Source organism: Citrus clementina, unplaced genomic scaffold, assembly GCF_000493195.1.
Source record: "Citrus clementina cultivar Clemenules unplaced genomic scaffold, Citrus_clementina_v1.0 scaffold_9, whole genome shotgun sequence".
Lineage (NCBI taxonomy): Eukaryota > Viridiplantae > Streptophyta > Magnoliopsida > Sapindales > Rutaceae > Citrus > Citrus x clementina.
The window spans coordinates 30,776,752-30,913,172 of record NW_006261964.1 but is presented as its reverse complement, the minus strand read 5'-3'; the positions used below and the strand labels follow the sequence as shown (position 1 = coordinate 30,913,172).

At 34.5% G+C, this 136,421-nt stretch overlaps 21 protein-coding genes and 1 non-coding gene across 29 annotated transcripts in view; 9 read left to right on the top strand and 13 right to left on the bottom strand.

Moving 5' to 3' along the window:
- Window positions 1-6,906, bottom strand: part of LOC18031463 (putative cyclin-B3-1) — a 7,099-nt gene extending 193 nt beyond the window's left edge. The window contains exons 1-22 of the mRNA XM_006422201.2: window positions 6,808-6,906; window positions 6,291-6,353; window positions 6,135-6,192; window positions 5,982-6,045; window positions 5,768-5,825; window positions 5,580-5,628; window positions 5,399-5,492; window positions 5,177-5,206; window positions 4,407-4,464; window positions 3,819-3,876; window positions 3,647-3,740; window positions 3,510-3,539; window positions 3,363-3,417; window positions 2,785-3,081; window positions 2,580-2,699; window positions 1,521-1,610; window positions 1,279-1,440; window positions 1,121-1,177; window positions 725-823; window positions 448-626; window positions 183-356; window positions 1-48 (exon numbers count right to left, since the gene is read on the bottom strand). The exon at window positions 1-48 is cut by the window's left edge and continues 193 nt beyond it. Of these exons, the coding sequence (XP_006422264.1) occupies window positions 221-356; window positions 448-626; window positions 725-823; window positions 1,121-1,177; window positions 1,279-1,440; window positions 1,521-1,610; window positions 2,580-2,699; window positions 2,785-3,081; window positions 3,363-3,417; window positions 3,510-3,539; window positions 3,647-3,740; window positions 3,819-3,876; window positions 4,407-4,464; window positions 5,177-5,206; window positions 5,399-5,492; window positions 5,580-5,628; window positions 5,768-5,825; window positions 5,982-6,045; window positions 6,135-6,192; window positions 6,291-6,353; window positions 6,808-6,822 (1,866 nt within the window). The 5' untranslated portion in view covers window positions 6,823-6,906 and the 3' untranslated portion in view covers window positions 1-48; window positions 183-220. The remainder of the gene's footprint in view (window positions 49-182; window positions 357-447; window positions 627-724; window positions 824-1,120; window positions 1,178-1,278; window positions 1,441-1,520; window positions 1,611-2,579; window positions 2,700-2,784; window positions 3,082-3,362; window positions 3,418-3,509; window positions 3,540-3,646; window positions 3,741-3,818; window positions 3,877-4,406; window positions 4,465-5,176; window positions 5,207-5,398; window positions 5,493-5,579; window positions 5,629-5,767; window positions 5,826-5,981; window positions 6,046-6,134; window positions 6,193-6,290; window positions 6,354-6,807) is intronic.
- Window positions 6,907-8,388: 1,482 nt separating this feature from the next.
- LOC18031977 (30S ribosomal protein S17) lies at window positions 8,389-10,439 on the top strand. The gene is made up of 5 exons (XM_006422200.2): window positions 8,389-8,553; window positions 9,010-9,188; window positions 9,271-9,442; window positions 9,592-9,751; window positions 10,198-10,439. Exons 3-4 carry the CDS (start codon window positions 9,281-9,283, stop codon window positions 9,748-9,750), a joined length of 321 nt encoding a protein of 106 aa, XP_006422263.1. The 5' UTR covers window positions 8,389-8,553; window positions 9,010-9,188; window positions 9,271-9,280; the 3' UTR covers window position 9,751; window positions 10,198-10,439.
- Window positions 10,440-13,852: 3,413 nt separating this feature from the next.
- Window positions 13,853-18,057, bottom strand: LOC18031288 (2-dehydro-3-deoxyphosphooctonate aldolase). The gene is made up of 14 exons (XM_006422199.2): window positions 17,934-18,057; window positions 17,742-17,839; window positions 17,173-17,269; window positions 16,991-17,056; window positions 16,615-16,674; window positions 16,459-16,533; window positions 16,262-16,346; window positions 16,100-16,158; window positions 15,692-15,736; window positions 15,227-15,325; window positions 15,041-15,088; window positions 14,887-14,934; window positions 14,515-14,598; window positions 13,853-14,121 (listed from the first exon to the last, which is right to left on the bottom strand). Exons 1-13 carry the CDS (start codon window positions 18,051-18,053, stop codon window positions 14,542-14,544), a joined length of 957 nt encoding a protein of 318 aa, XP_006422262.1. The 5' UTR covers window positions 18,054-18,057; the 3' UTR covers window positions 13,853-14,121; window positions 14,515-14,541.
- Window positions 18,058-18,115: 58 nt separating this feature from the next.
- Window positions 18,116-21,003, top strand: LOC18031208 (pentatricopeptide repeat-containing protein At1g79490, mitochondrial). The gene has a single exon (XM_006422198.2). It carries the CDS (start codon window positions 18,353-18,355, stop codon window positions 20,834-20,836), a length of 2,484 nt encoding a protein of 827 aa, XP_006422261.1. The 5' UTR covers window positions 18,116-18,352; the 3' UTR covers window positions 20,837-21,003.
- A 9,598-nt stretch (window positions 21,004-30,601) lies between these two features.
- LOC18031258 (zinc transporter 1) lies at window positions 30,602-32,683 on the top strand. Its single transcript, XM_006422197.2, has 3 exons — window positions 30,602-31,284; window positions 31,425-31,574; window positions 32,099-32,683. The coding sequence occupies exons 1-3, from the start codon at window positions 30,661-30,663 to the stop codon at window positions 32,402-32,404; spliced, it is 1,080 nt and encodes a 359-aa protein (XP_006422260.1). The 5' UTR covers window positions 30,602-30,660; the 3' UTR covers window positions 32,405-32,683.
- A 1,698-nt stretch (window positions 32,684-34,381) lies between these two features.
- On the bottom strand, window positions 34,382-36,733 carry LOC18032278 (zinc transporter 1). Its single transcript, XM_006422196.2, has 3 exons — window positions 36,092-36,733; window positions 35,765-35,914; window positions 34,382-34,707 (listed from the first exon to the last, which is right to left on the bottom strand). The coding sequence occupies exons 1-3, from the start codon at window positions 36,689-36,691 to the stop codon at window positions 34,402-34,404; spliced, it is 1,056 nt and encodes a 351-aa protein (XP_006422259.1). The 5' UTR covers window positions 36,692-36,733; the 3' UTR covers window positions 34,382-34,401.
- Window positions 36,734-49,645: 12,912 nt separating this feature from the next.
- LOC18031592 (extensin) lies at window positions 49,646-51,609 on the top strand. Its single transcript, XM_006422195.2, has 3 exons — window positions 49,646-49,875; window positions 50,560-51,417; window positions 51,513-51,609. Exons 1-3 carry the CDS (start codon window positions 49,794-49,796, stop codon window positions 51,542-51,544), a joined length of 972 nt encoding a protein of 323 aa, XP_006422258.1. The 5' UTR covers window positions 49,646-49,793; the 3' UTR covers window positions 51,545-51,609.
- A 1,552-nt stretch (window positions 51,610-53,161) lies between these two features.
- LOC18033437 (inosine-5'-monophosphate dehydrogenase 2) lies at window positions 53,162-56,694 on the top strand. Its single transcript, XM_006422194.2, has 5 exons — window positions 53,162-53,941; window positions 54,198-54,784; window positions 55,197-55,376; window positions 55,648-55,905; window positions 56,320-56,694. Exons 1-5 carry the CDS (start codon window positions 53,521-53,523, stop codon window positions 56,389-56,391), a joined length of 1,518 nt encoding a protein of 505 aa, XP_006422257.1. The 5' UTR covers window positions 53,162-53,520; the 3' UTR covers window positions 56,392-56,694.
- Window positions 56,695-56,929: 235 nt separating this feature from the next.
- Window positions 56,930-61,908, bottom strand: LOC18031903 (ent-kaur-16-ene synthase, chloroplastic). The gene is made up of 14 exons (XM_006422193.2): window positions 61,706-61,908; window positions 61,138-61,190; window positions 60,762-61,047; window positions 60,489-60,669; window positions 59,886-60,094; window positions 59,676-59,796; window positions 59,419-59,516; window positions 59,117-59,343; window positions 58,911-59,023; window positions 58,667-58,765; window positions 58,176-58,391; window positions 57,855-57,996; window positions 57,346-57,591; window positions 56,930-57,257 (listed from the first exon to the last, which is right to left on the bottom strand). The coding sequence occupies exons 1-14, from the start codon at window positions 61,755-61,757 to the stop codon at window positions 56,952-56,954; spliced, it is 2,349 nt and encodes a 782-aa protein (XP_006422256.2). The 5' UTR covers window positions 61,758-61,908; the 3' UTR covers window positions 56,930-56,951.
- A 1,543-nt stretch (window positions 61,909-63,451) lies between these two features.
- On the bottom strand, window positions 63,452-67,074 carry LOC18031394. Of its 5 annotated transcripts, none has more exons than XM_024191037.1 (8): window positions 66,567-67,074; window positions 66,082-66,141; window positions 65,641-65,889; window positions 65,304-65,380; window positions 65,071-65,147; window positions 64,445-64,577; window positions 64,198-64,361; window positions 63,452-64,107 (listed from the first exon to the last, which is right to left on the bottom strand). In XM_024191037.1, the coding sequence occupies exons 1-7, from the start codon at window positions 66,982-66,984 to the stop codon at window positions 64,206-64,208; spliced, it is 1,170 nt and encodes a 389-aa protein (XP_024046805.1). In that variant the 5' UTR covers window positions 66,985-67,074; the 3' UTR covers window positions 63,452-64,107; window positions 64,198-64,205. The 5 variants fall into 5 exon arrangements, with proteins under 5 accessions (XP_024046805.1, XP_024046806.1, XP_006422252.1 ...); XM_024191038.1 differs by having other exon boundaries at window positions 64,201-64,361; XM_006422191.2 differs by having other exon boundaries at window positions 64,093-64,107; window positions 64,190-64,361.
- Window positions 67,075-67,284: 210 nt separating this feature from the next.
- On the top strand, window positions 67,285-70,697 carry LOC18031724 (phosphoglycerate kinase, chloroplastic). The gene is made up of 6 exons (XM_006422188.2): window positions 67,285-68,133; window positions 68,580-68,657; window positions 68,769-69,029; window positions 69,142-69,459; window positions 69,690-69,848; window positions 70,261-70,697. The coding sequence occupies exons 1-6, from the start codon at window positions 67,735-67,737 to the stop codon at window positions 70,468-70,470; spliced, it is 1,425 nt and encodes a 474-aa protein (XP_006422251.1). The 5' UTR covers window positions 67,285-67,734; the 3' UTR covers window positions 70,471-70,697.
- Window positions 70,698-71,874: 1,177 nt separating this feature from the next.
- On the top strand, window positions 71,875-76,767 carry LOC18031254 (phosphoglycerate kinase, cytosolic). The gene is made up of 7 exons (XM_006422187.2): window positions 71,875-72,077; window positions 72,168-72,380; window positions 74,657-74,734; window positions 74,840-75,100; window positions 75,360-75,677; window positions 75,928-76,086; window positions 76,169-76,767. The coding sequence occupies exons 2-7, from the start codon at window positions 72,186-72,188 to the stop codon at window positions 76,361-76,363; spliced, it is 1,206 nt and encodes a 401-aa protein (XP_006422250.1). The 5' UTR covers window positions 71,875-72,077; window positions 72,168-72,185; the 3' UTR covers window positions 76,364-76,767.
- A 145-nt stretch (window positions 76,768-76,912) lies between these two features.
- Window positions 76,913-79,936, top strand: LOC18033453 (putative rRNA methylase YtqB). 3 transcript variants are annotated; one of them, XM_006422186.2, is made up of 7 exons: window positions 76,913-77,048; window positions 77,198-77,361; window positions 77,502-77,565; window positions 78,268-78,460; window positions 78,552-78,625; window positions 79,124-79,279; window positions 79,720-79,936. In XM_006422186.2, exons 1-7 carry the CDS (start codon window positions 76,954-76,956, stop codon window positions 79,841-79,843), a joined length of 870 nt encoding a protein of 289 aa, XP_006422249.2. In that variant the 5' UTR covers window positions 76,913-76,953; the 3' UTR covers window positions 79,844-79,936. The 3 variants fall into 3 exon arrangements, with proteins under 3 accessions (XP_006422249.2, XP_024036649.1, XP_024036645.1); XM_024180881.1 differs by having other exon boundaries at window positions 76,956-77,086; window positions 77,502-77,623; XM_024180877.1 differs by having other exon boundaries at window positions 76,956-77,091; window positions 77,502-77,623.
- A 54-nt stretch (window positions 79,937-79,990) lies between these two features.
- Window positions 79,991-80,063, bottom strand: TRNAR-CCG. Its single transcript has one exon. It is a non-coding gene; the product is annotated as a tRNA-Arg (tRNA).
- Window positions 80,064-84,828: 4,765 nt separating this feature from the next.
- LOC18031634 (60S ribosomal protein L2, mitochondrial) lies at window positions 84,829-86,477 on the bottom strand. The gene is made up of 2 exons (XM_006422185.2): window positions 86,361-86,477; window positions 84,829-86,181 (listed from the first exon to the last, which is right to left on the bottom strand). Exon 2 carries the CDS (start codon window positions 86,150-86,152, stop codon window positions 85,154-85,156), a length of 999 nt encoding a protein of 332 aa, XP_006422248.1. The 5' UTR covers window positions 86,153-86,181; window positions 86,361-86,477; the 3' UTR covers window positions 84,829-85,153.
- Window positions 86,478-87,680: 1,203 nt separating this feature from the next.
- On the bottom strand, window positions 87,681-93,438 carry LOC18031880 (thiosulfate/3-mercaptopyruvate sulfurtransferase 1, mitochondrial). 2 transcript variants are annotated; one of them, XM_006422183.2, is made up of 12 exons: window positions 93,087-93,438; window positions 92,397-92,588; window positions 92,145-92,204; window positions 91,858-91,920; window positions 91,536-91,660; window positions 91,280-91,442; window positions 90,985-91,044; window positions 90,538-90,596; window positions 89,592-89,673; window positions 88,828-88,891; window positions 88,392-88,459; window positions 87,681-87,919 (listed from the first exon to the last, which is right to left on the bottom strand). In XM_006422183.2, exons 1-12 carry the CDS (start codon window positions 93,171-93,173, stop codon window positions 87,821-87,823), a joined length of 1,122 nt encoding a protein of 373 aa, XP_006422246.1. In that variant the 5' UTR covers window positions 93,174-93,438; the 3' UTR covers window positions 87,681-87,820. The 2 variants fall into 2 exon arrangements, with proteins under 2 accessions (XP_006422246.1, XP_024039867.1); XM_024184099.1 differs by having other exon boundaries at window positions 91,283-91,442.
- Window positions 93,439-93,659: 221 nt separating this feature from the next.
- On the bottom strand, window positions 93,660-95,988 carry LOC18033460. The gene has a single exon (XM_006422182.2). It carries the CDS (start codon window positions 95,772-95,774, stop codon window positions 94,617-94,619), a length of 1,158 nt encoding a protein of 385 aa, XP_006422245.1. The 5' UTR covers window positions 95,775-95,988; the 3' UTR covers window positions 93,660-94,616.
- A 637-nt stretch (window positions 95,989-96,625) lies between these two features.
- On the bottom strand, window positions 96,626-101,068 carry LOC18033196 (DEAD-box ATP-dependent RNA helicase 10). Its single transcript, XM_006422181.2, has 14 exons — window positions 100,875-101,068; window positions 100,466-100,612; window positions 100,218-100,359; window positions 100,073-100,142; window positions 99,721-99,783; window positions 99,166-99,240; window positions 98,932-99,051; window positions 98,466-98,507; window positions 98,258-98,332; window positions 97,509-97,655; window positions 97,264-97,401; window positions 97,071-97,182; window positions 96,895-96,983; window positions 96,626-96,760 (listed from the first exon to the last, which is right to left on the bottom strand). The coding sequence occupies exons 2-14, from the start codon at window positions 100,596-100,598 to the stop codon at window positions 96,653-96,655; spliced, it is 1,314 nt and encodes a 437-aa protein (XP_006422244.1). The 5' UTR covers window positions 100,599-100,612; window positions 100,875-101,068; the 3' UTR covers window positions 96,626-96,652.
- An 881-nt stretch (window positions 101,069-101,949) lies between these two features.
- Window positions 101,950-105,504, top strand: LOC18033117 (proteasome subunit alpha type-2-A). Its single transcript, XM_006422179.2, has 12 exons — window positions 101,950-102,045; window positions 102,253-102,313; window positions 102,420-102,496; window positions 102,596-102,660; window positions 102,763-102,809; window positions 103,127-103,202; window positions 103,475-103,542; window positions 103,836-103,905; window positions 104,006-104,091; window positions 104,373-104,435; window positions 104,734-104,799; window positions 105,093-105,504. Exons 2-12 carry the CDS (start codon window positions 102,273-102,275, stop codon window positions 105,139-105,141), a joined length of 708 nt encoding a protein of 235 aa, XP_006422242.1. The 5' UTR covers window positions 101,950-102,045; window positions 102,253-102,272; the 3' UTR covers window positions 105,142-105,504.
- Window positions 105,505-105,870: 366 nt separating this feature from the next.
- LOC18031444 (pentatricopeptide repeat-containing protein At3g24000, mitochondrial) lies at window positions 105,871-113,422 on the bottom strand. Its single transcript, XM_006422177.2, is given in 5 exon segments — window positions 105,871-109,129; window positions 110,175-110,407; window positions 110,619-110,662; window positions 113,033-113,116; window positions 113,212-113,422. Coding segments are annotated over 5 exon segments (3,591 nt in total). The 5' UTR covers window positions 113,285-113,422; the 3' UTR covers window positions 105,871-105,972.
- A 1,586-nt stretch (window positions 113,423-115,008) lies between these two features.
- Window positions 115,009-123,527, bottom strand: LOC18033289. Its single transcript, XM_024179592.1, has 17 exons — window positions 123,199-123,527; window positions 122,941-123,109; window positions 122,473-122,769; window positions 122,262-122,351; window positions 121,447-121,923; window positions 121,234-121,341; window positions 119,794-119,924; window positions 119,577-119,706; window positions 118,805-119,168; window positions 118,198-118,706; window positions 117,916-118,095; window positions 117,682-117,840; window positions 117,514-117,588; window positions 116,915-117,047; window positions 116,493-116,644; window positions 115,833-116,048; window positions 115,009-115,719 (listed from the first exon to the last, which is right to left on the bottom strand). The coding sequence occupies exons 1-17, from the start codon at window positions 123,414-123,416 to the stop codon at window positions 115,069-115,071; spliced, it is 4,059 nt and encodes a 1,352-aa protein (XP_024035360.1). The 5' UTR covers window positions 123,417-123,527; the 3' UTR covers window positions 115,009-115,068.
- A 6,517-nt stretch (window positions 123,528-130,044) lies between these two features.
- Window positions 130,045-132,601, bottom strand: LOC18031549 (transcription factor MYB63). The gene is made up of 3 exons (XM_024182852.1): window positions 132,388-132,601; window positions 131,236-131,365; window positions 130,045-131,147 (listed from the first exon to the last, which is right to left on the bottom strand). Exons 1-3 carry the CDS (start codon window positions 132,524-132,526, stop codon window positions 130,247-130,249), a joined length of 1,170 nt encoding a protein of 389 aa, XP_024038620.1. The 5' UTR covers window positions 132,527-132,601; the 3' UTR covers window positions 130,045-130,246.
- Between the last annotated feature and the right edge of the window lie 3,820 nt (window positions 132,602-136,421).

The window sequence follows — 136,421 nt, the reverse complement described above, 5'->3', positions numbered from 1 at the left end:
GCAAATTGAGTTATGACCGGTGATAATATATCTGAGTAGACAATTCTCCTGCAAGGTATCAAGAACAACAGCAAATGGTTCAGAAAATAGCGGAGAGAAAAAATATAGAGTAATTTTTGGGATATTATTCTCATGATTCAGAAAATTCACCTGGCACTGATTCAATTCATTACAATACTTACCTATTTACAGCTGGGTAAATATATCCACTCAAGGGAGATTAGAGAGGAAGTCTATCCAAGGGTTTGATTGCTGCAACTCCACTGAGATCAGGCCTCATGTACTTCTCAAAAGTGACCTTCAACTGTGCATTTTTAGCAACTTTATGGAACTTTAAAATCATCTCAGCACAGTCTCTGTAGTGAGCAAAGAATTGTAAGTAACATTTACCATTCGTAACAAACTGCAGGGGAAATAGTTTTACTTTTGCAAAAAAGAAAACCATACCTGATTTGGGGCACATCATATTGTGCATGCTTAGCCAGTAAAGGAGTCCACACTGGTGTCATTTGCAAGGTACAGCGTGCGACATAGATTGCTGATGCACATAACAGCGAGGGCTTGAACTTTAAAGCTTCATATTGAACCAAGCTTAACTCGACGAGGTAGAACGCCAAATGTTCAAGCTACAACAAAGGCCAAATATCACTTAGCATGCAAACCTAGAGCAGTTTCCCGTTTCTTCTAGTTCTAGTAGTAAGACATTCTGAAAGTTGCCGCATACCTTCGTATCTGACTGAGCAGCCTTGAGAAATCTTAACATAAAAACATATGGAGTAGGCACATTTAGACGAAACTTCAGCTTTTTTAGCATAAGCTTTTCCTGTGAAGACAAAGCCAGTTCATATATTGAGGATCAAGGAAGGCCAACATTGGAAGGTAGTCCAATTATCATAATGTTAACGAAACCAGAACCAAAGACACATGGTAAAACTATCACTACTATGTGTATTTTAGCATGTTTCTAAATAGTTAAACAAAGAGTATATTCAAGCAGACGGCTGCAAGAGCAAAAAGCAGGTTGCTTGCACCAATACTTATTGTGTCTAGTACAGCGATTGCCTTCTGCTAAAAGAAATTCAATCTATCAAAATAAATTCAACCCATTGAGAATGCATACCATCCGAAGCATGTGATCTCTTGTGTATGTCTCTGAGATGCTTATTAAATCTTTCACCTGCATGTAGAGGAGTACAAAGAATCAGATCAGCAAGTTCACTGATAACTTATTGAAGTGCTAGAAGAAACATTGCGTGAACTTGACATGTTTATATTTACCCTAGGATGCCAGAAGTCCTCATATTTTGATGCCAGGAGAAGGGAAGTAAGACCAACTAACTGCATTTCATTCTTCTTGATTTTAACTTCAGAGAGATAACGGTCTAACAAAATGACCATAAGATAGAGAGTTTCTGGCATTAGGTCAAATTTCAAGTGTACCTGACCAGTGGCAAAGGACTTAGTTTAGAAAAGGAAAAAGAAAGAGAAAAGGAAATTCATTTGGAAAGATGGATGTTTACTTCAATTAGCCAGTTGATCAAAATGCCTCGCATCTGAGGGGTAATGTCCGTCTGACTTGACATATAATTTTCCAGAGGTGGATTCTGTGCCTGCAGTGGAAGCAGTTCAGCTAAGCAGATCACAGACTAAATATTATATAAGGTACAGGTAGGAGTATTTTGGTTAAAGTATATTATAATTTTATTACCTAACATTTTTTGACATATCATTTTACTATCGAAGTTTTCTAACAATTGTTTTTTTCCTACTTAATGTTTCATTTTACCACCAAACCATTTAAGTTAATAAATTTTTTAACAGAAATTATAATAAATGTTTATTTTACCCTTAAACTGTGTAAGTATAATTTAACCCTCTAAATTAAAAAAATAAAAAATTATTATATAAAAAGAATAGTACTTTTAACAATTGATTATTTTAAATATCTATAATAATTAACTGATAAAATTGTAAATATTATACCTTGTGAAATTTCTAAAATACTGAATATACTGAAATTAATAAAATATTGTCATCACATCAGCAATTTATTAATGAAATTAATGATTTAGTGGTAAAATGATAAAAACTGAAATATTAAGTGGGAAAAGGCAATTGTCAGAAAATTTTGAGGTAAAGTGATATGTTAAAAAATTTTAGGTAGTAAAATAATAATATCCATTTAATTAAAGAATAAGGAGATAAGTAAACTAAAAAAAAAAGTATTCATATATCAAATTCTAAATAAAAACAGCTACACGTTACAAGATAGCAGAAGCAGACAGTTTAATCCATGGAATGATAAAAGCCCACACAATATAAATAGTCAAGATAAATAATTCTCTCATTTAAAATACTTCAGATCTTTGTAGAAAAGCTAATAACGAAATCAAATGCTTCTCGTTACATTCTGATCAAATAGTTAGTGAATTCTCTCATTTGAAATACTTTAGATCTTTGTAGAAAAGCTAATAATGTAATCAAATGCTTCTTATATTCTGATCAAGTAGTGAGTAGGCATACATAGGCAACACATTAATCATCAAAACAATGAAGAGAAAAAAAAAGTGAATAATCACCTCCATAACCCAATAATAATGATAGATTTCATCAACATATTCAGCAACTTCCAGTTGATTGCAGTCATCATCAATACCGGGTAGATTTTCCATTTTGACTTCACCATTTTCATCTATCAGCTACAAAATCATGCCAATTATATTGAACTCAACAAGATGAGAAGGACAACATTTATAGAATAGATAAGAACATGCCCCAACCTACCTTTGATTTAGCCATCAATAAGGATGTATAAGATCTCCTGCGATCAGATTTCTTCTTGGAAATAATATCAGAAGAATTTGTACTTGAATTGGTGTTGCCATCAATTGAAGGCTTTCCTTGAATGGCTTCATGCGAAACCACTGATGCAATATTCTCCAGAGGAGAAGACCTCACAACATCCTTTTTCTTCTTAGTTGATGTTGCAGCAATAGATTTTGATTTCTTCAAACTTGACAAACACTTGGATTTTGAAGTCCCTCGAGCATTGGAAGCCAGTATTGCTGTCTTCACAATTGGCTGGATCTCAAAAGATGAAAGGAACTTGTATTACTGAAGCTAGAAAAACAATAAAACGGAACTACAACTGATGATTGCAATTGCACCAACATATGGCTCCTGTTAATAAACACAAGCGATATTCTTTTGCTATCTATTACTTCTAGGTTTTTCAGAAACAGAAAATAAAGTAGGAGTTACTAAAGATCTGAAGAGTCCTCAAGAAGGGATAAGAAATTGGTTAAATTAGGACAGATATATGTAAACCATCCTCCCAATTGGTAGAGAGAGAAAATTATAACCTTTGAAGTACTTGTAATAGACTGGTTCACCCTCTTAAACACTGGTAAGGACTTCCTTCAATTGTAACAGTAGAAAAATCATCAACAGCCCAATGTAATTTAAACAAAAAAAAAAAAAAAATGAGACTATTTTGCAGATCAACAAACCTTGTTGGTACAGGAGGATTCCTTGACATCCTAATATATAAAAGCAAATACAATCAGGAATACCTTCAGAGCTATGATGGAGAGAACAAGACAAGAGGGTAGCACAATAAACTGAACAAACATAACAAACTTCATACCTGTTGGCAGTGACAACAGATTCACGGCCCATATCTTTGGTCTTGGTATGTTTATCATTTAAGGATGACTTTGAACCTTTGACATCTGCATTATCTTCAAGACAAAAAATACCTATAATGCAATGCTCAGCCAAGAAAATAGCAAAAGTAAAATTTCTGAACTGGAAGTTACCTTTCTTTGATGTATGGATAGCACCAACATCTTGACTTATATTCTTCCTCACTCTTCCCTACTCACAAAATAAAAAAAATAAATAAATAAAAGAAAAAGAAAGAAAGAAAGAAAAAGCCAGGTTAATACAAGAAAAAGAGAAGGAACTAAAGAGAAAAATCCTTCCATAGGAAGTTTAAAGATCATTAGCTTAGATGAAGGTTACGTGCAAGCATTACTTTCCGCCTTGAAAAATCAGCACTTTAAGTGGGTTGAAATCCATTTTTCCCATATGTTAGATATTAAGCAGTTGTAATGAGAAAATTAAATGTCCCTCCATTTACACGGTGTTGAGCCCTCAACGTTTCAAGGATTCAGGAAGAGGTACGCTCAACTACAAAACCAGGTATCAGTAGCTATTTAATAAAGTGACTACATGCATTTGGAACAGCAATACTACGGTGAAAAATGTTACTGGATGATTCTTTTTTTTCATTTGTTTAGTCAATAACAAGGTAGAAGAACAAAGACAGCAGAAGAAAGCAACAGAATTTAGAAGGATGCTAAAAGGTCACATGATAATAGTTGTATTGGTCTTTATTTGCATACCGTGAAAGATTTTCTTGAGGAGACATTCACAGTCCTTACACCTGAACCCACTGAAACCCTATAAAGATAACAATTTAAAATGACATGATTAATAACAGAAACTCATTATCTTACTGGAAAAAACCAAAAATACAAGGACATGAACAAAGAGAGAAGAATAATAATTGTTTTTATATATTGTTCATCACCCGATTGAAATTCTTGATACCCATTTACTTTGGATGAGAAAAAATTTCTTTTCATCTAAAGATTTGAGAGAGAGAGAGAGGCTAGCCGCCTCCATCAAACTTAGATTCATAACAAGTGTAAATAATATATTTTAAGTTTCTCATCATGTAAAGCTATTACCTCTTTTGTAACGTTTAATCATTGATTGTGGTGCATATTGAAGACAAATAGGAAACCATGAAATTGCAGTAACATAAACACATGGTACCACATGTGCAAAAACAAACAAACACAATCATGCACATAAATAGCATATAAAATTCCGCCGATATGCAAACTGATTTCTTTTGAATAACAATCCAACAAAAGGATACCATGAATTGCTTAAACAAAACAAAACAAAACAAACACGAGGAACAGATATGTATTTTCTTGAACAGTTCTAATTCCCCAAAACACATTTGAGAGTCCAATTGATCCCCTATCAAACCATCTAAAACAATCTGGATAACTGTCAAACTCCGGCCTCTATCATTTCACAAACCTCTTTAAAAAATAATTATTAAAATGGAGATAACAAAATTGTATTTAAAAACACTTACTGCTGCAAAATTGCACTTCTCTCACCCTTTCTGCATTTAAAAACACAAGAAACTTCAGAACTACAGCTTCGGGATTCAATGGTACACCAGGGAGCCAACATATTTGTGAATTAAATATATAAAGTATCACGAATGCCTTAAATGGATTAATGGGCAACAAGCAGCATCTTAGAAAGTCAGTTTGAGATGAGGCAAGCAATGGCAAAATGGAAAATCACCCACAATGATTTAGAGCCATCATGCACTACACTCCTTGGAACGTTGCCCTTAATATTGCTGACATCAACCAATGCTTTTCTTCCAACTTTTGAACTAGCTGAAAAAGACCAATTAACTATAAGGAGAGCTTTAAAAACATGCTACTTATGTCTGAGTTACAAAATAAACGACAGTTAAACCTCACCAGTATTGGCGTCCTTGCCTTTGTTGTTCTCCATCTTGTTCACTATCCCCTTCATAATAAATCACGCAAACAACTTCAACAGTAGATTCAAAAAGGTATTGAATATTGAAATATTTACATAACAATTTTATTCCCACCCACATGAAGTTTAAAGAGCACTAAAAACAAAGGAATGGAGAGGTAAAAACCTTTGCATTGCTCGCACTGGCCAGAGCAGCTCCATTTTTAACTGGTACTGAATTCTTTCTACAATATCAAATATGCTAGGAAATTAAAGCCTGGTCCTCTGTTTGGTTTTCAAACAAAATGCTAGATTTTTGCTAGATAGGAGAAAGAGAACATTTACTCATGCATACGTTATAATAGAACTTCATAAAAGAACCAACACAAATCTAAACTTACATTGTATTGGAATCTTCTTTCACCATTTCATTTTCAGAATAGACCTTAAAATTTCTGCCTCCCACTATCTCAAAGCAAAAGAAGAAAAATGAATTGCACATGCAAATCTAGAATTCCCAAATAATCAATTAATAAAACTACAAAAGCCCTTACCATTCCTCCGTGTGCGACTATCTTCAGTAACTCTATTAACACCCATTTTCAATTTTCCCTGCAATTTATTAAAAACACACAAGTCTAGCAAAAGTGCTAAATACTAATAAAAGAAAACATGAATAGAAAACACAAAGTTAAAGGCTTTTTTCATACTTTTGCAGCCACAACTTTGATTCTTCCTTGATTCAACACCGAGCCTTGATTCTGATCCAACATCTAGAAGAAAAAGCATTCAAATAAGAGAGAAAGTAATAATTTTTCCTTTCATTTTGAGAACCCTCACATTACTCAAAGTCATGTTACCTAAAATTAAAATAGAATACAATAAAATTCAGAATAATAGCATTTGAAAATAAATAAAGTAATCAAAAACCGACTTATTATTATTATTTTTTTCACACCAAACCGGAGTTCTTCACTCTATCAATTAATTTACTCAACGAAAACCAGAATTCATCACTCAATCATCAATCTAAGAAAATGCGAAGACACAGATTCTCTTCAACAACTATATAATTTCCAAAAACCCTAATTCTTTTCTTTCTTCAAATCTTTATGCAAACATACAATAATATGATCAAATCAAGCAAAACTTATTCGATTGATAACTCAAAATTTCATGTATGTATGCATGAAATTGCAAAGAAAAGGTTTTATGAAAAATGGGCACCTTAAGTGAAGCCATTTCTGCGGAGAGGATCTTGAATTTTGTGTTTACCGTTGCTTGTTGTGTTGTTGATTCTTTTTAAGTTCAAGAGCCGAGACCGCCTCTCCCTCTCTCTGTCTCTTTGGTTTTAGTTTTCAAATTTGTGTGAGTTTACCTTTATACCCTCCTCCGCACATGCACAATGACGACCGCATTGAGTTTAGCTTGCACGACGTCGTTTCAGGAATTAAATTAAATGAAGCAAAGCAAACTCACACAAGAGATCAATTGACCAATAATTCGAATTGATAATATATTAAATATATATTTAATTAGTTATAACGTTTTATCTAATAATCAACGAAATTTTACCATGCTCCTCTCCCGGCTTCATGTACTTTTTTCTACATTTTTCCTCAAAAAAAGGTTCTTATTTTCTTAAAGTTTTATTTAAATAATAATAATAATTGCTGCTGCGGAATTAACATGTGAGGGGTTAAAACAAAATTAATTTCATGGCCAAGAGTTAACTTTAATGTGATTCTATTAATAATGGGATTTATGCTGCGTTTACTTTTTGGATTAGAGTGGGAATTCTGAGGAGTGGGAATCCTTGGATTAGGAGTGTGGAGTGGGAGTGAGAGTAGGGTGTTTACTTAGACTAAATAAAAGTATGGATTGTCAATCAGAATCCTAATTATTTGTTTACTTTGTCTTGGATTGGGAGTAAATTATTTTAAATTACAATTTTATCCTTATATACAGAATTATAATTTGTAATTAAAAAATTAATAAAAAATATATTTGGAAAATAAAATAAATATTTTATTATATTTATAAATTAATAATAATTACTAATATTCTTAATTATGTAAATCATAATTTTTTATTAATTTTAATTTAAATTATGTGAATAAAAATTATTAATAATAGCAACACAAATGAAATATTATTATTGATAATATAGTACAAAATTAATATTTTTTTAGAATAAAATATTTATTATTATTAAATAAATAATTAATATTTATTAAAATTAATGTTTAATATTATTAATTTAAATATAATATTTATTTATTTTTATTTTATTAAATTTAATAAAATAAATATGATATAATTATTATTTTTAATAAATATGATATTATTTATTTTATTAAATATGATATTATTTATTTATTTTATTTTTATAAGGATAAAATGGGAAGAGGGGGGAGTGGGATTCCCACTCCCATGGGGAGAGGTGGGAGTGGGAATCCACTCCCCACTCCAAAATTAGGTGGGACCCATGGATTTCCACTCCCACTCCCCTTTTTTTAAAGTAAGTAAACACTGGAGTGGGAGGAATTCACACTCCACACTCCCAGTCCAGAAAGTAAACACTATCTTAGAGTTCGTTTGAATGGTTTTTGAAAAGTTTAAAAGTGATTTGAAAATTTAAAAATTAAATTTAATATTTAATAAAAAATTAAAATAAAAAATAATTTTATATTTTAATTAATTTTATTATTTAATACAATTTAATAAATATTTTTATAATTATTACCTAACCCAAAATTATCTTTATTAAATTTGAAAACAAAATCAATATTTCAATAAATTCTATTTTGATTTACGCATTCTTTTTGTTTACCATATTTCATCTTGAAATTTAAAATCTCTCTGAACTTCCGATAGTAAGCTTTATTTAGCCGGTGAGCTACGGCGGTAGGTCCGTTCGCTAGAGCTATCTTAGCAAGTACCAACCTTTTAGCTTCAAGTTTCTCACCTTAGGTACGGTTTTTCACCTATTTTCATCTGTTTTAGTTTTTTTTCACTCTTATCACTTTGATGGTATTGTTGATTTGTTACTGTTTGCTGTTGTAATTATTATTGTGTGGCTGTTGTAGTTATTTAATGAGTTTAGCCTATGAGATGATGGAGAATGAGTTTGAAGAGGGCTATTTGAGATTTTGTTGCTTTAATTTGAATTAATTATGAAATTTCAGATGTGGCATTTTGTTTGATTAAGTTATTATGAGGCCTTGACTGAGATTTTGTTACTTTATATTGTGAATGGATGTGTTTATGGACGTATGCCCACCAAGTGTTTGATGAACTGTCTAAGAGAAAAAGAATTTGGTGCTTTGCTTTTGTTAATTGTGTCCTAGAGAAAAACAATTAAGTTATTTGCGGATTACTCACGTTAAACTTGGCACATGATTACTGACGATTCACTGTGAATAACAGTCACAAACACAGTCGATGAGTTTAAAGCAACAATAAACGAAATCCAATTTCACTCAACTCAGACACTAACCGCCCCCTGAACCCCTGCCGCCGCCTCACCACAAGTTATTGTCGTGCGCCGTCGACCTCCGTCAGCATCTGCCGTCACTGTAGTATCACTGTTGAAGCATAGTAATCAGGTACCATTTTGATTTACTCTCTTATCCATTTTTAACTTTGATTTTTGTTTCCTCGTGGTCTAAACCCTAGCATCGTCGTCAGGCCGTCACAAATGAAGTCGGTGGTGGGATTGGTAGTGTCAAACAAGATGCAAAAATCAGTAGTGGTGGCCGTTGACAGACTCTTTCACCACAAGGTTTACAATCGGTATGTCAAACGAACCTCCAAATTCATGGCCCACGACGAGAACAATCAATGCAACATCGGTGACCGAGTTAGTACTCTTATGCCTCTTAAGTAATGATGGGTGTTTTCATTTGTTTCAGTCATTTTTCCCGATTCTATTTGATATGCAATCATTTCAACTGTTTTATTGATAGTTACTATTGTTATGGGGTTTACGTTTTGAGTTTGTGGCTTCAGGTTAGGTTGGATCCTTCTAGACCGTTAAGCAAGCATAAGCATTGGGCTGTTGCCGAAATTCTAAAGAAAGCACGTATCTATGTACCACCCTCAGCGGATAATGCTGCTGCTGCTGCTGTTTCAAATACCCAGACTGAAGCACTGGTTTCATCATCTTAAGGTTTGACTAGTGTATGATGTGAATTTATTTTTTTGTTGTGAACTTGCTGATTCATGATCACCAAGAATTATATTTTGTTCAAGGGCTTGATGTATATTAATCTTAGGTAATCTAATTGAGTGGTAATTCATTTCAACAGCTATTTGAATAAGATTTGCGTTTTCTGTTGGGTTTATCTATTTTGGCCTACAAATGAGCCTTGAAATTGAATGTATAAAATAATGTTTAAAGACTGAAACATTTTTTGAAGTGATCTAAGTCATTTGTGTTTCATGTTTGGTGGAATTATTTTCAAAGCTGGGTCTTTTTAAACTTTTACTGCTGTAATTGTTCTGGTTCGGTTTGTAGGCCAGTAATATCTAGAATAGCAAGATCATGTGTCCATTCAGAGCTTATCCAGTTTCAGTAAATGCAGCTCTGATGTTTTCTTCTCATTCTGATGACAGGTTAAGCTTTACGGGGACATACAGAAAGTGAGAAGACTTGGACCTAGGTAGCAGTTTCCAAGAATTGCTTGTAGCAATAAAACATGTCGGTTTAATGTTGCCGTTTTGGAATGAGTTATGCTTCTAGTTGTGTTGAATTTTTGTCAACCTTTAGACAGATGTACCTATGATTGTTTTATGCTTAATTAGACCAATGTACTTTTGATTGTTTGATGCTAAATGAAATGGAGGTATTTATATCTCGTAATTTTGTTCTAAAATTTCTTTTTAAATTATCATTGAGAGCTTGTGGAAATTGTTTGCTCTATCAGAATGTTAAAAGACTTTTGAGTTCAAATAAAGTTTGTATATTTTCTTCCCTTGCCCCTTCATGCCTGCCAATCACTGATATTTGAATGTGGAGTATCCCTTTTGTGGTGGCACTTCACTCGCTTCAAATCTTCCATTGCTTGCTAAATCATATGGCTGACACTCTTTGAGACAGCAGCAGCCAGTATTGTTGCAACTTTAAAGTTTTCTGCTTTTGACAGAACCCATAAGAAAATTCCTGCTGTTTGTAACAACCATAACGGCCAATTTATCTTGCATATGCAAAGAGTATTCAGTTAAACGGAGAAGTCGCGTTCTACTGTTATGGTTGCATCTTTTGATTGGCTGGTGTAGTACGAGGGACTAGGAATAGCACTTGCTCCAGAATTTCTTCTTTAGATAGAATGGTCGTTGCTTTTTGTTAGAAGGATAGACAAGTTGTCAGTCGATGAATCTGAGTCAACAACAGTTTGAATTTGAAAGTTTTCCGAGCATTTTAGTTTTCTACAAGCCTTGGCAAACAACTACTGTCAAACTAGGCTTAGCAAATATGCATTGGCAGAAAGCTACTGCTCTAATTAAATCTGGCGCCCCTGACAGTTTTATGTTGTTGCAGATCAAAAAAAGTATCAATACAACTCAAATCTCACAATAGCAGCAAGAGACTGTGTTTCATCAAAAGCAAATTAAAGCATTGACGAGACAATCTGGTTGCCATCATCAGCTTGACTAGATTTCAGCATCAACAATATATGAAGTGTATCTCATTTGCAAGGTACACCGTGCAACATAGATTGCTGATGCACATAACAGTGAGGGCTTGAACTTTAAAGCTTCATATTGGACCAAGCTTAACTCGATGAGGTAGAACGCCAAATGTTCAAGCTACCACAAAGGCCAAATATCACTTAGCATGCAAACCTAGAGCATTCTCCCGTTTCTTCTAGTTCCAGTAGTAAGACATTCTGAAAGTTGCCGCATACCTTTGTATCCGACTGAGCAGCCTTGAAAAATCTTAACATATAAAAGCATATGGAGTAGGCACGTTTAGACGAAACTTAAGCTTTTTTAGCATAAGCTTTTCCTGCAAAGACAAAGCCAGTTCATATATTGAGGATCAAGGAAGGCCAACATTAGAAGGTAGTCTAATTATCATAATGTTAACGAAACCAGAACCGAAGACACATGGTAAAACTATCACTACTATGTGTATTTTAGCATGTTTCTAAATAGTTAAACAAAGAGTATATTCAAGCAGGCGGCTGCAAGAGCAAAAAGCAGGTTGCTTGCACCAATGCTTATTGTGTCTAGTACAGCGATTGCCTTCTGGTAAAAGAAATTCAATCCATCAAAATAAATTCAACCCATTGAGAATGCATACCATCCGAAGCATGTGATCTCTTGTGTATGTCTCTGAGATGCTTATTAAATCTTTCACCTGCATGTAGAGGAGTACAAAGAATCAGATCAGCAAGTTCACTGATAACGTGACCATAAGATAGAGAGTTTCCGCCATTAGGTCAAATTTTAAGTGTACCTGACAAGAGTGGCAAATGCCTATCATCTGAGGGGTAATGTCCGTCTGATTTGACATAAAATTTTCCATAGGTGGAAGCAGTTCAGCTAAGCAGATCACAGACTAAATATTATATACAGTAAAGGTGGGAGTATTTTAATTAAAGGATATTAAACTTTTACCGACTAATATTTGTTGACATGTCACTTTACCACTAAAATTTTTTTCCTATTTAATATTTCATTTTACCATCAAACTATTTAAGCTAATAAGTTTTTTAATAGAAATTATAATAAAAGTCTATTTTACCCTTAAACCGTGTGAGTGTAATTTAACTCTCTAAATTAAAAAAAAAATTAATTATATACAAAGAATAATACTTTTATCAATTGATTATTATATATATATATATAATAATTAATTGATAGAATTGCAAATATTATACCTTCTAAAATTCCTAAAATACTTAATATATTGAAATTCCTAAAAATACCATTGTGACATCAGCAATTTATTAATGAAATTAATGATTTAATGGTAAAATGATAAAAGCTGAAACATTAAGTGGGAAAAAAGTAACTGTCATAAAAAATTTAGAAAATTTTAGGTGGTAAAATGATAATATTTGTTTAATTAAAGAATAAGGAGATAAGGTAAAAAAAAAAATGTGTGTGCGCGCATGCCCGTGTCAAATTCTGTTTAAATAAAAATAACTCCAAGTTACAACTTACGAGATAGCATAAGTAGACAGTTTAATCCATGGAAAGAAATCATGGAATGATAAAAATCCACACAATACAGATAGTCAAGATAATAATTCTCTCATTTAAAATACTTCAGATCTTTGTAGAAAAGCTAATGGCGAAATCAAATGCTTCTCATTATATTCTGATCAAGTAGTGAGTAGGCATGCATAAAGGGGCATCACATTAATCATCAAAATGATGAAGAGAAACAAATTGAATAATCACCTCCATAACCAGATCAAATCAGGCAAAACTTATTCAATTGATAACTTAAAAATTCACGCGTGCATGCAATTGCAAAGAAAAGGTTTTATAAAAAAAATGGGCACCTTAAGTGAAGCCATTTCTGCGAGGAGGATCTTGAATTTTGTGTTTACCGTTGCCTATTTTCGTGTTGATTCTCCTTTTTTTTTTTTTAATACTGTTATACAGGACTGTAGGTATTACAATTAATATTTACAAATAAATTCTACAATTAGGACCTTCTTCGTGGCGTATACTCTGCTGAAGAGCTGCCCAAATTCTTCAAACCCTCTCAAATATTCGAGGGCTGTCCACTCTACTCACATTTCGTGAGGAATAGACTGGCTCCACTCAATTATTTGATAATTGAGGAAGGATTGTAACTAAGCCCCATAAATACTTTTATGGAGACTCGAACCCTTGCACTCATTATTCTAAGTGCAAGAGTTCTCCCACTTGACCAAAGACCCATTGGTCGTGTTGATTCTCCTTAAGTTCAAGAGTGGAGTCCGCGCCGCTCTCTCTCTCGGGCTTTGGTTTTCAAACGTGTGTGAGTTTACCTTTATACCCTGCTTCGCACATGCAATAATACGAATTAATACCATATTAAATATAATTAATTTGGTGTAACGTTTAATTTAATAATCAACCAAATCTTACAATGCTCCTCTCCGTCATCATGTACTTTTTTTTTTCCTTCCTCAAAAAGGTTCTCAATTTCTTAAAAATAATTATAATATTGCTGCTTTGGAATTAACATACCGTGGGTTAAAACAAAATTAATTTCATGGCCAAGAGTAAACTTTAAAGTGATTCTATCAATAATGAGACTGATAATATGTATTGGTATCTTGATAATCTCATCGTAAATATTGCTAAAACACAAGTGTTACAGCGTTAATAATGTATACTAATCCGAATATAAAATACAAAATATCGATAATTAGTTCAAGTCAACAACTTAGAAAGCATGGCAATGGCTTATCCCCATCACAACTAGGATTGTTTTGGTTCATCTCTGCAGGATTTTTGTAATTCTAGTCTACATGCAAAACATATTAGGCAGAAAGGGTGCACTGATGCCCATTTCAGCTTGATATCTTCTTGAATCTGCAACAAATCACTAAGAAGATAATAAATAAACTTGCAATATGACCAAGCATCACCGAGCACAGAAATATACTTTGAATTTGGGAACGCGCGACACAACACCATAACATCAAAACGCAGAAAGCAACTAACAAGGTTTTACAAGAAAGGATTTTTGCTTGCGATAGAACAATGCACTGATTGGATTTGTAATGTTTCATCGATCATAAGGAGAAACAAACAATAAGGAGAAACAAACAAACACTCTTAAGAGAACCATAAGGAACTCAATACTATTGTCATTGGTGTGCATGATTAACACTTGAGAATAGAAATCATAAATTCTTGGTAGATATTTAAGGAACATATAAGCACTGTATATCATGGCACAAATGAAAAGTTATGCTTGCTTACCCATAAATAGAAGCCTTGAAATTCTTCTTAATCACGAAATGGTGTGAGATCAATGTTCATGCGTTGTTTCCCCTTGCTTACTTTCTGTAGACATCAATTAAAAAAAAAATCCAGGTCAGTATCCAATATAGGAACAACATAGTGGAATACTAAATAAAAATGTCATGCACAAGGAGAAAACAAAATGTTGCCCTGTGCCTGGGCTATGGTAAAATTTCCTCAATCAAAGCTCCAGGAGGTTGATTCATATGGGTTAGATATCCCATGAGCAAAGAGTTGGTTGAGTAAATTTTATGTAACATTTAAATTCAACCAATCTATTTTCCAAGACAAATGAAACAATTCCATTCAAAGATGGGACGAAAAACTTACAGCTATGGCCACAAGCTCCTCTAGCAGTTCCTCCAAATTGCGGAGAGGCTATAGTCATGATATACCAAAAAGGAAAAAAGAACAAAAATCATTGAGACTAGTGTCAAACCATAAAGATAAAATTTTCAAGCCGGTGAAAAAAAAAAAAACTCACCCATTGGGTAGGGCCATCAACTGGTGCATTAAGAGGATCATCATGTACCTATGCATCCAAAACTAGCTCTTAGAAGTGCATATATAAACACAAAAATGCAAAAGAAGAGCAAGAGGCACTAGCCTCATTTATCACTATAAAGCAAGAAAGTAATACTAAAAATCTCTTTCAATAGATTCTCCATACCTCCATAAAAACTCCATCTACGCCAACAGCAATTGCCGTCCTTGCAATGCAAGGTATCAATTCACGAAGACCACCACTGGCAACACCTCCTCCATCCAACTATAAAACAAAGAATGAGTTCAGCCTTCTTTATGGAAAATAAAACTCAATATTAAATTATGTCCAAAAAATGCAAAAATTTAGACAGCATTAAAAATCAAGAAAATCTAGTTGCAAAGGAATAGATAAGAAAATGTAGCATCCTAGGTGGAAAAGTAGCTTAGATAGCTAAAGAATCTCAAAATCAAGCAAATATAATAGCTGTAATCTCTCCCAAATTCTGAAGCAAATGATGGTTTTCTCATCATACTAAACAGTTACCAGGAAAGTTACATGGAATACAATTGTTAAGGTTTATTATCTGTTTCATAAAACTAAGATATGGGAATACCATTGAGTTATGAAAGATAAATGTACAAACCACACCTTCTTGCCAGCAGGCTGTTGTAATGAATGCGTGACATCAGCTACCTGCAGTGAAATGCCATCATTCATTAGATTTTTAAGATAAAATAAGTAAATTTAGCCACCTCCAATTTGAAGTTAGTTTCTTGACAAGTCTTTTATAATATCAAACAGTTGCTATGTCAACTTAGTTTGCAGTGTTTCCTCTCAAATCATAAATATGCGCAACGATTCCCTAATAAAAATTCTTGGGAGTGAATTGAGCAACGTGCTCCACATGAATAAGACTTCTTTTCCATGTTTGTAGATGCTACAACAGCTTTGTGCAGCTGCCACATATCTAAACAGTATATACTCTTCAAGCCTCAGAACAAAAAATAAGACTGTTCTAACTGTCAAGACGCACGTCAGAAATGAGCAGTCACTTACAACAGGACAATTAGCTTCTCTCATCCACTCCAAATTCCGTGGATCAACAATCAAATCATCTACAAGCCAAAGTGAAATTTAACACCAGTCCAACAGAATATGGAAACACGCTAATGATGCATCAATTACTTCAATCAAACTGCATAGCAAATAAATCCTTACTATAGCCAAACATGGTTCCTCTCTCGCATACCATCACATTTGGATTTCCAGCCAATCTAACCTTCTCTGCAGAATTTACCATTACCTGCAGTTTTGCAATGTTACAAGTTGCTAAATGGCAGGTAAAGATACCTGTGTATGCATAAAATACTTGCAATCCAAACATGTCAATAAAGATTTAACTGAAATACACTCACTGAGGAAGCACAGAACTGTCCTTTTTTAATATTAATAATTTTTCCAGTCTTGGCTGCTGCAACTAGAAGATCTGTCTGTTATTAAGAGGTCAACAATGAGATGAATTAATTTGATGGAAACGCATTGAATCTTCTGGTCCTAGAAAATAACTTAACCTGACGGCATAAAAATGCTGGAATCTGGATGATATCCGCAACTTTGCCAACTTCTTCACACTGGCCATAGAAAGGGGAAAAAATTCATCACATATGGAACCGGGTTTGAGTAGATGGAATGACAATGAGAAAATTAAAGAAACAATAAGCCCAAAGGAAATAAGCGAGGATGTAAGAATATACACACCATTGTTCCTCACACATATGAAAAAAAGAAACATTCATTGCAAACACAAATGGACTCAGTCATTGACTTTATTTTCATTGTCAATGCAAGAATTGTATAGACTATGTGTTACACAAGCAGCGGTGCGCAGGAAATAAAGAAGAATATGAGCAATGTAACAGGTATTCAGAAACATAAGTACAAAATCACCTGAACAGTTTCATGCACATCAGTCACAATGGGAATGTCATAAGCTATTTTAACCTTCTCTAGGATCTGTCACCAATTATAAGAAAAATTGAAACTTTATTACAATGTGACATCCTATCACAGCAAGATCCAAAATTCTGTAAAACAAAATGCATAAAAAGTATTTTAACAATCATAAACACCTTCAAGCCTTCAACCATGCCGGGACCACGAAATGACTTGGAAGATGTTCTATTAGCTTTGTCAAAGCTTGACTTGAAAACAAGCGGCAACCCAACTCTGCAATGAAAAACCTCTCTCACAGCAAGATCCACAAGATAGCCAAAAATTCAATCCAATCTCTTCAAATAATAGCTTGGCGATGAAAAAAACTCCATACTCATTTCTTTTAAAAGGAAAAAAGATGAACAGATAACAAAGCAGATTCAACATTCACTATTGAGAATCTCTCATGGCTGAAATTTTCAACTACCGATCTTTTTGTTTTTACTCGATGTTGAGACAAAACAGAATAAGGCATTGCATAAGAAATATAAAGCTGTAAAAGAACTTCAAAGACTCGTAACAAGACAATGTAAAACCAAAAAATTTCCACATTAAAAACCCAGATCTTCTCCAACTAAAATAAGCTGATCCCATATTTTCAATCGCCTTAATTTTCCAAAAATTAAAAATCCAATTCTTCGTCATCATTGAAGTTCTTTTTCATAAAAGTAAATATAGATTGTGATTAGAAATAAAATGAACCCACTTGGTAGAGATACTCTTGATGTGCTTGGCCATGCGCATTATGTGTTCCTCTGATTCAATCACATTTGGACCCGCCAACAAGAAAAACGGCTCAGCTGCCTGTCAGCACAAGTCACAAATCCAATCACACGCATTATGAATCACTAACAATTCGATGCCAAAACTAACTGGAAGAAAATGACAAAGGTCAAACCTTGAGTTGGTTAAACAAAGCAGTTGATGGATCCATCCCTTCGTTTTGCTTTGAGAGAGAGAAATGAGTGACTGAATGAGAGCGTGCAAAGATTTTACATTTATTATTTTGACAAAGCATCTGTTCCATGAGTTGGCAGTTTTATAGCTCCTTTACGAAGTTACAAATATACCCTTCAAACGGGGTAATTGCTTGCTTCTGTAGTGGTGCTTTCATTTTAACCAAAACCCAAAACCCAAAACCCTTCGAAGTCCAAGCCTTCATCAACCTGAAAACCAAGTGGCCAGTTCCAATTTTACGCCATTATTTGCTTAAATAGTGAATTGAGACTGCAAAAGAAGAAAATTTTTGCGCTCTGCACTGTAGAAGAGTAACAGTTTTACGCGGCAAAATCAGGTTAGTATTTCATATCTACACTTATGATTCGCCGTGTGAAGAAATTGTGCCCAAGAAACCTCTATTTATCACTCACTAAAAACCCTAATTTTAGATACCCATTTCACTCTAATTTCATCCATCACCTAGATTTTAACCATAAATTTATAAAAAATACAAGCTTTAGTAGTAGGCTAGATTATGGTGAAACCCAGAATTTTGTTAAAGACGCTATTTTTTTTAGAAAGCCTAATTATGTAAGAAGTTACTGTTCTGGAAAGAGTGGTGATGGTGAAAAATGCAATGAATGGACTGAGGAGATAGAGTATTTAGATGAATCGGGTAGTGTTATATATACTGGTAAAGGAATCAGGTCAGTTGAGCCCGGTTTTGATGATCATGTAATGGTTGGCGGGATAAAGAAGCCATTTTTGAATGCTTCAGCAGTTGCGAAGATTGTTGAGGTTGTGAATAGGTGGAAATGGGGGCCGGAATTGGAGACCCAATTGGATAAGCTTCAATTTGTGCCTAAAATGGTGCATATAACTCAAGCATTGAAAGTTATTAATGATAGTGATACATCGTTAAGTTTGTTTAGGTGGGCTAAGAGGCAGTCTTGGTATGTGCCGGGTGATGAGTGTTATGTTATGTTGTTTGATGTGCTGAATGAAAGTAGAGATTTTGATGGGATGTTGTCATTATTTGATGAGATGGTTCATGATTCAAGTAAAAATGGGATTTCCTTGTTTAGTGCATATAACAGGGTCATTCAATATCTGGCTAAAGCCGATAAATTGGAGATGTCATATTGTTGTTTCAAGAAGGTTTTAGATTCAGACTGCAAGATTGATACGCAATCTTACAATGTTCTTATGACATTGTTTCTGAACAAGGGGTTGCCTTACAAGGCTTTTGAGATATATGAGAGCATGGAAAAGGGAGAGTGTTCATTAGATGGTTCAACTTATGAATTGATGATACCAAGCTTGGCAAAATCAGGACGTCTTGATGCAGCTATTAAGCTCTTCCAAGAGATGAAGGAAAGGAATTTTCGGCCAAGCTTTAACATCTTTGCATCGCTTGTTGATTCGATGGGGAAAGCTGGGAGGCTTGACACTTCAATGAAGGTATACATGGAAATGCAGGGCTGTGGGCATAGGCCATCTGCTCCTATGTATGTTTCTTTAATAGAGTCTTATGCAAAAGCGGGGAAGTTGGATACTGCTCTTAGGCTTTGGGATGAGATGAGGATTGCGGGGTTTCGGCCTAACTTTGGTCTGTTCACCATGATTATTGAGTCACATGCAAAATCGGGGAAGCTTGATATTGCAATGTCCATCTTTACTGATATGGAGAGGGCTGGATTTCTACCTACTCCATCTACGTATTCATGTCTCTTGGAAATGCATGCTTCCTCTGGACAAGTAGATTCTGCCATGAAGCTGTATAACTCAATGACCAGTGCAGGGTTGAGACCAGGCCTAAGTACTTATACAGCCTTGTTGACGCTTTTGGCTAAGAGGAAGCTTGTTGATGTGGCTGCCAAAATCTTACTTGAAATGAAGACCATGGGATATTCTGTGGATGTGAGTGCAAGTGATGTTCTAATGGTATATATTAAGGATGGTTCTGTTGATCATGCTTTGAGGTGGCTACGTTTTATGGGTTCTTCTGGGATTCGTACAAATAACTTTATAGTCCGACAGTTGTTCGAATCTTGTATGAAGAATGCTTTGTATGAGTCAGCCAAGCCTCTTCTTGAGACCTATGTTGAATCTGCAGCTAAAGTGGATCTCGTACTTTATACATCAGTTCTTGCTCATCTAGTACGATGCCAGGACGAACAGAATGAAAGGCATTTGATGGCAATCCTTAGTGCCACAAAACACAAAGCACATGCTTTTCTGTGTGGACTCTTTACGGGCCCAGAACAAAGAAAACAGCCTGTGTTATCCTTTGTGAGGGAATTCTTTCACGGTATCGATTATGAGTTGGAAGAGGGGGCTGCAAGGTATTTTGTTAATGTGCTTCTCAATTACCTTGTTCTTATGGGGCAGATAAATCGAGCTCGATGTGTTTGGAAAGTTGCATACGAGAACAAGCTATTTCCTAAAGCAATAGTCTTTGATCAGCATATTGCTTGGTCCCTTGATGTTAGAAACTTGTCTGTGGGAGCTGCTCTTATCGCTGTCATGCACACCCTCCATAGGTTCAGAAAGCGAATGTTGTATTATGGGGTTGTCCCAAGACGCATCAAATTGGTTACAGGACCTACATTGAAGATTGTGATTGCACAGATGTTGAGCTCAGTAGAATCACCATTCGAGGTCAGTAAGGTTGTGTTAAGAGCCCCTGGAGATTCTGTGATGGAGTGGTTTAAGAAACCTATTGTTCAACAGTTTCTTCTGAATGAGATTCCATCGAGAGCTGACATCCTCATGCACAAGATGAACATACTGTTTCCCTGTTCTGCACCAGAGCTCAGATCATTGTCCCCTCCCAAGCCACTAATAGGTAAGGCAATGTAACCATTGGTAATTCTTTTCTAAAGAGTACTTGTGCAATTGTGAAATAGAATTGTAATGATTTCTAATCTCTTTGGTGGCTATAAAAAGGGAAATTGCACATATTATTCAGCTAATTTTGAGAATGATTGTCTAGAAACCAGCGAATAAGAGTCAATTTTGAAAAATGACCGGCTTGTAACATTTTCAGAATCTTTATACGGGGGAGACCTTATCCCATTAAAAATCCAAATCTGATGCTACACACAACGATGTATTTTATAATTTGTATATGGATCTAGTTACGGTCGAGATTTTATAATTTGTACATGGATCCGGTTACGGTGGAGATGCTTAATCATAAAACACTCATTCATAACTATACAATTAAAATTATACGCTTATAACTTATTTTTAATATTTATTATTTTAATCGTATGATTATGAAAGAATGCTTCGCATTGGAACATCTCCAATATAATTATTGTCTTTGTATATACACTCTATTCTTATTTTATAAAGTACTATTTATGCTCGGGCAGCTAATGAATTATGATAACTTTGCACGTAGATCTCGATTAGCAGTGTTGGCTTCACCTTGCGTCCAGTCAATAGTAACACCAAAAGAGATATTAAAGAATTAAAGTTTGAATGAATGAAATATTAATAGTAAAGCCATAACAAAATGTCGAAATTCTAATGTTGTAAAAGAAATGAAATAGTAAACAAAGCACCCGAATGCTGCCATTTAAGCTAAATTTCATTGAAATAGGTGTTCCACACGACAACATGTTGTCTATATTTTCTTCATTTCTCAATTAGTAATCTGAGGGTCTGTCATCTGTCGCCTAATTTTATCGTTCTCTCACAATCATGCATGCCCTTTAATTGGATGTCCTCATAATGATATTCTTAGTACTCTGTCACCCCATATACCTCGTACTTTTAGTTCTTTAAAGATTATTTTTAAAACGTATAGTTGAGTTAATTTTCACTATTTTCTTTCTCAAAGTGAATGAAAAAAAGAAGAAAAGTGGGTACAAATTTAAATATTTAATATAACAAAAGCTAATGAAATTAATATCTGAGCCTAATTAGAAAAATAGTTATTTTGTTGGTAATAACCAACCTTTAATCCGTCAATTCTGTCCGCAACAAAAGACATTGTTCATCAATCCTTGGATAAATGGAAGATTATTGAGAGTAAAGAAAACCATTTGTCATTAAATACACAAAAAAATATTGCTAGAAATTGACTATATATTAATGCCTACATTTTAATGCAAAAAACTTTTACATGTACCAAAATTATACGTATTAACTTTAATTAAGCAAGCTTTTGGTATAGAATAGAACCCAATAACTTTCTCTTGCAGCCTCTACTTGTGTGTTATGTTGACTGAATTAGATTCTCATATTATCAGCCATCCAATGTCTGCTACAATTGCCATAGCACTTTCTTTTCCTTTCTATATATAGCAACAAGCTTGCACTTCTCTAAGACCCACACAAAAGCCAAAATCCAACTTAAAATTAATTTCAGTTTCTTTAATTTTCCTCTCCTCTTAGCTTGTTTCTCATCATATATCAATGATTCAATATGATGGCTTGTAATTCTTTCAACACCTTGAAAATAATAATTATATTTTCTTTCATTCTTCTTTATCCTACTCTAGTCTTTGGTGAGTGCGTTTGTGATGTTGAAGCTATGAGCCAAGATAATAATCAACAAGAAGCGCTTAAATATAAAGTGATTGCAATTATTGGCATACTTGCTGCTGGTGCTTTTTGGGGTAAGCCTTCCCTTGTTGGGCAAGAAAGTCCCAGCACTAAGGCCTGAAAATGATACTTTCTTCATTATTAAGGTTTCATTTGGGATTGAGGTACTGTACTTTTTAAGTTACAATTGTTGTAAAAAAAAAATTATAACTATCAAATGAAAGTTAATAATATGTAGTAAATATAAATTTTAAATAATAATTTTCTTTTGTTGAACCCAAAACCTGTGCAATATTGGAAATGGTTCTCCAAGATCCACTCAAATCAATTCTTGTATCTAAAATGGCAATTTACCAAACCAATGATGTAATATAAGACAAGATGAACAAAACAAATCAATGAGTGAATCAAAGAGCAGAGAGATAACACAGAGGAAGTTTATAGAGGTTCGGCCATAGAAGCCTACATCCACTGTGAAAAGGTGAACTCAAGCTTTACTGAATGAGAGTTTTCAGAGAACAAGTTTGCAGAGAAAATGACTCTTGACTTATTACTTGATATGCCAAAGTGCTAGGCTATATATACAAGAAAAGATTGATCTAGAAAGATCTATCAGTCACCAGCACACATCCCTTGTGCTTAATAACAAACCCAGCTACTTCACATGCTTGTAACAACCTTTAACAACTTTTCAACCTACCCCTGACCATGTGTCTTCATCTCATTTGCCTTAAGTGATAAAACGACAACTTTTAGCTGTCGTTTTGGTTAAGTGACTCACGTGCTCAATCACATGATTTACTAGCGCACGCAGCTGACATCAGAACCTTGTCATATAGCCTTCCCCAGAACTTCAACCGACATGTCAATGTAACACTAAGTTTTCAACCGATTTGTCTTACTCGGCTGAGAGATTCAGATTTGCAGTTCATACTCCAACATATATTGTACTCTCTCTCTCTCTATTTTTTCACACACAAAATAAGTAAAATAAGCCTTTAATTGGTCTTTAGATCTCTCTCTATTATTTTCTTTCTTATTTTCTTTTAAAAATTAGTTGTTTCATCCCTGGACATGGTGCTTACAAATGCAAAAATAGGTTCAATCAAAGTTTTGTTCCTAGGAATAGAGCATTTAGTGGATTTAGACCTAGAGGAGGGCAAAAGTATAGAGGAATTATTGGTAATGGTCCTATTAACTTTGGAAGAGGCACTGGATACAACTATGGTCCTGATTCATAAACTAATTTTCTTCCACCTTATCCTCGACAATCTAGACCATTCCATGGCTATGTTGCTTATCAAAACCCGAGCATGATGTATCCTCAAACTTTCACTAATGCTCAAGGAAATTATGGTGGTCATAATGGCTTTCCTTATGGAGCTACATCCAATAACATGTTTGCTGGAAATGGTAGACCTTCTCATAATCTTCAAACTGTTGCTCCACCCTTAGCTAATTATGGAAGTGTTTATGATCCAGCCTGGTATATTGATTATGGTGCTACCAATCATGTTGCTCAGGATGCAGGTATTCTCTCTTATTACTCACTTTATTGTGGAGCAGAAAGGTTATATATTGGAAATGGAATGGGATTACCAATTCATGGTATAAGAACTGTCATTGTTACAACCTCCTCTACAACACTCCTTTATTTACATAATGTTCTACATGTGCCCATAATTACTAAAAACATTCTTAGTGTCCCAAAACTACTTGCTGATAACAATGTACTCATTGAGTTTCACACTGATGTTTATTTTGTTAAGGCCAAGAACTCAAGAATCATCTTGCTCAAGGGGACTGCTAGAGGGGGCTTGTATCAGGTTAAAGACTTTAAAGCAGTTTGTCATGATTTCAAATTACCAAGTTATGTGTCTAGTTTCTCAAAGTCATTTTCCAATTTAATAAAAGGCCAGGTGTCAATGTTTACTCAACTCAGTTCATCATGTGTTGTTGGTTCTTCTCAATCACATGTAAACAATTTACAAGTTAATAAAAATGTGTTAGTAGCCCTTTCTGTTTCTTTCAATAAATCTATCGATTATAACTTACTGCATAAGAGAATGGGGCATCCAACAATTCATGCATTAAAACAAGTTATCAAGTGTTTAAATCCAACTTTCAAAATAGATATAACAATTCAACCTAAGTTTTGTTATGCATGTCAATTTGGAAAGTGCCATATGCAACATTTCCATTATGTTGAAACTTCAACTACCCGGCCACTTGAACTTTTTCATGCTGACCTTTGAGGACTAGCACCTATTCCCTCATCTCAAGGTTACTACTATTATCTATCCATTCTAGATGACTGTAAAAAAGTAAATAAAAAAGTAACTACATGCAAAACAGAGCATAGTATAACGAAATAAGGGCTTCCCGAGATTTTCTTTGCGGCCCAATGTTTGTGAACGGAAAATCCAATCAAAACAAATATCTAAGATGCCACCGAGCAACATGCACTCATCCACTTTCGGAAAGAACAAAATTGAATGTCAAAATAAGAAACTATTCTTCACAAGATTAGGCAAGAGACTATCTTTCCAAATCCCACCTAAGAAAGAAGTTGCCTTTTCGAATCAACTCTTTTTTTTTTATAACCCTTGAAGGCTTTAACTTTTGAGCACTAAAACTAGACGTGTACCATATAAAATTTAAAAGTGGACGTGTGCTATTTTAAAATTTTAATAATATCATATATTGATTGAAAATATTTAAATCAAACTTAAAATAGGCCATTTACATAACTGAAGTAACAACGACGTCATGACAGAAGTACAAGATTTGGAAGTACAATTTTTCGTGGACTAAGAATTGGTCGGCAAAACCCAATAAAAGATTGCTAAGAAACCTCGAGAACTTGTTTTGCCTCCTCAAGAACTTGTTTTGCCTAAAAACAAAATAAAAAAATAACTACATGCAAAACAGAGCATAGTATGCCGGAATAAGGGCTCCCTAAGATTCTTAATTCTCAATAAATAAGAACGTAAACTCTAATAATAAACTTCCACAAACATGACATCGATAGGTAAATTCAAAGAAAAAAAGAAAGAAAAAACAACTTATGTGAGTGCCATTTAGTTAAAATAATAAAATTTCTTTAACTAAAAAAATGTATCGTTTGACTTATAATTATTGAGATGATAATTTTCTATCAAATTGTGTTTTTTTTTTTCAATAGCTTGATTGCTCATGAATTTCAGGATGAAGAATTAATGTCAATAAATCCCATCAAAATAAAAAAACAGAGTATTATTTATGCTACAATATCGATATAGCACACAAAATGTTAATTTTATTTATAACAAGGCTTTATAATTTTTGTCACAATAATATTTTATCAGTGGAAATATCATTTCTCATAATTATTAATTATTTTCCTTCCAATGGGCTAGGTAACTATGCCCTAAAAAACCATCTCAGCATTATTACTATAATTTTCCTTGATTTAAGATGTCATTTCTTAACTAAAAAGTTACAAATTCTGTTTTCCATAATCTAATCAATATAAAATGATAAGTATCATCTTCTTCCAACATCAATGAATTAATAAAGCATACATTCAATTTCTAATTTTCTTTCGTACTATCTCTCTATTTTTTCACACACAAAATAAGCAAAAACAAAGTAACCAATTAAGGGCTTCAACACAGTTTTCAAGTCGGCAATAGACAAAATGCATAGTAATCCAACTAAGCCTGTGACCCCATATTGCGCAGCCAATGTGTACTGTTTTTTTGAAATAACATCGAGTCCCTTCGTTAACATATGAAATGCTAGAAGCTTCATCATTATTGGATTGAATTCATCTTCATACTCTTCAATGCGATAGTGATTCAACTGAAGTAACAACGATGTTTGACAACAAAAGTACGAGATTTGAAAGTACAATTTTTCGTGGACTAAGAATTGGTCGGCGAAACCCAGTAAAAGATTACTAAGGAACTCGTTTTGCCTAAAAACGAAATAAAAAAGTGACTGTATGAAAAACAGAGCATAGTATGCCGGAATAAGAGCTCCCCCAACAATCGAGATTCTCTTTGCACCCCAATGTTTGTGAACAGAAAATCCATCAGAACAAATATCCAAGATGCCACCGAGCAACATACACTTATCCACTTTCGAAAAGAATAAATTCAAACGTCAAGATAAGAAACACTTATCCACTTAACTAAAAAGTTACAAATTCTTGTTTTCCCTAATCTAATCGATATAAAATGATAAGTATCATCTTCCAACATCAATGAATTAATAAAGCATACATTCAATTTCTAATTTTCTTTTGTACTATTTCTCTATTTTTTCACACACAAAATAAGTAAAAACAAAGTAACCAATTAAGGGCTTTAACTTTTGAGCACTAAAACTAGACGTGTACCATATAAAACTTAAAAGTGGACGTGTGTTATTTTAGAATTTAAATAATATCATATATTGATTGAAAATATTTAAATCAAATTTAAAATAGGCCATTTACATCAATTGAAGTAACAACAACGTTTGATGACAGAAGTATGAGATTTGAAAGTACAATTTTTCGTGGACTAAGATTTGATCGGCTAAAACTAATAAAAGATTGCTAAGAAACCTCGAGAACTCGTTTTGCCTAAAAACAAAATAAAAAAGTAACTGCGCGCAAAATATAGCATAATATGCAGGAATAATGGCTCTCCCAACAAGCAAGATTCTTTTTGCTGCCCAATATTTGTAAACAGAAAATCCATCAAAACAAATATCTAAGATGCCACTGAGTAGCATACACTTATCCACTTTCGAAAAGAAAAAATTCGAACGTTAAGATAAGAAACTATTCTTATTAGTCACAAGACTAGGCAAGAGACTACCTTTTCTGAATCCCACACCTACGAAAGAAGTTGCCTTTTTGAATTGACTCTTCCTTTTCTTGTAACTCGTACGTTCAACTGGGTAATTGCCCTCGTAAATAACCGCAAACTTGGACAAGAAATTAGAAAAAAGAAAGAAAGAATTAACAAAATTAAAATTAGCTAAATGTGAAGAAATCCTTAATCACGATGAGCATTCCATTCATTAGTACCGATAAGAAAATGGAAACAAACCAACGGTTAGTGGAAGCATGAGAGGAAGAGCATCACATTCACATAGTTTTATCTCATTACTACATATGATATAAAGCCTAATGATGACATGAAAAATGAAGAATTTTACCATATTCCCTTGGGAGTGGTGGCAGCGACTATATCAAGCGTATTGAAGTATTAATGCTGATTGTTTAAAAGCATAAACTAACAATTGGGCAGTGGTAGGGAAAAAAAACTCGTCCAACAAGGCATATACAATGTTTATGATGAAGAATGAACTCATAACTCAAGTGTAACAAGGCGTTTAGAGGTTACAAGCTCGTGTGACTTGTCGCTTGAGGAGTTTCAGAGCAAAACCGACAGAGCCTTATGTGTCACTTAAGTCATGAAGTGATACACGTGGTAAACACGTGACTTGTAACAAAGTTACATTAGTTCAGAACGACATTGATGAATGCCGTTTTGAGCTTACTTAAGTTGGCTTGTGTGAGACATGTAAGGAAAGGTTATTACTGTTGGTTTTGGCGGAAAGGGTTATTAGCTCAACAAACCCAGAAAAATAGAGTATAAAGGGCAGGCTCTGGAATCATCTGCATCATCGAGAATAAATTGAGAGTAAAGAGAAGATAGAGAGAAGAAAGGTCAACAAATCTTGTTCTCTGTAATCATCATCTATTCTTGTACTGTTTGATTTCAGAATAGTGAAAGTTTGATATTAGAATAGTGAAATCTAATTGCTTGGCTTCCTAGTGGATGTAGGCACCAACTCTTAGTGTTGAACCACTTGTATTCTGTGTTGTTTTGTCTTCTTTGATTTCAATTCTTGTTTGAAGTATTCTGTGTGTGTGGATCTGTATTAGTTGATTTTGGATTCTCGAATCAGGATTAAATCTTGGGGTGAATATTGATTAGATTTATTAAGATCAATTTCACAACAGTTTGCAATAAAGCAGGTCAATAGCCATGGAGCTACTAGTTGATAGGCATAACCTTGTATTTCATAGACCATCCAAAGTGCAAAAGGGATAATGATGATGCCAGTGGCGTTATAGACGAGCTCCCCCGTGAGAGCATACAATGTCAAGAAGAGAAATATGACACTCCCTGTTTCCCAATTGTTCTACTTACCAACGTTGAACATTTTATACACCATCTTAAAATATTATTAGCCTTTGTCTTGGGTGGCTTCTCTTCTTCTTGAGAACGTGCAAAAGTTATGTAGTATAATTTTTTTTCGGTGTATTAAATCATCTGGTATCCGAAGACCATATTAGGCTCGACTAATTTAGATTCGAGCCGGATAGGACCATTAGGGCGGCAAAGTTCTCCCAACAAGTATTTAACACGGCTGCATTCGCAAACCTCGAACTGAAGACCTTGGGTAAGATAGAATAACTCCATGCCAGTTGATCTACGCACTTGTTGGTAGTTATGTAGTATAATTACTAAGAGTAAAAATACAATATTGAAAGTATATAATGAGAGTCGTACGTAGTTTAATATATCACAACTACTTCAAGTACCAATATACAATAGAAATCAACCACTTAGAAACTAACAGTATTAGGGTGAAGTTGAAACTGACGGGGTTAGATATATAGAACAAATACCAATGAACGGTATTAGGGTGAAACTGAAACAGACGGGGTTACCAATAATTCTTTAAAGAGTACTCGTGCAATTGTGAAATAGAATTGTAATGATTTCCACTTTTTAGCGGTGCAAATAAAAAGGGAAATTACATGTATTATTCAGCTACTTTTGAGAATGATTGTCTAGAAACCAATGAAGAGTCAATTTTGAAAAATGATCGGCTTGTAATATTGTCAGAGTCTTTATACGGGGAAGACCTTATCCCATTAAAAATTCAAATCTAATGCTACACATAACCATGTATTTTATAATTCGTACATGCACTCTTTCTTGTTCTATAAAGAACCGCGTATGCTTGGGCTCCTAATTAATTATGATAACTTTGCATGTAAAGATGGATCTCAATTACAAAGTGTTGGCTCCACCTTGCGTCCAGTCATTAGTCACTTAAAGAAACTTTAAAGAATTAAAGTTTGTCTATCCAAAAAAAAATAATTAAAGTTTGAATGAATGGAATATTAATAGTAAAGGCATAACAAAATGTCGAAATTCTAATGTTGTAAAAGAAACAAAGCCAAAAATGCTGCCATCTAAGCTAAGTTTCATTGAAATCGGTGTTGCACATGATAACATGTTGTCTACATTTTCTTTATTTCTCAAATAGTAATTTGAGTGTGTGTCATATGTCATGTCTTCCTCATGTTTGATAAACAGAAACCTACCTAATTTTATCTCTCTCTCACAATCATGCATGCCCTTTAATTGGATGTCCTCATAATGATATTCTCAGTAATCTGTCACCTCATATACCGCGTATCTTTGGCTCTTTAAAGATTATTTTTAAAGCGTATAGTTGAGTTCATTTTCACTATTTTCTTTCTCAAAGTGAATGTGAGAAAGAAGAAAAGTGAGTAAATTTTAAATATTTAATATAACAACAGCTAATGAAATTAATATCTGAGCCTAATTAGAAAGATAGTTATTTTGTTGGTAATAACCAGCCTTTAATCCGTTAATTCTGTCCGCAACAAAAGACATTGTTCATGAATCCTTGGATAAATGGAATGTTATTGAGAGAAAATAAAACCATTTGTCATTAAATACACAAAAAAAAAATATTGTTAGAAATTGACTATATATTAATGCTTAGATTTTAATGTAAAACACTTTTATGGGTACCAAAATTATACGTATCAACTTTAATTAAGCAAGTTTTTATAGTATAGAACAGAACCCAATGACTTTCTCTTGCAGCCTCTAATTGTTGTGTTACGTTGACTGAATCGGATTCTCTTATTATCAGCCATCCAATGTCTGCTACATTTGCCATAGTACTTTCTTTTCCTTTCTATATATAACAACAATCTTGCACTTCTCTAAGACCCACACAAAAGCCAAAATCCAGCTTAAATTAATTTCAGTTTCTTTAATTTTCCTCTCCTCTTAGCTTGTTTCCCATCATATATCAATATCATGGCTTGTAATTCTGTCAACATCTTGAAGATAAAAACACTTGCTTTCATTCTTCTTTATCCTACTCTAGTCTTTGGTGAGTGCGTTTGTGATGTTGAAGCTATGAGTCAAGATAATAATCAACAAGAAGCGCTTAAATATAAAGTGATTGCAATTGCTAGCATACTTGTTGCTGGTGCTTTTGGGGTTAGTCTTCCCTTGTTAGGTAAGAAGGTCCCAGCACTAAGGCCTGAAAATGATACTTTCTTCATGATTAAGGCCTTTGCTGCCGGCGTTATCCTAGCAACCGGGTTCGTTCACATACTGCCAGATGCATTTGACAACTTAACTTCTCCTTGCCTCGTTGAAAATCCATGGGGGGATTTTCCTTTTTCTGGTTTTGTTGCTATGATGTCCGCGATAGGGACTTTAATGATTGATACTTTCGCGACGGGGTATTATAAGAGGCAACATTTTAATTGTAAGCCTAATAAGCAGCTTGTTGATGAAGAGATGGCCAATGAACATGCTGGTCATGTACATGTGCATACACATGCCACACATGGCCATGCTCATGGCTCCACGGATTCATCATATCAAGAACTTGCTCTATCAGAAATAATCCGAAAACGTGTTATATCACAGGTGATAACAAGTGATGCAAGATTTTTAAAAGTTCAGCGGAACTCAAAAAAAATAAAATTTTTTACAGTTTTTGTACTTTAAGTTGACATAAGTTTTGTGGTTTCGTTTGGATCTTATTATTATTATTATTTTAATTTCAGGTTTTGGAGTTAGGAATTGTGGTTCACTCAATAATTATTGGAATATCTTTGGGAGCTTCGGAGAGCCTTGATACAATCAAACCTCTTCTAGCAGCCTTGTCATTTCATCAATTTTTTGAGGGCATGGGACTTGGTGGCTGCATCTCTCAGGTATTTCACATTCTGTAGCTTCAAAATTTTAATTATCCGCATGTTTAGGGATTTGGATAATAGAGAATGTTGTCATTCTGTCTACACCATCCACGTAAAAAGAGATGAGATGAAAGAACTCGATGATTATATAATCAAAAAAGCTAACATAATCAAAGCATTCCAATCACTTTAATGACTCAATGGGCATACGTACTTTTGGTTGCATTAACTGGTCAACATTTAAGCTCATCCAATGAAAATAAAATCAGTCTCATTTACATAGTCAGTGACATTTGTGCAACTTATTTATGTGATGGGGAGCGACCGACACACCTGTCTTACAAATGTGATCCCGACTGATTAATAATCGTTAGCTTCAAAAATATCACGAGGCATTCATTTGTATATATGATTAGTTAATATACAGCTTCAATGTTATTTCACATAGCGTTACATACATTGCTGCCGATGAAGCTTCAATATGATTTTGCAATTTAATTTGTTATATATATATATATTGATTGCTTATTAATTAATTGTAGGCAGAATACAAGTCTCGATCGATGGCAATTATGGCAGCATTTTTCTCCCTTACAACCCCCGTAGGAATCGCTATTGGAGTTGGAATTTCAAGCGTTTACAAAGAGAATGGCCCAACGGCTCTAATTGTACAAGGAGTTTTCAATTCAGCTTCAGCTGGGATTTTGATTTACATGGCACTTGTCGACTTGCTTGCTGCTGATTTTATGAACCCAATATTGCAAAGCAATCGGAGGCTTCAATTAGGGGCTAATATTTCACTTCTTCTCGGTGCTGGTTGCATGTCTGTGTTGGCCAAATGGGCGTAGTCTTGGCTCGTGCCATATTAATTTTCAAGTGAAGCTGTTTTCCTCCACCTCTCGTCTCTCTTTACTCTCTTGAAGCAATGCGGTAAGGTATATAAACTTGTCGCTTAAAATTTTAACACAAATACTTAATATTGATATCGTGTAATGTTTTGGCCTTTGTGTGGGTCTTAGAGAAATGCAAGCTAGCTTCCACAGTCTATACATATAATTAAATTAAAATATATAGCGGATAAGAAAGCTCCATAATGGCGATTGTTGCAGACAATGGATGGCTGATAATAAGAGAACCTAATTCTGTTAACTTTATAATACAAATTAAAAATAGAGGCCGTGAGGGCAAAACCACGGGGGATCATGTAGCGTAGCATATATAATAGCTTAGATATCATTCTTCGGTTTTACTCATAACAGAGGTTTTACAGCTCTCAAACCTTTTGTCTTTTCATTTTCTTAATGATTTGAGTGATGTCCTCTGTTTTGACAGGGCAAGTTGTATAATAATGCAAAGCAACTTTGTAAATCATTATATATTAGCTTGTATTCAGCTCTAATTAACTCATGCAAATGGTTATTAATGCTATTTTAAGACTATAAAACATACACCAACGATTTACTAATATTTATCTTCACTCCCTAACCTAGTAGTTTATTACTCTTTTGCGAATAAGTTGAATTGAAAAGCAGCAGTCATATCAATATAGCTTTAACTACTACATCAATGTGACTATGTGAGACACACTTAATTATAAATAATGAACATTGAATATGAATTACGGAATGCAAATTAATGTCATAAAGTGTTGGGGATAATGGCCCTATACTCCTAGCAAGAGACACTAGAGAGTGTGTTTAGACACTGAATTAAAAATGGCACATTGATGTAGTTAAAAAAATATTAAGAGAGAACTAACGTTAATACAAAGTTTATGGGAAATCACGAACTTGAATGATTAAAACATAAAAGTTTAACTACATACTAAAACATATTGAAACTTAATTTTTCCTAAGACTTTAGGCAGTTGCCTTACCTAGCCATTGAGCCAGATCTGCGTTTGCTGGATGGGAATACCCAAAAATTCATCAATAACTACAAAATTGGACAATAAATTAAAATTCAAGAAAGAAAGAATTAACAAAACTAAAATTAGCAAACATGAATGTATGCACACTGTGGAAATCCCTTAATTAGTAAGAGTGAAAATACAATATTCAAAGTATATAGTGAGAGGAGTACATAGTTCAATATATCACAACTACATCAAGGACCAATCTGCAACAAACTCAACCAGAGAGACTAATAGTACTAGGGTGAAAACTGAAACAGACAGGGTTAGATATATATAATAGATATCAAATTGGCAAATTAATTGCATTAAATCGATGATTCTCCATCTTATCAATTCTTAATAAGATAAATAGCAAACTATAAAAGCCAGTAATGGTGACTGCACTGACAACAACCCGGTGAGGATTAATATTAATCATAAAACAATTTCTGTAAACAAAAAACAAATATCGACAAGGGAATATAAGAAATTGAAGCCCCTTAATCAACCAGGGTTTAGGGTTTAGGAGGAATCGCCGTACCAAATTGTTAGGATACTCTGCTCTGCTCCGCTCCCTCTGCCTACAACTTTGCTATTTAAAATCTAATTAGGCCGCCCTATAAATGAGTTCAACTTTCAACTTCACTAACTTTCAGAAAAGCTTCTTCTGTTATTCCTTTTTTTTTTTTTTAATAGCCATAAAAAATCAAAATGTTGATGGCAATACTTCACCCACTTGATATATTAATCGGACAACGGGGCTCGATAAAGTTGAGTTAGACAGTGGTGGCACATCACAACATTCTCAGCCTCTGATGAGAAATTGTCAAATTGCCACTAAATTTTACAATTGTGGTGGCACATCACATCAAATTGCCACTCTACATAATCAAAGCTTGACAAGATAAATAAATAGATAGATTTGTTTGGATTGAAATATTCAAAATTAATTTAAGCCCATTTGGCCAGTACAGACATGCAACCAGCTCCGAGAAGAAGTGAAGCATTAGCTCCTAATTGAAGCCTCGAATTGCTCTGCAGTATTGGGTTCATAAAATCAGCGGCAAGCAAGTCAACTAGTGCCATGTATATCAAAATCCCAGCCGAAGCTGAATTGAAAATCCCTTCTACAATTAGAGCTGTTGGGCTATTCTCTTCGTACACACTTGAAATTCCAATTCCAATTGCAATCCCCACTGGTGTTGTGAGAGAGAAAAATGTTGCCATAATTGCCATTGATCTAGACTTGAATTTTGCCTACAATTGAATAAAAATTAAGCAAACAGTTTGGGTTAATTAATTTTCATTAGTTGAGAACTTGAGCCTGAATGCTGACCAGTTAAAAAGCAGCTGAAAATATCTCTTTTTGGGTCATTAAAGCACATGATTAGAATTAATCCTTAAAGAGGATTTAGCTTTTTAGATTTTATAATCGTGCTTTACACTATTTTCTTTCATAGTGTTGACAGGATGACAACATTCTCCAATATCCATTTTGCATCTACTGTTTTAATTTTTGTGACTCTAGACTAGCCTAGCCTAGCCTGGCATGCTACCTGAGTTTTTTTTTAGGAGATTATTGTTCATAATATTTATAATTATATAATTATTGAGACTAATTTACATGAAATTTTATATGCCACCGTCCAGATTTTAAATGTGACTCTAGACTAGCCTAGCCTCCCATCGCTACATGAGTTTTTATTGTTAGGAGATTATAAGCCACCGTCCAGATTTTAAATGTGACTCTAGACTAGCCTAGCCTCGCATCGCTACATGAGTTTTTATTGTTAGGAGATTATTGTTCATGATATTTACGATCATACAATTTTTTAGATCAGTTTACATCAAATCTTTGTTAGGAGATTATTGTTCATGATATTCAATTTATATCAAATCTTATATGGCACCGCTCAAATTTTAACCCTCTTAAATATTCGAGGGACATCAACTCCATTCTTGGGAGAAAGACTGCATTCACTCAAGTTTTGAGAAATGAAATTTAAATTAAACCCCTACAATGCATCTGTTGGGGCTCGAACCAGTTCCCTCACACTTATGAGGAAGTGGCTCTAGCCACTGGACCAATTCCTAGTGGTTCATCGCTACCTGAACTTATGTATAAAGATTTTCAATAATTCTAGAGTTTTACATGATATTTTTCAAGAGGAGTTTTCCACTGCCGTGGACGGTTGTTAAAATACAGATATTGAGTTGAATAATATTAATTTAGCACTGTATAAATAATTAAATATTTCATATTATTTAATGTATAGACATTCACATAAGATAATTAATTATATAAATATAGTACCTGAGAGATGCAGCCACCAAGTCCCATGCCCTCAAAAAACTGGTGAAATGACAAGGCTGCTAGTAGAGGCTTGATTATGTCAAGATCTTCAGAAGCACCCAAAGATATCCCAATAATTACTGAATGAACCACAATTCCTATCTCCAAAACCTGAATTAAGAAGAAAGAAAAAAAAAAGATATTCTTATTGTTATTATTATTTTTTTTTATAGAAGAAAAAAGATATTCATATTTTTTTTAATAGAAGAAAAGAAGATATTCATATCAACGTATTCACCATACATGTACAACCAACAACGAACTTAATTAAAAATAAATGAACCTTACTTGTGAAACAACACGTTTTCGGATTAGTTCAGGTAGAGCAAGTTCTTGAGGTGAATCTGCGGAGCCATGAGCATGGCCATGTGTAGCATGTGTATGCACATGTACATGACCCGAATGATCATCAGCCATCTCTTCATCAACAAGCTGTGGCCTAGACTTATCAAAATGCTGCCTCTTATAATACCCTGTCGCGAAAGAATCAATCATCAAAGTCCCTATCGCGGACATCATAGCAACTAAACCAGTGAAAGGAAAATTCCCCCAAGGATTTTCACCAAGGCAGGGAGAGGTTAAGCTGTCAAATGCTTCTGGCAGTATGTGAACGAATCCGGTTGCTAGGATAACGCCCGCAGCAAAGGCCTTAACCATGAAGAAAACATCATTCTCTGGCCTTAGCGCTGGAATCTTCTTGCCTAATAATGGAAGGCTCACCCCAAGAGCACCGGCAACAAGTATGGTAGCAATTGCAGCTAGCTTAAACTTAAGCGCTTCACCATTGTTTTGTTCCGTGTCTTCAACATCACAGGTACACTCGCCACGGACGGTACTAGGATAATAAAGAAGAACAAAAATTGATATTAATGGTGTTATCTTTAACATATTAAAAGAATTACAAGCTTGAAGATTCGCCAGGGTGGTGAGTATTTCTAGAAGAAGAGAAATATTTCAAAGGCTTATTTGATTTGGGTTTGTGGGTACTTTAGAGAAATGAGTTTCGTGCTCTAATTAATATACATGGAAGACAAAGAATGTGTTCTATATGTTGACTGTTGCAGACACTGGATGGCTAATAATAAGAGAGAATCTAATACAGTCAAGAAAGGTAAAAGCTAGCTGCAAGGAATTGACTCTACGGAGAGCTTCTTTATACATAGAAATTTGTATGGCATTCATGTCGTATAGGTCATATATTAGATATCATAGGTCAGATCTAAATACTTATTTGATTTCTATATGTAGCATAGATTGAAGGAAGCCAACCGAGCACAGTTAAAATATCTGCACTCTGCACAATTAAGATCAACTTCACACAAGATGCTAAAGCCTAATTCTAATAATAAAGAAAATCTTTCTAAGATACAGGTCTTAGCAATCGAGCTTTACTGGTGTAGTTACGTTAAATCGAAAAAAAAGAAAAAGATAAGTCCAAATATGAGTTCTTGGTGTCATATCTATATATAAAGTATATATACACTACCAGTGGCATAATGAATTATTTGGAAGTGATTCAAAAATATAGAAGTAGCTAGACAAATCAGAAATATTTTTCTTTCAATATTCTGCCAGATAAACAAACTATTAAATTGAAATATATAGTTGGATGATTTCGTAGACAATTAAAAAGTGGACAACTCATAAATGTCTTACTTAAATTTTCTAACATATACACAATCGGAATTGTATTAAGGAATTAGTTCAAAGTGATTCATAGATATAAAAGGAGTCAGACAAGAAATGTAATTTGTGCTCTCAAAATTCAGCCATATATGAATACAAATTGAAATATATATGGTGGTATGTTTGTATATATGTATGTATGTATAATCACTCTCAAAAGCAAACACCCGCACTCTTTTTAAGTCAGACACACTGTTAAACTGTATGGTTTAATAACATTAAAAAATAACTCTATTAACTCCTATGATTAACAGCATATCCACATGAAAATAATAATAATAATAAAGATATATATATATATATATATATATAGGATTTCTGACCATATTAAAATAGGGATAAGTTAACAAACAAACAAAAAATACATATTTCAATATAGAGCATTTTATCTTATAATATATTGAAATATGTGTTTTTTGTCTTTTAGCTCATCACTGACTTTATCTTTGATTGAAAATCCAATATATATATATATATAGTCATTCTCTCATGCGGGAGCCTTAATTTTTTTTTTTCCTTATAAACACACTGTTAAGTCATACGATTTTATAGAATCAATCCAAACACTACTAAATCACATGATTTAACAAAGTGTCTACATTAGAAAAAATGAAGGCGCATAATGTGTATGTGTGTGTGTGGATGCAAAAAAAATGGATTTTGTGTAGATTTATTATTATACCATATAATATAATGGTGTTTTTATTTAATTAATTATACTATCATATGGTGTAATATGTGATTTCAGAATTTATTTTGAATGTATACGTTGTGTTTTATTTCTCTTCAATCTTCCATTTTCTCAAGGTGCTCTTTTTTGGTTAAGAATAGCTGTCGGTGTAAACAAAATGGATTCATAAATTCATTGAAAGTGAAATTCCTCATTTTTCCTTCGTCTTTCTTTCTTTCTTTCTTTTAACTTTTTGTAAAAGCTTCAAAACAATTAGCTTTCTTGTGGGAGATTTAGTGTAGTTATTTAATTACTTATTTTGGAGCTAATTTTCCATTTTTTTCTCATTTCTTTTTTAATACAACTAGTCAAACCGACCTTAAGTATTTCTTGAAAATAATTTTTGAATGAGATCGCAGTGTAATAAAAATTGATAATGACAATGATGGACTATCCGGACATAAAAGGACATAGGGATAATCATAAAAGAAAAGAAGATTGGATATGATCACAATTTGTTCATCAGAAAAAGAAGATGGAGACAATATGTTGTCATGCAACACTTACTTCAATGAAATTTGGCCTACATGGCATAGTTTGTAAGCTTCGTGTAGCTTTTTTGTTATAAGCTCAGAACTTTAACATTATTATCGCATAATATTGTACTACTTAAGCCTTAATTAAATCTATAGTATTTTTTGTTGCAGTGACTGATCTTAACTGGAGACCTGGTGGAAACAGACAACATTGATCGTAGCGATTCTCACTACTTACATTATCAAAAGGGCCACTGGTTTATCTCTCTATCGAATCAAATTAGCCAAGGGTGTGCATTCCTCAGCCCAAGTTAACGTTTCATTCAATTCTTGCCAATATTGGCATTAGGAAATAAAAAACATAAATTCAATTGTCCAAACAAGATGTTCAAATAAGAACATTCACCCCCAGATCGATAAACTATTCATATAAACAAGTTATACCCACTGATAAGTTGGGGAGAGTTTAACAGTAAAAAATCTCTTAACGACCCATTAATATGACATAAATCCACACAATAAAAACAGTTAAGTCAACCCATTAAAACTCATTCCATAAGGAGTCGAGATTGAGGTCGGGTTTAAGATCAAAATCTCATTTCACACATTACTCATTAACATTTAATATTAATGATTTAATAAACGTTACAACTTGTATTATAAATTGTTAAACAAAAATAAATTGATTTTAATTGACTGCTAATGTAGAGTTAGGACAACTTCTAAAATTCCTAAGGTTTTAATTGATTATGTTGGGCTCTAGAACTAAATATTGATTTCTTGTACATTATTTGATGATGTTAAGCATGAAGAATATTAATATTTTGTTTTGTTTGGTGTTATATTATTAAAGAGCTTTGTTTTACAAATTGTTAGTTTTATTTTAAACTAAATAGATAATACCAGAAACAATTGGTTAAATGGATTGGTTCGAATAACACTATAGTGACAATGAATGGACTTGAGCTCTCATTTTTCGATCCAATAAATTAATGGATGGGTTCAAATAAAACTAGACATATACTATATAAAATTTAAAAATAGACGTGTATTATTATGAAATTTAAATAATATCATATATTGATTAGCATTTTATATGATTGGATTAGGGAAAACATGTTCAAGAATCTATTTGCCCCGTCAACCAGCTAAACAGACTTTCGCGTTTCATTAATAAAGTTTATTCTAATTGTAAAATTAGAATAATTAGAATAATTTTAAGAGAGAAAGAATTAATTAACAAAATTAAAGTTAGCAAAATTTGAACGTGCGCACATTGTGGAAATCCCTTAGTTGCATTAAGCATCTTGTGCATTAAGTGGCAAAAAGGTTGTGAGACCAAATTCCATTCATTGGTATCGTAAGAATGTGCAAACAAACTAATGGTTAGCAGAAGCATGACAGATTAGATATAAAAGTAAAATCCTTAATCATTGTTGTGAAACCATCTTAAAATTTCATTGTTGAAATTATTATTATTATTATTATTATTAATTGCTGCTTCAGAATTAACATTTGATGGGTTAAAACAAAATTAATTTCATGGCCAAAAGTTAATTTTAAAGTTGTTCTATCAATAATGAGACTTATTTTAAGAATGTATTGATATATTGATAATCTCATCGTAAGTATTGCTTAAACACAAGAGTTACAACGTTAATAATATATAATTATCCAAATATAAAATACAAAAAATCGATAATTAACAGTTTGTTGATAAAGAGACGGCTGATGAACATGCAAGTCCTGTACATGTGCATACACATGCCACACATGGCCATGCTCATGGCTCCATGGATTCATCATCTCAAGAATTTGCTCTATCAGAACTAAACCTCTTCCATTTTCTCAAGGTACTCTTTTCTGGTTAAAAATAGTTGTCGGTGTAAACAAAATGGATCCATATATTCATTGAAAGTGAAATCCTTCATTTTTCTTTCGTCTATCTTTTTTTTTTTTTATAATTTTTGTAGAAGCTTCAAAACAATTAGCTTTCTTGTGGGAAATTTAGTTCAATTATTTAATTGCTTATTTTGGAGCTAATTTTTCCTTTTTTCCTCATTTCTTTTTTAAAATACAAATAGTCAAAACTTACCTCAAGTATTTGTTGGAAATAATTATCTAAATAAGATGACAACATAATAAAAATTGATAATGACAACGACTGGAAATAATTAGGAAATGAAATGACATATGGATAATCATAAAGAAAAGATGATTGGATAATATCACAATTAAGTTGCTGTATCAGAAAAAGAAAATGGAGACATTATGTTGTCATGCAACACTTGTTTCAATGAAATTTGGCCTGCATGGCATAGTTTGTAAGCTTTGTTTAACTTTGTTGACATTATTATCACATAATATTGTATCAATTAAGCCTTAATTAAATCTATAGTCTTTTTTTTTTCTTGTAGTGATTGATCTTGACTGGAGACTTGGTGGAAACAGACAACATCGATTGTGGCAATTCTCACTGTTTATATTTTCATGAGGACTATTGGCTTGTCTCTCCATGGAATCAAATTAGCCAAGGTTCATTTAATTCTTTCCTATACCATCGCCAGGAAATTAAAAAAAAAATTCAATAGCCCAAACAAGAACATCCACGCCCAGACTAATAAATTATTCATACCAAACATGTTATACCGACTGATAAGTTGGGAAGAGTTAAACCGCAAAAAATCTCTTAACGACTCATTAACATGACAAAATAAAAATAGATATTGGGTCAACTATTATTAAATTGGGTTGTTAATAAGTCAACTTATTAAAACCCATTCCCTGTCAAATTATTAAAACTCATTCCATAACGGGTCGGGATTGAGGTCGGGTTTTAGATCAAATTCTCATTTCACCCATTACTCGTTAAAATTTAATATTAATAAACTTTATAACTTAAATTGTACATTTTAAAGAAAAATAAATTGACTTTAAAATCGACTACTTATGTAAAGTTAGGACAAATCCTAAAATTCTTAAGTATTTATTGTAAAATTTGTAGCCATCATTATATATTTGTATCTTCCCTATAGCTTTTTTTTTTTCTCCTAAGATTTTAATCTAGAACTTTCTTTTACAAATTGTTATTTTAGTTTTAAACTAAGATATAATACCAAAAACAATGGGTTAAATGGATTTGTTCGAGTAACATATAATGATAACAAGTGGATTTAGGCTTTTGTTTTTTGATCCAATATATTAACAGGTAGGTTCAAGTATATGTAATATAATATGACATGAAATTGCATAAACACGACCTATTTTTGGACTTACTTATTATCATTTTTATAAAGATATGAAAGAGTAGTTTTCTAGTCTAGGATCTTAAAGTGCGGAAAAAATCTAGAAAAATTTTAAAACCGCAGGGTTTTAAGGCTTACAAATTGAAGTGCTTAAACCGCACAGTATGCGTTTTTCCAGACATTTCCGCACTTTAAAAATCCAAATTTGAACATTTCTAAGATATGGAAACTTGAAATGTTTACATATAAAAGTATATTTGTTTTCTTCTTCCGATTTTAAAAATACTAGACAAAAATACTTATAATATGTTTTCCTCTGAATGATTTAATTTTTTTTTCCTTTGTCATTGCCTAGCATCAATAACAATTCTCACTATCGCCTGGACGTTGGCTTTTTTTAAATAAATAAAAAAGTAAATTACAAATTTAATTCAATATTAGTAAACAATAATGTATAAATCAAATTCATATTTTAAAATATATTAACACTGGACGACTATGTCTAGCAACAATGCAGAGACAAAGTAATATCTACCTGTTTTATTAAGAAGCTATATTAGTGCGGACACCCCCAATTTTTTTTTTCATGCGAACACGCTTTTAAGCTGTATCATCTATGTAGAGTCAGATTTTAATGCTCTCGAATCGCACGACTTTATAGTGTATTAAAAATTAATTTTATTAAGTCACACGGCTTAACAACATGTCTGCTTATGTTATTAAGCGGTGCGGTTTAATAATATAATTTGATAATACTATTAAACCACAAGACTTAATAGTTTTCCTGAACTTTAATAAAGTCTGGGATCCTAAACCAGATTAGGACTCTCTCTCTCTCTCTTTCCATATATTTTAAAGTGCGGTTTAATTGTACTTTATATTTTAAAGTAACGGTTTAACCGTATTTTATATTTTAAAGTCTGGAGATATGCATAAATCGCGCGGCTTAACCGTTTTAAATTTTAAATCTCTTAAACCATATAATTTTAAAGTTTTCCTCAATTTTTCCCGCACTATAAAATCCTAGACTAGAAACTTAAAACGGTTAAGTTTATGAGTATGACTATTTATAGCAATTTGACCAAAGAGACATGCATGATTCTGGCCTTTAGTTTCCATATTCATCTTTTTTCTTGTTCACGTTAGGATTTTAACTTGGACATGCATGACCTAAATTAAACTATATTCTTCAGTGAAATCAGTTGTTTATTCTTTCGGCTAATAAAAGTTAATAATAAAAAATTACAGCCAAAGGAATATTTGCTGCGTTTTATATCAGCCAAATTCAGCAACGCAAAAAATCTCGCAAACAAAAGAGGTGGTGGAATTTAGAGGTGATTTTTGTAGAGAAATTTAGTATAAAGTTAGAGTGATTTTAATTTAGAGGTGATTTCCTTTCTCTTTTGTTTTTTATTTTCTTATAGCGCATTTTCACAAATTTTAAATAAAATGAGTATTTTGCTAACAATGACTGATTTTCTAAGTCAAGCTAAAGGGTGAAGTTCAAGGATTTAAATTAAAGACTTAATTATTTTCTCAAGTGAGTTTAAAGTTTTTTTTTAATTACATACTTATGAGTTGTATTTTTACATGTTGTTTTTCATTCTATATTTATTTGTAGATCCAAATCTCCTTAGATCTATATGGGTGTTTGGACTTGATATTGACATAGTAATACAGTAGCGGGAACACTCTAATATAGTTGTGAAACATTATGTGCTTGACTTTCATATTTATTTATAGAGTGGTTAATTAAGAACCGGGTCACATAATTTTTAAACTAGCAAAAAATACAAAACATAAATATGAGAGAGTATTATGATCATGATTTGAATTTTAAGAGTGGATCTCGTAATCTTAAACGCTTTTATTAATTTTGACTATTCCTTCCTAATTTCTTTTTCTATAATTATTTTTATCTAATAGTTAATAATTAGATTTTTAATTTCTTGTGGTTTTACCCCAGACTCACCAAGTTGTATTATAACTAAATGCTTTTATACTTGAGAGTAATCTACTAGTTTTAAGTTCTGACAAAATTATTAAAACTCAATGTTTTGATTTTGAATTTTTAATTTAGGCGCTCAAATTTTGTATGGTCGAAAAGCAAGAACGTAGTTTATTTGATTAGACAAAATATTTTATCTATCAATACAAAACATTTCAATTATTCTTTTTTTTTTAAAACTTAGATATACAACGATATTATTCAATATATACAATTTAGGTCTTATTTGAAATTGAGGTGTTGTAACTTTAAAGCTACATCTGCTGTGCAAAAAACGTTATAACTATGAAACAAAAATCAATAATATGTAGTAAATATAAATTTTAAATAATAATTTTGACAAAATCATTAAAGATATAATAAATTTTTTATTATACAAGTGAAAAATCATATTAACATAACTTTCAAATTACAACAATTAATGTTTACCAAATACTTTAGTGTTGTATCTTAAAAGTTAGAGCTGCCCAACCTCAATCACAAATACACCCTTAATTTGAAGATCAAGCTTGATGGAAAAAACTTATTTGAAAATCTGTGATGTAATTTTACGAGAGCTCAGTCACGGCAACCAACTCCCAAGTTAATGAAAGTTATTCCTCTTAGCTTAAACGTAATTAAAAAAAAAAAACGATTTTGGTTTTCTTAAAGGTAAAATCATTTGCATGCCCAATTTTATTAATTTCCAACCAGATATTGCATTTGTTAGGCACTTAATAATTTATCATGGTGGGCTAAGTTGTTTGTCTGCAGTTTACCTGCCAATAATTTATAAATCTTGACAACATCACCTTTCTCATTTTTTTTTTTTTTTATCAAAGGGAGCCAAACAAGGCTAAACCGAAACAAAACGCGGGAAAGCATTCCCGTACATGTCGTGAAATAAGCAATTAACAACACCACTAGGAGGGTTGTGAAGGAAATGGAAGCCAAGAGGTTGCCTTATTGCTAAATTTGTAAGAAAATCTGTTGCAAAGTTTGCTTCATGATAGATATGGCTAATGCACACATGCCATTCTCTATTGATGAGCCTTCTGATACTTTGAATCACTGAAGAAAAATTATTGGGGCTATTGCTGTCGTCTGCAAGTAGATCAATGATGCACTTACTGTCCACTTCAACCAACAAAGACCGAATTCCCAACTTCCAACCCAGGTCAAGACCATAGAATAAACCCCAAAGTTCAGCATTGGTAACCGAACTAATTCCAATATTTGCACAGAATCCAGCAATCTAATTCCCATTGGCATTTCTTATCAACCCACCTGTAGCTGCCATATTCATCTTTTTGCAGGCCCCATCAGTATTCAATTTGAAAACATTCTCAGGGGGTGGTTACCATCCAAAGTATTTAACCATTTTTGAAGCTCCAGGCTTGATCAAAGCCGTCATGGTTTTATGGGAATTTTCAGCTCTGGTCATAATATCTAAAATGATGTTTTGATTGCTCCTCTGCACATTCTTAAACAGAGCTTGGTTCCTCCAAAACCACAAACGCCAGATTGCTGTGCCAAAAATTACCGCCCAGTCCACTCCATTACAATCATAACAGTTCGGCTTTAGATTAGTAAGAATCCAATCCTCTAAGTTTAAAGAGAAAAAACTTCCTCGTAATCTACACGGGACTATATCTATAGACAGTATTGATAGACAGTATTGACCAGATTTAATATACAGCAGAACAAATTCATAGGAAAGTCAATAAGTTTCGAGTTTTGATTAGAAGGACTCTGAACAAAAACTCAATAAGGGAATAGGAAAAAGAACTGATACACTCTAAACATTTAAGAAAAGGAGTATAAATTTTCCAAACATTTTAAAAAGACATTTACATCCCAATTTGTTAACGGGAGAAAATTTATTTTCAACTTATAATTACCATTATCTTCCTCTAATATACAAGTCAATATATTAACAAATAATGATTATTTCAAATAATAATAATTATAATCACAACTATTATAAAAAATAATGTCATTAATCTAAGATAAAGCAAACACATTAATGGTAATACAACTCATTCTTATTCCTATTCCTACAGGTGCAATAGACAATTTATTATGATTCTCATTCCCCATTTTGATTTTAGAACATTAAAATTCATGTCCATTCCGATTACTGATTAGTAAATGCACTATAAAATTCTTATAATCTAGTGGTTATAATAAATTTAATGGTATATTTACTAATTATGAATGAGAATGGAAATTGAGATAATAGAATTAGATTCATTAATTGTTTACTTTTAAAATAAGGACAGGGAATAAGAATAAAATTTGAGTATTTGGAAATGTGGAATGAAAATCTCATTCCAAAGGAGAGATGAGAATAAGAGTGGGGAATGAAAATGAGAAGTAAATTGATATTTATACCCTTATTAAAAATTTAAGGTTCCTTTTTATTCTCATATAATAATAATAATAATAAAGCTCATTAAAAAAATTATAAATTATTTGACCTTTAAATAATTTTCGAGGGCTACCTGGGGTGCAGCCCAAGCTGACCCTCTCATTGCTTTTCCTGTAGGTGTATATAGGGATAGCAAAATTGCTGGACGAGACTTTTCTAAGCCTAGACCCGAGTCCATGTAAGGAAAAGTATAAGGGCCGGGCCTGGACTTTCTTATATTGTTTAATTATTTTTTTAAATGATTATAAACTTGTAATAAATTAAGAATTAATAAGTTGTTATCATCAACAATAAATTAAAAAAATATCTATTTGAAAATGAAATAATAAATTAAAAAAAGTAGATAAAGTTTATAAGTTTAATTTTATAGTATTGAATTTTCTAATTCGAGCACTCTCTTAATTTATTAGGGCTTAGTAAAGAGTTTAGTGAATAATTTTAAGTTTTTTGAATCGTCATTGATTTATGAATTAATAATTTAAATTTTCTTCTTTTGTCTTTTGATTATTTTTAAATTTTAAATTTATTTTTCAAGAAGATAAGGGTTAGACCTAATCTAAGTATTCTCTTTAAACTCTTGTCCAAACCGTTATATGGAGGGCTAAGCTAGCTTTGGGTCTTTTTAGCGACCCTATGTGTACATAACTATTTTTCTGTACTTTGTTTGAAAGCCTAAGTTGTATTGAAAAAAAATAAAAAGAGGTCTTTGTGACGTTACGTGTGATTATTTGCTGTTATATGTGGGTTTAAAAGCGATAGCATTTGAGATTTCAGAGGAGGAAAGTGAATAAGCCCAAGAACATTATGCTTAGTGCTTGGGATAATCGTTGGCTTAGTTCTACCCAAATCTAATATTATTCGGAGATTAAGAATGCACATCAATTCATTTTATTCAACACTATACACAAACAGTGAATTAATCACCAATGTAGATTTGAGACTAATTTAGTACTATTAACTTTCGATCTTTAATGTTTATTAATATTTTTTTTTTGTGAAGCGCCATCATTAATCTTTCATTGAAAATAAAAAAATTTAAAAAAAAAAGGAAAGAAAGAAAGAACTATCAATTACTTTTGATTTTATAGCTAGCATCTTTTACTGGGAAATGAATGGTTTTTGTTAAACTTTTATCCAATAATTACAGACAAAACATGAAAGATTGATTGGATTGCATAAAAGTTTACAAGATCTTTTTTTATTTTTTTTTTAAAAAACCAAGAAAATTCATTGGAGAAAGCCCCTTTTAAAAAACGATCATGCATGTTATAGAATTTGATGCGAACATGGTCTCATCAATGCACAAAAAAAATAACGAACAATGCATATAAAGTTCTGATCAGGATTCTCTCCTGATCTGATTATGTTCTAAGCAAATAATTCAATTACTGATTGATAGTTAATAAATAAATAATGTTGAATCTTATCCATACAATTACACTACCACTAAAACATACATAGAAGAAAATCTTAAAAAGTTCCGAAGAAATCAGGAGAGGATCATTTTCCATAAATTTAAAGCGACTAATGAAAATAACGAGCAATGGAAAAAGACCAGTAACCCGTTCCAGTCTCTCAATTGGTCAGGATTTAATGCTCAACTCCAAAATGAGAAAGCAAGTTGGCCCAATCGAGCCCAATCATTAAAAAAGCCGTGACACTGTTAATCTTTAGTTTCTTAATTTATTATGCATGGAACGGGTTTTAATCCTTGATTTAAAATTTCATTTTGTGGTTAAAACTACAGCTATTACGTTATTGCCTGCCAATTTTTATATTACGTTTTTTCAAAATTTTCATTACATGTCTCTTGTTATGAGTTCCAATTTTCTTTTGTCACATAAAGATTTGGTGAGATGCCATGTATTGTTATGGCAACCGTATATTTCAGATCAACTTGTCTATATAAGCTTTGATTTTCGATAACGACTATGATAAAATATAGTTACATACAATATTCTATCCCCACTCTTTAATTTGTTTAAAAATCTTAAGGTTGCATTTTTTTTCCATAACGAAATTTTAATATGTTTAAATTTAGTTGAAATATGATTAGATTTGAATACAAATATCTAAATAACATGTTCGTTTTACTTTCTTTTTTTCAGTATCTAAATATAAGTGACATTTTTTTTATAAATTAAAAAAAAACTTAAACATGGTTATTTAACATTTATATCTTTATAAGTGAAAAATAATAAATGGATTATATTTTATAGTTTAGGAAATAAGTTTATTTTAAAAAAAAAGTTATATAAAGGTAATAAAAGTTCACTTTTTCTATTCAGATGTAAACATTTGAAAATCGAATATAAGTTATAAAAAATATAAATAACTAAATGATGATTTAGCACATACCGTGAAACAAAAACTCAATTGACACAAACATCACATTTCAATTATAAGTTCAATATCTCTGACACATATTATGCGTGAAAGGAATCAATTAAAACTTCTAATTGACAAAAAAATTATGTCAATATATATCAATATGTATACAATGAGTAGAATGTTAGTAGTATGATTATTCTCATATATATCATACATAATAATTTCATTTTCAAGATTAGATAATTTAGATAAGTTAATTTCAAATAGTTATTATCGTTAGTGGTTAAAGAATAAACACAAGGAGAGACAAGATCGATTAACTAGAGAATCTTTCCAATTGCAATAGATATTGACAAACATGAATAAAATTAAGATTCTAAAATCTAAAGTAGTATTAAAACAAAAAACAAAAAACTAAATCTACCCACAACTAATTTTATCCAGTATTACGACCCAAAGTAGTCCTCATAACTCAAACCCATCCAACACATTATTAGATTCATTCATTCAAAGGGAGGACCTAAAAAAAGGCCCAAAGGTGCTGCAAGATCAAAAAGAGAGAGAAACAGATTAAAGAGCTTTGAGTAGAAAGCAAGCAAAACAAAGACAAAAAAAAAAAATAAAGGCATGCAACAACAAAACCAAATCCACACTTTCATTTGTTTCGTGTGTCAAGCAAGCATATATGCCAACCCAACACCCCCCCACAAGAAAAACTGCATGCATGCCCCAAAAAACAACACATATACACAGTGATCAAACTCCCATAATACATATATAATAAACCTTTTTTCCGGCATTTCTTCACATACACATCTTCAAGCAAAGTGACTTGTTAGTGTGTGTGTGTGTGTGTGTTTAGCAAAGTGATGAGCTGCATGCTAAAGAATCAATCTTTTTGCCCGTCCAGCTTGCTACTTATTCCTTCTATATCTTAATTTGAACATTTCCAGGACTCTCCAAGGTAAGCAAGCAACCAAGAGCTAGCCTGCTTGCCTCTCTATATATTTATGCCCACAAAATTCTGTCTCAAAAGCTTGCTGTGTCTTCTTCTTCTTCTTCTTCTCTTTGTGAGGTGGGGGGATTTTTCTCATTCATTTAGCCATGGAAACAAACAGAAACCGCAAACGGGTTTGCATTCTTCTGCTTTGTTTAACAATGGCAGCTACTTTCATCCCTCGTTGCGGTAAGTAAGCTATATTTAGCGCGCGTGTTATTATTTTTATAGAAGAATTTCTACATATGTGTTACCACGCATTGCATTTTTTGTTAAAAGAATTACTCATATGATACTAAGACTGCAAATTAGTTCATATATGATCATTCTGCAATATTCACTGAGAGTGCCTTGTGTTGATGATTCTTGAGATTGATGGGTTTTTTTTTTAGGGGGGGGAGGAGGAGGAAAAGTTAGGGTTCCAATCAACTTTAATTTTATGGTGGAGTCTTTGTCAAGCGACATAAAGTTTATTTAGTGGGGATATACCTGATTATTGTTCACGTACATTATTGCATTATAAGTATGCAATGACTAAACTATCTTCAAAAGCAAGATTGCTTTTTTTTTTTTCACTAAATTTATGTGGTCTAAATGCTTTTTATATCCGAAGCTTCATGTCTAAGAAAAAAATAAAGTTAATAATAATTGAGCTATTTAAAAAATTAAAACAAACAATGCAAACTTGACAAGTGCATCTGGACAAATTTTTTAATTTGAATCTATTTTTATTAAAATTCAAACAAACTAAATGCGTATTAATTTATAAAGAAAAAATTCTTTATTGATATTTCAGTTATAATAATTAGTAAGATTGAGTGAGGAAATGTGTGAATGATTAGTTGACATTTTTTTGTTTTGTGCGATGGGCAGATGCAAGAAGATCAATGGGATTAAGAAAGAAAGGGCTCAGATCAATCATCAAGGCAACAAAGAAATTGAAACTGGTGAAGCACATTGACGGTGATCCATCATCCAACGCCGGACCCTACGGTGTGAGCTCACCATTTTCTTTGCCACCCTATGATTCACTATCCCCATTTCAACAACCCGAAATTGCCCCTCCATTTTGCATTTATCCACCTGGTACCCCTCAACCCCCTTCTACAGCCATTCCATCTCCAAGTGAATTCACACCGATACCTCCTCTTTCCACCCCCTATATCCCACCAATTCTTCCCATTGAAAGCCCACCTCCAAGCCCAACAGGCCTTGTTCCGAGCCCGCCGGAATCGATCCCCGGTCCAAATCCACCGGAGATTGTTCCAAGTCCTCCAGGACTAGTACCAAGTCCGTTTACATATATTCCAAGCCCACCAGGGCCCATATTGAGCCCACCTTATTATGAGCCTAGCCCACCAAGTTTCACCCCGAGCCCGCCTTCATCCGTTCCGTCTCCCACCGGGTTTGCCCCAAGCCCCCCGGTGTTTGAACCGCCAGTAGTGTACCCTCCGCCCACAGGGCCGCCGTCTCCAAAAAGAGGGCCGAGTATAGCCCTCTGGTGTGTTGCAAAGCCCACAGTGCCTGACCCAATCATCCAAGAAGCCATGAACTACGCTTGCGCGTCGGGTGCGGATTGTGATACGATCCAGCCTAGTGGGACGTGTTTTCAGCCCGACACTGTTTATGCCCACGCGTCTTACGCCTTCAATAGTTACTGGCAAAGAACTAAGGTTGCTGGTGGCACTTGCTCTTTTGGAGGCACAGCCATGTTAGTCACTGTTGATCCAAGTAAGTTGTTATTTATCAAGAGCTGCATTTGGCTATCAGTGCGTCACCAAGCGTTAAACATACTAATTTCAACTCTTGTTTTTTCGTCTTCACAGGCCATGATGGGTGCCATTATATGTACTACTAATTCCATCTTTTGGAGACAATCGAGATTAGAAGAAAAAAAGTTCGTTCCCATCACACATTTTTCTAATAAATTATACAGTAAAGTTTCATTTGTGATATAGTGACCCAAAAAGGGGAGGGGAAAGAAAAAAAAAAAAAGAGGGTAAATTTTGTAAGTAAAACACATTAGAATTTGTTAGGTTGATCCCATAAAGATAATGTGTTTAGAGCTTTGATTTAAGTTTTGGATTTTAGCTGGTGTTCATCTTTCGCTTGTGGGATCTATGCCTTTCTGCATTATAAGTTCATACGCTGCACAAATTTTTGCAGTATCTCCGAACAAAAATATTATTTCAATAAAGTCGAATGAATGAAAGTAATATTTTCTCTAAAAATAAAAAATAAAATAAAATCGAATTAAACAATGATAAATCTCTATTGACAATTTATTATTATTATTATTATTTAAATAAAAGCCTGTGGGCTTGGTCGAGTGGCTAAAATCATTGTTGTGAGGATAGTAGTTCAAACCCCCCACAAAAATATTGTGAGAATTTAATTGTCTTTCTTAAATTTGAGAGGAAATACTACAAAATTTAATGTAATAATTAAAAAAAAAAAGTTAGTAGGCATCGTAATAAAGTGGCCACTATCTATTTTCAGAACTCAATTCCCTATATTTGTTGTATAATAATCAAATCATAGTTAGCATCAATTGTGATTCCTCCTGTCTCATAAGTGTTTTTTTTTTTTGTATAATTTTTTAAAGCAAAGTGACAAGTTTATATATCATTGGCCATGTTAGCTAGAGACGTAGAATAGGTACATATTTTGGTATAAAATCTTCGATCGAATAATGCCTTGCTTCACTAGACCTAATTAATCTCAAGTTTCCATATCTGCAATCTTATATTATGAATTATGACAGATAAAAGTTTATGTTAGATTGTGACATACCCCTCACCCCTCAATATATATACATATAGGTAAATAGTTGATATTGCCACCATACATATAATGGTTTAACTTTTCATTATTCTCATTATTCACTCCGGCTTTGATGATTGCTAATTTTTCGTCTTGCTCTTGCTAATAATTTAGTCATTTTTTTCCACATTCTCCTGTTATTTGCTAATTAATTATTCCTACTCTCTAAAATACTAATATGATACTTTTAAATTAAATCAAACTAGTTATTCCTTTGTGTAGGAAAATTTTAGCTGCTCTTTGGAATTGTTTGCAATTGTTTTTTAGGAGGTTCAAATTAAAGTGATTTTGAAAAGTTAAAAACTAATTTTCGTATTTAGTTAATTTTTTTAGAAATCGCTTTTAATAAAATAACCCAATTCTTTAGTAGATTTTAAAAAACAGAGAAGGAATAGCTTTTAAAAATTTAATTTTAAGTATATTATATTTTTTTCTAAAATTTGTAATGAATATATTTAAATTGTAATAGCATGAGTGTAAATAAAAATAATATAATATTATAAAAATAATATAAATAAGAGATAAAATAAGGACTTAAATGAAATTTGTCGAACATTACAAATTGCAAGACAAGTGACAGCATAACACATCTTTTTATATAAAAATGGAAGTACCACAATTATATAATGCATGATGAACCACTTTGATGTTGCTAATTACAGAAATGTCCAGCCCTTCCCCTCTCATCCCCATTGCTTTATCCACACAGCTCCCTACCCTAACCTCTTCATATAAAATAACTCAAAGACTAGAAAAAATATAATAGATGGTACTCGCGAAGCTTACAAACTAATACCCACGAGTCACGACTCACGAGCTCCGGAATATCGATCGGGCTTCGAAACGAGATAATATGAATAACCCGGCACGCAAGTGGGAACCACGTGTGCAAGCCCCACTATAAATAGCTAAAACTCAAAAAGCGCAAACACGTTTCTGTTGATTTCCCTCCACATTTGAAAACCCTACGAGTCACGTCCTCTCGCAACCACCACAACCACCGCCGTTGAAATGGATTTTTCACCCCTGCCGATCGAAGACGGCTTCTCCGCCGATAGACTCTTCAGCCAAGGCTACTCCTACACTTACGACGACGTCATTTTTCTCCCTCACTACATTGACTTCCCGACCGACGCCGTTTCGCTCTCCACGCGCCTCACGCGCAACATCGATCTCTCCCTCCCTTGCGTCGCCTCCCCCATGGACACCGTCACCGAGGATTACATGGCCGCCGCCATGGCCGCGCTCGGTGGTATCGGTATTGTACACTCCAACTGCACGGCCGCCGACCAGGCGCGTCTCGTCGTCTCCGCTAAGTCGCGGCGCGTGCCGATCTTCTCCTCTAGTTTAGATGTTTTTAAAGCGCCTGATGGATTTATTAATGATGCTAATGATTTTGATGGCAGCAACTATGTTTTTGTTACTGAATCTGGTAATTGAAATATAGAAAATTACGTTCTTTTAGTAAAACAAAGAAAAAAAAATTCGTCCTTTGTTTTTATTTTTTATTTTTTTTTGGGTGCTTTCGTAGACGTTGGTATGACTTGAGATTGCGTTTAATCATTTTCAAGTACTAGCTTAGTTAATAATTTCAGAAAGTCTTATTACGAATTTTGATTATTAATTATATTTACTTTGCGTTGTTGAATTACTTATGAAATTAACTCACTAATGGTTTTGATATGTAGGCACTAGGAGATCAAGGATTTTGGGTTATGTGACAAAATCTGATTGGGAGAATTTGAGTGATAATAAAGTGAAAATATTTGATTATATGCGTGATTGCAGTTCTAACGTTTCTGTTCCAGCAAATTATGATTTGGGGCAAATCGATGAGGTTTTGGAGAAAAACGACGTTGATTTTGTTGTTTTGGAGAAGGACGGTGAGAGGCTAGATGTGGTGACGAGGGAGGATGTGGAGAGATTAAAAGGGTATCCGAATTTGGGGAAGGGGACTGTGGGACCTGACGGGAAGTGGATGGTGGGTGCTGCAATTGGGACCAGGGATTCTGATAAGGAGAGGCTAGAGCATTTGGTGAAGGCTGGGGTGAATGTTGTGGTGTTGGATAGTTCTCAAGGGAACTCAAGTTATCAGATTGAGATGATAAAGTATGCGAAGAAGACATATCCTGAGTTGGATGTAATTGGTGGTAATGTTGTGACGATGTATCAAGCTCAGAATTTGATTGAGGCTGGTGTAGACGGATTGAGAGTTGGAATGGGGTCTGGGTCTATTTGTACTACCCAAGAGGTTTGTGCTGTTGGGCGAGGACAGGTATAACATTTTACTTCGCCACAAGTTTGGATAGCAATTTAAGTTATCTGAGTGGATTATGTGCAGTGAAAGTTTTGGGGAAATTTATTGAATGAACATAATTTAAAATCAATTATATTTGGGTGTCTTGTGATTTGAAAATGGTTCTGTTTGTATCTTGATACTTGTGATCCAATTTATTTTGGGAGTGGACTTCATTTGAGAAATTTTTGATTGAACAAAGTTATGAGGTGTATGAAGAATTATTGGCATATTTTCAGTTTCTGTGCTTCTCTTTATGATGAATTTTATAGTCCAGAAGATTTATTGATACTGACTTTTACCTTTTACCATTAGCCTTGTCATTTTATCCTTTTCAGTGATTTTTTTTTTATTTCTTGAATATTTATGTTCTTTCCCTATAACTTTTCAGGCAACTGCTGTCTACAAGGTTTCATCTATTGCTGCACAAAGTGGTGTACCTGTCATTGCTGATGGTGGCATTTCAAACTCTGGGCACATTGTTAAGGCTTTGGTTCTTGGGGCATCTACGGTAATGATGGGAAGCTTCTTGGCTGGAAGCACAGAAGCTCCTGGAGCTTATATCTATCAGGTATGATAGTCCTAAGGCTTAGAAGGCAGTTCTCTCTAGAGCATTTCTGAATCAAAGTGGGTTCTGTTGTGAATGTCTTTGAAACATTTATTGCTGCTTTCTTCGTAATTATATTATTTATAAAATGATTTCATAGCATTTTTAGATGTTGAAATTGTAAGTTGGTTGCATGAAAACAACATGTTGTCGAGGTTTTTGACTTTTTGTCTACAAGTACTTGACTATTGTTCAATTTTATGATTTTTTTTAATGTTTTATTTTTTATACTTAGAATGGTTGTCGGGTCAAAAAATATCGAGGCATGGGCTCTCTAGAAGCAATGACTAAAGGAAGTGACCAAAGATACTTAGGCGATAAAGCTAAATTAAAGATCGCACAGGGTGTGGTTGGAGCCGTTGCAGATAAAGGTTCGGTCTTAAAGTTCATACCATACACAATGCAAGCTGTGAAGCAAGGTTTCCAGGATCTTGGAGCTTCTTCCCTGCAGTCCGCTCATGATCTGTTAAGATCAAGAACTTTAAGGCTGGAGGTATGCCTTTCCATTTGGTATTGTTGTTCTATCATGACTATGCAGGCACACTGGTGTTTTAGGCTTTTGCTGCACTTTTATGCAGTGGTGATAGTTTTCTTGAATTTATACTAATAGCTGAGGTGCTGCTAGTATTGGTAAAGATGCAAAATGATTATTACTAGTGAATCTTTAAGGAAATGGGTTGACATTGTTGAAAGGGGGGGGGGGGGTGTTGTTGTCTCCAATAAGAATTTTTTTCTTCATTCTGTCTGTCAATAGATATTCATTGTTGATAAAGAACTGATCAGATTGTGTTTCGTCATAATATGAGAATTTCCATTTTTTCCAGCTTGGTATTTGCAATTTGAGACAGGTTTCCGGAGTGATCCATTGATTCATTCAATTGATCTTGTTCTTTTCTTGCTTATACAGGTCCGAACAGGAGCCGCACAAGTCGAAGGTGGAGTACATGGTCTGGTATCTTATGAAAAGAAATCCTTCTGAAACTTAAAAATGATCGAGTACTTGGTTATTGCCTGGTTCTACGTCAGCATGAATAACAGTCACGTAAACAGGGTCTACTAAAAGATTGAGTATACCAATCTACATCTCTTGCAAGAGAGTCACCCACAACACGTATTACTTGTTGCCGGCGTTTTCATCTTTAAATTATTAGAATCTTTTTTTTATTTCATTTTATTTTATAATGTAACGGTTTTATTTTAAATACATCAGAAAAATAAGACGGTAATTTTACGCAATATATTGTGAAATAACACTGAATCAATTTGGAACGCTTTCTTGAAAGCTGCTATAAAGAGTTTTTGACTTTTTGGTTGCTGTTTGCAAGCATGAATTCCTTACACAACAAGGACAATTTTTGTTTTCTTGCTTTTAGGCGCCGATTGCGTAACGCGAAAGGAAAAGTTAAACTTACTAATTTTGACAGAATATTGCGTAAAAATTCGCTAAACAGTTCCCAGAGATTACAACAATTTTATTTGCAATTTTTCAATTTCAACAAGTCTTATTGATATTAGATGATCGCATTTGGCATTTACTTACTACATATTGACCGATATGGGTTCATAAACCACTTCACTGACAGCTTTGACCATCTCCACATTTGAAGAGAATCCATCGGTGTTCATGTAAAACAGATGCAACACTTTACTCATTTTCCATATCAGATCCTTGCAAGCTCTTGGAACTATGCTGCCCTCTTCCTTCAAAACTAGCCTCAGCAGCTCTCTCCTTGTGCTCTTAATAACAACTTTAATCTTTTCGATGGCCTCAACTTCTGTCATATTGCCGTCGCTATAAGTCATTTGTAAGGACACAGAATTCAATTTCCCTTCCTTGGATTCCCTCTATAACATAGCCAAGACCAATTAATAAGCAGAGTCAATAAGATATCCATATCAAACAAGATATCAGCAATATTTAATAAGCATCGACCTTAAAACCTTGGATATCCAAGGTTTTAAGGTCGATGCTTATTAAATATTGCTGATATCTTGTTTGATATGGATCTCTAACAACCTCCTCTGAAAGCTTAGGCCCAACAAAATAGACAGCAGGGAAGATTATTGGTCCCAAGGCAAACGATGCATATGCATTTTCCATATATTCATCTAATGTTGGAACTGACTTGTTTCTCAAACACTTGGCTTCCTTGAACATAGACTGCAGCAAATTCAACCACTGCAATAAAAAGAAAGGCTTGGATAACTTCTGTTGAATAGAATGATAACTAATGGTTTCAAAGTGCCATTAGAATTGAATATCAGGATGGTTTTTCATGGAAAAGTTATGACAAGACCTCCGCTTCTAAGACATACTATATACAAGGCTTAGACGCATTTAAAGATTGTGATTCAGAAATAATCAGTAGGGCTGCAATAACCTTCTAGTATTGACCTGATAAATAAACAAAATAAGAAGACAGGAGTAAACATTGGTCTCACCGTCTCAACAATGTGACTTGTTGCATTGCGTCCTTGCCATGTAAGTGTTTTGTCTCCAAACTCACAAATAGTGCTGCGAAGTGCTGAAAATATGATCTCAACTTGTTCAGAGCAACAATTTTTGGCTTCTTCTACATCCCACCTGGGGTTCATCTTCATAAGTTCTCAATTATAATAAGAGAAGGCTAATCAAGAGAGATGGCAGCCGTTCAAGTTGAACTAAAAAATGAAAATGAGCAAGAGATAGAGACAGAAAAAGTCATGCACCCAGCAGTATTTCAGCAGAACCAAAACAGAAAAAGGAAAGGGGAAGGAACATACCTCTCAAGCAATTCTATGAGGTTTAACAATTCCTCTTCAGAACCTCCAAGATCATAAAAGTCATCAACAATGGTTGTAAGCACGGCATTTTTGGCCCATGACATGCGGGCATCAGATAATTCAGGAGAGAAAAGGGTAGCTGCTACAGAGAAGTAGCAGTAGGTCTGCTTTTGCCTTGCAAACTTTAACTTGTCCAGTCGTTTCTCAACAACCCACCTGCATATTGGGGGATATCATACAACAATTATAAGTGATGTTCAGCATTTTCCAAGAAAAACTACTGCAAGAAGCCAAAGTCAAGTGGCAATAAAACCTTCAAGGGATTATGCCAATATACCAATAAATTATATTTAAAGACATAAGAAAATTAATATAATTTCAGCTGAGTAGGACGGCTTCTGAATAGACATCAGCAGTTGGCATTGGTCTAATAATAGTTATAATAATTGCAAGATCAACAACATCCCACAAGAATACATAGAGATACACACCTTTCAAGATGTTTGAGTTCTTCAATATGCATTGATTGGCAAATATTGAAGTCGTCCACTGCTAGTTTTTGGAAGTATTCGTTGCCAATATTTAAAGAGCTAGCATTGAAGAAGTGAGGAAAAGAAATAATAAATAAGCAATCCATCCATGCACATATAATCAGCATTTCTCTATGTTATCCATGGATACTCAATTAGCGTTTCTCTTTAGGACATAAAATTAAACTGCCAGAATTGTATGTACCAATATGAAGTTTTTAAGATCCTCATATTATCTACATTGTAGAGGTTGATATTTCTCCTGTGTGCTAAACGTTCCAAGTTTACATGATAAGGAAACTTAAGTGCATCTTCCACCTGAAACAATTGTTCGATTAAGATCAGAAAGAATTGCTTCAGTAATTCTGTCAAAAGGGACTAGATTAACACCAACATATCAGCAGAAGCTACCTGACTGCTAACATTTTGACTGAATCTATTTGAATGAATTGAACCACTGGATAATTCTTGCTTTAGGAAATGACTAGTCCAAAATTGTTGTTTCTCAAGAACTGATTCATCTGGGTATATAGTTATCTGTGATGCCCTATATAATTCTAGGACGGCACGGATGTCCTTCAAATGTCCTTTAAGTGAATTGAAGAATTGATTATCTTCAGCAAACTGAGTTAATGGATCTGCAGCACATGATTCTTAAGCGACAGTTTTACTCAGATTTTGATATCCCAGAAAAAAGTTCCAAAATAGAGTACCTGAAGAGACATCATAACCATTAAGGCGTAACAAACGGAATGCCATTGCACAAGTGGTAAGGTCTAGAAAGATCTCTTCCTCTCCCTGCAGCCAGAATCTGTTTGTTCATAAATGTCACAATTTCCTACAAATGAGAACTACCATAAACTTGTACAAAACTTCAATTATACAACTTATTAAGATGCGTCAAGATGCTCATTTTTCCACAAAGTTTTGAGAAGTTAGCAGCAAGCGATACTGACAAATGGAATATTACCGGTATGTTTCATCCAACACCCTTTTGATTTCAGTTCTGAAGTGCCGATCAACTCCCAAACTTTCAAGACTCTCTACCATTGTAAGATTAATATATATGTCCAAAGGATGAACAGTTGGAACTGAAAAGGGTCAATTATGATGATTTAGCAATAAAGAGTTGTAAAGTGAAATATAGAAAGGCATTAAAGAGTTATCCACATGTGAGAACCTGCATTCCCGAACTTCTCTAAGAGTAAGGAAAGGTAATGAAGACAACCAGCATTGTGAAAGTGAGTAAGAGCAGCCGCTGTAGTTGACGGTGAATTAAACAGAGAGCCATTCTTTCTTTGATATTTCATTACCATTTCCCAGTCCTGTAATTTTCCAATTCCTTCTGAAACATATGCCAAGTACTCTTTTCTTCCTGTTGTGTAGTTTCTGTGCCGACAGAATTAACCCACTACACTTAGCTGGCTGAAATTAGAACTTTTTGGGAAATCTCATATAATCAAGCAAATATTCAACCAATTTTCCACTAGACATGTAGAAGCAAACAGAATTTGTGGGCTATTTCAAGGTCAATCCATCATTCTTCCTATGAAATCTTTATGTTCATTCTTAAGAACCTGTAATTTCCTACTAGCACTTCATTGCTCTCTATGGCTTGGCTAAAAGAATCCAACCAATTTTCATCACTCAGCATAATGCTTGTTCTATTTTGGGAGTGGAGATCATAAAATTGGATTCCATCATTGTTGCAGTTGGCTTAGTAAAATCATAAAAGGAAAAAAAAAACAAATTACAACCAAAAAATCCTTCAAAGATAATTAACCTGTTAAGCTCTAAATGCCTCCTCTCAAGCATGGCATTTATGTCTGAGGATCTCAGAGGGAGGTTCAAATTCAAGTCTTGTGCACATTCTATCATACCGGGAAATATTATATCAAATCCAACAGGCGTTTGTTGCTTCTCATCAGTTACTGAAGCAAAATTTGACATGATAAATTGAATGCCTGTAACAAGAGGGAGAATTTTTATCCAGATTCTACTAATGGAGTAAAAAAAGGAGTTCATCAAAAAAGAAAAAAAAAATAAATAAAAATACCCTTGTTCATTTGTTCTTCACCAATACCCCATCTCTTTAGTGCAAGCACACATGCTAATGTACACAACACAGCATCTTTAACTAACCAGGAAGGGCGATTATGAAGACCCCAAGAACCGTCATTAACTTGATTATCCAATAACCAATTTATGCACTGTGGAAAACAAGGAGCTTGTGGCAATTCCAGAGATGGAACCATTGCTACCCATGCAGTGTCATACGGAGAAACAGATAGTTCAATCTTATCAAACATTTTCTCAGTTCTTTCTTTAGTCCTCTGAAAGCACTGTAAGCATTCAGAACAGAGTGTTTTCTCAATACAGTGTCATCGGATTTACAAAATGAAAACAAAACAATGAAGAGCTAGATCACCAACCAGATTGTTGGTTTTGGCTTCTGTACCAACTTTTGATCCATGGTTTGCAGTACCTGATTCATAAAAGTAAAACTAAGTGATGCTAGTGGGTGCAACGGACAATCAATTCAGACCACTGTATTTCTTAAATACAAAATTCAAACTCATTTTGCCGGTAACTATGTATAAAATCATATTTGAAACACGATAAGGATACCTGGTCTCCATCTTATTGCCTCGATATCTAGGATCATAACTTAAAATCACAATTTTAAGCCTGATCCACAGCCTCTTACACAATCATCACAGTCAAAACACAGAGGAAAAGGAAAAAAAAAAAAAAAAAACGCAGGCTTGTCTCCTTAACCTCGCTTACTAGCACTTAAGTGTCAATCAAAGAGTTTTAACATTTACACGCGTCAAAAAGTTCACTAAATTCAGCATTAATGGTAAAAAGAAACCCATTTGTCCAAACTGAATAAACAAACCCAACAAACCATTTCAACTCAACATTCAAACAGGTCTGTATCATCATACGATCAAGAGAAAGACAAAAAAGCCCACAAAAGAAAAATAAGAGAGAGAAAACCTGATATCAAAGAAGAAGAGCTAATGAGATTGTGGGACCGAGAGAGAGCCATGTCCACTGTCCACTGTCCACTTCCAGTTTGAAAGCAAACAGAGCTTAAGTTAAAAATAAGCGCATCAGTATCAGTTTGGTGTTGAAGGTATCTGAGTGATGATGAGAATGGCAGAGACACGACAGAGAGTTACAGTACAAAAAAGATTACAGTTTAGTTATGTGGAATCCAAAGGACAATTACAGAAAGGATACCCCCTAGAAGAACAAAAAGATTAAAGAATAAAACCAACGTGATTAACGATAATGTCTTGCTAATTAATATATTAATATTTGATACTGAATGCTTAAGCAAGGCAGTACCAACTATACACATTGTTTGCATATGTGGCCATTTTCCATTTCTGCATTGGTTTTTGCTGCTCTTGCCGTTTCTGCATTTTATGTGCATGCAAATAAGAGAAAAGAGCAGGGGTTGGATGAAATTAAAAGCAGAGGTTTCGAACGTTTTATAAAATCTCCTTTAAAACACGTTTCTAATTCCTATTGGCTTGGTAGCCGATTATTTTGATGTTGATGGTTGAGTTAAATGGTTTTTATGGCACAATAATATTTAAGTTTAAATTTATGTTTTAAAAATGATGTATCACGCATTTATTATATAATAGATTTTATAACTTATAAAATTACTTAATTATCTTTTGATGAATGAATACTGTATTTATTGGGACTCAAATAAATGTTAAGATACTTACTTTTTTTTTTAATCATGATTCACTCCTGATCTGATTATGTTTTGAGTAAATTAATTAATTATTGATTGGTTGTTAATAAATAAAAAATATAAAAAATTAAATCTTACACGTACACTACCACTGAAAGATACATGGCAAAAGATCTTTTAATAATTAATATAGCTCAAATAAGGAGATGATCATGTTTTTTTTTTTTTTTTAATAGTAAATATTGTAAATCGTGTTGGATTCCACCAAGTATTATTCTCCTATTATCTTCTTTATTGCTCTCCCCATTATTCTTTTTATAATTAACAATCCTAAATGCTCTACTCATTAATGACTATATATATTACACTTCCTTTGCTAATGGCAACGCTCAATTTTCATTTTTCCTTGAAAACATTTTGCTCTTGTTTCTTCGATCTTCGTCTCTTTGTGATTTAAGTACCATTTGTTCAGATATTATTTTTAAATAATTACTTATATCCGATTCCATTAAATTATAACATCCATTTCCTCCGATTCATATCAGTAAAGAGATTTTAAAGGCCAGTTTTTGTCTCAAAATTATTGGTAATGTGTGGCTCTTTCGTTTGAGGTTTGTTTGATTTGCATCACAGAGCTTTTTATTTGGTAACGTCCCTCAACACCCCCTTCTTTTCTCTTATTTCGTAATGTCCCTCTGTCGTTCAAGATTTGTTCGATTGGTTTCCGGTTTCACAGTACTTTTTGTTAATTTTTCTTGCAGGGGCGTAGTTTAGACTACAAATTATTTCTTTGACACAAAAATATAATATGAACTGAGGTTCAGTATGAACAAAGTCATTCATGCTGATAAATATAAATAGCAGAATGTTTTTGCTGATTTGACAACTACAGAGCAATTCAAATCGATTGGAACCAGCTTTGATCAATGCAACAATAACTGAGAGTAGCCCAAAAGTGAACATTTCTTGCGACCGAATTTACTTAACGGAACATGAAATTTTATTGGTATATATTTGTCCGAGAATGCCACGAACATGCAAAAGAAAAATGGGCATTTCTATTGAATTTAAGGACAAATTCCTGAGAAGAAAGATCTTTTTAATCAGGGGAGAACAAAACAACGCTACGTGAACAGAAAGCCATATCAATCAGATTTCCCATTGACTTCACGACACCATCTGGTTCTCCTGCCTTGTCAATAATATGAATATTCATGACTACATCTTTCGAGACAAGCAGAATCCTTTGATTTTGGGTTTTTACTAAACATTATGGAAGCAATTACAAAACAAATGGAAAACTATTTTCAAGAGAATACTTGGACGAATAGTGTACATTAATCTGCAGAATATATGTTCTATTTGTGTCTACAACTGCCTCTTAAATTGACACAAAATCTTCAACCCAAAACAAGAAATTGGGCACCTCACATAGGTCAAAATAATCCAAAGTGCTTGCTTAGTTCAGAGCAGCAAATTGTGTCCAGTTTTTTCTCTTTCTATACAGGGGTCACTGCAGAGATATCTTGATGGCAATCATGATCATTCATCCCGGACAAATTATACTTGAAGACAAATATCAGGGCCTTTAAGTTATTGGAGGTGATGAGTACATGGTGCAATGAGCCTGGAAGGTCTTCGGATCATTTATGCCTCTGCTCCATTCTAGCCTTTCTGACATCATATGCTGCACGCTTAGACATTCAGAGAATCAGAGTTAGCTTGAGAATCATCACCAGCTAAACAAAAAAGTGTTACAAAGTCAGAACCAAGGAACCACTCTGTTCATGTGCTGGAGGACATGGCTTCCTCTATTCTCCTGATTACAACACTAAGACTGCTGCCACTTTCCAGAGCTTTAACAGCTTCTAAATGAGCATGTTTATGCCATTTAAGCAGATTGTATGATTGTAGAACCGCCCATCTTGCTTGGTTAGACATCTACTCAAGAAGAACCAGAAGAATGAACTTTAGTATAAAATAATGCAAGCAAAACATCAAACCAGGTAACAACAAAGGGATACCTGGGCCATAGACAATGGAGGTTGCAACAGCACACAGATACTCCTAAACAGATTTTCATCATTCTCTCCACCCTCAGCTTCACCATAAATAAGAGCCTCAGCTGCAATACCAGCAAAAAGCACCATAGAATACCTGAGCAGTAATCACGATTACTTGGGAATTAAAGGAAACGGAATTATTACATCTGCATATAATGCTGCTAAATGACCTGCTCATGCACCATCAAGCAGGCATCCGATGAAAAACCTTAAGGCCACTGGGCTGTAAATCTATGTCTGATTCTAACTTTGAAAAGAATTAGAAAGTTTGGAAGGCAAGTCTTGAATCACATTAAAAGATCAACACAAATTCTAACCTATAACAAAATGTGTATATGAAGTTTTGGAAAATATCATTAACGAAAATGCAAATATTTAACCCTTTGTGACCCACAATCAAAAAAACATAACTTTCCTATTCTGTGTAAACTGATTCAATCTGTCTACATCATGACTTGTACAGATAAATATGGCAGAAAAGTGGTCGAAACTCTTGATCACTCTATATTATGACACCATATTCCTCAGCTATCAGAAAACACCCACTCTACCAAGCAGCCTTTATCATGACTTGATTTTATACCCACCTGTCAAAGGCAGTGCCACTTAATCGTCCTTCTGCAAGCTCGTTATTCATTTTTTCATCCCAAAACTGAGTTCCTGCCTGTACAATAACACTCAATACGAGTTTAATTGATATTTAAATAATGCTAAATTGTGTAATGAAGCTCAGCTGCAAAGGCACTTAATAGCATATTTAGAATTAGGAGAAATGGAAAAAGAAAAGAACCATAAAAAGCACTAATGAGAGAGAAAGTACCTGCCCTTGAATACCCATTTGCATTGCAACAATTGGATCTAGAATCACCCCACGAATTGGGCAACCCATAAGATATGCTGCAGTTAAGTTAACAATGCAGTTATTATGCTTCTAACAACACACTCATGGTGAGACTACTCTGGCTGAACTGACCCATTCACTTGACTTAACATTTTTGTCGAAAACCATCCTAAGTACACTCCTATTTCTAGGTGAGACTATAGCATCCCAGCAACCTTCTAGAAGAAATACAAATATCCCAAAGTCAATGGCTTGTATTCAATGTTTTATCTCTCCAATTCTAACATTTGAACCTAATGAAAAATGCAGTACATACCAATTAGTAGATGTCCTGCCTCATGAACTAGAATCCGACGCTTATACGGAGGCCAATAACTTGAGATTTGAGCTAGACAAACACCACCAAGGAATATAGCATCCACTAATGCCAACCCCAATATGACCGCAAGATTAGGCCTGATATCAATCCCTTGGGATAGAAGAAAAGATGTTCCACCCAGAAAAGCAACCAATGCAACTCTTGAACTTCCAGAAACACCCCACTTCTTCGGAGAAAGTTTGGAAGCTAAATTATAGAAGAAGAAGAAAAGGAAGGAAACCAAAAGAAGCAGATTTGAGTAGGACATTATATACATAAAATTTCAATATACAGTTCACAAAGAACAAATAGTCTAAGGAGCAGATCAAATTTCTGACGAAGTAAGTAATGCAGGAATTTAAAAGGCCAATATAAAACAGAAAATAGCTATACATGTACCTTCTAAGCCAGTTGATGACTTCAATACAGTTGGTGTAACATCTCTAGGCCCCTCCAAAACTGCAAATAATGCAGAAAGAGAAAGCATTGAGAGGCCATTTGATCAATAAAACAAAAGATGAAACAGAACAATAAGTCAAGATCCTCTATGGACTAAAAAAGCCCAAAAAATAAATGATGGACTAAAAAAGCCCAAAAAATATATGCAAACAGTGGCTTCAACTTCATCCACTGTTAAAATCAACAATGCAATGAGAATTCACAATATTTTCTGAAGGACAAACAATCATCACATCCAATAAGTTTGAATGATTATGCAACTCTTATACAACAATTAAAATGCATCCATTTGTTAAGAGTTGATCAATGTTTCGTCTTTCAATAATTCTCTGCTGTTACATATTTTAACTAAATGCTGACGCCGAATGCAAATTCTTAAGAAATAAACACATAACCAAATAATAATATTTGATTATAATAATTACCAATGCGGTTGAATTTCCCGAAACTGGGCAAGAACCCTCTGTTCTGTAGAAACTTGTAAGCACTAGCAACAAGCTTCAAATCATCAGCATTCAAGCACGTGTCCAAAACCTCCCAGTCTCGATCAAACCCGCCAACAAACTCAGGTAGCCGAGCCCGATTCGACTCGCCCATTAAAGAATCACTCAAGGGCTCAATTGGGTTGTTGTCATTTTTGTTTTTTAAGAACCTTAGAGCTCTGGCCAAATCCTTGCGCTTCACTGCGTCTTCATATTCTTGCCACTCTTTTAAAGCTCTTGCTAAGTATTTTGTGCGTAGAGGCTTGAGCTTCCCTTGAACGAGTGTTTGGGGGAAAAGAAAGCAACATTTTTGGTGAGAAAGAAGGAGACTTTTCGGGAAAGTAGAAGCAGAAAGAGCCATGAGCGAAGCTGATCAATCACAGTTGCAGAGATTTAGCGCCTTAGCGGTGTCATCTTAGAATGACCCGGACCATTGTTTGGAATCGGTAAAAATTTGTGCTGGGCTTGCTCTGTAATTGTTTGAGGCCCAATGGGTTGAGTTATTTTGGATACGGAATCATGGTAGAATTTCAGTCCATTAGGAAGATGACACGTGTAGTCGACAGGACATTGTTGACGAATTTCCTGGTTTTTGATGAGAGAGTTTAAAACAAGCATTGCCACATAATTTTATTTGTATTTGATATTTTCGCTGAAAAAAAAAAATCAAAATCAAAATGCAACCATTTATATGATGATCATCATGCTATATATGATTCTAATGAGAAGTTGTACTCGTTTTGAAAGTGAACTTCAACGATGCATACCAATTTACAAACAATTCGAAGTTGTATTAAATTTAATGGGGAGTGTGTGTAGTGCCGTTTAAACAAGTGACGGCATACATTACTCAATTTTTATATCATAAACTTGAAAAGCATCGTCATCGTATCGATCATCTTGGACCTCTCCTCAACGATAAGAGAAATCTCCAATATCACCCAATCGTTTTTCCTCCTCGCTCTTCACGTCCACATCTTCTTCATCTTCCCCACACATTTTCCTTCCCCATTCTTCAATCAAACCAAAACCCACTTCCCATTTCCCCACTTTGTCGACAAAGTTTCAATCTTTTGCGCCTTTACTACGCCCCTCCACTCCCGCCACATCAATGGCTTCAGCCACCGCTCCCACTACTTTCTCTCTCGTCAAAACCGCCGCAAGTTCATCCCTTTCTTCCCCACGCGCCTCCTTCCTGCGCATGCCCACTTCAGCATCCCGCAGGCTGGGGTTCTCCGCAGCCGACCCGCTGCTGACCTGCCATGTGGCGTCGAGGCTGAGCTCGATTAAGACGAAGGGCACTCGTGCGGTGGTGTCGATGGCGAAGAAGAGCGTGGGGGAGTTGAGTGGAGCTGATTTGAAAGGGAAGAAGGTGTTTGTAAGAGCTGACTTGAATGTGCCTTTGGATGATAATCAGAACATTACTGATGATACTAGAATCAGAGCTGCTGTTCCCACCATCAAGCATTTGATTCAAAATGGAGCTAAAGTCATTCTTTCTAGCCACTTGGTATGTGCATTTTAACGGTTTTTTTTTTTTAAGATTTTGATTTAGATTTTGTATGAGTTTTTTTTTTTTTTTTTTTTTGCATAGTTGGAAGTTTTTGGATATGAAAAATTAATGGTATTGTTTTGGATTGAGTTGTCGTAGCTTTTAATGAAAGCATTAGCAGTCAAGTGTAAGTGAGTGAGTAGGTGGTAAACATTAGCGGCTAAGTAGAAGTAGATTTGAACATTACATAGAAGCATAACAGATCAAAAGTCAACTATTTGTGTTTGAACTGAATTCCAGATTCCAGCGGGAGAAGATTTCATTAGTTGATTTAACAAGCACTCATATAGTAACCAAATGTCTTTCTTACTTATTTGGCCATGAATGGAATGAGCTTTACTGTTGGCTTTGAAGCCAAGTAATTGCTTGATGAACTAAATTAATGTTTTTGATTTGTTTTTCAGGGAAGACCAAAGGGTGTTACTCCGAAATTCAGTTTGGCTCCTCTTGTGCCTCGTCTTTCTGAACTCCTGGGCATTCAGGTACATATGGCATAAAGTTTGTTTTTAAATGGTAGCTTAAGAGGATGATAATGAAATTTTGTATAATTAGATGGATAATAATACCTAGTGTTTTTCTCTGTGATCTAACAGGTTGTGAAGGCTGATGACTGCATTGGTCCAGAGGTAGAAAAGCTTGTAGCCTCACTTCCTGAAGGCGGTGTTCTTCTTCTTGAAAACGTGAGGTTCTACAAAGAGGAGGAAAAAAACGATCCTGAGTTTGCCAAGAAGCTTGCCTCTTTGGCAGATCTCTATGTCAACGATGCTTTTGGGACCGCTCACAGAGCCCATGCCTCAACTGAGGGAGTCACAAAATATTTGAAGCCTTCTGTTGCTGGTTTCCTCTTGCAGAAGGTGGGACTTTGAGTTCTTGTTCTTCTTAATCTTATCTTTAAGAAAATTTCTTCAATTTTTTCACTGGACTTCAGGTTATGTTAATCTTTTTTCTTTTCATCTCTTGTTTCAGGAACTGGACTACCTTGTTGGGGCGGTTTCAAGCCCAAAGAGGCCATTTGCTGCCATTGTGGGCGGTTCAAAGGTCTCATCCAAGATTGGAGTTATTGAGTCACTCCTAGAAACATGTGATATCCTACTCCTTGGTGGAGGAATGATCTTCACATTTTACAAGGCACAAGGAATCTCAGTGGGTTCATCTCTCGTTGAGGAGGATAAGCTTGACCTTGCTACAACACTTCTTGCAAAGGCCAAGGCTAAAGGTGTTAATCTTTTGTTACCCTCTGATGTGGTAATTGCTGACAAATTTGCTCCTGACGCAAACAGCAAGGTTTGTTTCCTAAACTCCTATAAGTAATTTTGTTTATAAAGGCTGCTTTTCTTCTGGCATTTGCATTTCCATGTCTGCAGAATTAATCTTACTAAATACAGTGATGGAAACCATTGTCAACTTTAGTTTAAGAAATTAGGTACCAATTCCAAATGTTTTATGATTTAAAGCTCTATGAATCTGTCATACTTGTGGAGAATGAGGTTAGCACTGGTTTGCTACATATGCAGGTTGTGCCAGCAACTGCCATTCCTGATGGCTGGATGGGATTGGATATTGGACCAGATTCTGTTAAGACATTCAACGAAGCTTTAGATACTACCAAAACTGTCATCTGGAATGGCCCAATGGGAGTGTTTGAGTTTGACAAGTTCGCTGTTGGAACAGAGGTATGCAAGAAATGCTTGGCATTGTTTTTCATATTGCTATTCATGGTTCTGTTTATATCAGAATCATGCTTCTATTTTCTTTGCATTCCCAGATGTATATACAATTAGCAAAATGTTCCATTTGATACCAATTATAGCATACGACATGCCCTGCTTTTAGGTTGACATTCAATGTGAAATCTAGATCTTTATCCAAAATGCATAAAAACCTACAGTAGAAGTGATCTTGTGCTCCAAATTGGCCGAGCAATGCATCTATTACAAGTTTTTATGTATTCATCAACCATATTGACGCACTCCACAAGGCAACCTGTTAAACTCAATCCAAACCCTACCACATCTGATTTAGAGCACCTGCCCATCTGTTTTGGAATCGATAGACAGCCAACTAAAATAGTGATTCTGCTTGCAGGCAATCGCAAAGAAGCTAGCAGACCTCAGTGGCAAGGGCGTAACAACAATCATTGGAGGTGGAGACTCTGTAGCCGCCGTTGAAAAAGTTGGAGTTGCCGGTGTCATGAGCCACATATCAACTGGTGGTGGTGCCAGTTTGGAGTTGTTGGAAGGCAAAGAGCTTCCAGGTGTCGTTGCTCTTGATGAAGCTACACCAGTTGCCGTGTAAGATCAAAATTATTATTATTATTATTATTCTTTTTGGCCCACTTTTCAATGTGATTTATGTTTGTAAACGAGAAATGAAAACCTTGTAGGAAGATATGAGTTCATCTTGTAAATTTTCACCTTTGTGATCAATGTATGGTCCCATTCTTGCTGAAATTGCTACCAATCACTGTATGGATAGGGCAAGCAGAGCCACCCAATCTTTTTCAAATAAATTGGCTATTTTCCTCAGTATTTGCTGCTATTCACTTTGTGATCTTGTATGTTTTGTGAGCATCATTTTAGTTGGTCCTTTTGTCTCCAACCATGAAAACTACTGTTGCTAAGACTATTTGTGTTCCTGACTAACCAGTACATATGATGTCGATATGATACCTTGATGGGAAAGGACTTATCCGCAAGTCTGCTCACATGATGTTCTTGAGTTCAAGCCACAAAACATCACCACAAGTTCAAGCCACAAAAATGAGAGATCTTTACTGATTTTTAGATGCCTCTCACTTTCTTTGAAAGCACGAAAATGATAGGCAATGATTTTTAGACACTAATTTCTCAAAGCCAGTTTGGTTCATTAATATTATCTGAGTCAATATAGAGTTAGATCATACCATCCACTTTCTATGAATTATACAAAATTGGCTTCTGCCTGAGGGCTTTGGGAACAAATGTAGAGAGCACTAATTTTTCTAACGAAATTATGGCTTCTTTCGTCAATCCAAATGAATTTGTCGGCACCGATAACCCACAGCTAATAAGACTATTTGCTCTTATTGAAAGTAAAATATTTTTATACATGGATTAAATTTGGCTAACACTAAACTATGCAAATTTTTGTTTGCTTGATGTCCAATTAAAAATACTTGAAACTAAACAAAACATTAAATTAAACAAGTTTTCAAAAGCATTGGTCTAATTTTTCAAATGAACACCCATGCCTCAGGCCGCATGCATCTATCTTGGGTCAAATCTAAATAATTGGAATATTAATAGAGAAGAATTACGGCATAACAGAATATTCCTTTCTGAATTTTCCTTTTCGCTCGTAGTATAAAAAATTCCCCAAAAGAAAACTATCTTCTAGAACTAGGTAACTAGCCCATGGTTTCACCCTCAGCCCACAGAAGGTTCCACAAGCCAGCGCACCTTGTAACCCAAGAAAACTCAAAGAACCCAATTTTGGAAAATTCCATCTATTTTTATATTATTTCTGAATTGATATTAAACTCTAAAATTACAAATTTATAGAAATAGATCAAAATATTGTTTTAATTTACAAAAATACTGTAATTGAAAATGTCAAATTAACATACCGGAATCGTGTAATAAACGGAGATGTCAATTAAAATGTTGTTCAAAATGTATATATTTGCAACAAAAGTCAAAAAAAAAAAAAAAAAAACCAATTGGAAGTTTGGAACAAGTGATAATTCCAATAAATAGAGAAAAGATTACATGATTTACCAAAGCACCCTTTACTCTGTCTACTACTAGTCTATAAATTTAATAAATCCTTCACGAATTTTTCATGATTTTACTCACTTAGCGTTCACCAATCTTCGATCTCATTCCAAAATCTAACCAAAACCCTTTCTCGATTTCTCTGATCTCGTACGTTTCTCATCTTATCGCAATCCACTTTCAACATTTCTAGGATCAATTTTTATAATCAAACCGTTTGATTTTCACTTGTTTGTGTAGGTGTTTGATCGAATCAAAATGGCCGCCAAGAAGAGTGTAAGCGTTCTAAAAGAAGCTGATTTGAAGGGAAAGAGAGTGTTCGTACGAGTGGATCTGAACGTGCCGTTGGATGACAACTTGAATATCACCGATGACAACAGAGTCCGTGCTGCTGTTCCCACTATCAAATACCTGATGGGTCATGGCGCCAAAGTCATTCTCTCCAGTCACTTGGTATATTTCTCCTTTCATTACTTGAATTCATGCGTTTTGCTTTCTGGGGTTTTGCGGTTTTTGGTGAATTTTAACTGGGTCGATCTTAATTTTTTTTTAAATAATTTTATGCAGTTCAGTTTTATAAAGATCCCTTTTTTATTCTCTCATTTGCATGTCATGCCCCCAAAGTTATTATCTCCAATTTGGTGTATTTCTTCAGTTCATGCCTTCAGCTTTCTGGGTTTTTTTTTTGTTTTTTTTTTGGTGAATTTTTACTTGGTTGATCTTAGTTTTTGCAGTTTATTTTTGTAGTTTTCCGTAATGTTATTTTTTTAGGACCTATCTAATTGTTTTTTTCATGAAATAATTTTTCTTTCTAACAAGGGAATTTATAGACCTATTTTAGTTTTTTGGTACATGTGCATTTTGCTTTGATGTTTATATGGATCTGCTGTCAAAACTTTTTAAACATTCTTATAAACTGTCTAAGCTGCTTCTGCTTTTGCTATTGTTTTATTGGAAAATATTATTTTGCTTTAATTGGTAGGAACTTGGTTTTCTGATTGCATTATTGATAACCTACTCGAATGATGAATTTTTTATATTTTGATGCTTGATGGAAATCAATGTGATGTGTTTGAACTTGGTGTTATATTTGATTCCATCATATCTAGTTGTAAATTATTGCATTTTAGGACTGAATCTCTGCCTGTAGATATGGCTGCTTGAGCTTTATTGTGCCAATTCTATTGCTTGATTTCGCCATCTATTCTCTTTTGACTACTAATGTGTACATCAAATATTATATAATGGCAACATTGAAAATGGATATTTAATTACGTAATGCTCTCATACCTTACCGGTCTTACCTTGTGTTGTGTAATAGATGTGAGTGGATGGATTTTTGGCTTTAACTGCCTCGGGATGAGCTAATGAGTCTCTAAACTGTAATTGGAGTTTGAGACTGTCAGTCTTATCACTTATCAGTTTCCTTATTTTGTTGCAACATGATCCTTATTGTTTCTTTTGGTCATCATTTTTTCTTTTTCTGCAGTTATCTTGTTTTGTCTTTATTATTTTGTTGTGTCGTTGTTTGTTGTTTCTTTCAATAAGTTATATTTGGGTTGCCTGTCACCATATCTTGATAACACCATTTGTTCATAACTACATAATTTGGTAGAAGCAGTTGGAAAAACTATTCTCTCAATTATATGTAAATGAGTGGACAAACCATTCTTGCAATTTATATGTTAACTCTAAGACAGGAAATAAATAACTGGTGCTAGCATTGTTTGATAAGTATATTGATTTCTTCATGACTGTAGAAAATAATCAAATTGAAGATTTAACCAACCTTAACTGGACATTTATGCCCTTATTTATTGGAGAAAAATGGAAGGTGAAGGATTCCTTCCAAAGACAGGAAAAAATAGATCCTTCTATTGGGTAAAAAGGATGGAAATAATAGTCATATTTACCCTGGTTTTACATATAGATTATAATTTTGGATAAAGTTTTTACAACTTTAGACATACAAGGAAGTAATGACAAAATTAGTGTGCAGTGGCTCCTCTACCCTTGACATTTATGCCCTTATTGGTTGCAGAAAAATGGAAGGTGAATGATTCCTTCCAAAGATGGGAAAAAATTTATCCTTCTATTGGGTAAAAGGGATGGAAATAATAGTCATATTTACCCTGGTTTTACTTATAGATTATAATTTTGGATAAAGTTTTTACAACTTCAGACACACAAGGAAATAATGATAAAATTAGTGTGCCATAGCTCCTCCACCTTCCTTGTTGAAGGATACCAAAAGCAAAAAGTGGAAAATTGCAACCATTTCAGTTTCCTTCCCCTTCCACCCCTTAAAGAGGTGCCCTCCTACTTGATTTGGCCTATAGCTCTGAATTTAATGGGTTCTGAAGTAGTGTCATTTCAGAGATGCTGAGTCTTAATTTTGATAAACTTCAATACTAGGTTCTAATAAATCACAGCTGTTGTGGGGATTTTTGTTAGAGGTGCGTATAGTTGAAAAATGGGAGGCCATGTGTAAACTGTTGAAGATGTGGGTGCACAAGGGCATAAAGTTGAAAATTGTTTTGTCCTTTCTTTTGTTTCCTTAGCAGTGATGAAGTGGGGTGCATGGATGGGTTCGCTCATTTACTTTCTTTGAAACCTAATCATATTTTGTGTTGTTTAATTTTAGAAGTCATTTGTGTTCTTACTTTTGTCTACTCTTGCTTCCAGAGTTTAATTTGTGTCTCATGACTTTGTTGTCTTCTTGTTTTCAGGGGCGTCCAAAGGGTGTTACACCCAAGTACAGCTTGAAACCTCTTGTGCCAAGGCTTTCTGAACTTCTTGGAGTTGAGGTTTGTCCTTCCTTCCTATCTCGTCTTAAAACAGTGATTCTTAATTTTTGTACATTTTCCTCATTTGATACTTTGTGCTCATCGATTTTACCTGTTGTACTGTAGGTTAAAATGGCAAACGACTGCATTGGTGAAGAAGTTGAAAAAATGGTGGCTGAAATTCCCGAAGGGGGCGTCTTGCTCCTCGAAAATGTGAGGTTCCATAAGGAGGAAGAGAAGAATGACCCAGAGTTTGCTAAGAAGCTAGCTTCTCTTGCAGATCTCTATGTTAATGATGCATTCGGATCTGCCCATAGAGCCCATGCTTCCACTGAGGGTGTGGCTAAGTTCTTGAAGCCTTCTGTGGCTGGTTTCCTTATGCAAAAGGTACTTAGCTACGACATTGTACTCCTTTATTTTGTGTCACATTCTTGAAATTTTGTTTTCTTTGCTTTGACTTCACATGTTTTTGGTGGGTTTACATGTGCTATTATATAATATTTTGGTGATACCATAAGTTAAGAGAAAAAATGTTTGGTGGGTTCATATGATGACAATATCACCATTATATAATATTCTGATGATGCCATTAAGTTGAGAAAACATTTGCAACCACTTGATGTTTTATCTTGTTTTTTGATTTTAGGAACTAGATTATCTTGTTGGAGCTGTTTCAAATCCCAAGAAACCATTTGCTGCCATTGTTGGTGGTTCAAAGGTGTCAACTAAGATCGGTGTTATTGAATCACTTTTGGAGAAGGTTGACATTCTATTGCTCGGTGGAGGAATGATCTTTACCTTTTACAAGGCCCAAGGACACTCTGTTGGTTCATCCCTTGTTGAGGAAGACAAGCTTGATCTCGGTACGTCACTTATGGAGAAGGCCAAATCTAAAGGGGTGTCTCTTCTGCTCCCTACTGATGTTGTTATTGCTGACAAGTTTGCTGCTGATGCCAACAGCAAGGTTTGTTCAATCAGATGATTTGTTTTATTGACAGTAAATTTTCGCTTCCAAGTAAAAGGCAATGAGCAAAACCATTTTAATAGAAATTATGGCAAATATTAGATTATTATAGCCTTCCTCTTGGTCTTTCTGGACACGGTGTGCATGATAATCCTCCTTGGTTGCAGAAAACAGTACATTAGGCTAGATCATGCAAAAAGAAATGTGAAATGGTTTGACGGGTTTTTATGTGAATGTAATGTACTTACAGGTGGTGCCAGCAACGGCAATTCCAGATGGTTGGATGGGCTTGGATGTTGGACCTGATGCCATCAAGTCATTCAGTGAAGCTTTGGATACTACTAAAACCATCATCTGGAATGGACCTATGGGTGTGTTTGAATTTGATAAATTTGCTGCTGGCACTGAGGTATGGATTGTGCTTGCAATTTCTGATCATACCCAACTGTTACTGCGGATAGAAACTAAGAAATACACTTTTCTCTTTGCAGGCAATTGCCAAGAAGCTTGCGGAGCTCAGCGGGAAGGGAGTGACCACAATCATTGGAGGAGGTGACTCAGTTGCAGCCGTAGAGAAGGTTGGTCTGGCTGACAAGATGAGCCATATCTCCACTGGAGGTGGAGCCAGCTTAGAGCTCCTTGAGGGCAAAACACTCCCTGGTGTGCTTGCTCTTGATGATGCTTAAACCCAGTTCCTGGACTTTCCTTTTTTAAATGTGCCATTTCCAGAGTTGTATGTGTGGCTGGTTGTCAGCCCAGAGTGGATAAAAGTTAAACTTTATCATTAGAGTTGGTTTTGTAGATGCTGTAAGAGTAAAAATAAATTCTTTCTCACAGGCATCAATGGTGATGCATTTTTCTGGATTTGATCCCATTTTGGAACATTGTGATGGTAAGGCTATAAGTTTCCTGAAGTCAAGTTCTTGTTCCTTTCTGATCACAATGAGCCGTTGATGATTGTTAGATAATGCATGAATCCTGGCACTACAATATTTCCATTGTTTCTTGAATGATGTTTTCAGGCAATATTCTTCAGAATGCTATTAAACTACGGACTGCTTCAACGGCCAAATAGAGGCATACTTTGTTATCCCGATTGATTGTGATGTATATTATAATTTATTTTCGGTGTTAAGTTTACCCGTTTAATATCATAATTAAGGTTATTGTAAGATAAATTTGAATTTATAAATGTATACATGCAACAAATTAAAATTAAAATGATTTAAGAAAAGTTTGGAATGAAAAAAAACCTCCTTGCCTTCGTTTTGCGCGCATGTCATCAAATCAATCGACAAATGCATGGCGATTCCATAAGGGCGATTTAGTATTTTCACCGACCATTGCACACAGATTTTTCAGACTTTCCCGGTACGGTTCTCCGCTGTGACGAGCTTACCAATTTTCAGGCATGGTATTATTATTAGCTGATTTATTTATTTATTCGCTACAAATATGGGTCGATACATGACGCTATCTTTGAGATGTTGGTCACGATCACTTTCTTTTGCAATTCCCAGAAACACCCTCTTGCCTTTCCCTGCTGCTGCACTTTCAAAAGCTAATGTTAACGTTTTGCGTTTCTCTTCTTCTTGCTGTTCTGCTGCGTCTTTTCAACAAAAGCAAAGCTGTTCTACTAACAATTGCACACCGCTTCCTCTTTGTAAAGATTCTCCGCTTTCAGGTACTTTAATAACAATAGCAGCAAATGGGTCAGTCAAAATCAGCTGAATGGTCGTTCTTTTTATTGCCGATTGAATATATATATATATATATATATATATATATATATATATTTTGTTTCCCGTAATGGTGAAATTGCAGGACTGGAGAATGAGTTGGTTGGTTATGTATTTGGCAAAAAGAAGGCAACAGAAGTGGCTCACTTGTAAATCCTTATCTGCCCATCTTCTCAACTCCTCATCTCTTATTACTGCCATGCAACTGTTCGTTAAAAATACTTGTACTATTACTATTGCTGGCACTTCTCTTTTTAGGTCAAGTGGTTTCTTTGTCATGGTAATAGAGCTAAGTTGTAGAGTTCAATTCTCCTGTTGTGCAGACTCTATATTTCAGTTATTTCAATTTTGATTTCTTAGCTTGCTTCTAGGTGCATCTGCATGCTCTCTTCTTCAAAATTTCTCTTATCTCAGTCACGTCTCATGTGAGGAGGTCTGTTGGGACTTGGTTTTAATACCATTGTTGGACCCTTACCTATTAGTTTAAGCTTTTGGGTCAATTGTTTTCTCTAACAATGTGAATTGTTGTTTCTTCAGCATTTTCATTTGGTGAAATATCTAAAGAACTCTATTTACAACTTGAAGGGGGTGTGCAGTCATTGAATTTGTTTGCGTTTCTAGAGTTTATAGAGCAAGATGTTGCGAATATATTTGTATTGAACTTGTGTTTGTTGTTAAGGATTCAGAATATAAAATATAAGATCATTACTAATGGAATTATCGTGGCAATTGGTTCAGAGAATATCAATGTAAAGCTTTCGTGTACTTTATAGTTTAGTTTCTTGCTTCTTTTTGTTCTTATATTGTGGAAACTTTTTATTTGTGTTGTGAAAGTGTCATGATATTCACAGGGTGTGGAAACATGTAGTCCGCAAAGGGGATACAGTGGTTGATGCTACATGTGGCAATGGCTATGATACTTTAATGATGCTCAAAATGGTTGCTGATGAGTCAAGTGCTGGTTGTGTTTATGGGTTAGACATTCAAAGCGAGGCTTTAAAAAGTACTTCTTCTTTGCTGGACAAAACCACCAGTAAGGCTGAGGTGCTAACTTATATTGATCTTGTGGTTCAACTATTTTGTTCATAGATTATCATTATTCGTTCAGTTCCTACTGTCTTTGAAATTTATGCAGAAAGGACTAGTCAAGCTCTTCAATATGTGTCACAGTAGAATGGAAGAAATTGTTCCAAAAAGCACCGCTGTGAGGTATTTGCTACAACTCAAGATTTTCTTGTTACTCATGTAGGAGAAATATCAGTGGATATTGGCAAATTTAGCAGCAGCCTTCTTACTTCATGTTTCCATTTTTTTTTTAAAAAAAAAAAAACTCATGAATTTATTGCAAGTATTTTATAAATTTTGGCGTAGTGCAAAGCATATTAGTTGTAAACGCATTTGCAAATGTAATCAGCAAAGTACTATCATTAAGAATTGCTCTCACTTGATTAGAAGCAAACAAACATCTTAATGTTCAACACTGTGTTCTGAATATTTACCTTAAAATATAACAGCGTATTGTGAATAAGATATAACAACAATAGTTTTATATGATCTTCTCTACTTAAATTTTTTACCCCATAATATGGATACAGAAACTGTCAAACTTATGTTTAGTCATATTACTGCACATTGTTTGAGGGGAACAATGTCGCACTTCTTCATCAGGCTGTTCTGATAAGAATTTCATTATTTGGGTGGTTTTAGGCTTGTTGCTTTCAACTTGGGTTACCTTCCAGGAGGTGACAAATCTGTAATTACAACGTCTGAAACAACAAAGATGGCATTGGAGGCTGCTGAGAGAATCCTAATACCAGGGGGTCTTATTAGCATGGTGGTATACGTGGGGCATCCTGGCGGAAGGTAAATTTTCTTTTCTCTCACATGATTGGTATTGCTGATTTAGTTTGCATCCGATAGCGCTAGTTGAATCTCACTTTTAATAAACTATTCAGGTTGTTTGAGACCGATTCCAACGTTATTCATCCTTCTTGTTACTGATAGGAAGAAGCATGTTCACCATAATACAGTCAAATAGCATGCATAGTAACAAATTAAGCTTGAAAATAATCATTTTAATGGCTTTATACGTTGTTGTAGGTTCTTGTTTTTCTCCTCGTCATCCAATCTTTATTAGAATTAATTATCAAGCATAATAGAGAAATAAGGTTCTATGCATTCCTTGCTAATTCATACGGCTCGTGAGGTTTTATAAAATCTGTTTGCATTCTCGGGCTGCTAATCGTATTTGAATTTGCCAGACACATATTAAGAGACTTCTTTTCACCTTTTTCTTAATACAGGGAGGAACTTGAAGCTGTTGAAGCATTTGCCAGAAGTTTATCAGTTGATGATTGGATTTGCTGCAAGTTCCAGATGTTAAACCGACCATTAGCTCCAGTACTTGTTTTCTTATTCAAGAGATAATACCCCCCAGAATGATCCCAGTTGTAATCAGCTGTTGTGCAATTTTCATTTGCATATTAACTCAATGAATTTCATTCAATTTATGGGCGACCGTTTGGCAAATAACAGTGTACAAAAATTGCGCAAAAAATAAAATGCAAAATCAGCCGATCGCGATGGGACTCGAACCCACAATCTCCCGCTCCGGAGGCGAGCGCCTTATCCATTAGGCCACGCGATCTGATTAGGTAAACACGCTAAATAAATAAGAATTATATCCTACAAATTTGAGATTACTGTACTCAATGACAATGACGTAACATTAAACATTGTGGGACTCTTTTGTTTAAGGCTGTCAAAAATACTCATTCGGTTCGGACCTAAACCGTACCCAAGCGTTGTGAGCCAGGTAAATTCTCGGTCTGGGTATGAAGCTGGATCGATCTTGTGCATCACTTGATAAACTCAAATTTTATAAAAAAATATATATTATTTTAAATATTTATATTTATTTGACTCATTTATTACACATATATAAAGTTTTAAATATTTAAAGTTTATATTTTCATGTCAAAATTTATTGAAATAAATTCAAAACTTATAAAATTACCAAAAAAATACGTATATGATATTAAAAAAATATAAAATCCAAGTACCTGAATTAAAACACAACCCAAACATCTAAAAATTACATCCGGACCGGATCCAGGCATTGCAATACTCGGACCAAGATTTTGGCAACCCTACTTTTCTTTGTTATTGAAAATCAAAACCACGTCATTAAGCCTGCACTGAATTCATCATTCTACATATTTGTGATGTTCCATTGCGTTATCTCAAGTCAAGTTAATTATTTTGCATGGCTTGACATGGCTAATTTTACCACTACCGAAGGGATTAGTTAGCTGGGTGTTTCTAATAGGTTCATATAAGATGGGTAATCGTACGTACTCTCACAATAGGATTAGTCCCTTTCACTCACGTTACGTACAATAATAGCAGGTTATAAGGATTAAAAAGTCTTTTTGTCACTAATAATCATACATTTATTTTTTTTATTACGTGCACTTGTGTCGAGTTCTGTGTCATACTTCGCAAATTTTAAGCTACACGCTAAAAATAAGTCCATGAAAAATTCTATGGTACAACAAACAGCCTGTGTGAATATTCACAAAACGAACTGCTTTAAGATGCATTCAAATTATTTGCATGCAATAAAGACCCCATGCGCTCGCCAAAGTGCATGCAGTGTGTAAGTAGTTTAATGAGTACTCTGTAGAAACTAGTTAACGTGATATTAACGCAACCCCCAATCTTGATTTGTTTCGAATACAGTACGGTTTCCTGTTTGATTAAGGAAATCCTAAAGTCCTGCTACTTAATTTATTTGTCTTAGTGTATACATATATATACGTACGATCTGCTTTTATCCTAGTTTCCTATATTTGATTTTCTCTTTTACATCGTTCTCATTCCTCTATCTTGAACGAATGTCTTGTCAAAACTGCGTGTTACCTTCGGGATTCAAGATAGCCTTCGTTCCGACGGATGAACAGATAATTCGTGACTATCTATTCAATAAAGTTTATGGTAATCCCCTTCCCTCCGATGAAGCAATCGTAGACCACTGTGATCTTTACGACGAAAGCGATGACTGGAAGAAGCACTTCGAGGAGAGAGGAGAAAATATTTTATACTTCTTCACTCCATTGAAGAAAAAGAGTGAAAACGGTTCGAAAATCGACAGAACAACGAAATGCGGCGCCACATGGAAGTCACAGACAGAGAAGAGAATACTTGATGGTCAAAGCCAACAGCATATAGGTTCTAAGAAGAACTTAACCTTCTTGCCCAAGAATGATGATCAAGTCAAGGGAGGAATGTCGTGGGTGATGTACCAGTTTAGGCTTGATGGTATCCTACTGAATAACGCCAATGACATTGTAGTGTGCCGGGTCTCCAAGAATGTGAAGAATAAAAAAGAGAGTAAGGATAACAACAACATTAATAATGCTAGGCCAATTATGGCACCTAAGGTAATGGCATCTAGTAATCATATGTTGCCTTCGGGTTACAAGATACTCTTTGATCCAAGCGATGAGCAGATCATTCGCGATTATCTCTTCGGGAAGCTCTGTGGTAATGGCCTCCCCTCCAATGAGGCACTAATAGAGTGCACTCTTTATGACGGATGCCATATTTGGAGGAAGCAATTCCAAGAGAAAGGAGAGAATATGCTCTACTTTTTTATTGCTTTGCGCAGAAAGTCTGAAAAGGATCCAAGAATCGATAGAGTAACAAAGTGTGGCACATGGAAGTCACAAAAGGATAATGGAATCCACTGGTCGTCGTCGTCGTCATCCTCATCCAGTAGTACCAGTCATAATAATGAGGTGCTTATAGGTTCTAGAAAGAACTTTAGCTTTATTCCAAAGAAATGCTGCTGTGATGATCATCGTGAACATGCTGAAGCCGGAAGTACAACATGGGTGATGCATGAATACCGGCTGGGTGGCAACGTACTGAAACAGTATTGCAAGATGAAATTTAAAGCCGAATGCGATTACGTTATTTGCCGGATCAAAAAGAAAGTGAAGAATGAAGAAGAGAATAAGAATGACAGCAATGCGGGGCCAATGGTAGCTACAGATAATCATGTGAGCAGAAACATGAGCGAAGTTGAGCTATCGGACAGCTACTGGAGTTTTGCTGAAAATCTTCCGAATCTTTTCTCATTATCTGAAGATGCAATAAATGCAGATTATGATTATTTTAATCCCAATCTCTGCATTTGTTTAGAGGATTTGGAGGACGATGATGATAAGCGGGTTGTTAATGGAATGCAAGAACAGTATGCGAGTGCTAGTATTGCTATTGCGCCGGTGGTATCTGCTGCTAGAAATGAACAGGATCAGCCAGGTCATCACAAAAGGTTTAAAGCTGCTGATGATGAAGAAGTATCATTAGCAAGAGCTAAAGAAATTAATGGCCTGGACTACAAGACGGAAGAAACAGGATACTTGGAGGATTTGGTTAGATCGTGCGCTTACTATTGCGGTGATCGGAGAGCTGCTGGTTCTTAAGCTTAAGGGGGAAGTTCTGACAAAAAACTAGCATTCTGGTTTAGTTTAGGGGCTTTTTCTTTTTTTTTTTTATTCACTTGTTGCTTTGGTTTGTGTCGAATTCATTATACATGCATATCAGGTACGATATCTTACTTACTCCTACTAGAAACCCAATTTAGAAACCACAATACGCAGTATATATGCTTTTAACCACGCCCTGTAATGTTTTGGATTGCATTTGCAGCTCCATCTTGTATAGGATTAGATGCGGTAGATTTTAATCCATGGGAAATTTGTTAGTTCTAGTATTATTGATTTGATTCATTGGTAAAGATGGAATTTTGATTCGGCAGCTTTGTATTTCTGTGATCTGATAAGATAGACATAAAACAATTAAGTTGAAATGCAAAGAAACTGCAAACAACCTCGGAAGACTTGCACCCAGCCGAACAAGGATAACTTCATTGCTGACCTACATTATATTGTCTTTACCCATTAATAATATACAAGATTTGCAGAGTCAACAATGAAAATTATTTATTTTAATCATAAAAATTTAAATTATTAATTGAATATAAATAATAATAAAATATAAATGAATCTTAAGCTATTAATTTAATATAAAATATTAAAATAAAAATATTATTTTATATAATACAATCCACTATACACCAAACGTAATATTGCAGTATAGTTTAATACATTATAATACAATGCAACCTAATACAACATAACTAATGCAGTACAATACAATACATTACCGCGCGCTGAACGTAAAGTAACATCAAATAATCCTATACAAATGGAAATAAAATCTTAATTATTAATTTGAAATCTTCTGTACAGCTTCCTAGAAATTTCTAATCATTTATAAGATTGTCATAAATTTTTCATATGGTAAAGCCTTAAATGTACCTGATTTATACACAAAATTTGATAAGTAAGCTTCTAGCGATCAGCACGAAACTTACAATTTAAAAGGAAACCTACAATTTAAAAGGTTACAAAAGTAACGCTAATTCATAAGATCAATTTTCAGGAATCAATGCAGGTTTTACACAATCATTTCACAGCAAATACCATGAGTGCAATAGTAAGAGCCATACAATTCTAGCTAGGCATGGTGATCAACAAAGCAACATTGAGATTACTTGCATGTTGCAAAAGAGTTGTAAAGAGAGCTTACATTTCACAAAATTTATGCAGTTCTTAGGATCACAGGGTGTGTTTGGAACATAGAGGCATTGTCGTCCATTAATTGAGGCATTAAATATGTTTTATTATAATAAATAAAATATAAAATAAATGATATTATAATATTCTTTTAGTTAATAAACTATATAATATTATATTTATATATTAGTAATTAATATAGAAATAATTATTTAATAATTAATAATAAAACAGTAATAAATTTAAGTAATATTAATATAAAATTAATACAGTACAATAACACCAAAAGCTGTACACAATTATTATAATTCATTAAATAATACAACATAGTATACCAAAAGCACTCACAGATCACTGTCGTCTAAGAATCTACTACTAATCTCAGTTATAGTCAATCTAACAGAGGCACCGGATGCAAAACCAAAAATACTAGATTTGTACTCGAATCATCCTCTGCTTCCAATCTTGAAATGCAAAATTTGGTTGTTTTTCTTTTTATTAAGATTGTATTGTAGTCAAGATTTTTTAATTCTCTCCCTATAGTTGAGTTTTATCTAATGAGTCATAACAAAAACCTTTTTGACAATAATAAGCCTGAAAAAGTGCTTTAATAGACATCGCAACTTTCGTAGTTTTCAAACAGGATAGCTACATAGTCAACTAAATTAACAACGAGTTTAGTTTGCAAAATAAAACACGTCAAATGTAGGCTTTTCTAACTTGCTGCAAAATGATTGGCAGATACTTGCTTGTAACCATTTAAGTAAATTAGTTTGAAAACAACTAATTATTGATGGAATTGAAGAAAAACTAAGTACATTAAGAAATTTGAAAGAAAGAATAGAAGGGATACTGATAGAAGAATAAGTATTCCTTTTCTTTCCGTCTTATCAGAGGGAAGGGGTCCTCTTCATTGAAAAAGGGGAAAGGAGTTACGCAAATGTGAGGGTCTAATGGTATGCAGTTTCCAATTATAGAATTTAGACCAAGTGTCTCATACCTATAACTAAAAGCAGTCAGGCCAGCTGAATGCCCCATCCACTCGGCCGTTCTTTGCTGTCTGAATAAAGTCTTAGTGTAGATAGGCATTCTGTCAAGATGGCAATAAGTTACCGGTTGAAGGTTTGGACCCATCATAATTCACCACCATTTTGCCTGCTTCCAATTGATGACTGGCTATTATATAAGTGACAGGTACTCTGCATGCTCCATCCTTGGGCTTGGCAGGCAAGCTGCGATCTGTCTTTGGCTTTGATTTGTTATGCTCAGCAGCTCCAACAATCCCTAAAGTATCTTGCCGCCTAAAACCCTGCCAAGAAAGTGCTGCCTTAGGTTTGATCCGATGTGCCCAGAAACTGCTATCTGCTCTCCACTTTTGGATCTCACAAAGGGATAATGTGTTTTTCCCTCTTTGGTCAGGTGAGCTATCACTTCCTCCGACTTTCTCTACCATTCGAGGGGCGAAGAAAGTGGGCTTCGCTCCAGCTACTGCCATCCTAGGGTAGGAAAGGGAGGCAGTCTCTCCACTGGCCATTGGAGATGAGAATGCAGAAAAGAAGACATCCTTTGCGCAAGTTATTTTACTTTTTCCTCCTGCACCCTTGCTATCACTAGTAGTCGTAAAGGGGCTCTTCGAACTAGGAATGCTAACCATGGCATTTACATCAGCCGCCATCAGTCCAGGTGAGAAGGAAGCTACCTTTCTTTGATCCACATTCTGGGAGAGGAAAGAGAACGAAAATTTGCCGCTGATGGCGGCGGTGGTAGGTTCGAAGAACTTACGTAGCGGCGGCGGATCAAACTCTTCTATGGTGTTGCACTTCTTCTGCTGCATCTGAACCCCTTCGATCCATCGTACAGGAGCGATCCAAGAGGAACGATTAGGGTCATATTCAACCCTTTCAACAATACCAATAGAGGAAGTGGTACGTTTCAGATCAATTCTTCGCTGCAATCGCTTCGAACCACCCCCCCGGTGAAAAATCGTAATACGCCCCGAGGAGTTCCTACCAGCGGACTTCCCTTTACCCAAAGTGAATTGTCTCAGTGCTCTCACCTCTTTAAATTTTGTCATTGCCTGTTTCGTACCCATTCGATTCCCTTACAAATTAGCCCCTACTCCTATAACATACACATTAAAAAAAAAAAAAAAACTTTAATACAAGCAAAAGCCCCTTGTAAAAAGATCCAGCATTTACTCTAGACATAACCAAGCATTCTGAAACATTTAGTACGAAACAACAGCAACAGAGCACGATATAAGCTTCAAAATAAAAATTAAAATAAAACAAATAGCTCACCGGAGATACTCTGAATGGCTGCCGCGGATTCGGCGGTGACCGAGTGAAAAAAGGGTGTCTAGGGTTGGCTGCACAGTGTCGCCACGTAGTGGGTCTCCGAGACAAACTGTACCATATACTCGGTAACCTATATGGGCCGTTGGATATTTAAAAAGGCCCACAACTGCGAATCCCTGTAGAAACTAGGGATGGCAAAAACGCCCGGGCCGGCCCAGGCCCGGCCAAGCCCGGCCCGCACTGGTGGGTCTGGATATGGGCTCAAATATTACAAAGCCCACATATGTTGGGCCTGGACAAGGGCTTAGCAAAAAAGCCCGGACTTGACCCGGGCTTTTTAAATTTATGAATAAAAAATAAATTTAATTTAAATAAAAAAAATCAAAATATTAAATTAGTTTAATTTTTTATATTAGTATTTGTTATTTTATTAGGTTGTATTATTAGTATTTTATGTATTTGACCATTACTCTATTTATATATTAGATTATTATCTTTAATTTAAATATTTTTCTTAATGTAAAAAAATATTTTATAATTAATTTTAAAAGTCCAAGTACGGCCCGAGCCCGGCCCAGGCCCGTCTAGGCCCGGCCCGAGTTGGACGGACTTTTGAAGGACCTAGGCTTCATTTGAATTATGCGGGCTTGGGCCTGGACTTTAAAAAGCCCGGCCCAAATCCGCAAATTGCCATCCCTAGTAGAAACATTATATATGCATCCGTCATGTAAATATGCTCTTTTCCAGGTGCTTCTTTCGCTTGGGCTTAAGTGATTACGTGTCTTAGATGTAATTTATTACTCTTATAATCACCCATTATCTCATCAGTTGTGGGAGCTGGATTTTTACCAGCGGGAATCACGGAAGTTTAAAAAACATATAGTTAATAGGTAAATATCATTGCTCCAATATTAATCCGATCAAAGATTAGACTCTGTTTAGGGGCTTAATTTCACAGTATACTTTCAAGTATTAATTATATATGCTATTTACGTCGCAGAGCAAGGTTAAGGATTGCATTAGCAGCTCCATCGTGGCGTTAATTAAACCATCCGCATGGCTATGTAAGAAATCAATCGAGTAAGAGGTCAGTTTTGACTTGAGAAATCATTAAGCCATGTATTGCTTATTTTAATCAACAATGGCGATTGTAACACCCGGTAGATGCAGGCATGGAGCTTTCGTACATATGTCTGTTCCACCATGAATGCTGTGACAGCTTTGTCAAAGACATATTCCTCAATTCAACATCAACAATTTTGACCCCGAGGTTCAGATTGTGGATTCTGATATTAAACACAACCCCCAAACCCCCCCCCCCCCCCCCAAAAAAAAGATTAAAATTGACAATATTCGGCCGTTTTTTATGCAGCCTCAATCAGTACCATCTGTGTATTGGACCAGGCATGCAGTCTGGCCCATGCATGTCGCTGCCACGATATTGACAGTATTTGCATTATGATTTATGAAGAGGTCTCGACAGGTGTGTCGGGTTGAGCTCCCCATTCAGTCCAAGATCCATCATAAACGGCGACATCATGCTTCCCAAGTCGATTCAAGCCCTGGAGAAATAAAAAGGTCAAACATTTTTTTCCAATTTTTTTCAGGATAACCACAGAATCAGTCTTCCAGTGGTACAATCAGTACAAACAAGTGTAAGATAAACTGTTTTCTAGCCGCGGAGAAATTCTCGAAAGTTGTGAAAAGAATTTACATTGTTCACCAAACTAGCATGTGAGATCCATCATCCGTGTATGTGAGAGCAGGTGTGCACTGTGTAGCCATTAAGGCGGGCAACCACAAATTATGCCAAGGTCAAGAAATTTCCATTTAGCGTACATACTTCTGATCTTAACAAGTAAAAATGGGCTGATGTTACACATATTAGTGTGCACATGTTAGGAGCTTGCAGTCAAGCTTAATATCAAAATGAACACGAGCACGTAGAAAGGACAAGGATTTAAAACATTTGTGTAGTGCTTTTATAACTTCAATGTGTGTAACTTCCTATAGAAAGAAGATTGGAAAAAGTACCAATGCAAGGATGCAAGCAGTTACTCCAGTCCCACATGCAGTTACAACAGGTTTTTCCAGTGAAATGCCTGAAGAAAAAATTTGCCATCAGGTGAATCAATAATGATAAGAAATAGGCATTGACCAAGATATAACAGTGTTCAAACACATTATTGCATGACAGCACAACTAACTACAGGTACAAAAAATATAGCAAATTCACAACATTGCAATGAAGTACTATTCTTCAGCCACTTGTTTTTTAGTAATCCCTACACGTGAATTCTGTTGGTGATATTCTAAACCCTCCAATGATAATACTGCTTAGCCTTCAAAACACGTTGTTGAACCACTAGATGATGCTTAATATTGAAAGAAATTAAGAAATAAGGTTATCTTCTTGAACCATGTTATTGAACCACTAGTGAAGAGGGGGTTAACTTCTGAGAGTCCATACCTTCTTGCTCAAATCGTTTCTTAAGCTCATCTGCTGGTAAGAGTGTCTGCGAAGCATCCAACATCTGCAAAAAGCAAAAGATGTTAATGAACCAATTATGCATTTTTAAGTAATATTAGATAAGCCAAGCTGAGAATGGGAACATATAGATAGAAGAAACTGCAAAAACATCATAAGTAGAAAACAGCTCATCACTAACAATCTATATGGCATATAGTCAGTTTATTAACACTTCGTTTCCTCAGTCCACCAAATTCATAGACTCCACACATCATCCTCAAAGTTCCCATGGTTTCATAATTTCCACCCAACACCCGTAAGAGAGAGAGAGAGAATTGAAGCATACAGACTACCAATTGGTCCTTTAATAGATTCAAAAGGACAAGAAGCATATAACCTTCTCAAACAGTTTTTATACTACTTTGCATGCTCTCAAGGCAGATCCATTTCCATCGCCAAACACCATGCTGTTAAACACAGCCTTCATAATTTATGGAAATCAAAGTATGCATCTAAACTCGACAAAATCAATGCACCGAATGAAGCCGTCAGATCCTCAGGATTTAGAAATAATTTGATTATGCTATTTGAAATTAAAATCCTAAAACCAAATCCCAATATCAAGGAAAACACTGAAACCACCTTTTAAATAATATGTTAAGGTAGATAAACTAGTGCCAATCTATGAGTCATAAATTATACTCATGCTGCTTCAGGTAATAATAAAACTACAGGTACCATGTGAAAATTTGATCGCAGTTTACCTGGGGAAAAGGAATGCACTTGCTGCCAGGTACATGGCCACTCCTAATGCCCTTGCGAGGTTCTGGCGCGTCACCGTCAAACCTGCAACAGTAACAAATTCCACAAAATTAAAGGGAAAAAAAACTCATAAACAAGGAGCTGTATTGTCTTGTTATGGTTAAAAGTATTGTTTCTCACTAGTTGAACTGATCCAATTCCCAGCTAAACTTAACTTTGTAGACTCTTTGGCCATATTGTTTCGCTTAAGTCTGACTAGTCATCCACCAAGCTTTGACTGCTTTGCTGGGTAGATCAGATTACTTCCAGATGGGAAAGGCCTTAGCATTAACTTGACAAGCCTTTTTGCCTAAACCTGGCCTTCTTGTCCACATGGATTATAATTCATTTGGCCCAGCCCATCCATTTGACACCTCTATTTCCAGAAGTATCTTACATCTAATCTAGGAAACACCCAAACTATGATAAGGCCAATCGTTATGATGCAAACAAGCCAGGATTCTAATATGAATCTAGATTTCACTGGTCCTGGAAAACTCCCCATACTACTCTGGTATTAGAACTCCCCATGATTCATTTTTTAGCAATTACAAAAAGAATTTTACGCAAACTATATTTTCTTTGTAAATATTTTACTGCTCCTGCATTATAATCAAGCCCAACAAATTGGCTCCGTTGAGTCATCAAAATTCCATCAAGCCAATAGATTGATGGTCTGTTAACTTGGCTATCTCTGGATCAGGGTTTGATACCTTGAGGAAATAATTAGGTCTGTATTTGAGACTGACCATGAATTTGTTGAACCAAGAAGAATCATGCACATCCCATTTATTTATTGAACCAAGAAGAATCATGCACATCCCATCAAAGCAAATAATAAATCAAGAGATAAAACAATTACAAAAGCAGAAATTAGTACAGCAACCAATCACAGAAGAATGTTCTTACCTGGCCTTTGAACGAGCATCCACGAGTTGGTAAGTCCCTTCCTCAATATTTCTTTTAACCTGATAAATATGAGAGACAAATTAGCTACCATAAAATTGCATTTGAATTCGAAAGCATATTATGCAAAATAGCCACAAAAACACAACACGATCCCCAATAATGAGGTTGTAATGTCAATTCATGAAAATCTCATATGCTTATCCACTGTGAATGTCAGTATCTGAGGATCTAGAAAATTAAAAGTAGCTTGTACCACTTTATATAAATGGGTTGAGAATTATGCACTGTAATTCAGCCAAACCATAGTGGTATATTATGTTCAGTTATTACAGAATTTCTCCTTTCACATCCTAAATTCCTAATCATTACTGCATTTACAATGCAAAATGAAAATAGGCAACTTTTATTCACCAAAACAGCAACTTTCAAAATAAAATGCAATCTGACCTGCTCAAGTGTCCAGATAAGATGTGGCTGAAATTTTGTTTGAAATGTGGTTGGCCCAACCTGCAGCACAGAGGTCTATGTGAGCGGAACCAGTCCCAATAAGGATTCAAAGGAGGACCAAAAGATAAAATTAAATTAAATTAAAAAATGAATCTATTAAATTGCGCTTGGATTATGAGATATGCTAACATAAAAAATCAGTTCGACAGAATACCAAGAAAGACTGGTTCACATCTGCCCTTCAGTCACATAAGTAAAAAGTTACAGCATAACTAAATTAAAATTAATAACATACCACCTGTCCCTGATATACTTTCTCTATTGCCTCACTTGCAGCACTAGCTTTCAAAATAGCGTCACCAGAAGCACTAGATTCAACATCATATCCAGAAGCACGCCATCTTGGCAGGCCTCCATCTAACACCCAAACTCTGTCATGCCCAAAGACTCGGAACATCCTTTTCATTTGATAAACAAGACGACATTGATTAGTTCATTCTACAAAAGAAATATCCCATACAAAGAAAGATTCAGCAAAGTTTGCAACTCACCACCAGACACGAGCAGCACTAAAAATCCCCTTCCCATCATAAACAACTAGCCCATCTTTATTCTCTAAGCCAAGGGCAGAAACAGCAGCAGCAAAAGCTTCCTCTGAAGGTAACATGTGGGGCAACTGATATACAAGATAACATTTCTACTGTTAAATCTCTCATAGATGAACAACCTGGAAATAGGTTTAATACTTCAAGTATTACATGAGTTGGCAGACTTCAAGTATTACACAAGGTGGCAGATGTAAACTTTCGCAGAAAAGCAAAGATCCCATCTACATAATTAATTACAAAACAGTTTGACAAGAAAGGAACTCACATTTGTAGTTCGATCTGCTACACCATCCACATCAAAGAAAAGAGCACCGGGAATATGAGCAACCTGTTTTTGGGAGGTAAGGAGGACGATGTTAGCCAACTAAAATGAACGAGTCTCAAAAGACCAAAAGAGTCAAAGATAATGTGAAGATTGTAGAAGATAACACATTCAAGAGGCACCCGAGAAAGTGATATTACAACAAAAATCCATACAGAATTTGATTGGAAAAACAACATGTGCAATTACCTAAATTGCCTTGTTAAAAATCATGTTAAAATAGACAGTACCTGATACTCTTGAAAAGGGTTCCTCTGTTCATCTGGCATGTACCAGGATGCATCTAAAACCTACAACATCAACAACAACAGAAAAGTGAAAAGTCAACATCTAGGATCAAAAAAGTGCAACTAAAATGCATGGCCTGCTACACAGATTCCAACTATGTACAAAGGAAAAACTGACTAAACACTGCCAGTTTTAGCACCCCCAAGACTTCATAGCTAGGTTCTCTGATAGCAAAAATAAGGCAAAGCAGGTACCTTCAAATCGGGCTCCCTGAGGTTAGCATGAAGCCAATCAACAGAAACAACAGGTTCCTTGGGGGACACAGATAGTGTTGAATAATCAGCTCTTCTGCCAGCTGCTAAGGAAGACATAACACAAGGAGACTGACTAGATGATGTTTTCAGTGTTGTGTGGGTGTGTTTAGGCCTTGAATAAAATAGTTTCTTCTGCATAAAGTAAAGATTGTAGAAGAAAAAATTACAATTAGTAAAATATCAAAAGAATTAAACGATGTGATAACAATTGTTAGAAAAATTGATAACATATCACACTTAGCAAGCTAAGCTTTTTTAAACAAAAAAGGTACATTATTTACAAAGCACAGTTCTTTCAGAGTGCATTCAAAGAACCATAAGCAGAAAATATATCCAAAGCTTTATACAACCACAAATTTGACAAAATAATAATACTAATAATTTGAATCTCACTCAATTCATGCTAAAACCTTCATCAGAGCCATAACAGCAATTCAAAACCCTACTTCCTATACAAGAAACCACTGCTAAAACAGAAACCCCAATAATCAAAATTGAATTTTTTTAGCACATGCACCAAAAAACCCACAAAGCAGAACCGGTAAAACAAGCAAAAGAGCCACAGAATCAATCAAAACCGGATAAGAGTTAAGAGACTAAAACGGACCCAGATAGTGATTTGGGACTTACATTGAGGAGAGAAGTGAAAACTTGGGGCTTGTATGAGATAGAGAAGGAGGAGTGAACCAACCGGCGAGTGAAAAGAGACGATGCCATTCACTCACTCATTCAAATCACCATATACAAGAAGACAATCTGTTGAAATAAGTGATTTATTTCTGTCAGGTAGTTGAATTAAATAAATCCAAAAATTGAACAGAGTTGTTTGTTTGTGCGTTTGAATTGAGTGCTTTGCTTGTTGGATTGATGATGTACTCTGTGGAGCCACTGCTACTACGTCTGACGAGGGTCAGCCAGCAGAACACCGCTGTACTTGCTGGATAAGTACATGGGAAATTATGAACGAGGGTCATAATACTTTAGTTTATTACAGTTGGGTTAAAGGTTTTGTATAAATCATCATTCACCACCCTAGCCTGTTAGCCAATAGCCAATATCCAACATAAACTTGATAAGAAATAGCGGGCTTCAGTTAACTTCAGTCTTCAAATGACACAACTACTAGTATGATCGAATCAATATCATCCGTTAAGTAATAGTACAAACATGTGAAACTGTTTAAGACTTTAGAGGGAAAAAAAATCCGAATAAATATGTTACATTTTAAAAGTTGTCCGCGAGCCAATTGATAAACCGGTTACATTAGTCGGAAAGACCAAATTTGATACAAAATGAATGGGTCTTCTAAATTTTTGGGAACGGATCTATTTCCAGAATCCTCGCTGCAAGAAGTACAGTGGCTTCAGGCTTCAGCACTGATTCAACATTACTGAACAGCAAAAATGGATACTCAGGATTTACAATTGCAGGCAGCTTCATTGTGCCTAATCATGTGTCTCTGAACATTTCACTTACATTGCCTCCATGGAGTAAAGTATGTAAGGCCTCCCAGATAAGCTTGTGCTTATCTATCTGCAAATGCCACCCCAACTCATGCCGGTTCAGGGAACACTAGAACATCCGGCATGAGCGGTTTTTCCCACTCAATAAATATGATGCTGTAACAATCATGAAAACTAACAGGCGGCCCAAGTGGATAAGGTAGAAATAACTAGAAACCGCTTCCAGAATTCTTCTCACAACTTCTATGTTGATGAATTTATTTAACCGATCACTATCGTAGCACAAGTTGCATACAAGGATGTATAGGTAAATGGATATAAATCCAAGGGAGACATCAAATACCGTCAATATAAAACAGTAGAGCCAGCATGAGAGTAGTTCTCAACTCTTGATTTATAGAAACGCACGTACAAGCTCCTTCCAGTCTTTCACTTATAATGTACCTAAAGAGCACTTACAAGATGTAGTATAGGAGCGAACACCATCAAGTCCTTTCATGTGCAATCCCTATTTTAGGCTTTTTGGAAAGGCTCTAATTATTAAACATTGATCATGAGAAAAAGAACTACAGTATGAGTTATAACAAATGTCAATCCCAAACAACTAGCAATATAACTGAAAAGGAAAAACCTGATTCATACAATCAATTCATTTTTCCAAGAGAAAAAAATATCAGCACATGAAAGATAGAAAGTCTCAAAAAGGAAATCCTTTATTGATGTTCTTCCTCGAGGTTGCGGCCAGCCTTTTGATGCCTTTTGCAGTTTTATACACCGCCATCAACTCATCAGCAGCATCCTGAGGATGACAATGAATAAACACTTTCAAGAATCTCTTTTCATTCATCCTCAATGCACTCAATATTGCAGGAAGTCCTTTTATTTCCGGAACCAGACCCATGTCCTGAACCTTCGCTGCAAGAAGAACCCGTGGCTTCATCACAGCTTCAAGATTATTAAATAGCAAGAAAGGATACTCGAGAATTACATTTGCAGGCATTTTCATTGTGCCCACGACAAAAGTCATATTCCTCTGAACCTTATCAACCGACAATGTCAACAAAAGTGGAGACCTCCCAAAAAGAGACCAAATTTCATCTTCTGACATTCCAAACTTCTCCAAATTTGCCACCTTCTCCCGGATGGTTTCAATTCTCGAAATAGCAATGAGAGTAACAACATATTTATACATCTTAGAAGCTCTCGAAACCTGAGTTCTACTTATATATTCCATCTTTTGATCGTTCAAGGAAGTCCTAGGAATCAAAGTGGGTCTCGACATAAGCATGGGAATCAAATCATGTCTACTAATTCCAACCTGTTCGTACAAAGCGACAACAGGCTTAATCGTTTTATCCAAATCATAAGTCAAGAGTGAAGGATTTCTAACAATGGCTTTACACAACATTTCTCTTGAACCAAACAACTTGATCAAGAAATCAACCCGCTCTTCGAAGCAAATGTTAATACGAGAACTCAGAAACCGCGGGCGACAGTTAATGATTTTGACAAGATCATCTGAATTCAAGCCTAGCTCGTTGAGTACACTGAGCTTGAACCGAAGGTTTAAAGCATCCGCCTTTTGCAACGTAGGACGCCGAGCAAATAACTTGGTTATATCGCTATCACTACAACCCCATTTCTTAAGAACTTCAGTTGAGTTCTTTGGGTGGTTGTCACTGTAATTATTGGCTTGTTCTTGAGTTATTTCTTCGACTACTGCTTCGGCTTGGCAAATCGTCGAATAGGTGGCGGACTTGAGGGTAATGAAGAGAAGTGACTGTACCGGAGGTCGAATTTTGGAGAAAGATGTGAAAAACCGAAGTTTCAGTAGTGGATTGGGTTTGGACTCCATGCAAAATTGTTGAATTTGGTGATAATGAATTTGTGGGCTTGCTCACGAATAACGGTATAAGAGACAAGTTCCCACTTACAGGGTTTGTCTTCTGTTTTCTCGATTTATATTATATCATGACTCTCTCTACTTCTATGATGGTTGATTGATTATTAACTAACTAATGGAAATATTCTTCTCAATCATGATTCAGAATTAAAGTTTCTTGTCTTCAATAAATAAATGGATTTATTATTATTTTAAATTGAAGTCTTCATTAACATTAACATGTCCGCATGAACAAATTGATACTATTGTTTGAATTGAAAACGTGGTAGAACCCACATGAAATATTTGCATTCTCATAGTTTTATCAAGCAATCATATATTGTCATCGTACAAGATTTTGCTTGTAACTCTTACTACTTTCGTTTTAAGAAATTTAAACTTCCATTTAAATTTTAAACTTACTAGGAAAATTGAACTTCAATCTAATCTTCTTAAGTTTCCAAAATCTTGATTGTTACATTTCATCATCATAAACAAATTCATATGCAAGAGGGATCATTCTATTGCTAAGGGAGAAAATATGGAGATAATTGATAAAATCAAATTTGATTTTTGTTACTTTTCAAATGAAATATATACCGAAATACTAGAACAAAATTTGACAAGGAAATGAGAACCCACTGCCTATACAATATATTTAGAGATGAATGTCAAAAAAAAAAAGAGGACAAAAGCTTACATGATTCGTTTCTTCCCCAGCCAAAATTGTATTGATAAATTCTTGTACTCAGTTTTAGTTGAGATCAAATCTAATCATTGTTAAATACATATGCAAATCTAAATCTCATTTCATCTTTGCTTCCAAACAAAAAAAAAAAAAAAAAAAATTCTCATTTCCGCTTGGATAGTTTCTTCTTGTTAATACCAAACTGTCTCCCGATGTCATCGTCCTCGTCTCCTCCTTTTCTCCTCCTCTTGTTTCCAGAATCTTTAATTGTCTGTTGAAGTTTGGATTAGGACAGATTATAACGTTTAGAAAACACAAAGTTACAATTAAAAGAAAGAGCAGAGAAAAGCAGAAAAAAAGGATGGGTTTCTGTTCAGGATAGGCAAACTTAAAATGAATCAATACCATTTGTGATATTCTTTTGGCTTCAGTGACACGCTCCAGTAATAGCAGGACTTCTTCTTCTTCGGCAGGGAACTCAGGCAACTTTTTGCCTGCAAACCAATAAGATGGTAAGCTGTAAGCTTATATGGACACTTTCATTCGCGTTGCCTCTATGGAGAAAAGAATGTACAGCATACCAATAAGCTTCTCTATCTGCAAATACCATTCCAACTCGTACTGATTCACTAGTGAGATTGCAACACCAGTTCGCCCTGCACGAGCCGTTCTTCCCACTCGATGGATATAATCCTGCAATAGACTTGAAGATTAGCAAACACGAGAAAGGAAGAAATGAGCAGGAAAAAGGGGAAAAGATGTGACATGCCTAACCTTAGAGTTCGTTGGGATATCATAATTGATGACCATATCTACAGACGGAATATCAAGCCCTCTGCTTGCCACATCAGTGCAGATAAGAATATTACATTCTCCAGCCTTAAACTTATTCAAGGCCCCAAGTCTCTTTGACTGTAACATATATCCAGATACAATGTATCATAAAGTATAACATTAAGCAAGGGACACAATAAAGAGTAAAAGATGCTAACTCAAATATGTCACCTAGTTTGACATACCTGGCTCATGTGACCACTGATGGGGATGGCTCTTTGACCAAGGTTTCTAAGCATCAAAGCCAAAAGGCGAGTTGCATCACACGTTCGAGTAAAAACCATTGTTGAAGATGCAGAAACCTCGGTCAGAATATATACAAGGTAGCAATCCTGAAAGTTCAGTTAAATAGATAGAAATATAAGAAAGACATTAAACCAGCAATATCACACTTCATATAATGAATATGAACAGTTCTTGACTCTTGATAAATGGAAAGGTACGAGCAAGCTTCTTTCCTAGTTCATCTTATAGATGATTCCTTAGAGCACATGCTTGACCTGAGTTTAGTAGAGAACATTCTGTTTTCTTGAACCACTAAAATGCTAGGCGAAAAGTATGTTCAGACATTTATGGCTGAATGGATTACATGCAAGCCATTCTAGACTTACAACAGGCTTGCTAAATTAACAGTAGTAGTCCTTAAAATTTTCTTTCAAATTAGAGCATTATTACCGACTAGTTAACTGAAGCAAGAAGGTACATTTTGAAAATAAAGTTTTGAGTCAATCAAAAAATGCATTCACAAGGGATTTCCCAGATTGCAGAATAGTGTATACATCATATCCCAATAGAATTTGAAGAATTGGAATATCAAATATCATAATAAAAAATTTCAGAAAGAAAACAGAACTTTATTGAGTTATTAATTGCAGTTACTATGTAAGCTTCTGAAAGAAGTTTGCACCAAGGCTAATGCTAAGAGAAGAGAGACCTTGTACTTAGCAGGAACAAAGCGGTACTGCTGCTTCAATGTGTCAACAGTAGAATATTTAGATGCTGCTTCTATCTGAATGAATTAAACAAGAGACGGTTGTTAAAAAAAAAATTCTACAGAGAATGTCAAAAAGCAGAATATTTTTCTGCTTCTTCAGGTAAAGATAAATTAGTTACATGATGTGTTGAAGCATTATAATCATTACCTTTACAGGATTCTTCAGACAAGCCCTCTGGAGCTTCTTCACCTGCAACATTAAGGGGAAAAAATTACCAAACTTCATTCTCCACCAACTCATATTCCTTTCCCCATTCTTTCTAACTAATTTGTCCATTCTTCTGCAAGTGTTATGTATTTAAGGGCATGGATTTCTATTATTTTTGCCATCCTCTTTGACTTCATTTCTTTCTTTATGAGTCATTTATTTTCCCCTTTTCCTCCATAAATCTCAGTACATTTTTCCTAAAACTGTCCTTCGCAATATATCCAAACTTTATTTTTATCAATCTGTATAATCACCATCAAATCAAAATAGAACCCCTATAATCACCATCAAATCAAAATAGAACCCCTACCAAATTTCTTTTGAAAGAGAACCTTAGAAGCTAATGATACTATCATACTCTATTACAAATTTCTACCAAAATCAACATACATTTAAATTTATATACCTTCTTTGTCATTGTTGCAGAAAATAAATAAGTTTGCCGCATTCGTGGGATAACATTCAAAATTTCATCAAGGGATTTTTCAAAGTCATCATTAAGTAATCTGTCTGCCTCATCCAAGACCTGCTCAATATGCACAAAAATTATGCAGCTCATAAGACAAAACATCATCTCCAAGCAAATGCAGGATAATTTATGCATGATCACACATGTTTCAGAATTAAGAGAAATACATACCAAATATTTCAATGTGCCGAGAGAAAAACCTTTCGTGTTGGTCAAATGATCCATAAGGCGTCCAGGTGTTGCAACCTACAAAAAGACAGGAAGAAAATTAAACTAATACATCAAAACATTAATGACAAAGATTCATAAATTTTTTAAATTATATGATTATTAATTGGCCAGATAAAAGATGCACTTGAATTTACATAAATAACCAAAATTGATACCAAGAGGTAAACTCATTTTAATATTTAAAACCTGGCCATGGGATTGGAGACTTAATACTTGACTGATCAGTAGCTATCTTACTTTAGACAAGATGTATTGAAAAATTGATGATTATGAAGCATATCATTATTACAAATGATAAAAGTTATGAGTTAGCATCAATCACTGAGATCATTTAGAATCAGTTTAATCACAAAACAAAAGTTGGATTTACCAGCAAACATAATCAAATCCTTGAAATCTAGAAATAAAAATACGACAAAAGGAGATAAGCAAAAGAAATATTCACACCCTAGGACAGCAAGTAAGAGATATATCCTGAGTGAACTGAATACTCACAACAATATGTGGTCGCTTTCCAAGTGCAAGGGTCTGTTGCATCATGTCTACCCCTCCAACAAGCTGTAGAAAGTTGATGAATGAATGTCAATTGCAAAACCAATCAAAGCAAGAAAAGATGCAGACACCAAGAAGTTTCCATCTCCATAAAAAATTGTGCCATCAAAAGGGTAGTTAAGGAGTACATTGCCACCATCCCAATTAACTCCAATGTGTTATCATTGTCAAAGCACATGCAACAGAAGTTTCAAAGCAATGTATCTCTTGCATAAACTTACATTTTGATAGAAAATGTTTCTGCCAACAATTCACATAAGAAAATTGTGGGAATAAGGTTGTGGTGAAAACTTACCACTGCACACCTAAGGCTAATTCCTGATCCCAAAGCTTCAAACTGCTCAGAAATCTGAATTGCAAGCTCCCTGCAGTAGCCACAAGGTGAAAAAAAAAAAAAGCAAAACATAAACATCAAGTCATTTAACAATCACATTTCACACCTTGTTGGAGAGAGCACACAGGCAAAGAAAGCTGGTACTGTCCGTTGGTTTTCTGCAATTTCTAAAAGGGCCTGCAATATGGGAAGGGCAAAAGCTCCAGTTTTACCAGAACCCGTTTGCGCAAGTCCAATTAAATCTTTTCCTGCATCACAAAACCACAACAGCATAAAATTCTACAAACTAAAATCATCCAAAATAACTCCAATCTGAATAAGCAAGACGCAACACAATAGTAACATTTAGCACACCTTCTAGCGCGTGCGGAATGGCCTCAGCCTGTATCTTTGAAGGGGTTTTCCATCCTACATTTTCACAAGCTTCGACCAATTCATCGCGTAACCCCAGTTCCTTAAATGTCTTCACTTCTTTCTCTTCAGCCATTTTCAAAACAGAACCTTCCCGAAACAAATCCATAAACAATATAAAATATTTCTTATGAGAAAAATATGCAAATTCAACCAAGTGTTCAATTACTTGAGGAGAAAAAAAATCAAATTTTTACTTAATTAAAGCTCAATGCTCAATTAATTAGAATTCGGGGAATTTAAAAACTTAACTTTTACGTCTTCTCAGCAAAAATTGAAAACGTAAGAAACCAAAAGAAGAAAAAGAAAAAAGGACAAATAAGATGTAAAGTTAATGGTTTTTGAGACGTACAGAGAAATAACACAAAACAGCGAACGAAGAACGGCTAATGGTGAGCACAAAAGGGAGAAAGTTGAGCGGCGACGGCGGCAGGTGGTGTGGCTACGAGGTTTTAGGGTTTTTCACTTATCAGAGTCGGGGACTATTATCAGGAGTAGAAGCAGAGTGTTTTAGTCGCCGCCGAAATCAAGTGGATCCAACGACACCGTCTTCCTTTTTATTTATTTATTTATTTTTTTCAGTTAATAAAGTCTAAAAATTAACTGAACGTAACGGCACTCACGGCAGGAGAAATTTTTAAAAACCTCCTTGGGGTTTGGATTTGTTGTAAGTAGATGAATTTATTGTAAGTAGATGGTGAAAATTTATTTATTTATAAAAAATTTTCTACCATTGGTTAATTTTAATATTGACCGTTAGTTGATTGAGCAAAGATAATATTACCCTTAATAACGATTTATAGACAAAAATAATTAAAAAAAAATTAAAATTATTGACTATTTTACCTTCTTTAAATTATTGATATTTTCTTAAAGTTCCTACAAGAAAGATAAAATTAAAAAATTAAAAAATTCTCTTTAAATTATTAATATTTTCTTAAAGTTCCTATAAAAAAGATAAAATTAAAAACTTGAAAATAAAATAGTTATAATCTTTACCTATGATATTGTAAATCTTTGGAATTAACAAGGATAAAATTGTCAAAAAATAGAGTTTGTGCTTTTCGCATCAATAATTTTAATTTTTTTTAGTTATTTCTATCTATAAATTGTTGTTAAGGGTAATATTATCTTTACACAGTCAACTAACGGTCAATGTTAAAGTTAACTGACGGTAGAGAATTTTTTACAAATAAATAAATTCTCGCCATCTACTTGCAACAAGCCCAAACCTCAGGGAGGGAGGTTTTTAAAAATTACCCCTCACGGCAGATACCGGTGTGACTATAAAAAGAAAACTTTCTCTAAGTACGAGATTTTGACAAATATTAGGGATCCTACTGTTATTATCCGCATATTCTTTCCAGGTCCGATGAAAATAGTTAAGACATCATAAAACGACGCCGCTTGTTTGCTTTGTACAATCGTGTCCCCCTCTTCAAGAAACCTGGCACTAGAAAAGCACTGACTTTGCGACTCTCTCTTTCGTAAATTACCACTCTGATTTCGATTCGATCTCCGAGGTAAGCTAACTACTCCCGCTCTAAGACTTAGTTGTTTCAGTTCCGTATAAACCCTAAATGGCATTGCATTTTGTTGAAATTCAAAATCATTAAAAAAAAAAAGTACGAACGTAAACCTTAGGTTGATGTTCATCAGTTAATCGCTTGTGGTTTTATGAATTGTTCCGAAGTTTCAGTTGTCTGATTAAAACTTAATTTATTTTGCAGGCTTTTTTAATTTAAAAAAAATGGGTGATAGTCAGTATTCGTTCTCTTTGACCACTTTCAGGTATAAACTTACAATCTATCTGCTTTTATTGAGTTTAAAAAAAAATATTTGATTTTTAAAAATAGCAATTAATTTTACTATGATTTATGTAACTGTGATGTCGCAGTCCTTCTGGGAAGCTTGTTCAGATTGAACATGCCTTAACAGCTGTTGGATCCGGCCAAACATCTCTGGGAATCAAAGGTGATTTTGACAAATTGTTTAAGAGATTTGACTATTAACTACGTTTATTAATTGGGTTTTTTTTTTCTAATGCTAATTACTTTTGGCTTATGGTTGCAGCTTCTAATGGTGTTGTCATTGCTACGGAGAAGAAACTACCGTCTATTTTGGTTGATGAATCATCTGTGAGTAAATTTTTTTTTTTCCAATCTATTTGTTGTATCCTCTTGTATTTTGTTGCAGTGTACTGAGCTTGAGTTATGATATCGTTGTTTCACTGATTGTAGGTTCATAAGATTCAGTCATTAACACCAAACATTGGAGTTGTATACAGGTTTTTTTTCTCCTTCATGTCTGGATGTTTTTTAAGATAAAATATACAATAATAGTACTGTGAATTTAGTGTTATATTTCCTCAATAATGTGTGTGCTATTTGTTAGATATGGCTATTGCTTTTGTCATCTATTTTATTTCACTGTTAGTATTTATTGCAAAATATGTATGCAGCGTAGTGATCTATGGCTTTGTAACTTCTTTAATCTTGAATCCACCTCAGAAGAATGTTTATCCTTTTTCATTTGTGGTGGCTATGAAGTTGTTTTGGACAGAGCAAACCTTACTGAGTTTATCTTCTCTTACTTGTGGTGCAGTGGGATGGGTCCCGATTTTCGGGTCCTTGTTCGAAAAAGTAGGAAGCAGGCAGAGCAATATCACCGATTATACAAAGTACCACTCTGGTCCCCATTGCTTTTTATATTTTTTCCCCCTTCTATGGTGTTCACATTATCTAAATTTTGAATATTTATTCATATGTACCTATCCATTTAAAGCTGGATTTTCACATTCTGAACCTATATGGTGAAGCAACATTGATCCATACTCCATATAAATAAATACTGAATCTTGTTCTATAGTTACTTGATAGGATTCACTTGAGTATAGCTTGAATACTTTTATCACTGTGAATCTATATGTAATGTTTTGTTGGTGTTATGCAGGAGCCAATTCCTGTTACACAACTTGTAAGAGAAACTGCTGCTGTGATGCAGGAGTTCACTCAGTCAGGGTAATTATACCTTGTCACCAGAGTTGTTTTCTTTAGCAGATTACTTATACCAGGGTTGATCAAGCCTGTTTATGCTAACTTATTTGAAACCTATTGTATCTGGTAGTTTACATTTCTCAGTAAGAGGAAAGAAAACTCTTATAGTATCCTATTTGTGAACATATTTGTCTGAAGCTTGAGATTTGTAAAGTAGTGGGCAGATGCCTATTGAATATTAAAGTCAAAGAAGCATTGACCACATATGTGCCTTCTTTTTCTGTCTTAATGCTGATTTGTTTGATTCTTTTTGTTAGTGGTGTGAGGCCTTTTGGAGTCTCATTGCTGGTTGCAGGTTATGATGACAAAGGTCCGCAGTTGTATCAGGTACCTCAGTTTCCCTTATCCAGTTTTTGGAACAGTATTGCCAATTCTCCCCATAAACTATGGAATCCTTTTAGTTTTTATTATGTGAATTTTGGTATAGGTGGATCCTTCAGGTTCATATTTCTCCTGGAAAGCTTCAGCAATGGGGAAAAATGTCTCCAATGCAAAGACATTTCTTGAGAAGAGGTAAGTGCGATTTTGAAGAACATTTTAAATGATGCCTTCTCTGGTAGTTTTTTGTAAATACCATGAGTTACTGGTTGTTGTGAGCAACCATGGAACCAGCCATAGTAACGGAACTCCGCTTATGTAAAATTTGTGTATTTGGACCCCAAATCATGTAAATGTAATTATATCTTCAGGAACTTCTGTTAGTTTCCAACCCTTGAATTTTTTTTTTCTACTTATGTTGTTCCTGTCCAACTTTTTTCAGTCATAATTTTGAATGTTCTTTGATTGTTTTATAGGTATGTAGAGGAAATGGAGCTCGATGATGCTGTCCACACGGCAATATTGACACTAAAGGAAGGGTAGGCTTCTAACTTTTCTTCTCCATTAATGAGATGGAGAAATTTATTTGTATGATAATTACGAGGGTCCCTTTTCATGAATGGCATCCAAGAAGCTCACACCTCCCCTATATATTCCATCATCAATTTTCTTGTGATGTTATAAAGGTGCTTGCCTTTAATGTAGTCGAATGATTAATTGTCTTTATGTTGTGTTTATATTTAATTGAAAGCTTGTTTCATGATTCCTATTCCATATTTATAAAGATTGGTTCTTCCAAGTTAACTGCCTAACGTAGCTGTCTTTTTCTACATGTAGGTTTGAAGGACAGATTTCTGAAAAAAACATTGAGATTGGCATAATTGGTGAAAAGAAAGAGTTCAGGCAAGTTGCCTTGTTTATCTTCCCCTTATGTGTATCTGCTTGATGGTTTGTGCGTGCATGCATTCCCGTGTTCACACAGGCCATATTTGTCAATACAGTTTTTTTCCTATTGAATTCCTATTGAACATGCTTGGCCTCTTGGGGAATTATATATTTGCCTTATTTGAGACCAAAATCCATTGGAAAATCAGTTTGTGAAAATTTAGCTTTGCTCTAAACATTCAATCCTTTTCATTGTCGTGATGAAAGTATCCAGATTCTTTTAGCTGATCTTTTCTTTTAATGTAATGCAGAGTATTGACTCCAAATGAAATTCGTGATTACTTGGCTGAAGTGGAGTAAATTACTTTTCCTCTATTGAAGAAAGCAGAAGAATGTTATTTGATGTTCGTTTGTCAGAGATGATTGAATATGATAAAATGAAAGTCCTAAGCAAGCCCTACAGACATTAATGTGATCAGTAGTGGAACTATCTGTAGTTTTGATGAAGAAATTGGAGATTTTGTTAAGCAAGCATATGGACTTTAATGTGATCAGTAGTGGAACTACCTGTAGTTTTGATGAAAGAATTGGAGGTTTTATTCGTTTTGATGGAAGAATTTAAGATTTAATTCGGTTTCTTCTCTTTTAATTCGCGAGTACTTAACTCTCTTATCAAGATGAATTATGGTCTTGAGTTTCTAATTTATACCTCGAAGCGGAACATGTTTAGCCTGTCTTTGATTTCAGTAAACTGCCACCCTTAAATTTGTTTTAAGATAAAGCTCTGGCCAAAATGTCAATGGATTTTATAAACAAATTTCTAGTACCGTCGTGGTCGCCTATTACAAGCTGCTTTATTGCTTTGTATCCCCATTTTAAAGAACTAAAATGCTATGTGCCTATGAAATTGGAGCTGTCAAACTCTCATCTGGTAACAGTAGTTAGAAATTACTTCACTCAGGTGATTTCAAATTGGTTCAGTTAGTTCTAGAAGCCTGCACAAATTGGAAGTTAAGTACATCAAATGATATATTGATACATGAATAGTTAGTTATATTGCTTTAAAGAATTTTTTGTCATAGTCTGCCTTAAACAAAATGCCATCAAGCATATGTAGAATCAACTACCTATCTGCAACATTGTCGCTCATTAATACATTGACTAATGTTCTATCATCTCTGTATAGTATTATCACCAATAATCTAAACAAGAACACTCGCCACCATAAAAATGGTGAAACCGATAAGGGTCTCTCAATATGATTCTACGCCGGACAATCTTGCTAATAAACTTGTAAACAGAATGACAATCACTGCAAACACGAAGGTTCTTAAAAATTCTGATGGTTGAACCTTCTGGGCTATTTATCAAACCAAATGCAAGGGCAAGTCTCTCACTGTGGTTCCAAAGATTGTGCTCTTTTTGTTCTTCATCAGTATCTTGCAATGCAAAGCTTGTATCAGGAACATAACCTGCTTCCTTAATCATCTTCTTAAGCTCTTCCAACTTTGCATATATATGCTCAGTATCTGGATGGGAATGATCTCCCATTCCAAATGAATTTACCCCATCTTTTGACTTCACCCAACTGCATGCCGGCTTCTTTTTAATTTTGTTCCATCCCATTTGCCTTCTTACATTCTCAACATCATCCCACCTTCCAGTAGCTGCACAGACATTTGAATAAAGAACATAACTTGAGTCATCCGATGGGTCCAACTCAAAAAGATGTTCAGCAGCCTTCTTTGCAAGCTCCACGTTACCATGGATTTTACTCGAAGCCAACAAACTTCGCCACACAAGGTCATTTGGAGTAACTGGCATTTTGTTGATGAAAGTTTCAGCTTCGGCAAGCCTCCCTGAGCGTCCAAGAAGATCAATGATGCATACACAATGCTCTATTCCTGCTGGGACACCAAACTCTGTGGTCATTGTATTGTAGTATTGGAGGCCTTTATCCACCAGACCCCCATGATTACATGCAGAGAGAAGAGAGACAAAGGTAACATGATCAGGTTTTACGTATTTCAGCATTTCATCAAAGGTTTCAATAGCCTTCTGGAAATACCCATGTCTGGCAAAAACTGATATCAATATATTCCATGATAACCGAGGACGATCCACTGGCTGGGGAGCAATTCTTAGCACATCACCAATTTCCCCGCACTTTCCATACATATCCATTGCAGCATTTGTAACAAAGGGATCCAAGTCAAATCCAAGTTTAGTGGCCAAGCCATGAAGCTGATGGCCTTCCTCCAATACGGCCAGCTTAGCAGCAGCAGCAAGGCCCTCAGACAAGCTGAACCGATCAAAATATACTCCCGTGTGTCTCATTTTAACAAGAAGTTTTAAAACTTCTTCACCCTGGCCATGGAGGGCATTTGCAGCAATCATGGCATTCCAGGTGACTGAATTCTTTTCAGCTAATCCTTCAAAGATGTAGTTACTCGAATTGAGATCCCCACACTTGGCATACATTGTGATAAGAGAATTCTGCACATACTTATGTGATTCAAATCCTGTTAAAACTATGTGCGTGTGGATTGGCATGCCGTGTATAAGCAAATCACCGGGATTCAAACAAGCACCAAGAACATTTGCAAATGTAATGTAGTTCATAGGTGTCCCTTCTTCTCTCATTCGTTTATAAGCTTTCAATGCCTTATCAGGTTCTTCTTTCTCGGAATGGCCACCAATGAGAGCATTCCAAGTCACTGTATCTCGCTTGGGCATAATTCGAAAGACCTGTTTTGCTTCGCTCATCATACCAGATTTAGCATACATGCTAACTAATGCATTGCCAACAATCAAATTATCATGTAGCCCCATAGTAATTACAAGAGCATGAATAATCTTGCCTTGAACAACAAAACCCGGATCTGAACAGGCAGCTAATGCACTGGTAAAAGTCACATAGTTCACTAATCTTTGCTTCTGCAGCATATTTGAGAAAATTTTCAAGGCATCTATGTACTTCTCATCCTGAACATGGGAGGCAACTAAGGAATTCCATGAGACTGAATCTCTCTCGGACATTTCTTGAAATACAAACTTTGCATCCTCAGATCTTCCAGCCTCAGAATACATAGCCAGAAGAGTGTTGCAAACCCAAACATTTGAATTCAGAGCTAACTTAACTGCCAGACCATGAATTCCTCTGCCCCACTTCAAATTATCCACAGAACCACAAGCAGATAACAGAGTGGAAAACGTAGTAGAGTTTATTTCCTGACCAACATGACGCATCCAATGGAAACATTTTAGCGACTGATCACAAAGACCACTATGTGAATATACAGAAATCATTGAATTCCATGAAATCGTGTCTCGTACATGCATGCTGTCAAAAATACAGCGAGCCTCTTTTACACTACCAAAATTACCAAACATTGATATAAGAGAGTTTGCCACAGGAACAGTATAATGAAATCCAAACTTTATAACATGTCCAAGAAATAAATATCCCAACAAATCATTTTCTGTTAAACCACAAGAAGTAATCACTGCTGCAAATGTGTTCTCATTGCAACAAACTCCTTCGCGTCTCATATACCGATACAAATCTACGACTTCTATCGGACTCAAATTATCCAAATATGCAACCATCAATGAAGTCCAAGATACAACATTCCTAACGGGCATCTCCTCAAACACTCTCCTAGCCTTATTAATATGCCCATATGTCCCATAAAAATGCAATAGAGAAGTACCCACAAAAACATCACACAATAGACCAACTTTAACACTAAAACCATGCACTTGAATTCCTTCACTAACCATAAACCCGGACCAATCACATGCACTTAACAAGCTAGAAATCAAAACCCCGGTTGGCCTAACACCAAAACTCAACATTTCATTAAAAAATCCAACCGATTCTTGATACAATCCCAATCGAACAAGCCCCGACATCGTGTTATTCCAAGAAGCATCATTTTTCTCACCCATTTTATCAAACACGTAGCGAGCATACCCCAGGCAACCAAACTTGAAGTACATATTGATCAATGTATTGTTATAGAACACACTAAAACTCACCAAACCCTTTATGCAAAGTGCATGCAATGCTTTGCCAACGGATTCGTTAGTGATTTGGGAAAAACCCTTTTGATAGAAGCATGATATTTCGGGGTCCGGGTGGTTGAGAAAGGAAATAAAGCCATGGTGTCTGTGTAGTTCCTGTTCTTCTTCTTTGATTAGACATGAGACTGTTGCCGTTGAAATGTGTTTGTGCTTCAACTTATTTTCGCGGGAAAATAAGAGCACTGATGGGTTTTTGAGCTTGAAAGCTGAGAGCTTTCGGTTGCACCACGCCAGCTCTGGTTCTTTATTGCAAGTCTCACAGCTTGAACTAAAGTGAACCAGAACGTGCTTCTGTGTCTGAAGTTCGAAGGATAGGTGGAATTTTTGTGAAATCACTAATCGAGGACCTAAACGCTTAATATGACAAATACGTCGATTAAATGAATTATTTCAGAAAATAGGGACTTTTCTAAAAATTTTCAATTGAAAAAAATGTTGCGATGTTCGTAAGTTTTCAGGTTATATTATAAGTAAAAAGTTCATTTACCATTTAAGTAATTATTTTTCTTTTTCTTTTTTTATTAGTGAATTTTCATCTGTTTTTGAATGATGCAATAGAGTACAGTACATTAATGTCTTAAATAAATAGAAATTAGTAACAAAGGGGGTCAGGATTTCTATTTTAATACGATTGGTTTTATACTTTTAGTTGTCATTCAACATAAACACAAATTTTGATATTACATTCAGAAACCATTTAATTCAAAAGGCAAAATTTTTCCAATATCGTGTCCTTTTCTCTCCACAGATATCATTAGATAATAGAGTATCATTAAAACATTTATCACATTTCATTAAATCACTTTTAAAGTACATATATTTAAAATAAAAACAAACGGCACTTGTTACCTTACATAATAATATAAAATATATAACTGTCTCACAATCGTTTGATAAAAATCTAACAGTTATAAAAATATAAGATAATAGAATTATGTTTTTTTCACAGCTGTTAGATTTTCATGAAAAGGTTGTGAATCAGTTATGTAACGTACATTATTATAAAAGGTAATAAGAGCCAAAACAAAAAACAATCATCACAAAATTTTCCAGGATCAATAAGTTAAATTAAATTGTGCCAAGAAAATAAAAGGGGCAAAACTATTAAATGGTGCCTTCCCATAACTCGATCACATAACACTAAAAACTGGGAAAGGAATCCAGCTACTGCTCTTCTTAAGGATTATTCAGAGCTCAGTATAGAAATATACTGCTCATTTCAAAGAAAACTGCAAATCAGCATTTACAAAACCAGCAAAAAAAATAAAATGCAGTGAGACTGAGAAACTAGAGTTTTTCTTCTACACTATTACTTGAACTTCCAGCTATGGGCTGATCGAGGGCCACTTGAAATGCCTTCGTAGTATCGGGAATCGAGTTTCTGCTTGTTCCATGCCTTGACAAAGTCAGAAAAATATTCGCGTGCAGAGTCGGATGATAGATCAGAGAAAAACAGTTTTTTCTCTTCTTTTAACCAGGTAGCAAATTCATTGTTCTTAGAGAAGTAGTCCTCATTTGTTAGCTCTTGAAACTCGCAATTCTGCAGGAATGAGAGTTAATTAAGTATATAAACCTTAGAGAAATTTAAATACGAGTATACAACCAACCCCGGTTGTCATTTGTCACACAAAACACAAGTTCAAGTTCAATCTACTAAGTTTAAGAAACATAACTCTAGGAAAACTACTCCTAAGCTCACAATTTGCCAATTCATACACAACAAATTTAAGTTGCAGAATCACAAAACTCACCGAGCGGCGATCGCCTTTATGATGCTTATCCCTTGACTTTTTTTCTGCAAGAAGCAGCATGTCAACATAACACAATTCTGGAGTGAATATACTTATCATGAAAAATAATGAATAATTAAGATACTCTAAAATGGCCCATGTTAGAAGAAATGGATGGTTCATACAATATCAATCAGCTAATTACAATTTCAAACTAGTCATTCTGGATAAAGTTTTAAGCCTGTTAGTAATTTACTTGCTATCACCATGCTCAGCAGATCATGAATAGATTCTGTGAAACCAAATGAATCTGGTTGAAACTCAAAAAAAAGTTAAAGCTACTAGACCCTTTTCATGATAATGAAGTCCTGTATTTATTGCAGGCTCAAACTAGACTACAATCGACTTGTCTTAAATAACAAATTTTGATTCATAAACTCTAAAGTTCACTAATGAAACAAGATAAAATTTCAGTTTGTCTCATGTGTTCTTGTGCTTCCGATGTATTCACTGCCTATCAACAACAATATTTCTATATTCACATCATCTGCCAATAAAATCACCAACTGAATGATCCACGAAGCCAAACACCATGCTGAAAAATAATTAGTAACATAGTTATCCACTCGATAAGTAAGATATTTTAATATGATTATAACATCATTCATGTTGATAGCAAAGATAGTTGAAGTCATAATTTGTTCATTAAATCACGCTAACATCCTTCTTTACATTTACCGAAACACCATCTTCGGTCTAATGAGCAGCCAAATACAAACATGAAACAGGAACTCCTCTATGGACTATCCAAAAAGTAACCTAGCTTCACTCTTGATTAATAAGAAACAAAAGGACCTCACAAACAGATTTGTGTTCTACCACATGACACATTTCAACCAACAGCTCTCTCACTCAAGAGTATCCTAACAAATTCCTTTCTCTTTGAATCATCACATGACTTAAATATTGCGACATTCATGGGTTGAACAGTACATGCTTTCAGTAAGAAAATTAATCTGCAAAAGGAATCCCCATTCTTACGAGCTCATCAACTATGAATTGGAGAACCATTTCATCTTTTTTGGACAGTATTTCAACCAGCTTTTCCATATTCTTATTGAATCTCTCCATTACTTTCTTAAATATATTACTGAATTTGTCCAGAGCAGCACAGATTTCATCTGATGAACTCAACCCTTCACTACATAAAGACTCAGACTGATTTTGACTCATTTGTTTGGTATGTTGGATTTGGTTGCCTGTCCCAATGTCATTTGAATTACATTCCTGTTTAAGATCCATAATGACTTCAGTAAACTGTAACCCTGACATAAGCATAACAAAGATAGAAAATTAAACAGGACTGAAGACAAACAAACAGAGAAAGAAAAATCCAGTTAAAGGACCTAGATGTAGGAGCTGTAATGCCCTCCAACTCTCACGAAGTCTTTGCCTGAGAAGTCCTGGGATAATGAAACTTTTGTCACCACTGGGGTCTACCTTCATTGATTCTCTCTACTTCTAAAGATTTGGTAATTCTATATAATCTTTAGTCATGGAGCTCCAGTTTCAGACTAGCATCCAATTTAAACTTCCAATCACACCCTATCTTCATTGGACTTGAACTATACAAAAACTCAACCATACGTTTTACATGAACCTTACAAGCTTCCTAACAGATACTCTTGTTTGAGCCTTTGCACTATAATACTTGCAAATCACCAATAAGGCTAGCTGAAAAGCTAACATCCGAAATTAGATTGGAATTAATGAGGGAAAGATATAACCAAGGTGTTCACACAAATCTAGAATTCCAATTACTCTAAGAAGAATGTCAAACACTTCAATTAAATCAAACACTATCTATCTGTAGTTAGTTAGCAACATAGATCGAAACCTTAGCAAAAAAAACCTGTAGCAACCAGACTCCAGCTTAAATACTTCACATATCCATGGTTAAGAACCTATTGGGCATATCTTCATGACTCAAAACACATAATGTGGGATAGCTTAGTAACAAAACATATAAGAATTGAAATAACCACACTACCAACTCCATATGCAACTGCTGGCAGCTTAAGTACTAAATCATATTGCACCCAAAAACATGACAAAATACACGTTCAATCAAGCCTACATGCCACAGGTGATATAATCTGGGGCTCAACCTCAATACATCAGAGTTATTTCTTTTCTCCTTGGTTTTGAAGAAAAACAAAGAAACAGAACCAGACCCCAGCCCGAATTCCATCTTAGGCAGGAAAAAACAATGAAAAACTTCAAACTTCGATGATGATAATTATTGATTAACAATAATTTGAACCCACTTACCCAAAAAAAAAAATCATATATTCGAAAAATAAAGCTAAACCTCAGTTCATAAAACACCCTGGGCAGAGAAAATATGAAACACAAAAAAGGGAAAAAAAAGTTACCTTTATCAGAACGATGCTTGTGAGATTTCTTCTCCTTCCCTTTCTCTTTCCTATCACTTCGATGCTTCTTGCTTCTTCTTTCATCTGCTCATTCACCATCACGAAAAAATAAATAAATGTTGACAGATAAAAAGAATTACGATACGTATAAAAGGAAAAAAAAAGGAGAAAATTGAAACCTTCAGAATCAGAAGATGAACTTCTCTTCCTACTCTTCTTCTTCTTCTCCTTCGACTTTCTATCGCTTCCCATATTTGATTTGCAACTGTTATGTGATTTGCAAATCAGTGTATGAGACTTGAAACTCGAAAACGACTGAGCTGTTTCGGCTTTCTTCAACTGTCAAGCGCTTGTCTGTAATTTTCTGGTATTTTTTTATGGGCCCTCAAAGTAAGGCTAATATAAAAAAGAACCCACAAAAGTCTTGAAAAACAATGGTCTTAAAAGGAAGAGACTAGAGAAACATGAACCAAGAAGAGTTTGATTGCTTTGTGCATCAGATTGATACAACAAAGCAAGCATGGAACCGTATATATCTTTTGAGTTTTGACACATTGGCATCACACGTCTTCACGATAGAAGGACCAATATCTTTTCAGCTACCTGGATGCCTGTCTTTATACAGTTTCTCAAAAATTGACATGGTTTGAATATTTATACTTACCAATTATTAATTTGTTATATACATGCAATCTTCATTTTGTTGCCTTCGTCATTTATATATACAAGATAATTAACAAGAACGCCATGGAACTTGGTGAATGTCTGAATGATAAGGCATATATAATAATGGTACCAAAAAAGAAGGAGAACTGTTTGTTTGCTTCTCGTGGAGTGAAAGCACTGAACAGTAAGGAACATGCAAGTGATGGATGAGCCAAAGAATGAGAACGGAGGAATGGGAATAACATCCGTTGATTTGCAAGAATCAACAAAGAGTAAAGGGCATGCACGGACAAGAGTTAATATATATTCCTGCATGCATACAATACAAGATTCAGAACTGAAAATAAAGCTCTGTGCTGCAACCGGCAACTGCAGGCGGTCTCAACACTCTAGGCCAATCAGGCCTCGTGTCTGTCTGGTCTGGAAAGATCACGTTAGGACTTTTAGGCCACTGCCTCAGTAGTGACATGAGCAGCAGATGTGTGGGAGAGAAAAATGAAGCATAATGTTAAAACACAAATTAAGTTCATTAATTCATTCATTAGATTATCTTATCATAAGAGATGATCATCTTACATTTTCATTCACTGTATTATATTATAAGTCAGAAAGACAAATAATGTAGAGGCCCCGGGGAAACTTAATCACAAATGCCTTCAGATATATGCTTTTGTAACAAGTTGGTTATCTTGTTCTTGAAAGAAGCAGCATACCTGGAAGAAAACGTGGGATAATTGGGATCATCATCTTTATTGCAACGATCATCATCCAAGTTTTGAGCATATGTTGAAGGATTGCAGTACTTCGAGTTTGCAAGTTGATTTTCCTGGGGTAATTTGAAAGACTTGATATTGCTGAGAACACTCTTTTTTCTTCCTTTTATCACTGGATTTTCGAGGAAACTGAATTATTTTTCGGAACTTGAGATGATGAAGAGCTTTCCTTTATGGTGAATATATTTCTCTTCTGCGCGTTTTTGCTGCTTTTGGGTGATGAAGGAAGACAAATCAAACAAGACACTGAGCTTTCTTCTTCATAACTTCCAGAGGATGATGAACTTTCCGACCACTGTAACTTGAAATATAGCCTTTACAAGTAAGATTTTTAATCTTTATAAGTGAAATTTTTCGGTTTGACTCTGTTTCATTTAAATCTCTTTGATTTCTGTAATTGCTGATGCTGATTTTCAAAATCAAACAATAAGTTCCTCTTTGCTAGATGTTCCGATTATTCAAATTACTATACACAACGCACGGGCTAGATTAGACCCGTTGGATTCTCTATTAGTGCCTCAATTAAACAATAAAATCTCCAAAACAGTAAAATTTCGTGTTGAAAATTAATAAATAAATTGGCTCATGAAACAAAATTTAGCTGTACATCTGACAACTAAAACTTTGGGCATGCAGTTTCCTAAAAACAGTATCTACAGAAGAAAAGTCAACATCGAAACCATAACTCTGCCCTCCATACTGTACATACAAATATTCCTTAGGAGACAAACATGGGGGAAGAATTTCTGAGATCTCTGGGAAATCTGAGGTTGGCGGCGAAGGCAAGTTTCTCTTTTTCAAAGAGTAGTAAACGTCGGCTAGAAGAAGCCAAATGAGATCAGGATCGATTGATGCAAGTCCACTCAAGGCATTTATAGATGCATCTCTAAGCCCTACAACACCGCTACAAGCTATTCCCACTACGAGACCACTGACCTTTTTGAGGACGACTTCCAATGCCGAAGCACTCTTCTCATTTCGGGACAAATCTGCAATCATATTGAGCACTGCAACTTGGACTTTCATGTTGGAAACTTCTGCCAGAGAATCATCTGAAGAAATTGAAGTGTTCCGATATGGAAGCAGCAAAGGTGCTTTTGCTTCTTTCAACTTGTGCTTTTTCTGAAATGGAGATGTGGATAGAAGTTTCCAGAAATGGGGTCCATCTGTGTGGAAGCGGCGTGAAAAGAAATCCCCTCCACAGATTTGCACTACATTGCTTATCACACTTAAACATCTCCGGACAGCCTGTTGAAATGATGAATTAAAAATAACGACAACAGATGATGAAAATAAGGATAGGCTAGCAGATCTTTCCTCTGTTTGTAACAAATTGAACAGTTCAAACGATTGTTACTCACCACAGGGTTATTACTTTGAATGCAAATAACCAAAAAGGGCCACAATTTGTTCATTGCTGGAAGCAGTCTGTTCTCATCAGCCCCATCGTCAGCTGCATCTAGATTATCTTGAAGATGATACATTGAACTTGATCGAAGCACTTCTTCAATTTCTTCTTTAGTCTCCTTTTCGTGTCTGTAGGCTTCTTCCACTTTTGCAATTGTTACAATGCCATTCTGGAAAGAAAGTTCATTGTAAAATCACCGACGTCTCATCTTGTTTTGAATTCTTTTTTGTATTGAATTTCTTCAGGATAAACAGAAAATGGGACAATATTGGAGGTAATTGTAACTCTTCCCCCACTTTCTGCTACAAATTCTATGCTCCTAAAATTGAAGTAAATGTTTCTCTCACAATCTTCTAATCTAAAATCAGTAGAAGTTTCTACACATACAGACACATAGGTAAGAACATTACTAAGAATAGTTTATAAACAAAAACAAATTCCCTCCTTTGTACAGGAAAAAGTTTCACGTTTCTTAAATTATTTTTCTTTTCCAATAAAATTTTTCTTTAGCTGCTGCTTTAGCATCTAAATTTTATTTTAATAAATTAAATAAAAAATTATATTAACATAAACATGGAGAAAATATTGAAAACAACACAGCCGAAAAAAGCACCTCCACTATATCCAAGGCCACCAAGCAAGCCGCCTGCTTTTCTGAAGCTAGAAGAGGAATTGCAGTTGTTAAACATGACCCAGCAATAGATCCCACAGTTCTTCTATATCTTTTGCAATCGTTCAAGTTGTACAAAATGCTCTCCCATTCTCCTACACATATAATATAATTATCACAAAAATAAGATAATATCTTGGGATATTGCAAAAGCTAGTCATTTTTTACTCAATAAACTAATTAACCACTCTTCTAAGGTTAGGTAGCAACTACAACAGCCCTATGAAGGACGACAAATACAGTTTATCTGATTCAATAATTGAATAGAAGAGAGTGTAAAGGAGACATCAATGTAAGAACAGTATACAGAAATGAATTTCCACTTCTAGCAGAGAAGTAATCATCTAGTTCCATGTGAGACATACCAGTGTCATTATCATAGCATGATCCTGAACCCTGCTCAGATATTTTGGACTTGATACGCATGAGATAAGATTCAGCTTGACTTGGCAGTGAATCTGCCTCATGCTTTGATGCCTTCATAATTTCAGCTACAGCCTAAAAATACAAAATCATTGACAGTAAGTAATAACTTTCTTTTTAGAAAAGGAAAAAAGGAATAACCTCCTTATGCAAAACATAATTTAATTAGAACAAGAACAAGTAATCACACACAATACTTCAATCAAGGGTTACCCTAACCTTTGCTTGAAAAAAAGGCTTAGTTCAAGCTTCAAAGTTATTCATTTGCAACCTTCTCTGTGTTTCATCCCAAATTATGTATAAATGGATTAAATCTTGACATAACCCCTCTAAATATGCTTCATCACTTATAAAATAGCATGACTCGAGCAGAAATATCTTTTATTCTTTACAATCCATTCGTAAAGCTTCCAAAAACCTTGTAGTCATACTTTTCATCAGAACTTTTAATAAATTCATTGCTAAGACTTTGCAAATTAATCCTATCTACATTCTAAAACAAGCAATTCATTATATATGATGTGTACATTTAAGGAATGACCTTTAAGAAGGAAATGTTTAAATCAGGATGCTGATGCCTGCCAAGTATCTGAAGTTCCTGTGAAACTGAGCGCATCTGTACAAAAAATTTAAAAATTACCACCTTCTCAGTGCATCAAAATTTTGGCAGGTTAATCGACCTAAAAAGCTATCAAAATTAAAAAATTACCGGTTCCTCCAGTAAAGGCAGTATTTTATAAGCTACTCCAATATATGAAAGCATTGCAGCAAGCACATTTGGTACATGAGGGTTAAGATCCAAATGACGCAACTGTCGACAAATAGAATCAATTACATAGTCTGCATTCGCCAATACTAAGTGCCCAACCTGCAAAAAGAATGTAACATCAGTCATTTATTACAGAATTCCCTAGCAAATAGAGATTATATGTCACAAGCTTACCGTTGGATAGCCAGATGTAGCAGAAAGAACATGCAAAACAGCATCAGAGGCACTTCTAACTTGGGAGTTGGAACTAACTAGATTCTCCAACAACAAATATAGGGACAAATGAAGAAATCCACTGGAAGCAAAATCTTTCCCAAGGCACAGAGCAAAGATGCCTATTCCATCTATAATAACCTGTTTGAGAAAACCAAAGATACAATCAATACTTTGTAATGATGAGCTGACAAAACAGGTGCTAAACTATATGCAGATCTGAAAAAGGAAAATGCTTATTTCCTGGTGTAATATTGCTGTGTCACGGAAAAAGTGCAGAGTGATATCTTCAGCTTCTTCGTCAGATTGTAAAAGAGAAGATTTACGATCTGTTGGAAGATCCCACACTTCAGAAGATACATACTCATGCATGATTTTACCAACACAATCAATTAAGTGACTTTTTACACCCTTCTTCAGTTTAGTCTTCCAAGTAGATTCACCAAACTTATACCGTTGACCATCAGTGAATTCTGCACCAGATTGTCGAGCCTCTTCCCTAACGGTCTTGGACTTCTGAAACATTTTAGTGAACATATCAAATGCCTCATCTGATAGACCAAATAGCATCTCATTAATGATACATGCCGCGGTGCCAGCCTGGCGCAATAAATGTCCTGAACCAGTTCGATTATACCATGATTGCCAGCTCTCCTTATTATACTCCCTCACACGCACCTCAGAAACCAGTCTACACAAGTGACCCAGTGGAATATCTGTAATAACTGATAATTGCCCTTCACTTTCAAAGTCTAGCAACAAGCAAAAATAAAGATAATCAGTGTTAGTACTGCACAAGTCACAGAGAAATTCAATTGAAAAAACAAATGAATTCAGGGGTTGATATAACCTGGCACTAAAGATAAACCTACAAGTCTGAGAGTTCCTGCAAGAGCCTGGTATAGTTTCTGACTGCCAACAGTAACAAACCAAGAGGGGGTACATGGAAACTCGTATGTCTTTCGGATAGTCTCCCATGGGCACTGTATTGGTTTTTCCTGAATAGCTGTTAATTTTGAGATACCAGATGGAACTGAACCTATGAAGGTCTGGCCATAATCAGTTAAGTGGGCACCAGCTTGCAACTCAGCAATAGAATGAAGGAATCCAGTAGAAGACGGCCTTGCTAAAATAAGCTTGTCAAGAGAGCCAGTAAATGCGGAATTCTGACCAAGGCAAATAGTAAATACATCCAAGAACCTTGCAGCTGAAACCTATGCACTCCATACAAGAGAGTGTCATGAATGAATAATACAAGTGGAAAAAATCACATCTGAACTCAAAAATTCAAAACATTCAAAATTTAAGTCATAACCTGCAGTTTATAACATAACTGAGAAAGGATGATATTGGGGACAAGTATTTAAGAAGTTACTTATTATTTTCTAAACTAGTAATTTACACTACCATTCACTTCATGTATGAGATCTTTGGATCGACAGAAGTACAAGAGATATTATCTTATCACAATACAGATGTCTAGCAACATTACAACTGATGAGTGGACCATTGCCACCTATCAATTGATGTACGTAAAAGTAATACCAAGACAAATTTTCATTTAAAATATAGCAGATAATATGACCCTGATTACTGAAGACATCAGAGAAGCAATCACATACCGGAGATTGAAGTTGATCCAACATAAATTGAGGACCAGAATAGTATATGATTACAAGTAATTTTTGAGCTTGTGAAAGAGCAAGTGATTCGTCACTGCCAAGCACCACCTTTGGCAGCATTTCAATAAGCCTGCTCAAGAAACATAATTTAGTGCTTATATATAATTATATATGATCTCTTATAGCCCAACAGTCCAATCTCAGAAAAAGGACAAACCTGACAAAAATATCAGAAACATCAAATTTCACACAATGTTTCCCACTATACAAGAATAGACATTCTAGAAACTCCTGGGCAGCTGCAGAAATCTCTTCGTCGTCCCCAACAACCATGACACATAAGCACTCCTACATAATTAGATGCATAAAAAGATATCAAACACGAAATAAACAAGCAGAATAGAAAGCAAAAAATTCATTATACTGCATCAATAACTAGAGATGAACATGCAGAGCCTTTTGATTAACAGAACTAAAACGATATAATTCAGTCAAGCTAAATAAACAGGTAGATAATCTATAATTATTTCTAGCCTTGACCAGGGAGAATATGGTTCAACACAACACACAGGGAAAATGTCAATGGCCAACTGGCCAATCTATAACACTAAGGGTGTGTTTGGCACACTATATTGGATAACATTATATTGCATTATTTAATGTAGGTGCACTATATTATGTTATATTACATTAGTATTATATTATAATAATGTTGTACAACATGTGATGTTATACCGTACTGCATTAATTTTATATTAATATTAAATTCAATATTATTTAAATTTATTATTATTTTTTTATTAATTACATTAAATAATTAGTTTTGTTAATTATTAATATATAATATAATATTATGCAATAATATAATATAGTACTATTAAATAATTTTATACTATAATTTATTTTTATATTTTATTATTATAATAAAAATTAAAATATATTTAATGCCTCAATTGAGGCAAAAATTGGTGCATTATACAAAACCCCAGGTCCCTTCGGGTTTGCATAATGCTCCAATATAGCACATTGTGGTGCACCATAATGCAGCTTCCAAAACTTCCAAACATAGGTAAGCAATAAACTGATATGAACAATAACATAATACTATATAATGCTATGTTCCAAACTCACCTTAAAGTAATATCTCCTGTAGAGAAAAAATTGGGTAACTACTTTCAAGCATTACATTAATGAGTAAGGGAAAGGCATCAGAGATCAAACATGCACCCAAGCATTGTCACAATAGAAACCTATTCCTAATCCACCAAACATTGTCCAGGTCACTCATTCCTCAGGCTGTTGACTAGGATTAAAAATAGCTTTTAATCACAACTAATTGAAAATCTCCTAAATATGCATCTTTGCTCATCTTCATAACAACAGAGGCATTTCCTCATCACAAATTTCCTATTACACATTATATCTACAGTCAGGGCTTTTTTTTTAATTTATAAATAAAGGGCTGATATTTTATTTATTGATCTATTATGAGTACAGTAGCCTTAAGGATGACCATATAACTACTAAATCTGAGTATTCTAGACTTATAGTACAAAAAAAAGGGATGTAAAAATTAAACTTCCAGCAGGCAATGAGAGCCTAAAGGTGGTTAGTGGACGGGCGGTTATATGTTTATTCATTCTTTTACACTGCTTACCAAAAGCATCAATCTGCTATCCTTCAGAGTGTAACTGCAATTTGATAACAGTCCTCGTATTGCGGCAAGAAGTGCTTTTCTCACCTTCTTCGTTGGATGAACACAAATCTGACAGAATATAAAAGATTATTTCCATAGAAAGAATTTAAGTGGCCATCAAAGCAGTATTTAATACTTCAGATAAACAACATTAAATCAAGTGTAAGAACATACATGAGGAAAAGTTGCACACAGTAATTTATTCACGTGAGCTGAGGTTTCCTCAATCCAATCTTTTGTGCGAGCCACATGCAAGGATCCTTTTCTCTTCATAGAATCAGTGGACAGCTCTTTAAACTCGGATTTGGGAGTAATCATGTTTACTAGTTCACCATCATTGTCTTCTTCTACAATTGTATTCTGACCTTCAGGTTTAATTCGTAACCGACGTAGCTCTTCCAGAAACGAGGAAGATTTATTGTTGTTGGGATCATAACCAGAAATGACATTTTTGGGCATATCAAGTCCAGATAAATTAACATCATCCTGGAGGACTATCATTAGATATTCAGCTAACCCTCTAATTGCTTGATCAATAGCTTCCACAGATCCAGCAGCACCAGTTATCATTGTTTTCGATACATGCAAAACTTTGTTAAATTGACTAACAACACCAGGTAAGAAGTAAGCCAGTGCATCTGCATTGCCAACCTGCAAAACCAGTAAAATTAGTCCAATTTTCCATATACAAAAAATTGTATTTATTCATAAGAAGCTAGAATAGGATTTTCATAGCCCAAAAGCCACAAGCTAACATATTTCTGATTTAACCGACAATTTATATAAGAAGAAGGTTAATATTTTCAGATAAGTTAACAAAACACGTAACTCAACTAAGTTTGCAATATAGCTTTTTTCCTGGATGATTAATGAAATGTTCCTTGGGCAAGTCAATTTGAAAGAAAATTCAGTGGAACTTTCAGAAAAGCAAAACCTTTCCTAGGTTAAAATTTCTCACTGTTCAGTTTTGATGCATATCCCAAAATTACCTTAGCTACAAGCCAACGTAGGGTCAGAAAAGCTTCAACACGGAGTTTCCCACTTCCTCGATGTCCACGTGCAGCCTCAGTATCAGCATCCTTTTAAACAAACCCCATATTTAGTTTCATAGAAACAAGGGTAAAAAAATTAGAAAACAAACGAATCAATTATCATTTAAAAACAAAAAAAGAAGTTAAAAAAAATTAAAAAGCAGTGTACTTTGAGCAGAAATGATAGCCAGTATCCAACAGCAACTGAAGCATCTTGTGACTGCAAAAATGCAACTAAACATTCTCCTGATTCGGAAGCTTTACTAAACGATCTTTGCAGGGTGTTACTCTCCAATAGCTCCGGAAAGCCCAAAATTTGATTGCATGAGCAGAAATTATCAGAGCACCCGCGTAAACTCGAAAACACAGCCCTAAAACACTTGATAGCCCCTTCACGAAACTCTTCTGAAGCCTCAGATGGCGAAAGCGTTGCTGCCTTTGCCAACTTTGTTGTCAACACAACCATCTGCAGAAGCACATCATTAAACTCATGCTAAAAATACACATCATCAAAATCAATGCACGCTTGAATTAACATATATCGAATGAACGAAAAAGTCGTCAACACATAAATAGCTGATTCAAAGAAAAAAAATTCATATAATATTCAAAGCAATATTATAACTAGACAACTAACCTGATCAACAGACCCCAAATAACACTTGCTAAGAAGCTGCTCCAAACACATAACAACACTTTCAGCCACTTTATCACTCACTTTACTACCCATTTTACGCTCTTCTTTCGCCTTGCTTCTGCATTCAGTTGCAGCATCCAGTAGAAGCAGCAACGGAAACAACACATAGCTAGAACAAAACAAAATAAATTCAACAATTAAGTAATTTAAATTTTTAAAAAAAGGAAGAAAATTGAGTTGATAAATAAGCGAACATACTCGAAAAAGGGCTGAAGAGATTGGGCGGACGATTTTTGGAGGAAATTGAAGAATGAAGTGAAAAAGGAAGGGCTTTGATTAGGGTTTTGGTGAAGTTCCAGAAGCCGTAAGGAGTAAGCTTGAAGCTCAGCAAACGTGTTGCTGAATTGTGCCTGTGATGCTTCGTCGGTGAAATCTCCGGTGAGTTTATCAAACTCTCCTTCTTCTTCTAGTTCCATTGTAAGTGATGAAAAGGTTGTCGAGTTGAGAGAGAGAGAGAGTGTGTGTGTGTCTGTTGAGACGCGCGAAAGAGAGATCCTGTAAATTGAGATACGAAAGAAAGAGGAAAAGGAGAGGATGGTCGTTAGAGGAAAATGGTCCGGGTGAAAGCGTCATTTAACACTAAATTGCTGTGGACCTTATGGGCCGATAGAGCTTGCAATATTTACATTTTGGGGTATGGGATTCAAGGGCACTTTGTAGATGGCTCAACAAAAGGACAGGATACCTATTGGAGCAGAGCTATTAGCACCCCTCTAATCTCCTATTAAAATCCCTCTTACCCCGTAGGTATTTCTGATGTTTTATATATATCATTGTTTCCTTTTCATCTTGGTCAAAATTATTTAAGAGAATCTTTATCTCCTCCTTGAATAATAATAAAAGATTCCCCAGAGTATCTGATTCTCAAATAACAAATATCATTTTAATTTTTAAACTTAATTTAATTATTTTAACTTAAAATATATAAAACAAAATGAGAATGATTATTAATGGGCCTTATTTCATTGTACCCTTTTAAACTTTTGGTATATATAATATTCAAATAATGATTTTCAAAACAAAATTCAAATAATGTGATTTTTATACGATATTGACGTGAGTGCTGTTCATAAGTAATGATACCTCTTAACCACCGACTATGGCATGACGAAGCCACGTGTGTGGCTGCTAACTGATGAGGAGATGGGCTACTCAACCACTGACAACGCACTTGCTACCAAGGTATAATGAGATGAGGACGAGTTGGGTGCTGGTCACAAAATGAATAAGTTGGAAATGACGAGTAAAATTGTGGGAGAGTGACTTAAAGTTTGATTTGTGAATTGTGAGCTTGTGAGATTGCGGGTTTTGGACTATAGTTAAGTCTAAATTACGTTAAACTTTTTATATTTACTAATATTTATATTATTTGTATAAATATTTTGATATTTGTTTTTTTACACCAATATTTAATATTTTACCATTTAAATTTTATTATTTATTCACTAATAGTTCTAGAAAAATAAAATAATAATTAAAGTGGGGAAATGGGGAGGGGATAGGGATTCCACCTCATTCCCATCCCTTTCCTTAAATAAAAAATTAGATAAAAAGTTGTTTCTGTCCCTTATCTAAATAAGAAATTTGGTATAAAATCATTTTCATACCCTTTTCAAGTAGGAAAAATCTCAAAAGGGTATGTCCTGCCATCCCTACTAAAAGAATAGTGTAAAAAGAGAATACAAATCATGTTCTCATTCCAATGAACTTTTTACACCTTAATGTCTCTAGTTTTGACAAGTAATATAATTTCAAAGTGATTTCTTAAAATTAACTATTATCATTTGTCACACTATTTATTAGTCAGACTTTTTCCAAAATGACTAGGATCTACTATGAACATTCACCCCAAAATTATCATATTAAAAAAACTTTTATGTCGAACTTGTGAACTGACAAATGTGCAATATAGTTTTTAAGTTTATAATTCAATACAACAAATTATTGTTTGCTTATCAAACCACCCAAATATTTTCGACCAATATAGTATGTTGAGCTTTCTTTTTTATCGCCATGAACTTTCCAAATCATCAAACTCATATTTGAAATTTGTTTCACTCACGTGAGCTTCAAACTCAAATGTGCAAAATTGCATCTATATGTCAAATCTCAAATAACCTTATTCATTGAGCTTCAAGCTTCAAGTTCAAAATTGTATTCCAGTATAGCTTTTTTCTATCAATTTGTCTCCTTATTCATGTGAAATTTGCTTTACTCACTAAAGAAAATGAGTAGGGAGACGAATTTGTTTTATTCATGTAATATTTGAGATTTGATATATAAATAGAGTTTTAGGCAAAAGTGAACAGGGTTATTCATAGAAATTGCTTGGGTGTTGATAGAAGTAATATTTTAAATTATTTTATGGGGTCTGTTTAGAAAAGGGGTTTTAAGAGATTAATGGAGGGGTGTCAATAGCATAAAATGACATTTGGACCTATTTTGGACTCCTAAATTGGTCCACTCTATTAATGGGCCAACAAAAGTCCAAGTAAAATGAGCCGATTTTATTTATTCCTAGTGTGTGTGTGCGTGTGTGTATGTATATATGTATGTATATGTGTGTGTGTGAAAGGAAAATATGTCGAAAATTTTTCTAGAAGTACCATTGATGGCTTCCAAATTAATAGTCGTTCAACTTCTTGACATAAGAATGATAATTTTGCATATTTAAATAATTCAAATAGTCTTTTAGTTCGTATATAATTTTTTTCTAATATGATTGACCATTACTATTTACTAATTATAGCAAAAAAAAATCCATGCACACATGGTCCAACAATTTAATGCGATGGTCATGTCCTGAGTCAATAATTGTAAATGTAAGTTGACATTTGCATGTGAAAATGAGGGTTCGATTGCAGAACCCATTCATATCGTACCTATAGTTGGGGTAACGATGGACAAATGATCAATAAAATATGATCATATAACAATGTTTAACTATGATTTATGGTATTTCATAAACACTCATAAGTAGAACTCACCCTTAAAAACGAACTTGTCCATGAGCTTTATATGCTCATTTAGAAGATTGTATTTTTTTCATGTAGGATGTTAGATCATAATAGTATATCAAAAATACTATAATCACGATCATAAAAACAGTTCAACAGAACATGCAATAACTAATTAGCCAGTACAAGACAGCGCCGAAAATTAAAAGTAAGCCAGAGTGAGAGAATTACATCTCGATCCGTTATCTATGACAATCTCTTAGTCAACAAAATAAAATTTTATTTAATTTCTATTCATCCAAGTCGTAATTTTTTAATAAGCGATCTTTTACTTTATCAAAGTAAGGGTTAAGCTAAAAGACAAAAAAAAAATTACATACTTTAATGCAATACACTTTTATCATATAATATATTAATTAATTAATTAATTTTTTCTCTTCTAACTTAGACCCGTTACTATATTAAAGAAATATATTTCTTACTAAATGACGACTCTCTATCTAAAAAACAAAACTAATTTTAGTTGGTGGACGTATGTGTCTCTCTCACAAGTACAGATTTTCATAAATGATGAGCTACCCTTTGTTGTTTCATATTGAATCACTTAAACAACTATTTTAATCTTACTTTCAATCCCAAAGTTGATGTGCCTCAAATCTTCAAAGTTCAGGGACCCAATAAGAAAAGCAATATATAGCAAAAAAATTTGTATGGCTGTTAATGGAGAATATCACCAACCCACTTATACGCAACTTAGTCGTAATTTCTACAGTGAAAAGTTTGTTCTCAAATTTATTATACTTTGAGAAAGATTGAATCATGTAAGTTAAATTCAAGTTAGGAGTACCAACTAGAGATTACAAAGGGGAAAAAGGGGCCGATTTTGACCCGTCTTCCGAAAATATGCATTTTCAATTTTGATGGCAGTTTTCGGGCAAAATTGAAAGAAATAAATTATCTATTTTTGAGCGTTTCTTTAGGCAATAAGGTTTTGAAAGGGATTGTTATTAATTGAACGTGTAGGCAATTACCAGTGACGTAATCTACATGGCTTTATACCGTTTTGTGACATCATTTGAATCATTCCAAAAAGCCATGAGTGGTTTTACTTTCGGTAATATTGTAATTTTCAAAATAAACATTTTTAGTTGTACTGTTGAAATAATCAACTAGGGGTGGGCAAAATACCCGATCCGAAAAATTTCGGATTCGGGTCGGATCGGGTTGTTAATATAACCCGATCAGATGAAATATTACAAACCCGATCGGGTTGTGATCGGATCGGATAAAACCCGATCCGATCCGAAAACCCGATCGGGTTGCTAAAAAAAAAAAAAAAAAAAAAATTCTATGGCCAAACACACACACACGGCACACAGCACACCACACATAATCACACAAATCAGTGAAATCACAAATCAGTTACACTTTACAGTTTACACAAACACAAAACACACACAAACAAAAAAATCACAACACCCAACCCGTGAACCCACCCTCAAGAAGCAAGAAAACATTCTCTCCTTCCCGCAATCTACTGCTGCCGTGTTGCGAGTCCGGCCATCTGCTGCTGCGTCAGCGATCTGCTGTTGCCGTGCTGTTGTCATGTTGCTGTCGTCTTGCGTCCAGCCATCTACTGCTGCGTCCACGATCTGCTGCCGCCGTGTTGTGTCCACGATCTGCTGCCGCCGTGCTGCGTCCACGATCTGCTGCCGCCGTGCTGCGTCCAGCCATCGCGAGGAAACTGCTGCGCGTCCAGCCGTGCGCAAGCTGCTGCTGCACGCCCACCGATCTGCTGCCGAAAACCCAGCCGCCGATCTGCTGCTCCAAGGCTCAAGCTCCAACCCGACCCGAGTTTCTCCCTTAGTCCCTTATGTGTTTTGAATTTTGAAGCTTTCATGGTGTATTGGTATATATGTTTTGAATTGACCCGTTTTCATCAACCCAAATTGGTTTAATTTGACCTGAATTTAATATGATCCATTTTTAATTCGAACCGATTCAATCCAAGTTCAACCCGATTTTTGACCCGATCCGAATATATATCGGATCGGATCGAGTCGGGTTGTAAGTTCGGGTTGTATTCGGATCAATGTTTGCACAACCCGAATAACCCGAAACTCGATCGGGTTGACCCGAACCCGATTTTGCCCACCCCTATAATCAACTGTGAAAAGAAGTAATTAAATGTTTTGTATAATTTATTTTTAAAAGTGCTATGAGTTTTGAAAGCAGTCGTATGTGTATGATAAATCTTACTGTTAAATTATTAAAACTATTAAAAGAATGTGAATGATTGAATCAGACATAATGTTAAATAAATTTTATTTATATATTTATAAATATTATATAAAATATTTTTATTGTGTATATATAATAATTGATAACCAAAACAAATATTTTAAACAATTTGTTTGTTATCTCAATACAATTGGTAATAATAATAATAATAATAATAATAATTTTTTTAAAGTTAATGATTTTAATTCCTAATTAATAAGGATGATTTCGGATTTTTATAATATATAAAAGAATAAATATGGAATTGTTTATTAGATTTTGAAAAACTACTCGTTCCTTACTTTTGAAAATCTGCATAGGATAAAATTATTATTTTTTTAAAAAGTTACCAAACATTAAAATTAACTTTTAGTTTTCAAAATCAATTTTAAGTCTCACAAAACCAATCCCAAACGGATTCTAAATTAAGTTAAGCTGGATGTGACAGATCGATGTATTGTTCCGTGATGCATTTTGCTTGCCTAATGAACCACGGATAAATATTAAGAAAGAATCCCCTAACTCTTTGGTAAAGTTAACGAATTAAAGACGCGAGCTTATCGTTTCAACTCAATTTAGGCATCCAACAATTTGTTAAGGAAAATTTTCCAGAAATAATAATAGAGCATACGAGAGACACACAAGCAAGACTTATAGCATCCTTCGCTTCACGTAGTCTATCAATCATAGTATATTAGTATTTATTAAATTCTACACTTGATTTGAACAAGCAAACTGCAGCATTCTTTTTTTTTTTATTATCAATATTATTATTACTGTTGTTGTAGTTTTGTAATTTAATTTGCGTTTGTGTCGATGTCTGTAAATATACGATTATCGTAGGGTAACAAGCCCAAATATCATTGTTACAATTTGGAGAATTCATATTCCATTTTTTTAAAATTAAAGTGGGTTGCAAACTTTCAATGTTCTTTTATGAAACAAGCTGAGACGAGAAATAAATGGCAGTAAATATTATATAAAAAAGAGAATTACACTCGTGACCCTAACAACTATCTTGTTGCTGTCTAATGGTAGTAACTATTTTAATGCCTTATTTTATCTCGACAATTACAAAGATATTGTTCAAATGCTTATATTTGGGATCTTTTTTCTTGACTACCATTGAGGACAAATATTGTTAACAAGACAATAGTGAGATGTACTATTTTAAACTATTTAAAGGGTCATCATTGTTTACCTTTAAAATCTGTTATATTTTAGGTTAAATATTTTTAATGTCATGGATGAAAATTGAGTAATAAAATTTTTTGAGGAATCCAAAAGATTAAAAAAAAAAATTACCAAAGATGAAAAAAATCATTTTTCATACATGTCGTGATCTTTTAGTTGGGTTGATCGACAAGTCCTCTCTTTAATCTTAAGTTAGAGGATTGAAGTATTTTCGAGTAGATGTTTGAGTTTAATTATTAGTGACAAATCCACCCACACTCCTAAGATTTATTTAAATAGTAGTGCAGATCTCCTTAATTTCATAAATAATCACATTAACCCTTTTTTATGATTATATCCTTGGATTATAGTAAAAACTTTTATGATAAATATAAATACAATTCTAAGAAAAAAAATAAATATAAATACAAATAAAATATTTAAATCAATATAATTAGTAAAAACATAATATTTTTTGTATTGAGCTTTTGTATTATAGACTTTCTTAGAATTTCTCATTGGATTATATATGTAGTTGTACTTAACATAATATTAAAAAAAAATCAATAGATACAATGTCACTGACCCACTAAGAAATAAAAACAATCCATATTGTTAATATCGCTCACCCCCTAAGAAATAAAAAAATTTAAAATGGGACAATTGGTTTCATTTCTTTGATTTACAAAAGAGAGGTTTTAAATAAATGTAAGGCGATACATCAAATCCATCATACATCAACTAGACCTAATTCACTTAATTGAATTATATGTTAGCTAGAAGTAAGACCTAAACTCGTAGACCATATTAGTCAACTTTGACGTATAATTATTTGATCACTCGCAAACGGAACTTTGTAGTGAAGCATTCCACAGTTGAAAATAAGTGACTCCGGGGTCCACTTCTGGTTTCAGCAAAGTCTCATAAGTCTCCTGGGGTATAGGGTCAGCTGTTGCAGCTGCTGCCACTTTTGCTGAATTTTGAATTTCATCTTCTGTTGTTGCCTCTAATCCAAGCTCATTTTCTAAGTATTGGAACCATGTTCGGCTGTCAACTTCTCTGCTGTTGTCACTTGCTTCTCCAAAACTTGTGCTTTGGCTTGCTTCAACTTCATGTGATTGGAATGGTCCCAAGTTATCTAACATGCTCCAGAAATCAAAATCGCACTCCAACGGAATCTCTAACCCCGTATCCGAAATTGAAATGATCTCAGGCTTATTCACCTCTTCTAAATTGTTTAAGCCTATGGCAACATCATAAGGTTCACTAAACCCAAATTGTGATGTACCCATTTGGTCTTTCGGCCTTGTGGCATCAACTTGGCTAGAATTTGACACAACTGAGTTATCCGAAGAGCAAGACGAATCTAATAATTCCTTCGTCGTCATCACCACCCCCTTGCTCGTGTTGATTTGGTTTGATTCTTCAGTTTCTGAACTCTGCTGTACTAATTTTTCCGATACTGTCATGCTACCGTGTCCTTCACGAGGCTTTTTGGGCACGTAATTGTTTTGGTCACATTGGTGCTCATCAAGTTCAGTATCTGCCCTTCTTTTGCCTGATGATATAATGGTGCTGGATGAGGAGGAGGAAGGGGAGCTTATTGATGAAGATTCTTTAGATTCTTGATCTTTTTTAACATCTCTGAAAGACAACCTTTTCTTCAAATGTGTGTTCCACACATTTTTAATCTCATTATCTGTTCTTCCAGGCAACTGAGATGCAATTTTGGACCACCTGAGCAATTAATTTAACACAACTCATCAGATAATGATAAGATACTACACAAACCGAACCAGGAAAAGAGAGTAATTATTCAACTTACCTGTTTCCCAAGCTTTCATGTAACCTTATGATAGTGTCCTCTTCCTCTTGAGTGAAGTTCCCCCGTTTCACGTCTGGTCTCAGGTAATTAATCCATCTCAGCCGGCAACTCTTACCACATCGCAGAAGGCCTATACACGATTGACACCAGAAAATTCAAGTTGCAGTTTTGTCAATCTTAGTTAGCAGCTGCAATTTTTTAAGAAGTGCTGTTTGAAAAGTTGTGTTTAGCAAGTGAAGTCAAGCACGTACCCTAAGGTCTCAAAATCTTATTGTCAAGTTCCAAATAGCAGAAGATTACTGCCATTAGGATGCGACCATTTCAGAAATTAAATTAACTCAAATTTTTTAAGTTGAAAATTTCAAGATGTGACAAGTTTTAATGTTTACCTCTGCCATTTCGGCCAATGAAAGAACACATTATTACATCCACTATTGACTTAATTTGCATGTCTAAAATATGACCTCATTCATGATGAAGACTGAAAAACAATTAAAAACACATTACGATTTCGTGTGCCGGCGCGTTTCATAAACAGAAATCAAAAGCAGGCAACACAAGACACAAGTTTTTTTTTTTTTTTTAATTCTTTCCAGAGCCATTTTCCGTAGAAGGTGTCGCAGTTAACATACTTTTAATGGTTTTAAAAAAATGAGGCAATTAATTTTTCTTAATGTGCAAAGATGATAATGGCGAAAATGTGGAAGGATTCGATGTACCATATATGAAAGGAAAATCAAAGACAAAAGTACAAAAACAATTATTCCAGATTGCAAGAAAAATTTTCATCAAGTTAGAAAATTTTGAAAACTTAATTTGTCTTGTTATTGCTGTTAGGTGAACACTTGTAAAATAGTCAACAAGCAATGACAACAGTAATACAAAATCAATGATACAAGATGAATAAATTGAACAACTTGTTTGGTATTTCCAAATTTTTTTTTTAAAATTATGTAGCTTATTTGTTTGGTAAAGTTTCCAAGGGAAAAAACAAACAAACCCAGTTCTCGAAATGAACAAGAAATGAGAGTGCATACAATAATGAATGAATCAAAAGATCGCAGGAAACTTTTGTATCATGCTGAACAGGTTTCCTGGAAATTAATTAAATCCAGGGTTTCTAAGAAAATTTCTGAGAAGAAAAAGAGTTACCAGCTTGTTTAGGAAGCGCTCTCCAATTTTCATGACCATGTTTCTGAATAAAAGTGATGAGTCTTAAATCTTCACCAGGACTCCATGGCCCTCTCTTCACTTGACTCTTATCACAACATGGAGCTCTCCCTTTTCCCATTTGAGATAATAAGAAAATTTTCAGACTCCCAACTGACTGAAGACTTTTAATGGAGTATGAGTATCAAGGACACCACCCTCTCTCTATATATATAGAAAGTTAAATCAAAGATTTAAGGAGAGAGAAAAGATGGCCACAAGATTCATGCCATGAATTCGAATGCCCCTATATAGAAAATAAAGAAGGAGGGTATCCACAAAAATTGCTAAAATATCTAAAAAATTCCACGTAAAATTATTATTTTTTAATTCATTGATTCTCTCTCTCATCAAAGTTCACTGAGTTTATTCTCCTGAAGTAATCTATTTTCATTTTATATTTAATTCAAATGAAAAACATTAAATATTTGTTTAATGTACAAGGCAGTTTATTTGTCAAAATGTGGTGGAAAAATGAAATCATAACTGAAATCTATTGATATGTATATGACATCTTTTGTCATAATTTTATTTATTTTTATTTTTTTAAATATACCATCAAAGCTTAATAATCCCGTAATCACTAAAATGATTCAAACCCTCCACCTTAGAGTTAAGAGACAGAGATACTGATCAACCCACAAAAAGTTGTTAACGAGGTCATAAGTTTATTTATTTTAAATATTACTTTACAAATTTGACGATATTTACTCACTATAGGTTCTTTTTCTTCTTAATAAAGCTTTTGCATTCATTAAAAAAAAAAGTTGACGATATTTACAAGCAAAAATTTATTGATTCCTTTTAAAATCAAATTTATGATGCCATGTTATGAATATTTGAATTTAAAATTAGTGGCTTGGGTCAACATCTAAATATTTAAAAGAAAATCATTTCATACTTGTGCACACCCAAAATTTGAATATTTAAAAAAAAAAAAAAAGAGTATTAATCCTCACTTAGTTGCTAATGCCGTAGTGTATAAAAATTGTTTAGTTATTTTAAGAATGCAAAACTTGTGGGCACTTCTATTAGTTTGCCTTTTTGCCATGTAGAGTCTTTTGCATCCTTCCAATTGTGGTTCTGTATCTTTCTATCTGTCAATTTTATTTTGGTAAGAAATAAAGCTGGATCAAGTTGGCTGTTATCCTCTGGGCAAAATCTATTATAGATTTATAGATTTTTTTTTTTAAAAAAAAAATCTCTCTTACACCGAGAGTATAGCCCTTGCTATCTGGAGCATACACATCGTCAAATTCATATCTAACCTCGTTGGCTGGCATTTATGAAACACTGTTAATTAGCGCCCTCGAATCATTTTACAGGTGTAAATACACTTTTAAAAATATGTGAAAGTGGGCGCCTGATAAATTTTTAATTATGCCTAAATGGTAAGCCTTCGCCATAACAATGAAGCAACTTAAATTGTTAGAATTTTGACAGAGTTAAAATTGATTAAAGCATATTCTCCAGCGGAAGGTGAGTTTGATTCCTTAGTAAATATTTCTAATGTAGGTTACCCCTGATCAGAAAACTCTAATATATTATTGTAAGTACTCAATTTGACTTATTCTTGGTGTCACTGTAATTTGGACTTGGTTGGTTCAATTTATTAAACAAAGTTTTATCATTTGAAATCAAAACCATTCTAAAATTCAAAAATAAATAAATAAATAAATTATTATGTCTCCTAAAATGTTGAAATAATGAACTAGGGTAGCCAGTAACTTAGCAGCCGTCATGAACCTGTTCCATGTGTAAACAAGTGGACAAAAGCAGCTTAGTCATAATTATGTTTACGTAATGCTAACGTTTGTTTAGCTGCTTATTAATTATAAGCCAAAAGCGTAAACATGCATGCCGTAGAGAAATGAAATACGCAATACATCTCATGCCTTCGCACGTATTACTTCCAGCTCTACCCATGGAGCTTAGTTAAACTTTATTTCACATATTAGCTAAGTATATGATTCCCTTTGATATTGATACCCAATTGAGTTTGATTACTGTTTTTTCCCCCCTTCAATAATCATAAGAAACACCCACAAAAATCATCATTTATGCTGTGGGCGGAGCCTCACTCAAACTAGAGGGTACCATAGCACCTGTAAATTTTCGTAGAATCAATGAATTTTCAAATACAAATATAACAATATCATGAGTTTTATTTTGGTCCTTGTATTCAAACTTTAGAAGAAAAAAAATGTCGTTTAAGTTACATAATCCCGCAAACATTGATTCTGAGAGTGACTTGTACCTTTACAGTTATTAATTTATTTTTAATAAAAAAAATTTCTCCTTCCTCTGTTAGAAACAAATGAGTCTACTTTTGTGTTGATGTTTTATAGACTTTGATACATTCAAATTTGTATTATCTTTTTTTAATAGCAAAAGAACTGTTTACATGTTACAGCCTATACAATTGAAAAAAAAAATCCGTATAATTAGTTTTAAAATGTTTTGATTTGGTCCCCGCAGAGCTGAACTCCAAGCTCCGCCCTATATTATGTACAATACAAAGACGTATATACTCTATACTCCATTTATGCATGAGAATTTTCAGATGCGGACATCCACTTTACAAAATCATGTATCATTGTTTTGTCTTATTTTGCAGGAAAGGAACTATATTGGTATGTTTTGTTGCAACTCAACGACGTGTATGTTGCTCCAACTTTTATAAAATGTTGACATTTGAAAGAGATGGAGATCGAAAACTGATATTTGCAAAATGTGAATTAAATTTAAATATGTTTACAAGTTGTACAAATATAGTTTCACATTCACTCTTTATCATTTGTACCATACATGTTCAGATCAAATCTCCTAAATTTCGAAAAGTCACAAGTATTGTATCACTTTATGACCAATCAAGCAACGTAACCTCACATGTAAATAGTGAAAGGTGGGCTATATATGATTTCTAGTCAATGAATAGTACAAACATATTTACTTCCTATGAAGCTAGTTGCAATTTTTTTCCTACCAAATTTCGGAATATACTAGCAAGTGGAATATAATGAGATTCATGGCGTGCAAGTCCAAAATTCCATGGATATGGAGCTTACAGAACTACTAAGTCTTACAATTTAGGTCACCGGCCCCAATCACAGCCTTTTGAATATACTGTGATAATATTATAAATGTTATGTTATAATTTAATTGACTATGAATATAGAGAGTTTAAGTTTATGCCAAACCCTGCCCCATGCAATCTTATAAGTCTAACAAAGTCTAACTATTTGATAGTGACCCAGAAACAATGTTAAAAAACAATTAATTAATCCCCCTTCAAGTCCTTTGTTAGGGAAACTAACAAACAATGCTTTTGCCATTTGGTACCTAATATTAACATTATTTTCTTTTGAGTTAGTAACAAGTCGTTATCCATGAATGACTTTATTTGACTACCAAACTAATTAATTAAGTCTGAATAGAGAAAAATAGAGTGAGAAACCATGAACTTAAGCTAGATAATTACCTATGCATGACAAGCGACTTACGTGTCAACCCACACGAAGCCAAAAAACACCCTAAAGAAGTCGAAATTTAACCATATATGTATATATATATATCATTCTCATTATGTCTTCTTAACACACGAGTGCTTGGATTTTTTTGCAAAGAGTTCAAGTTTGACAAGGAGGGTGATAATTATCATTGACAAAGAGAATGATTATCGATTTTAATTATTGCAAGTTAGAAATAAATATTTAAAACGTTTTCTGAAAGCATTCTCATAAGCAGTCATTGGTAGTTCGAAATGGAGACTAATCTTAATCCCATGACTTTACTTTTTTTTCCAAACGAAATGACTTCAGTGATCTTGTTGTTGGTATGGATTAGACCCTCTCATTCTCTAATTATGTTGAAATTTACTAATAAAAGTTGATAACATTGTAATTTTATGCCGCTTGTCTGGTCCCCATGCCATCCATGAATCTAAAAATTTGTAATTAGTATATTTCGTCAGCATG

What these genes read in the sequence shown, in the direction of transcription:
- LOC18031977 (XM_006422200.2), top strand. Translation starts at nt 9,281, where the DNA reads ATGAAGTCGGTGGTGGGATTGGTAGTGTCAAACAAGATGCAAAAATCA. An exon ending in AATGCAACATCGGTGACCGA is followed by an intron (nt 9,443 to 9,591) that starts GTTAGTACTCTT and finishes TTGTGGCTTCAG; the next exon opens with GTTAGGTTGGATCCTTCTAG.
- LOC18031288 (XM_006422199.2), bottom strand. Translation starts at nt 18,053, where the DNA reads ATGCTTTGTCAAAATAATAAATGTAAAATCTTTGCACGCTCTCATTCA. An exon ending in CTTTGTTTAACCAACTCAAG is followed by an intron (nt 17,840 to 17,933) that starts GTTTGACCTTTG and finishes TTGTGCTGACAG; the next exon opens with GCAGCTGAGCCGTTTTTCTT. An exon ending in TAGATGGAGTTTTTATGGAG is followed by an intron (nt 15,089 to 15,226) that starts GTATGGAGAATC and finishes TTGGATGCATAG; the next exon opens with GTACATGATGATCCTCTTAA.
- LOC18031208 (XM_006422198.2), top strand. Translation starts at nt 18,353, where the DNA reads ATGATTCGCCGTGTGAAGAAATTGTGCCCAAGAAACCTCTATTTATCA.
- LOC18031258 (XM_006422197.2), top strand. Translation starts at nt 30,661, where the DNA reads ATGGCTTGTAATTCTGTCAACATCTTGAAGATAAAAACACTTGCTTTC. An exon ending in GAAAACGTGTTATATCACAG is followed by an intron (nt 31,285 to 31,424) that starts GTGATAACAAGT and finishes TTTTAATTTCAG; the next exon opens with GTTTTGGAGTTAGGAATTGT. An exon ending in TTGGTGGCTGCATCTCTCAG is followed by an intron (nt 31,575 to 32,098) that starts GTATTTCACATT and finishes AATTAATTGTAG; the next exon opens with GCAGAATACAAGTCTCGATC.
- LOC18032278 (XM_006422196.2), bottom strand. Translation starts at nt 36,691, where the DNA reads ATGTTAAAGATAACACCATTAATATCAATTTTTGTTCTTCTTTATTAT. An exon ending in GAAAACGTGTTGTTTCACAA is followed by an intron (nt 35,915 to 36,091) that starts GTAAGGTTCATT and finishes TTCTTAATTCAG; the next exon opens with GTTTTGGAGATAGGAATTGT. An exon ending in TTGGTGGCTGCATCTCTCAG is followed by an intron (nt 34,708 to 35,764) that starts GTACTATATTTA and finishes ATTCAATTGTAG; the next exon opens with GCAAAATTCAAGTCTAGATC.
- LOC18031592 (XM_006422195.2), top strand. Translation starts at nt 49,794, where the DNA reads ATGGAAACAAACAGAAACCGCAAACGGGTTTGCATTCTTCTGCTTTGT. An exon ending in TACTTTCATCCCTCGTTGCG is followed by an intron (nt 49,876 to 50,559) that starts GTAAGTAAGCTA and finishes TGCGATGGGCAG; the next exon opens with ATGCAAGAAGATCAATGGGA. An exon ending in GTTAGTCACTGTTGATCCAA is followed by an intron (nt 51,418 to 51,512) that starts GTAAGTTGTTAT and finishes TCGTCTTCACAG; the next exon opens with GCCATGATGGGTGCCATTAT.
- LOC18033437 (XM_006422194.2), top strand. Translation starts at nt 53,521, where the DNA reads ATGGATTTTTCACCCCTGCCGATCGAAGACGGCTTCTCCGCCGATAGA. An exon ending in GTGCTGTTGGGCGAGGACAG is followed by an intron (nt 54,785 to 55,196) that starts GTATAACATTTT and finishes ATAACTTTTCAG; the next exon opens with GCAACTGCTGTCTACAAGGT. An exon ending in CTGGAGCTTATATCTATCAG is followed by an intron (nt 55,377 to 55,647) that starts GTATGATAGTCC and finishes TTTTATACTTAG; the next exon opens with AATGGTTGTCGGGTCAAAAA.
- LOC18031903 (XM_006422193.2), bottom strand. Translation starts at nt 61,757, where the DNA reads ATGGCTCTCTCTCGGTCCCACAATCTCATTAGCTCTTCTTCTTTGATA. An exon ending in TGAAGAACAAATGAACAAGG is followed by an intron (nt 60,670 to 60,761) that starts GTATTTTTATTT and finishes CTCTTGTTACAG; the next exon opens with GCATTCAATTTATCATGTCA. An exon ending in GTCAAAATGTTAGCAGTCAG is followed by an intron (nt 59,024 to 59,116) that starts GTAGCTTCTGCT and finishes CAATTGTTTCAG; the next exon opens with GTGGAAGATGCACTTAAGTT.
- LOC18031394 (XM_006422189.2), bottom strand. Translation starts at nt 66,984, where the DNA reads ATGGCTCTTTCTGCTTCTACTTTCCCGAAAAGTCTCCTTCTTTCTCAC. An exon ending in CGGGAAATTCAACCGCATTG is followed by an intron (nt 66,142 to 66,566) that starts GTAATTATTATA and finishes CATTATTTGCAG; the next exon opens with TTTTGGAGGGGCCTAGAGAT. An exon ending in GTCATCAACTGGCTTAGAAG is followed by an intron (nt 65,890 to 66,081) that starts GTACATGTATAG and finishes TCTATAATTTAG; the next exon opens with CTTCCAAACTTTCTCCGAAG.
- LOC18031724 (XM_006422188.2), top strand. Translation starts at nt 67,735, where the DNA reads ATGGCTTCAGCCACCGCTCCCACTACTTTCTCTCTCGTCAAAACCGCC. An exon ending in TCATTCTTTCTAGCCACTTG is followed by an intron (nt 68,134 to 68,579) that starts GTATGTGCATTT and finishes TTTGTTTTTCAG; the next exon opens with GGAAGACCAAAGGGTGTTAC. An exon ending in AGTTCGCTGTTGGAACAGAG is followed by an intron (nt 69,849 to 70,260) that starts GTATGCAAGAAA and finishes TTCTGCTTGCAG; the next exon opens with GCAATCGCAAAGAAGCTAGC.
- LOC18031254 (XM_006422187.2), top strand. Translation starts at nt 72,186, where the DNA reads ATGGCCGCCAAGAAGAGTGTAAGCGTTCTAAAAGAAGCTGATTTGAAG. An exon ending in TCATTCTCTCCAGTCACTTG is followed by an intron (nt 72,381 to 74,656) that starts GTATATTTCTCC and finishes TCTTGTTTTCAG; the next exon opens with GGGCGTCCAAAGGGTGTTAC. An exon ending in CTGAACTTCTTGGAGTTGAG is followed by an intron (nt 74,735 to 74,839) that starts GTTTGTCCTTCC and finishes GTTGTACTGTAG; the next exon opens with GTTAAAATGGCAAACGACTG.
- LOC18033453 (XM_006422186.2), top strand. Translation starts at nt 76,954, where the DNA reads ATGTCATCAAATCAATCGACAAATGCATGGCGATTCCATAAGGGCGAT. An exon ending in TAAAGATTCTCCGCTTTCAG is followed by an intron (nt 77,362 to 77,501) that starts GTACTTTAATAA and finishes GTGAAATTGCAG; the next exon opens with GACTGGAGAATGAGTTGGTT. An exon ending in AAACCACCAGTAAGGCTGAG is followed by an intron (nt 78,461 to 78,551) that starts GTGCTAACTTAT and finishes AAATTTATGCAG; the next exon opens with AAAGGACTAGTCAAGCTCTT.
- LOC18031634 (XM_006422185.2), bottom strand. Translation starts at nt 86,152, where the DNA reads ATGGGTACGAAACAGGCAATGACAAAATTTAAAGAGGTGAGAGCACTG.
- LOC18031880 (XM_006422183.2), bottom strand. Translation starts at nt 93,173, where the DNA reads ATGGCATCGTCTCTTTTCACTCGCCGGTTGGTTCACTCCTCCTTCTCT. An exon ending in TTATCTGGACACTTGAGCAG is followed by an intron (nt 90,597 to 90,984) that starts GTCAGATTGCAT and finishes CATATTTATCAG; the next exon opens with GTTAAAAGAAATATTGAGGA. An exon ending in GATGCTCGTTCAAAGGCCAG is followed by an intron (nt 89,674 to 90,537) that starts GTAAGAACATTC and finishes TTACTGTTGCAG; the next exon opens with GTTTGACGGTGACGCGCCAG.
- LOC18033460 (XM_006422182.2), bottom strand. Translation starts at nt 95,774, where the DNA reads ATGGAGTCCAAACCCAATCCACTACTGAAACTTCGGTTTTTCACATCT.
- LOC18033196 (XM_006422181.2), bottom strand. Translation starts at nt 100,598, where the DNA reads ATGGCTGAAGAGAAAGAAGTGAAGACATTTAAGGAACTGGGGTTACGC. An exon ending in CATTCCGCACGCGCTAGAAG is followed by an intron (nt 100,360 to 100,465) that starts GTGTGCTAAATG and finishes TTTGTGATGCAG; the next exon opens with GAAAAGATTTAATTGGACTT. An exon ending in TCGGCACATTGAAATATTTG is followed by an intron (nt 99,052 to 99,165) that starts GTATGTATTTCT and finishes CATATTGAGCAG; the next exon opens with GTCTTGGATGAGGCAGACAG.
- LOC18033117 (XM_006422179.2), top strand. Translation starts at nt 102,273, where the DNA reads ATGGGTGATAGTCAGTATTCGTTCTCTTTGACCACTTTCAG. An exon ending in CAGGAGTTCACTCAGTCAGG is followed by an intron (nt 103,543 to 103,835) that starts GTAATTATACCT and finishes TCTTTTTGTTAG; the next exon opens with TGGTGTGAGGCCTTTTGGAG. An exon ending in AAGGTCCGCAGTTGTATCAG is followed by an intron (nt 103,906 to 104,005) that starts GTACCTCAGTTT and finishes ATTTTGGTATAG; the next exon opens with GTGGATCCTTCAGGTTCATA.
- LOC18033289 (XM_024179592.1), bottom strand. Translation starts at nt 123,416, where the DNA reads ATGGAACTAGAAGAAGAAGGAGAGTTTGATAAACTCACCGGAGATTTC. An exon ending in TAAACATTTCCTTCTTAAAG is followed by an intron (nt 117,048 to 117,513) that starts GTCATTCCTTAA and finishes TTGTATTTTTAG; the next exon opens with GCTGTAGCTGAAATTATGAA. An exon ending in TGGCCTTGGATATAGTGGAG is followed by an intron (nt 116,049 to 116,492) that starts GTGCTTTTTTCG and finishes CTTTCTTTCCAG; the next exon opens with AATGGCATTGTAACAATTGC.
- LOC18031549 (XM_024182852.1), bottom strand. Translation starts at nt 132,526, where the DNA reads ATGGGAAAAGGGAGAGCTCCATGTTGTGATAAGAGTCAAGTGAAGAGA. An exon ending in AGCGCTTCCTAAACAAGCTG is followed by an intron (nt 131,366 to 132,387) that starts GTAACTCTTTTT and finishes AATCGTGTATAG; the next exon opens with GCCTTCTGCGATGTGGTAAG. An exon ending in CATGAAAGCTTGGGAAACAG is followed by an intron (nt 131,148 to 131,235) that starts GTAAGTTGAATA and finishes TTAATTGCTCAG; the next exon opens with GTGGTCCAAAATTGCATCTC.